This window comes from Sebastes umbrosus, chromosome 5 (assembly GCF_015220745.1).
Source record: "Sebastes umbrosus isolate fSebUmb1 chromosome 5, fSebUmb1.pri, whole genome shotgun sequence".
Lineage (NCBI taxonomy): Eukaryota > Metazoa > Chordata > Actinopteri > Perciformes > Sebastidae > Sebastes > Sebastes umbrosus.
This window is the reverse complement of record NC_051273.1, coordinates 20,148,936-20,262,916: the sequence shown is the minus strand read 5'-3', so window position 1 is coordinate 20,262,916 and position 113,981 is coordinate 20,148,936. Positions and strand designations below refer to the sequence as shown.

At 42.8% G+C, this 113,981-nt stretch overlaps 3 protein-coding genes across 6 annotated transcripts; 2 read left to right on the top strand and 1 right to left on the bottom strand.

Moving 5' to 3' along the window:
* Positions 1–8,069: 8,069 nt before the first annotated feature.
* cbarpb (CACN subunit beta associated regulatory protein b) lies at positions 8,070–33,767 on the bottom strand. Of its 2 annotated transcripts, XM_037769945.1 has the most exons (12): positions 33,552–33,767; positions 32,028–32,229; positions 31,777–31,908; positions 29,383–29,455; positions 25,914–26,062; positions 22,050–22,111; positions 20,438–20,600; positions 18,706–18,877; positions 18,184–18,336; positions 16,873–17,113; positions 15,166–15,355; positions 8,070–12,786 (listed from the first exon to the last, which is right to left on the bottom strand). In XM_037769945.1, the coding sequence occupies exons 4-12, from the start codon at positions 29,428–29,430 to the stop codon at positions 11,280–11,282; spliced, it is 2,685 nt and encodes an 894-aa protein (XP_037625873.1). In that variant the 5' UTR covers positions 29,431–29,455; positions 31,777–31,908; positions 32,028–32,229; positions 33,552–33,767; the 3' UTR covers positions 8,070–11,279. The 2 variants fall into 2 exon arrangements, with proteins under 2 accessions (XP_037625873.1, XP_037625872.1); XM_037769944.1 differs by lacking the exon at positions 31,777–31,908.
* Positions 33,768–35,848: 2,081 nt separating this feature from the next.
* On the top strand, positions 35,849–43,154 carry atp5f1d (ATP synthase F1 subunit delta). The gene is made up of 5 exons (XM_037769946.1): positions 35,849–36,074; positions 37,440–37,593; positions 38,471–38,559; positions 42,727–42,856; positions 43,022–43,154. Exons 1-4 carry the CDS (start codon positions 35,958–35,960, stop codon positions 42,847–42,849), a joined length of 483 nt encoding a protein of 160 aa, XP_037625874.1. The 5' UTR covers positions 35,849–35,957; the 3' UTR covers positions 42,850–42,856; positions 43,022–43,154.
* Positions 43,155–72,635: 29,481 nt separating this feature from the next.
* Positions 72,636–104,850, top strand: midn (midnolin). 3 transcript variants are annotated; one of them, XM_037769235.1, is made up of 9 exons: positions 72,636–72,956; positions 73,085–73,157; positions 76,589–76,817; positions 78,689–78,776; positions 78,896–78,958; positions 90,811–91,368; positions 93,432–93,627; positions 93,869–94,192; positions 101,208–104,850. In XM_037769235.1, the coding sequence occupies exons 3-9, from the start codon at positions 76,597–76,599 to the stop codon at positions 101,468–101,470; spliced, it is 1,713 nt and encodes a 570-aa protein (XP_037625163.1). In that variant the 5' UTR covers positions 72,636–72,956; positions 73,085–73,157; positions 76,589–76,596; the 3' UTR covers positions 101,471–104,850. The 3 variants fall into 3 exon arrangements, with proteins under 3 accessions (XP_037625163.1, XP_037625162.1, XP_037625164.1); XM_037769234.1 differs by having other exon boundaries at positions 72,636–73,157; XM_037769236.1 differs by lacking the exons at positions 72,636–72,956; positions 73,085–73,157 and adding an exon at positions 75,685–76,174.
* The last annotated feature ends 9,131 nt before the right edge of the window (positions 104,851–113,981 follow it).

Here is a 113,981-nt window from a genome sequence, read left to right as displayed (position 1 = left end):
TTTTTCTTCCAAGAACACTTGTTAGCTCTGATTAAATCAGCAAAAAGACAAAAAAGCCATTATGGGAAGTTATTTCCTGTTTTCTTATAATAATAATAAGACTCTACAGCTGCGCCTCCCATCATGAGCAGTACGCCCCTGCTTTAGACATGAATCATCAGACACCTCTTTGTCAGTTAATTGTCACGCAGCTCAGATGAAAACATGTTATGTTGGAAAATAAAAAAAAAAAGAAAAGAGCTTTTGTATCTGAAGGTGAAGTGGTACACAGACAGAGGCTGTCTACCTCATGAAAGTAGGTCACGGCTTTAAGACAACTTGTCGGTGCTAAATAGCAAATGTTAGCATTTGCATTACTTGTTAAACAACAGCATGTTAGCATGCTGGCCTCTAGGGCTGCCCCCTCTCAGTTGATTAGTCGATTAATCGGTTGTTTTGGTCTTAGCAGGCAAGATTTGTGTAGTAGATTAGTCATTTTTTAAGCTTTTTTTTAATGCTCCATTATGTTCACCAGCTATAGCTGCTAACACAACACTATCTCATCCCACCTTGTCACATATTGACGCTTTGTCAGACCCCGTCAGCGTCCCTTTTCGGTCGCAGTATACGTGATTAATGTTGTGAATTAAACAAAAACACTTGCTTAGGTTTAGTCAACAAAACCACTTCGTTAGGTTTAGGAAAAAACAACATGTAACGCACGGGACACAAACAGCGGTCTCCTAGATGAAAGCCTTGTGTTTGTTGGACCGTCCTGCCCGCCCTGTCACTCTTTAAACTACGTCACCACACTCCCGGCGCACTTTCTCTGAGCGTTTACTGTTGCCGCAGATGGGTTTCCATGTATTTAATGGAAAGCCCGGTGTGTCTCCTATCGCCACGAAAGAGTGCCTTGTAAGCCGGTATCGAATGCCGACAGCCGTGACACCGCATCTGTATTTGACGCCCTGGGAATGAGAGCGGGCTTGCTAACTGTGTCTGTCTGCTGTTTGGTGCTGAGCAGTAGTGTACAGTGGTATTTTAGAGCTTTCTCACTTAACACAGCTGCCTGCTGCGGCCCAATAACAACACCATGAGCACGTCGAGAGTGAACCAAAACTGTAAAGTTGCTGCCGAACAGCTAGACAATGAGCTGAAACTCACTATAAAGCTCCGTAAAGGCGAGGGGGAGCTGCAGATTTGACTGATTGTTATTCTTAAATTATTGATTATAGCTACTTTAATCTTCTCTTTTAGTTTTCTTATTGGTCAGTCTCTTCAGCAACTTTATTCACCCCACTCACTTCCTCCAGCCCTGTGTGACCTCGACAAGCATTGATATTTTTGAAGAGGAGGCTAATTTGAGTCATAACCCTCCAGTCACGTCCCCGTGGTAGTGTTGACATAGGTGGTGATGTTTTGGATTGCATGTCCCAAGATGTAGTGAGTCACTCTCGTCTTTATTTCACCTCAGCACCGACGCACCCACGTCTCTCCCCGGGTCGTTTTAAGGAGGACTGGATCACTCGGGAGTCTGTGACAGGTTAATAAGGGAGTCTCTCTATCTGCAGGATCAGACAGAGGTCCGGACAAAAGAGCTTCCACCTTCAGCTGTACTCACAGTAACCACACACAGGACCGCCAAAGGAAACCCCCAAACACGTTCATACTACTTTATATAAATCGTCCACATATTGCTTCATAGTATATTATTTCTGTCATAAACTGGCTCTTAAAGAAATTTAACACAAAGATAAAAAGCCCCAGCAGGATCTCTCACCAAGCTTTTATGAAACACACGACTACAGTTAAACCTTTGAGACCCACAATAGACCTGCTTTTTGTGTTTTGTAGGGAGTTCAGGGGGTCTTTAGGAGGAGATAGCAGGTCAGCAGTAGATGTTGCATAGAAGTGGTGTACATCATCTGAAAGCTGGGAACCAGAAGATTAATTTGAGATGCAGCTCAGCACTGTGTGTCAAGTTGTTCTAGTCATAAATCAGAAATAAAATTAATTAATGAAGTAGTTTTAGCAGCAATTTTTGGGTTGATACCATTTGTTACACAGATTTGGTGCTAAATTTAACCATTTTTTACCACTCGAGAATTGATAAAAATGATCAATAACCCCTCCAAAATACCACATTAAGACACCAAGACCTTGACAAACACCATAGAAAAAGCCATGCTGTGATTTGGTATCGAAAACTTTTGACATTTGGAAATTTGTGCAAGAATTGCATTTTTCGGCGATAAGATGGCGAGCACTTCTGTTCTGGAAACTGCTCAGAAACCACCTTATTGTCAATCTACATAGAAAAGCCATCCACCCTCTGAATCCTCTAGGTCTGTAGTTTGTGGTTGTAAAGTTTCATGAGGCTGTGATTATCCTAGAGGTCACCACAGGTCATTTTATACAATAACATCAAGTTTAAAAAAATGGTCTCACTACAATGAAATGGTTACTATGGGGACTAACATCATCACACATGAAGTTGGGCTCATTGGATCCACAAGAGTCTCAGCTTTACAGTGATACCCAATGTTATGTAATTCAAGACTGTTTAGGGACCCCAGTATGCAGAAATATTCAGATACACCATTTTTAGAATAGGCGAAAAGAACACATTTATACTGCATTCAAAAAACGGCATGTGATGATCATAAAGTGGGCATGTCTGTAAAGGGGAGACTCGTGGGTACCCATAGAACCCATTTTCATTCACATATCTTGCCAGTTTTTCCTCTCTAAATTTTAGCCCAACTTCAGGGCGTTATTTATCCTCCTTCCTGACAAGTTAGCATGACACGGTTGGTACCAATAGATTCCTTATAGGTTTTTTAGTTTCATATGATATGTAGCTCAAAAACTGTGGGTCTCCGAGGGTCAAAGGGATTTTACAGGCTGCTCCATAGCTACATGATAACTCTCCAGCGTGTGGAATAATGTCATGCATGTGTCTGGGTGTGTCTTCGTCCTTCAACCCATCATGAAGTGTAACAAATAGCCCAAAAGCTTCAGTCTGCTTGTAATAACAAATCGAAGCAGAAGAGAGTTCTGCTCCGTCCCTTGAGAGGTGGGAGGAAGAGGAGGAGGAGGAGGAGGAGGAAGAGGGTGGGGGCGCTCACAGTGAAGAGCTGGATGACGCAGCTGAGGAGGGAAAGAGAGGGAGGGAGGGAGCAGAATCCTGAACGAAGAGGAGGAGGAGGAGGAGGAGGAGAGAGGGAGCGTGGGCAGACTGCGTGGGAAGGAGATGCTGCATAATCAGCTTTCTAGGGTTTTCTCCTGCTCTCTTTTCCTCTTCACTTTCTTCGCTGTCTTTTTTCTTCTGATTGGCAAATTCATCTGTCTTGCTCTTCTTCTTGTCTTTCCTTCTCTCACTGTCTTAATTTTCTTTCTTTCCCTCATTTTCTCTATGACTCATTTAGCTGGACAAGCTTAGACGCTTTAATAGAGTCTCCTCGTCCTCAATTTGTCTGGAAAAGAATGAAAAATCCTCCTTCTCTCATCATCTATGGTCATATCCGCAGGCACAGACACCACATATCTATTCCACTGTTCTTTAAATGAACCTGAACTGCCTATTTTATGCATCATAAGTACAATAATTTGGCTCTGCACTATTTCCCTGTGCGATTCACAAAACAACAGTGTAGTAGTAAAACCCTTTATGGCTGTCTAACACACAGCCGAGGTCTGCTCAGTCAACATTATTTCACACTTATCAACTTTTGGCATCACATTTATTTAGCCGCACATAATAAGTGAGAAATAGAATCGTGAGCAGAGAGGAACCCGGTGAGTCATCGGCATCTCTCGCACATTCGAAACGCTGCCTGGAGCTGCTCTGTTAAAAGGAAATCTGGCGAGGGAGAGGAGGGGGAATGCGTGGGTGGAGGGGGAACGGAGGAGCAGGTGGTGAAGAGGAGGGGAGGGGAGGGAGGGAGAGGGTTTTCCTTTCAGAAACATCCCTGAATGCAGTCGTGTTATGTTGGAGGCAGAGCAGCAGGGGATTGCAAATATGTGTTCATTCATGTGTGAGAGGTAGACCTTAAATGTGCAATGTGCGGGCGGGCGTGTGACGCAAGGCCACAAAACAGGGAACACCATCATCACCATCACTATTTGTGGTTCTAGACGGTATGAGCCACAGTTTAGTTGTGAATGGACTGAATAAGTTAGTGTTTACTGTACCTAGTGGAGTGATGTAAGTGCACCAAGCTGTAACAAACCATGACAGCTGTGAAGCATCTCCTAACATCTGTATTCACTCTCTGCAAGACTCCCCCTGTGGCTAAGGATCAGTTTTCATGCTAACATGAAAAACCAGCGATGCAGTTACAAAGTGGGAATGCAGAATCAGAAGTGGAAGGGAAGGATCCTCTACACACAAGTCACGACATCACATCAGGGCTAGCCTCCGTTCCACTATAGCTTCTGTAACTCATAGTCATTTAGCATTTCTTTCATCAGTCTCTCTCTCTTACCATCCATATTGTAAGACAAACTGGCATCCACTACAGCACCGACTGTTAGAAGTTGAAACCTTTGTGACTTTTACACAGTTTAACAACAACTAATTTGTCAGCTCCCACTAAAAATTGCTAGCGTGACAGTGTGGGTACTTTGGTTATCGTAACTTGGTTTAGTCCATATTTAAGAATAGTTTAGAATGAAGAATAGTTTGGTTGTAACGTTAGTATATTCAGCATCCAGCAGCAAAAGTGAACTGCAGTCAAAGAGCCGCAGCCTGTAAAGGCTTGCTGTGGACGACATGCTTGAGCCCTGAAGCCCCGCCCCGCCCCTGCTGCTGCACAGAGCACTATCTCCTGTTTATTCAACTGTTTCTAATATTGAATATGTTGTAATTGCACCACCTTCGACACTGCACGTCCTTGGGTTCCCAGTAATACACCTGCCAAGTGTGAAGTAGATCGGATGAACGATTCTCGAGATATGCGAAGGACACACCCACATACACACAGACAGAGATTCCTCGCTTTATAGTTAGATTTCCGTTATTACAAATGTCAATGGGATTTTGAACGTAGCTGAATCTTTGTATGTCGCTGTGTTGGAGCCTAATTTGCTATTGGGCCCCCGTTGCTTCCGAGTTCCTATCAAGCACAGCGCACACAGTACGGGGGCTTTCATTCACACTGGATATGTGAACAGTCTCAAAGGAGGTTACAGTGGATTCTCCACACCGCACAGACGTTGACGTACCCCACACATACCGAAGGAACCCCCTCTGCAGAGTCAGCATTGGCCGACTGCTGAGGTGTCGAGCTCAGCGATTGGCTGACGGACAATAAAGAGTGATGGAGGATGATGCAAAAGAGTGAAACAAGCAGAGAGGAGAGGCAGGGTGAGTCCCCCACCCTCTACTGAATCAATGCAGCTCGTTCAGCCTGCAGTCCGTCTATATGAAGACCAAAGTGATGTGTATTAAATCAGAAGACTGACAGGGATTTCATAGACGACGATACATTTGCTGTTATGAAAATTGGGTTTTTCCAAGTGAATAAATGACATGAAATGATGGAGGAGCTGGAGGCAGAGACAAAAACAGACTGCAGTCTACTGAATGTTTGTATAAGCCTTCGTCTTATTGCATTGTCTGGTTGCAACTTGCAATTTTTAGGTCGTAGCATCAGTCATCAGTTTTAAAGCTAGAGTGAAGATCCTGGAATCATATAAAACTAGAAAACCTAATGAATCCATCAGTACCAACCATGTCAAGGAGGCTAAATAACGCTCCAAAGTTACACTAAATTTTGACAAGTAAAACTGTCATGGCCATTTTCAAAGGGGTCCCTTGACCTTTGACCTCAAGATATGTGAATGAAAATGGGTTCTATTGGTACCCACGAGTCTCCCCTTTACAGACATGCCCACTTTATGATAATCACATGCAGTTTTGGGGCAAGTCATAGTCAAGTCAGCACACTGACACACTGACAGCTGCTGTTGCCTTATGATTTGAGCATATTTTTTATGCTAAATGCAGTACCTGTGAGGGTTTCTGGACAATATTTCTCATTGTTTTGTGTTGTTAATTGATTTCCAATAATACATATATACATACATTTGCATAAAGCAGCATATTCACCCACTCCCATGTTGATAAGAGTATTAAATACTTGACAAATTTCCCTTTAATGTACATTTTGAACAGATAAAAAATGTGCAATTAATCGCGATTAAATATTTGAATCGATTGATAGCCCTAATTTATATATTTAATGATCATTCAGTGACAATTGTGATTAATAACACTTCAATATTTTGGTAGCAAGAATATGATTGTAATGCATGCCCACTGTGTATTCATGACTTGCAGTCTCCATCTCATCCACTAATACTGCAGTTTGCTTCACCTTCTCATAGTATGTGCCTTTTAGCTTTCTTCTAAACTTTGGCGCCGCAGTTCAAGGCTATAGGATTGTGGGATAGATTATAAGGTGCGAAGGAGAAGGCAGACATTTGAGATGTTCCCTTTGTAGATCACCGGCTGGATTTTCTCTCCAATTAATTTGAAGGAGGCGATAAGGAGAGGCAAGAAATCAATAGGAGCCTGAGCAACAGAGAAAAATGAAATGAGATTCATGAGAGGGAACCTTATCTGCGATCCGTTCCCACGCCTCGATTATTAACAACCATCCCCTTGAAATAAAGCGAGTTAGAAACGCTTTGGCTTCATTCATTTATTCACAGATTGGAAAACAACCCTAAAATAACACTTTTTTTTATAATTTGGTCCCTCAAGGCTCGATAGATTTGGATCAACAAAAAGCAAAGTTAAGAAATCTTGTGTTTTTTTTTTCTTTGAGAAATCAAGCGGTTTACTAACAAGCAAGGAATACAGAAATACTTCTACTTTCAAAGAGATAAATCTCACAAAATCTCATCACAGCATCCTAGCATGACTCTTAAAAATACAAAATCTCTAGTCATACCAACGTCTCGACTTCTGCCTTGAACAAATGAGCAGTAGCTATGGATCAGTTTGTACCGTAAGTCTGAGAAAACATGAAGATCTGTACTAAAATGTTAACTCTCATGCAGACCTACACACAGCTATGCATCAATGCATTTGACAGGCTACTGGTTAGTATACAAACACCACAGTGTCCCCAGTTATACAGCATCTGTCTAAACCTAATAGAGGACATCCATTTAGTCTAGCTCCTGTGACATTGTGCTTGTATACAGAGCAAAGTTTAATCTTTGTACACGTGTACGGCGAAGCAACCGTTATGGCCATTTTCTTGAAATTCTTGCGGTTGCTGTACTGACGTCATCTGACTCAGCTCAAAGACATTTTAGCTTTTGATCTATGGGGAATGCAGCCGTCTTCCCCTTTCTCCAGTTCGCTGAGTAATTAGTATCATCAGGGACGCATCAATTCCATTATAACTGAGAGGGGGATTTAATACAGAAGCGAAGTCCCTCGCCTTCTGGTGGACCACCATGGGACCTTGTTTCGGAAAATTATATCCCTATTTTGGACGGTAGTCAATGGCGAGAGACAAATATTTTTTTTGATCCCGTTTGAATTGCGCCATGAATCACACATATGATGTTTGTCAATTTAAAAGACAATTTTGCAAGTCAAGAAAGGTGCAGTTTTTTGTAAAACTGTAGAAGTATAAGACTTTGAAAATACGTAATTAGAAAGACTACACACCTAAAAGTCACGTAAGCTACGATGTCTGTGTGTTTCATACTGGGATGTACTCACACCAGCAACGGGTCTCGCTCGTTCTTTCTCTTCCCGGCTGATAAAAATACCAGGAGACGCTGATAAAACACATCAGGTAAGATAACGTTTCATTTGTTCGTGGAACATAGCTAAGTTAGCTAGCTAGCTAATGTTGATGACGTATATTGTGCGAAACGAGAGATGTAGGTCACTGAGCGGTTTCACACAAAAGTAAATGATACTACGACAAACTGCGACTTTCAATGGTAAAATATGTAACCGTTGTCAGTTGCTGTTTGTAAACATAAGGTATTCAAAGTTGGTCTCAGAGAGAGAATGAGAGAGCAGCGATGGTCGAGCGCGCTATAGAGTGACTAAAGAGAGGGAGCGGCGTTAGTGAGAACAAAGCAGCGAATCGAAGAAACAAAACGTTATTTTCTGATTGTTTCGTGGCGGTTATGTTCTAAAACAAAGATAAACACACAACTAACTCTGCATAACCCTGCAGGAAGATGCAGAGTTGCCAGATTTTTAATGAATGGTCGGATGGGGATTACAACCCCACGTGGGGCCTAAAGGCTGTTTGCTGACGCGTCCAGAGTAAAGAAAAATAAGAAGAAAAGAGAAAATATAGGCAGAGGGCTGCGCGGTCTCTGCAGAAACAGACACCGCCACACATTTCTAGTGGGGCATAAGTGAAGATTTAGAGGGATTATTTTTGTATCAGTCTATATATTTTCATTAATTCTTGCATATGATACCTTTAAATTGACAACCATAATTTGTGTGATTCATGGCGCAATTCAAACAGGATCAAAAAAATATTTGTCTCTCGCCGCTGACTACCGTACATATTTTTTTCCGAAATAAGGGACATTGCGTCTCTATTTCCTTTCCGTCATAAAAAGAACGTTGTTTGATTGCACAAAATTGTGTTTCTTCATGGTGACATAATGTGAGTGCGAGGGGGCCCAGGTGGAAGAAAGGGGAGCAAAAAAACATCACTACCCTCCATACTCCTTATTTGATTCGCCTCCTTTCATCTCAGTCATTGCTCTCCTAATGAGGAACGCCGCTTCTGCACTTAACCACAAGAGGAGACTCCTGTCACGCAGCCGAGAGAGATCTAATCTGGGCCGGCTGGAAAAGGAGCAGCATCATCTCACCCAAACAAAGAGAGGAGGATAATGTTTTTTTCCCCCTGATTTTCTATTCAGTGATTCCAATTTACTCCATGGTAATAGCCTCAAAGAGCGAGGAAAGGGGAGACGGGAGACGGGGGGGATGAAAAGGTGGAAACCCTTCTTGTTATGATTAATATTCAACACCATCTTCTGCGGCGGCTCCCCTCGCTGCACGTGGGAGAGAGACGGAAAGCCCAACAGCCCCTCTGAGAATGAGATTTCACGAGCGTAACTGGGTCACAATCAACCTGCTGCTGCTGCTGAGGATGTAAAAGCACAGATCTGTGAGCCAAAAAAAATTGTAATTCTTGCATTCTTTGCCCACAGGACATAATCTGCTGTCATTTGAATGGCAGTAGCGGTTTGTTTTAATCGCACGGAGGAAAAAAAATAAAGTGGACTTAAAAACAAACAACGTCTTTGTTCGGTCTGGTTTTATAAGCCGGCAGGAAGTGAAGTCCTCGGCCCCCCGAGGGAGGCATCTACTGCGCTGTCAACTTTCTCAGGAGAAGAAGAGCAAAACAAGAATGTCAGATGCGGACAAATAAAGCCTGTTCTGTGAGCCCCATGCACAAGAAAGCATGCCTTTCTTATAAATTCAATAAACACCACACGTCTGTGACGGGCAGCCATCTTGCCTAATAGCTTTAATGTAACTGCCCACCTCATGGCTGTAAACTTGTGCACAAGACTGAGTTTGTTCTGCCTGTTAGGACAGAGGTCACGTCAGCGATGCCCAGAGAACTAAGAGTCATATTTATACGGAGATAACCGTCATATATCTGTGACTGATGAAGAGTCATCACAGCAGAGTGCTAGAGGCCGTCTGGTCTGTTAAATCTGAGCCTGTCCTCTTCAAACCTGCCACACTCTCAGTTTTCACTATAAGCAATGCAGACGTACAAAAATATATTAGACCTCATTAAACAAACAAATACAAAATAAACACGGTTGAGAAGCACTTTCAGTCAAAAACAACAAACACCACGACCAGTCGGACCCTCAATGAGGACATAAAAGGATATCTTCCTTTTCAAAAGAACACTTTATGATAACTTGTCTGGCACTTGCTAACTGTGTTATTCATGTCCCATCTATCTAAACCAGTGGTTCCAACCTTTTTGGCTTGTGGCCCTTTAAAATCGAGCAATGGGCCTCATGCAGCAATAGTCTCTTAAATTTCTCTTTCTCTTGACATTATGGAAAGAGATGTCAACTCCAGATATTTATAGCTAATACCCCCCTAAACACTACATAAGGGCAGGTGTTGTACCATGTACAAATACACAAGAACTTGCCCAAGAACTTCAGCAGTAGTGAAATTGCGTTACTGTTAAATAAACTTAAATAAAGTAAATGTGATTTTCCAGAGCGTCAGTAGTGGCGTTCCAGGAAAATCAAAAAGCATCAAAGAGCAGCATGTAAGCCATTCAGAAGCTGAACACACGCCAAGGGTTTTTATATTCTTAATTGGGATCAGTGGACTATTCGTATTTATTTCGGCCACAAAATCCGATAATTCAATCATTATAATTACTCTAAAACATATAATGATCTAAATTTGATTAAATAATATTCATTTTATATGTTCCTCAAATTTAAAACTTGGACTTTGTGGACTGTGTAAACAAGATGGTTTTTTTTATTACTTTTATCACTATGAAACAGGTCTGAAGTATTTATGTTGAAATGTTTTAGAATACAAATAGTTCTAATGGTATTTAAGAGTAAAAACGGTATCAAGCATTATGCTTGATCGGTGTTACGATTAAGAGGGGGTCCTTGGAAAATGTTCTCCCCTTTAAGGGGTCCTTGGCCCCAAAAGGTTTGAGAACCCCTGGCTTAGACTGATCAATTATGGTATTTTAACTAATACTGTAGCTCATAAATAGCAATAAAACTACTTATTTTCCACTAATGCACGATCACGGGACAAGCTGTTGCATCCAGATCTGTAGCTTTCTTCTCATCTAATAGCACCTGGTTTCACAGTGGATCTACAAGTACCGCTTCAGTAATTCATACTAGAGAGCAGAGACAGGAAGGTAGCCGTAGAGATGGAACAAAGACTACAGACACAGAAAATAATTATTACTAAGACCATATCATTTTGGATATGTTAGCTCTGTTTGTCTATTATTTTGAGTTGTATCTTTCATCAATGAAAAATGTAAAACGGCAACACTGAATAGCTTTGTAATGTGAACAGGCATGAAGAGAGACTGGCTGAATTTCTCGAGGATTAGCTGTATGTAAGATGATTTAAAACACACTTTCCATTGTGTGTTTATGGTCTGGATGACACCATTCAAGCACAGAGAGACGTTTAAACTGAGGCGAGGCAAATCAAACAGAAAGAAAAGTGTGTATCAGCAGGAGTGAGGATGACGAGGAGGACGACTGGAGCCCTGCTACACTGGGCTGTGGTCCGGAGAAGCGTGCGTGGCCGTCACCGTCACACACTCAGTGGCCGTGTCCTTGGTCATGCGAAGGCCCGTGTACAGCCTCTCGTCCAGGTTAGCAGTCAGTTTGTCTGTGAGCTCCGCTGTGATGGTCTGCGGGCCGTAGCCTGAGGAGTCGGGCAGCTGAGGGGGCGAGCGCTCGTCCGGGGGTTCGGGAGGAAGTCCGGATTGTTTGCTGTCCTCCTGAGGGTCGTGGTGCTCACCCAGACCGCCATCTTTCTCTGAGACGGAGGGATGATGAGGTGGTGGAGAAGAGGAGGTGTGGTCCTCAGTGTCACCCTGCTCCTTGCACACACTCTCAGTAGTCGTAGGCTTGACCTTTGGGGTGTCAGGAGCGCTGCCGGTCCCGTCGCTGGTCTCCTCGTCGGGAGCGCTGACGATGCGGGGGAGTGTGCTGTGGTAGCTTGTGTCCAGTGGGTAGTTCACACTTTCACCCCTCCGTAGCGGGGCCCGGTGTCTGTCAAAAGAGGTCTGGAAGTGTCTGACGCCAGGGTCGCTCCACTGCTTGTGGCGCTGCCACTGCTTGCGGAGGTGGATTCGGGACCGGTGCTTCCTTAGCGGCGACTCCTGCTGGTCAAACTGAGGGTCGTGGCGGAGGAACTCATGGAAGAGGGCGTCCGTCTTCTCATCTATGCTGTAGTCTCGCCGGTGCAGCGTTGGCGGTTGAGGTGAAGGCTGAGCAGCCTCTCGAGGTGTGAGCATCTGACCATATGGTAACCAGCTCAGTGAACCAGCACCTGTTTCTATGGAAACTCCTCCACTGGCACCCAACAACAACTCCTCCTCCGGCTCCTCCTCAAAGAGATGAGACTCGAAGCTCTCCCCGATAGTGCCGCTTCGCCCTGCTTCGGTAAAGTGGTGCCTCTTTTCGTGGGCTGTTCTGTCCTTTGGGCTGCCGCTCATGCCCCCAAACAATCGCAGCTCTTCTGGACCGCGACACGGCGCCTCTATCGACGCGTAGCCGCTGTCCATCTGCAGCAATTTACGAGTCCCTGTTTCTCCATCGCTGCCCCCTCGCTCTGAATCTGTGCTATCTTGTTTCCTCTTTCTCCTCTCCTTCACCCCCAACCTCTCATCCACATACATCAAAATGTCCTTGTCGTCCTCTCCACCCTCCGCCTCATCTCCTAAATCCTGGGACGGGTAGCTGGGAAGCCCTCCTCTTTCTGTCTCCGTGCGCCCGCCCAGCGAACACACGCTTTCAGCATCACTGCAGACGGAGTTCCTGTCGTTGTTGCTGCTCTGGTCGGAGGCGGCGTAGTGTTCCAGTGACGCACGTAGGGTCCAGATGTCTTTGTAAAGGGTTTGGGGGTCCTGGGGATCTAGGGGGTCCAAAGGGTCTGCACCTTCCCTTCTTGCCAGGGACAGTGCTTCGTCTTGGGGATCAGGGGAAAGGCCAATCACCCCTGGTCCTCCGTGGCTGCAGCTGGGCTCCACCATCACCTCTACCTCTACCCTGTAGCGTGCACACAGGTGTGAGATAAAATGAAAATAGTAAGGAGAGAAGGAAGGGGAGAAACACACGGACACGCAAAACAAGTGTCAGCGTCGGAGCATTTACCTGAATTACACATTCATCTGACACATGGCTGTGTTCACAGTGCACGGAATGATTTTAATGACTTGCAATGGCTGCTGTTGCATGTCCTTAAAACTGAACTTAGCTGATGCCATGCGTGCTTGAAAATTCCCAGAAATCAGCTGCTTTCATCTTGGGGCAGCAAATTTAAAGAATACATACTGCATGAAACATAACCGTGAGTGATATCAGTAGCAGCAATAAACTCTAACTAAGCATGAGGATCATCAAATTTCTTATGTCGCCTTCCAGGAAATTACTATTTATTTCAACAACAAACATACACAGGAAATTCTGATTTTGTTTAATCTAATATTAACTGAAGGAAAAATACTAACAGAGATTGATTATTTTTGTTGTATAAACTAATATTGGCCCGAATCTGCATTGCTATAATTGCAAACTTAAAATAACAAAATCGCAGTGACCTTTGCCCTTTTGTGGACATCATGACATTATCAGACCATGTCAGCGATGGAATGGTTTCCTATGCCAGAATAAACCCCGCGTCCCGACTCTCCACCTCACTCTCCAAAAAAAGTGCACTCTGGGAATCCCCAACATCTGGCTCCAAATTGTGAAAGTGGTTTGTTTACATATAAATCAGCCTGTGGTTAGATAGGATTTACAGTTACAGCATGTTGTGTTTTAAAGGGTAAACTTCTGTATTTTTTGGACTCTATTTTCCCATGTTTTTGTGTCTAAGTGACTAATGGGAACAACAATTTCTTGAAACTGGTCCAGTATTGTGGTATAACGCTGTAAAACAAGCTGCGAGGGCAAGTGAGCGGCGTCAATGTAACGTTACGTCCACTAAAAGTTTGTTTTTTCCACTGACAGGCTTAGATTGTTATTATTAGTGTCTGATAACATTATGGAAAGGACCCTACAGAGGAATAAAACGTCTTTCTTTACCTTTCGTCTGTTTGTTATTGTGTCCAAGTCCCGCTCAAGGAGAAATCTCATTGTGAAATCTGAATATCCGTATACTCTGGCTAGAAGGTAACCAGCAAATTGCGAAATCTGATCTGAGATTTGCAAAAAGTTGCAAAAACTCTTGCGAGACTTGTTGCCCGATGACCTATCCTAACCTTAACTATTCAAGATCAATGCCTAAACTAAACCATTTCGTGAGAGTTTCCCCAACTTGCGGGTTCCCTTCTAGACAATACCTTCTCACCCTCAACAGTCGCCATCTTTGCTACGTAGCGGAAGAAGAGGGGCCACCAAACTATTTCAAACTTGTGAAATGGCGAACACTGAACTATACAAATATAAATTATACATGTTTTTTTCCACTAAGTACAACTATACTGTAGTCTGATTGAAGCCATTATTGGGTTAATTTATCCGTCTGAGCTGAATTACGGCCGATACGGCATGATGTCCGTGGTGGACCATCACCAGCTGATCTACCGAGCCGTTTGCAATCTGAGACAACACTACCCTGTCAAAATGCACGCACTACGCAAGTAAGTACATAGTTTGCACAGTGTACTAAGGGAAGTATCCGAATTGAGACACAGCTCTTTTACATAACACAAAGCTAGTCTTTCTGTACTCCAACACAACAAACTCTGCCCGGCTGGCACTCGCATTTCCACCATGGATGTATTCCACTATTCCACCGGCAACACGTCACCTCACCAGATTTCAGACTTCTTCTTGAGCGAGACTCTTTCCATAATGTCAGACACTTATAATAACAATCAGAGCCTGTGATGGGAAAAACAAGCACTTTTAGTGGACGTAAATGTCGGTACCAGCTTGCCCCACTAGCACCATATTGCAGCCTGTGAGCAGCTGCCGTCTACAGCGCTCTCCCTCAATACTGGACCAATTTCAGAAATTGCTGTTGCTATTAGTCAGTTAGACACAAAAACATGGGGAAATAAAGTCCAAGTTGAAAAATACCGAAGTTACCCTTTAATCCAATTTATTGGGATAGCAAAACAAGTTGTCTAAAAAAGACAAGAGGACAGTTTCGAACATAATTTTCTATTTTTCAATGACTTACAGTTCAATTTTCTTGCCAATGAAATGTCATATTTGATATCCCTGCTCATCTGGCATGTTGAATCAACAGGTTATAAAAGCACACTTTTTCTGTTCAGGCAACGTGGTGAAGAGTTGGGACTTGGAGCCGTTATCTTACAGTATACCACCATTACCATACGTTTTCTAGCTACAGTAAAGAAAATGAGTGCAAGGCAGCAAAGCAGTGAACAGGATGAATGGCAAGGGAATTAAAGATACCTGCCGAGGGAGGGGGGTGGTGTGGAAGGAGGTGAGAGGAGGCGTGTCGAGGGGCGGCTGGAACAGTAGGGGATGTCCTGGGTGCGGGCGATGTACTGGATGAGGTCTATGTGGTGAGCGTCGTTGTCATCCTGGTCCATGCTCTCACTGGCGGCTCGCTGCCGCTGGAACTGTCTCCTCTTTGGCGAGCCTGGCTCACAGCGAACATGGGGGAGAGAGCAGTAAGTTGTGTAACAGCAGGCGGAAGTGAAGTGACACTTAATTCAGGAGAAAGCTTCCATCAACTGTTGAGGTTTCTGAGGGGATTTTGTGATTTTTTTTTGGTCCCTTGGTATGATCGACCGACTAAGCCTGGAGAGGTGTGTGTAGATAGGATGAAAGGGATCGGCAGGAAGGATTTACTCAGGGGCTCAAATTGCCTTGGAAGACCAAAATTTACGTCACTAAGCCATCTGTCTGGTACGTGTGTGTGTGTGTGTCTGTGAGTATTTCCGAGTCTTAGCAGCCAAAAGGCATCTCACAGTTGGTTGCTGGAGCCCCCTGCTTAACCGTTGTCTGTTTACCACCAGAGAATATTGCCAAAAAATACTTAACACACAAATAAGTAGAGAAAATACATCTAAGAAAAGAAACCGCAGAGAGTTAGTCGCTATTCTGTATTTCAGAGTGAAGATAATTGTATCATATGAAACTAGAAAATTAGGGCTGTCAATCGATTCAAATATTTAATCGCGATTAATTGCAAATTAATCACACATTTTTTAAATGTTCACAATGTACCTTAAAGGGAAATTTGTCAAGTATTTAATACTCTTATCAACATGGGAGTGGGCAAATATGATTGTTATGTGCAAATGTATGTATATATTTATTACTGGAAATCAATTAACAACACAAAACTATGACAAATATTGTCCAGAAACCCTCACAGGTACTGCATTTAGCATAAAAGATATGCTCAAATCAAAACATGGCAAACTCAAGCCCAACAGGCAACAACAGCTGGCAGTGTGTCAGTGTGCTGACTTGACTATGACTTGCCCCAAAACTGCATGTGATTATCATAAAGTGGGCATGTCTGTAAAGGGGAGACTCGTGGGTACCCATAGAACCCATTTTCATTCACATATCTTGAGGTCAGAGGTCAAGGGACCCCTTTGAAAATGGCCATGACCGTTTTTCCTCACCAAATTTAGCACAAGTTTGGAGCGTTATTTAGCCTCCTTTGCGACAAGCTAGTATGACATGGTTGGTGCCAATGGATTCCTTAGGTTTTTCTAGTTTCGTATGATACCAGTATCTTCACTAGCTTTACAAATGAATATGGCATGGACATTTTCAAAGGAGTCCCTTGACCTCTGACCTCGAGATATGTGAATGAAAACTCTTGAGATGAACAGAGTGAAAACTGTATCTTATTAGATAAAACAGCAGCTGACAAACTGCATAATTTGCAGTTGAAAAAGGTAATAAATCGCAATACTCAGCATTTTGCAAAATGTTTAAAATCACAATAAGATCGTATCGTGTCTTAAGTATTGTGATAACATTGCATCGTGGGGCCTCTGGTGAATCCCACCCAAACCAAGAGCACAACTTATTTTCTCAGACTTTTACAAAGAACCACAAAGAACTTGTTTCACTTCCCTGCTGCATTAGCACAGATTGTTTCTAAAAATAAACGTTACACCATCAAGGATCTATTACCTCTGGTGTCCAGGCTCGAGGCTCTCTGGCTGCTGTCCAGCTTCCACTTCTTGATCTTGAAGTATGGACTGGCCCCCTCCAGACTAGCGTGGCGCCGCAGTTTAGTGAAGAACTGCAGCACGGGCCCCTGGCTTCCTGCGCCGCCGCCAGCATGAGGGACAACGCCGCTCCTCGCAGCGGCCCCTTCTCCGACGCTGACACTGCTGCCTCTGCCCCGAGGCCCCGCTCCCAGCATCTCGATCTGAGAGAGAGAGAGAGAGAGAGAGAGAGAGATGTGATCGGAGAGAAGACTAGCGGTGTGTGTATAATCCTTTCTGACAGTGATGTTCCACACAGGCTTCCTTGTTTACCCATCAACCATCACTCCTGTTGGTCCTCCCTCAGGCTCCATGACCCGCTAATGTCCTTATAGATGACTCACTGCTTGACTGGCTGCTTGAAGAGCCGTTTGGTGTACTGAGTGACTATCTTAAGAAATTCATCACTCTACAAATGATTAACTCAACACACTTCCTACATGCTGCATTTTTCCAAAACATGAGCTCTTACAGGTCATTTGTTTTCACACTCGGTACTTGTGAGATATTTGCACTTGTGTTTTTTTAATGCTTTTCAGCCAAACTTAGGAACTTCTTCATTATAATTGTGACAATTAAAGCCTTTACACACTGGGGGCGCGGTGAATCAAAAACACAAAAATGCAAAATAATCACCTGCGAATATTATATGTATATCGATGTATACCACTGTGCAATATCAATATCCAACATTTCATATTTGTATGTGCAATAATGTGAACCCAACCACCCATTTAGTATGTTTTGTTGCTTATTTATTATATCTTGTTTTGTTTTTACCGATGCCTCATGTTGTTTGCACTGTCCTCGTTTGCCGCTGTAATCCTGCAAATGTCCCCGCTGTGGGACTAATAAAAGATTATCTTATCTTATCTTATAAGGCTTTTATTGTGAAAGGTAAGAACGGAAGGAGTGGATCTGGTCTGGCCTTTGTCAAGGTTGAAAGGAGTAATAAAATGTGCCGTCCTGGTTCGGACTACAGAGCCTCCGTGTTGTTGTTTCATAAATATATGCGCGACTCAACACGTTCCGCACAACGTGATTGGTTGATGCCTTTATTCGTGGCGGGAAAGCTCAGAAAAATCAACCTCGTTCCAAAAAAACCAACGCTTTTTTGTCGCGTAAAATTTGCATTCTGTGTGAACGTATTCATGACAAAAACAACAGCCGGTGTGTAAAGGCCTTTAGTTATCACTTCATGCAACATATTTAACAGTAGTTGGTGGTAACTTACAGAGCTGGAGCTCGGCTCTTTAATGCTGAGAGCGATAGCTTTCCCACTGAAGCTGGTGTCCACCACAGAGTTCAGAGCGTCTCCAGGGAGGGCACAGCTGGGATTGACACCCAGGCTGGTCAGCCGTGTTTGTGGGAGGGGGCACAGCATCGGCTGAAGGGAAGCACACACCAAAATATTATCCCTTTTGAATCAGTTGTTGAACACGCAGGTTTTCTGCAAAGCTCTGTTTATTAATCCAGTATCGTACAACTACAGTCAAGTTGTTTTCATGATTAGGTAACATCTATGAATGAATATCATGTCCGGATCCTCTCTCCAGCTGTCAGCCTTGCTCTAGTGATTGAATATCTGAATGAGAAATCAATGTGCACAGCCTGTTGAAATGAGCAGGCAGAGATCCGTGTTTCGTTACATTAGGCTGATACGACTTCTTGCCCCGACCCGAGTGATAAATGTCCTTATTGACCCCAGTCAAGACTAACGATGCATCAGGACTAATAGCAGGTTAAAGGCCGTCACCTGGAAGATGGAAAGTGCCGACTTAGCGACTGGGCGCGTCGTCATGGTGATGCTGTTCTCGGCCGAGTCACACTCGTGGATGGTGACTATCTTGAGGGCCGGGGGAGGGATGTGCAGGTGTGTGAGCCGGGCATTCTTCAGGTGGTGGAAGTCGCCCTCGGTCAGAGTGTACCTGGGGTGAACGACATAAAGTTAATGGGGACATATCATGCTCATTTTCAGGTTCATAATTGTATTTTGGGTTTCTACTAGAACATGTTTACATGCTTTAATGTTCAAAAAACACATTATTTTTCTTCTAGTGTCTGTCTGAATATATCTTTATTCACCCTCTGCCTGAAACACTCGAATTAAGCTCCTGTCTCTTTAAAGACAGTCCATTATTTTATTTTTTTTTTAGGTTTTTATATCATTCTGTAGCTTCACAGTGGTGTTCCTTATGTATTCAAATCCGGACGTTCAAATTTTGAGTGCATATGTTTTAGTGTCAAAATGCTATTTTCCCAAGCCCTTCTAAAAACCTTTTCCCATATGACCTGACTAAGTAACTAAGTAATGCACAGCTGTGGACGTCACGTTAGTTCCACGTTAGTTCCTAAAGTAAAAAAATAACAAACTAACTAACCGGTCGATGCAGCGGTAGACCAGCAACTCCTGTGTTCCTCGAGGTAAAATTATGTTTTTATGAATGGAGTCTGGTCTGGTAGCTTTGTCAGTTCCCCGTTGGGGAAAAAAGGGTCATTTTACCTCACAGAATAAGGGAGTATACATACAACCCCTCTTCAAAAACATCCAAACCAACTCTTCTAGTTATTTCCAAACTTAGCACAGCTAACGCTGACTCAGCTAGGGCTAGCGTTCACATATTGATTAGCTTCATGATTAGGTTATTTGGAAACCTACGTCACTGGCTGAGTGGGCGTTTCCATTTAAAAAAAACAAAAAACAGAACACAGATGAACCCCAAAAAAGCCCAGTCTGCTCTGATTGGTCAGCGTTTTCCGGCCTTCCGCATCTGCGCTGTCGCTGTCTTCAAAGCGTCAATGCAGCCGGGGACTCACTGTGTGTTAACTACATGGAGTTTAGAGGCACTTCTAATTGGTGACTGTATAGTTGTGACATCACAACGTTACAGAAGTCCCGTCAGCACGTTTAAAAAACACAGTTTCTGAATACAGACTGTGGGCATTTCTTCTCTGATTGAGCGTTTTGATACTTTCACTGCATTTATATAGCACCTAAACCTGCTTCATAATCAAAAAAGACATGGGAGTCTCACTTTCTACAATATGGGACCTTTAAATAAAAATCCACATAAGTCGCATACACTCTCGATAAGTTATAAATCATGAAGCTCATCCTTGCACAAGAGGCAAACTGCCAAAGGGAAATATCCGATTCTAGACCAATCAGAGCTTCACTGGATCCTGCATTTAGCCTCACAGAATAATTCCTTTTGAAGAATTTGCACATCAGGCTCAGGGCTTTAAGAGAAAAGTAGGGCAGGGAAATAATGAGAAAAGGGTGGGAGCTCTTTGTGTCCACAGCATACATAATGCATTCTCAATTCATGCTTTAACCCTAAACCAACACGGAGGAGAGGTGGACACAGTTAAATGTATAGATCCTTTGATCTCAGAAAGCTGTAAAACTAGAGTGCACGGACATTAATGCGAGTTGAACGCTGAATAAAAAGCATTTGGGCTTCTGTGTGTGTTTTTGGCTGTCTAACCTGCGGCCCTTCTCCTGGGCCTTCTTGCCGTGATCGAAGAGCGCAGCCTCATTGAAGGAGACGCGGCGGCCCTGGGTGCCCGTGGAGAGGAAGCGCTCAGTCTCCTGGTCGTGAGAGCTGGCCATTGACAGGCACTCTGACTCATCCACCATGATGGTGATTTCTACCAGAGATACGAGAGGAAAGAGACAGAGGAGGCAGACAGAGAGGTAGATAGATGGGTGAAGGAAGAAAGAGAGAGAGAGAGGTTATTTTTACTCAGCATTTTCAGCAATGCTAGTGGCATGGCTCTCTAGGGATGGCAATGTTGGTCTGTTGATTGGTTGGCTGGTCAGTCATGATCCCCAGAGGATGAACCATACTGACTGTGACGATCTCCCGACTCTTCATCATCACCCATTCAGTGAAATATGTCAACATCTAAAGGATTCATTGGTCAAATATACCAACCAAAACTGTACATTGTGTTAAGTGCCAGTTAGCAAACTAAAATGGTGAAAATTGTAAGCATTATTCATACTAAACTTCGCAAAAATGCCGAACTCTAAGCTTCAAAATGGCAGGCTACAAACCAATGGGTGACGTCACGGTGACATCCACTTCTTACATACAGTCTGAGTATCACAAGGTAGCCACGCCCTAAAGCATCCCCTGCTTTATGGTCTATTTAACTCTAAATGGGACCATAATTTACTAAATGAACATTATGGTGTATTGAAGAAGATTTGAAACTAGCGATTGAGACCATAAACTCATGTTTACAATGTTTACTGAGGTAATAAATCAAGTGAGAAGTAGGGTCATTTTCTCATAGACTTCTATACAATCAGACAGAAATAATTCAGGTTTAATGCACTTCAGTATTGGCTTCACTTTTCAGAAGCGTAGGTTGCCCACTGCACTGTACCTTTAAGTACAACCTCACAGAGCTGCTAGCATGGCCTTAGACTCTTAATCTTATTTTGTATGGGCACTTTGGTCCACATAGGCATTGTTCCATCTAATATGTCATATGATCACCATAGCTTAAGAAAAATTCAGTCGTGAGGGGGGTTCAGGGCACCAACAACTTCCCCAGCTCAAATCTAGCCATGGATTCTTGTTGCATGTCATTCCCCTTCTGTTTCAACTTTGTAATAAAGACATAACATAGTCCAAAGTCAGCCCATGTCTGCTACGCTGCATATTTACACCGACTATAACTGAAGTGAAGCATCTGATGTTCAGACACCTCTGTGGAGGATGGTTATGGTAATATGGCAAACTGCTGACTGAAAAACTAAACAAAAAGCCTGACAAAAGCAAGTCTGCTGCCAAACCGATGCTTCCTTTTAATAAATCATTTTCATCCGAGACATCCACTGGTCCCAAAATGTCAAAATGCGTTCCAGGAATGGCACAGCTACTTAAACTAATTGGGTCGAGATCACGATATTTTAATGGAATAGACATTACACATTTGTGCTGACGCGTTAAAAATATCCCAGCTTCCATCAATCCAATCCCTCCATCTCGCAGCCTCCCGTCTCCATTACTCCTCCCTCTCTCTCTGTTATCTGTTCTCTATCCCTCCCTCCCTACATTTCCTCCTCTTTGTCCATTTTTCTCTTACCATGGGTGGGCTGAGACTCCTCCACGTAGGTGGTGTTGGTTTTCTCAGGGTCATCGCTGGCCCTGGGGCATAAAGAAACATTCAGATCAATGCTGTGACATGATTACCCCTGAAGCCTGTCTTTCATCTGTCCAACCCTCCTGACGTGGGCGACCACAGTACAAGGCTTTATCATCAGCCGCGTGACCTTTCTGTTCAGCGTTTAAAAATCCAACTACAAGGACACGGCCATAAGGACTGAATGTTCACCATGTTGTTTGTCTAAAAGGCTGCCTGGCTGTATAATCAATGAGGACCTAAATCATTGCCAGTAACTTGATAACCCTGAGGGCCAGGGGACCTCTTGGACTGATAAAGCATGCTGCTTTATTGGATTGCACGTTTCCACTCATCTTTATGGGCAAAGAGAAAAGACACAATAAAGGTCACGTTGTTTAAGGGATGAAGCATGTATCATTCTTTAAGTCTTTAATAGGGCCGTCAAAGTTAATGCGATAATAACCCGTTAACGCAAATTTGTTTTAACGCCACTAATTTCTTAAACGCATTTTTAAGCTAAAGCGAAGACACTGGTATCATGTGAAACTAGAAAACCTAAGGAATCCATTGGTACCAATCATGTCATACTAGCTTGTGATGAAGGAGGCTAAATAGCGTGCCAAAATTGGCATCCCTTGACCTCTGACCTCAAGATATGTGAATGTAAATGGGTTCTATTGGTACCCACGAGTCTCCCCTTTACAGACATGCCAACTTTATGATAATCACATGCAGTTTGGGGGAAAGACATATTCAAGTCAGCACACTGACACACTGACAGCTGTTGTTAAATCTCCCTTTAATGTACATTTTGAACAGAAAATGTGTGATTAATTTGAGATTAATCGCTATTGACTATGGACAATCATGCAATTAATCTCGATTAAATATTTTAATCGACTGATTTTTAACATTACCGTTTCAACTGCTTTAACTGACGCTGATTCTCCATTCAAGCTTCTTTAATCCCATACCCAGAATCTACATTATGAAGCAGAAAAGAGAAACTGAAAGCTCCTCCCAGACATTTCTCTCTTATCTGATTTCTTTGTGCAGAGCTATGAGTTGCGTGTGTGTGTGTGTGTGTGTGTGTGTGTGTGTGTGTGTGTGTGGGTGTGAATTGACTTGAGGGATTTCTCCGTCCACCCAGATCTGTGCTTCTTCTTGCCTTTCATTTCCTCTGTGGCTCCCGCTTCCTCATACTGCGTGTGTGTGTGTGTGTGTGTGTGTGTGTGTGTGTGCACACGGGGCTGGGTTGAGATGCGAGATTAATCATCGCCGATGGCTGCTATGAAATCTCATTACACTCATCATTTGTACCAGTCTGCCCGTTTCAGCCCCGCTCTCCCCCGGCAAGCCTCGCCTTTTCACGGCTCAGCCTCGGCGCTGTCTGTTTATCTGCATCTAGCTGGTGCGCTCTCATATATTCGAGTGTACTTGATGATGCGTGCTGCTGTAGAGGGGGGACAAAGCGTCTGGAAGGTAGTCATGTCACTGCTGAATAAACACACATGAATCGCAAATAGATGAGCATGAATATTGAATGTGTTTCCAGCTAGGTGTTTTCATAACGGCCCCACGGGGGGGGGTCCAAACAGCTGACATGTTTCATGAGTGAATGCACTGCACTGTCCTGCTTTGACATGAGTCTCTTCAGGGTTACATAATTTTTTTTCTACCACCTGCTGCAACACAGCTTTAGATGCTTTAATTCGCTTAATGGATCACTGCATTGTCTGTTAATGGAATCATGCTGAGGCTGGGTTTTGGATTCACTGGGTGGCACAAACTGGACGGTTGCACAGGAAGTAGTTAGCTTCATTTGCAAATGAATGAGCTTTATCTGTTATATAAGTAAACACACATTCAACATGAGTAAGAGCCTGTCTCCAAATAGCAGTTGCATGTGAGCTCAGGAAGAGTAGTCTGTCTGCCAACTGGGTGTACTCAGCGCTGCCGCTGAGAACACGCGCTGTGCGTAGGGCACTGACCGCTGGAGGGAGCTCAAACAGCCCGGAAATAACACTGCTGTTTGCCACTGAGGTGTCGCGGATCCTCGCGGTAAAGCCAGCTAAACTTTGGAGCGATATTTAGCCCCTTTCCAGTAAGCTAGTATGACATGTTTGGTATCAACGGATTCATCACAATCTCAAGATTCATATTTTACCACTGTTTGTCCACTGTCTAAAAAGCTGCAACAGCCTTCAAAAGACAGTAATGCCAGTCGGATAATCCACCATATTTTTCAGAGGGCTAAAATTAGGCCAAGTAAAACCAATTGAGGAGAATATAAAAATTCCAATTTTAAGATCATGGTGACCAAAGAGCGATTATTTAATCGCGATTAGTCTCGTGGTTGTCCATAGTTAATCGTGATTAATCGCACATTTTTTATCTGTTTAAAATGTACCTTAAAGGGAGATTTGTCAAGTATTTATTACTCTTATCAACATGTGAGTTGACAAATATAGTGCTTTATGCAAATGTATGTATATATTTATTATTTGAAATCAATTAACAACACAAAACAATGACACATATTGTCCAGGAACCATCACAGGTACTGCATTTAGAATAAAAAATATGCTCAAATCATAACATGGCAAACTGCAGCCCAACAGGCAACAACAGCTGTCAGTGTGTCAGTGTGCTGACTTGACTATGACTTGTCCCAAACTGCATGTGATTATCATAAAGTGGGCATGTTTGTAAAGGGGAGCGTTATTTAGCCTCCCCCGCGACAAGCTTGTATGACATGGTTGGTACCAATGGATTCCTTAGGTTTTCTACCAGTATCTTCACTCTAGCTTTAGAACTGATCCCGCTATAACCTCCGACAGATCGATTGAGTCAACATGTTAAAGAAATTAGTGCCGTTAAAGCTAATTTGCGTTAATGTGTTATAATCGCGTTAACTTTGAAAGCCCTAATTAAAATATAACCTATAGTTCTATATTTCACTTTGAGACAGATACTGTAAATTATGTTAGAAATAGATCTACCAGTAGAATACAGTTTAATTTTTGGCCTATTCAAATAAGACAATTTCATTTAAAAGATATACATCAGCTTACTTTGTTTTTTGTTCAATATGTTACAGTCACTGGTGCATTCTGGTCAGATTTAATTATTTTTTTTGTCTCATAATGGTAGCTATATTATAAGCAGGTTAAGAAGCTATATCAATCCTGTATGCACAACAATAACACTGTTTGAAAACCTCCCAGCAGGGCACGCTTTGCGAGCAAACAAAAAAAAACATAGGTGGTGAGGCACCAGCTAAAATCTTGCCTCGGGCACCAAGTTGGTCAGAGGCGGCTCTGTGTTTACTCATGTGTGTTTCATGCAACATAATAAAAGCACCACCTGTGCACCTACATCTGCAGACTGAACCACCTTTGTGAAGCAAAGAATCTTTAGTTTTAGTTAAACCTGAGCAGGAGTGGTGTTGATTTGTGTTTGTGGGGAAGATGTAAAGTTTGGTGTTATTGTGTTGGACTACATCACAGCACATTTTGAGGGAGTTATGTAATATATTATAATGAAAACCAACACAACGCCACCTTCTATAGCCTCAAAATCACCATAGAGTTGAATGAACACTTCTGTGGCACATTGTCAACAAACACATCCCAGGCTTCTTTTATTACAGTGCTCTTGTTATTAAACTGTGCAGCTTCTGCTTTATTCAGTCCACCCCTCATATAGGTCCTTAGAGTGTTCTGGAGTTTGAGCTGATGCTGCTGAACTCTTCATAAGTCACACTGGATGAGGGTGAAGTGCTAAAACGCTAAAATGTAAATGCCTATTTTTTTTGCATCGTACCTGGCACAGCATTGCCCTCCTCGACAGCAGCGACGGCAGGCGATGAGGAAGAGAGAGATGAAGATCACCGTTCCTACCAGGAAGATGAAGAGGATCACCAGGACGAGCACGTAGCCATCTCGCTGCTCCTCGGCCTCGAGTGGGATCTCCTGAGAGATACACAAAGAGGAGGGAAAGGATGAATCAGATGGATAGAAAGAGTAGTCAAATGTCTGCAGTGTAAAAGATCTATATATGTAACTTTATTGTACTGTACTGACAGATCTGATCAGTAATTGTACCTCATATAACAAGATTTATGAGTAGGCAGTGAGGGGAAGTAAAGTAGATAAAACAGGAAGAGAGGTAGGTGTCTCCTGCGCTCAAGTTGGACATTAAGGGTGTTAGTTTAAAAGGGAGAGCAAAAAGCTTCCCACATAAGCATCAACGTACTGAAACTATTCACTGATGGTTAATGCTGCACCTCTCTGAGCTGAGGGATGGAGATAGAAACTTGTCTACTCTTGACTCAGAGTCAAAATTTTCTTTTCTAAAAGCCTCAAATTTAAATTCTGACACAATACTGTAGTCGTGATACTTTTAGCACATTTATGACATATGTACAGTTGTATTTCAGTTCAGATCCAGAAGGCACATTTTTTTGTATTAAGATAGAGGGGAATGCTATCAATATGTCATTCATATTGTTAACATTTTTAGGGGAAATTTCATATTCATAAAGCTAAATTTCTTAACATCACCATCACCACTTTTTTTAAAATTTAAATTGAATGTTATTTTGAATCTCTTAAATTTGTAACAAATAAGAAACGCATGTCTGCAATTCCTATTTTAATTTTTTTTTTACTTTATTTTTATTATTATTTATACCTTCTGATGTAACCTTTTCAACTTGTTTTCAAATAAACTTGATTAAACTGAAATAAATTCTTCTTCGCTGCTCCAAAACAGTAGCCTTCACTATGCTGTCGCCCTGGATGTATCATGGCTGCCACTGGCAACTACTGTTTTAGAGCAGCGAGGAAGAACTGATTACAGGTAGTTTGTCACAGCTGTTAAAGGGACTGTTTGTAACTTTTTAAGCGTATAAATGTAGCGGGTCGGCAAACATGCGCGTTCGCATATGCACACTCGCGTGTGGCCGGAGCCTCGTCTCCGCTGCCTGCTCTCCTTCACTCAGACAGCGCGCGCGTCCTCGCTGTCTCGCTCCACTTCTAGACGTGAACGCGCGCTCACTACACACTGCAGAAGAGTTAGTTTAGCTCTGAGAATATCTAGTGAATGTACAGGGGACGTTTGTGCAGAAATAAATGCTGCAGCTCCTCCAGACCAACAGAGGTTTCCCGTGTCTTGTGAAGTGACGGGGCTCCTCAACGAGTTACGTTATCGTCTCGTTACCGACCGGGTGCCGGTGTCTTCGGCTGCCGGCTGCGGTCGGGAGGCGATAACGTAACTCGTTGAGGAGCCCCGCTGCTGAAGCCTGCGCTGAGCAGGAAAAGCCAACACTAGGATCAGCAGTGATTCATGGAGAGACCTTCGTCTGGTCAGCTAACATTACTGCCAAGCAGCTGAAATATAGAGTGATATTGTGCTTTTAGCTGACATCTGTCACCTCACTGTTTTGAGCGATGCTCGTTCATGTCTATGTAGAGCGAGCAAGCGCAAGCTCGACGCTGACTTTCATTGATTTCAAGGCCACAGGTGTCGCTGTAAAGCAGCATTTCTGAATCTTACAAATAGTCCCTTTAAATAATAATAATAATAACTATGTATTTTTTTACCAAGCTCGAATCGTATTTGTACTTGGTATCAGCCGACACCACAAGTTCAGGTATCGGAATCGGCATCGGGAAGGAAAAAATGGTAGCAGAACATCTCTACTTTTTTTCTGTCTTTGTTAAGTGAAATGGTACGGCTGATGGTTGTTACATTCTTAGAATTGTTTAAAATGTAAGTGTTAAATGTATAGGCTGTGTCTCATTGTCAACAGATTGTTAATGTTTGACTTAAATAAAGTTGTATGTATGCCATTCATGTAATCAGAGAAATGCTGTCGTGACCCATCAGCTGCAGCCTCCAATATTTGCCTTTTTCCTTCCTGTGCAGCTGTTTTACCTTCCCAGTAACACCAAGCAGCTTAAAAGATTGATTTATCCCCACTGGCTGGTTGGCCTGCATAAAGTGAATCTATAAATGCAACAGTGAAATGAATCAATAAATGCCAGGGCTATTAACCTGTCTACTGTGTACCTTAGCTCTGGGAGAGCTCTCACAGGGAGAACTGCAGCTGAGGGAATCAAACCACACGAGGAGCATCGGCAGAGGCTCTATAGTCACAATGTTCAGTTAGTTTAGGCAAGATCAACATGTTCCAGCAGAGGAGGACATCTTGAAATCTCTCCATCTTCTTTCATTGAAAAAACATTATTAAATCCAGCACTTAAGCTCGCTCAAGAAGCAGAAGGAAGCCGTTACTGACAATGAACCCATGTCTTTCACTGATGTACTACCTCACCAAGGACACATTTTTATCAATATTATTCTGTATGTGGCATTAATGCATCCATATGTACATTTGCATTACTTTGAGTCCATAATTATTCCTTAAAACAAACAGCAGTTCAGCGCTCGCAGCCAGCTGTTAGCTAGGAATCCCAACCTAACTTGATTTATTAGGATATAAATCAGTGAACGATTAAATAAATAAAATGGTCAAATGAATCCTGAAAATAACAGACATAATACACAAATAATTAGTTTCTCAGTCATCTCAGTAATTATTTTTATTATTTTATCTATCAGGATTTATGTTTTTATTAAATTAATTTCCCCATAGCCGTATAAATAATGTGGAATTCATATATTACATTAGTTTGTTATTAAATTGCCAATTTTCTAGATTTATTTCTGAATTTGAATAAGTTGAATTTTGCTTATTTATCCCATTTTAATAGCAAAAGTTGGTTTCCTTAGTTCCTTTGTGCCCATGTAGGGCTACAGTAGAGGTATTGAAACTGTTTAAATATGATGATAGATAGTAACATGAGTGGGAGAGCAGAGAACAACGGCAGGCCTTGTTCTTTTATGAAGCATCAGAGCGGCGTGACAACGGATGTTATGTAAAGGAAATAGACTTTACATATCAGAACAAGGACCTTATAGTGTCTATAGGTCTGAGAGGGTGATGCTGATGAACTCTGCGAGGGAGAACGCACAGCAAGTGTTAATGAGCGCTAGACGCTGACGTCACATTTTAATTTCTCTGTGAGGGGAAATTAAAGCTGAGATTAGATCAGAGATTTAATTATGTCAGGTCCAGGTCAGGATGTTCTCTATTAGCCGGTCAATCGGCCAGAGAGAGAATATGAGGGAAGGGATGGTTCTGGTGGCGAGCTGGACACAAAACACACACTGACACAAACACACACAGGAAGTTGGAGAATGAGCCGGTGGCGAAAGGCCGACTTACTGTGGAGTTTTCTGGTAGGATGTTCCAGACGGTAGACTCATTGCTCATGGTCCAGGCCAACTAGAGAGTCCCCCTGAGAGATAACACATACACACACACACACAGAGGAAATGACTGTTACCGTGAGCTGTTCATCAAAACACAACGTCAGCCACCAGAGATACGGCATCTTATCTGTGTTAAAGGGACTGTCTGTTAGTTGTTTCATGTATAAAAGTTTTTTATTGCCAATGTGTGACCAGCTTGTAACCTAACCTAAAACATGAGACCTTCCGCGACTTTCTGGGTTTCCTCTGTCAGCCTGTAGACTTGCTTTTAATGTGAAGAATGAGGGAGTTTTTTTCCCGGAAAATCTAACAGATGTGACGTCATGCATGCTCGCAATTGCCTTCAGGGCTAACAGTTTGCAACGATAGCTAATGTTCGGTTAAGGCCCTGACACACCAAGCCGATGGACGGCCGTCATACTGTCGGCGGTGAGCGTCTGTCTTCGTAGTTTTTGCGGTGTATCCCGCACCGTCAGCTCTAGTTTGCCCGTGTCAGAGTTTTTTCAGCCGCTTCAGCATGTTGAATTGTCGGCGAAGCCCGTCGGAGTGAGAATTTACTCTGATTGGCTGTTCAGCTTAGACAAATCAGTGCACGAGAAGAGAAACGGACGTGAGGAAAGCAAGCCAACGAATGAAGTCAAGAGGAAAAACACAGAAGGCTCTTTTAATTTTTCATCTTCATCTTATCTGATAATTCCAATACACAGATATTTTCACAGCGACATGGCCATCTGGAATGAAGGTAAGTGGTGATTGAGAGTGGTGTGAAAATGGTCTGCAAACGCCGCTTTGTTCAAATGCAACTTGTCGGTCAAAACAAAGACGATGAGAGGCGACGCAACAGTTGGCCTTCGTCGCCACTAGTTCTTTGATGTCGGGTTGGTGTATCCCCAGCTTTAGAAATGGAGTCTGTTGTGCCTTCAGTTTTGGGGAAGTAGTGCCCCCTCCTGGGCCTTTTTATTTCTTGCTTATTTTGACATGCACTTTGACCCGGAACCGGAAGTCGGCCTTTTTAGTTTCAGAATGCAGCCACATTTTCGCTAATTGGTCTCAATAACCATCTGCTGTAATCCTTCCTTTTGTTTATGCCTTCGAAAGCATCGTCTTTTCACTGTCCTGCTCTCCTTGTGTGTGTGCGTAGGTACACAATTCAGCAGTAAGCCAAACTCCTATTCACACTGTATATGAGGGTGCCGCCCAATAAAGCACCTGGAGCTTGGACGCTATATCCTGACTCACGTATTCATTTGAATGGAGTTTGGCTTACTGCTGAATTGTGTACCTACGCACACACACAAGGAGAGCAGGACAGAGTCGGCTAACGCCAACAAACGACCAGCTCCCACCACAACTCAGACTCCAACACAAACTCCACGGAAGCACAAAAAAAAACAAAGTTATATCTTGTGAAGCCCGTCTTGCAAAACAGAAATGTAACCAGCATCAGGGGAAAACTACATAGGATCAACGTCGGCCGGACCGTCAGTTCATGGAAGGACCTTCGTTTGGTTTTGGGAATCAAAACGGACCCCGAGCTGGCAAAACTCCTATTGGGCAGCCAGGTAAGCAAACATTACTGCTAATCATGTGAAATATACAGTGATATTGTGGTTTTAGCCGTCAATCACGTTCAGTCTCGTGTGTGTCGGCAGTGCGAGCAAAAGCGCGAGCAACAGGACGCTGACTGTCGTTGACTTCACATCCACAGGTGTCACTGTTAACAAGCAAATTCTGATTCTTAGAGTCCCTTTGATAATAAATCCAGACTAACTGCACATGTAAACAAAAAACTTCTCTGAATTCACTGCATAAAGAATAGCTTTTCTGTCCATTATTGGCGTCTGATGTTTAGTAACACACGGTATGATGTGACAGAAGATGCTGCAGAACAAATCTTGTTGCATCCAACAGCCTTGAAAGACTGCAAGACGAAGCAGAAAACAAATGTATGTGTTTGCTTGTGCGCATGTGTCGAAGTCGAATCCCACAGAAGATGCAAATGCTAGTATCTCGGCTGCAAATCATCACCCATAATTCCATATCAGCCTGAAGACTCTCTTTCTATCTATCTACCTCCCACACACACACACACACACACACGCACACACATCAGAGACAAACACCAGCTCTCACTAAACACTGGCTCCAACAGTTCCACTACCGCTGCTGCTGCTGCTGCTGCTGCTGCTGCTGCTGCTGCTGCTATGCGTTTGCTCTTACAGATCATAACCATTAATACAGCTACTGCTGCACCAAACACCCACACACACATACACACACACGCACACACACACACACACACACACACACACACACACACACACACACCCTGGATAGATCTACTCACCCAGCAGGGTAGGAGCAACATGCCAGCAGCACTCAGCGCTCCTTGCTCGCTTGCCAGTCACTGCAGCACTCAACTTCAGCACCACAACCTGTAAGCTATCGCCAAGCTGCCAGCCTGTCTAACTCCCTGCTTCTACCGTCCAAGCAAGAAAAAACAAACACAGTTACAGGAAACACACCAGGCTGTGACCAGAACGCTTTCCTTTCGCAGTACCCACATCCTGCTTTCTACCAGCCCAGCCAGTGTCTTACCCTGATGGAGGGCAGTGCGCAGCAGCAGCTCTGGATGTGTGTGTGTGTGTGTGAGTCTCCTCCTCAGCTCCCTCGCTGCATGCTCAGCCACCTCAGTAGCAACCAAGCAGCTGACTGAGCCCGGACGGCAGCGGCAGCAGCAGCGTTCCCCCTCAGGGCCGGCCCACTGGCCTCGGAGCAACAGGACGGCGGTGCTGCATGGCTGATGATAACAAAGCAGAACCAATGGTTAATTAATTCAGTTTGTGTGGATAAGTTTGACATTACATAAGAGCCTGGCTGCATTCAACAAATGCACTTCAAAGATCACTGACAGGCATGTAATGATCATGGAAAAAATACTGTATTTCATGACAAAAAAATTAAACCAAACATCAGAACATTTGAAGAATTAACAAAGCTAAAGCTGCCTCACCATATTCATTCAATTAAATACAATAATACAGTTTGATAACCAGATAGAAATGACAGGTAGTCTAATACACCTTTCCTTTGTTAGAAATATAGCATATTTGTAAAAGTAAACTATGAAAAATCAACATACTTTGTTGAGAATTGCTTACTTCCATGGTTTTGCAAACCCTGCAGATTGCTCTATTGATTGGTGGACTGAGCAGATGGTGAGACACTGGGTGTCCCAGCAATGCCATATCCTGTCATGCTCAACCATCTATCTATGCCAGCTACATTACTGCTATTATACTGTGTAGCCTTTTTATACCCTATATTTCGTCCCACAATATACCTCCCTGTAACAAAATATGATTGTGATGGTGAATGCTGGGACATTTTTAATAACCTGTTTAAAATGAGATATTGTTGCATAAAAATGTTTGCACTCCGGCAATATTTGCACTATCTGTTTATATCATGTTTATAGCTTATTTTGTATATTGTATATTGGTAGAAATTCAATTTTTTTTATTCTTATTTTATTCTAACGTTTTTATCTATTCTTTTGTTATTATACTGTTTACTTGCACCAACAAAACTAATGCAAATTCCTAGTGTATACCTCTTACACCTGGCAATAAACACGATTCTGATTCTGATTCTGATAAAGCATCTCGTTTCTTATTGCTTGGCACTATTTCCCCCCATCCAGAACAAAATAATGAGCTCCATCTCTGGCAGCTGTTCGAGCTGATAAGATCAGACATTATGTGATGAAATGAAGCTGATAGTACATTTTAAAAAATAGATGAAAAGCAGCTACACTACCGAGGCTAATAAATATGCCATCTTGATATTTCCCAGGCGCCTGTGATTTTCATCAGTCCGGTGACACCGACAAGAGAAGAGGCACGATTTGACTGCACAAACAAGACGAGGAGAGGAGAGGAGATGAGAGGAGCGAGGAGGAGAGGAGAGGAGAGGAGGGGAGAGTAGAGGAGAGGAGTAGAGAGGAGCAGAGAGGAGAGGAGAGGAGAGGAGAGGAGAGGAGTAGAGAGGAGCAGAGAGGAGAGGAGAGGAGAAGAGAGGAGCGCAAAGGAGACGCATGTAGCAGCAGAGAGACGCACTCACCTTACTCAGCTGTCCGGGTCCATGCAGGAGGTGGAGGGGCTGAAGCCAATAACATGAAACTCTTCTTCTGTGAACCACTTTAATGTGGATTTTTTAAAGCTAAAAGTATTTATGAATGAAACCCCACTGGTTAGGACACGCCCACCACCCAGTCAGAGGCGCACCACGTGACGCAAGGAGTGAGGTAAAGAGGAGTGATTGAAGGGTTTCTCCAAATTAGCCTGATGGATGCTCTGTCACAGACAAGTAAGGAAAGCCTGAGTGTCTTTATAAACTATAATGTTCCCTTTTTTTATATATATATATACATTTTTGCATTCTCTTTACTTCTTTTATTGACTTATTTGACATTAGTTATATGCAGTTACTCACTTGCAGGGTGGATTACATGGTGAAGCATCAGTCTCAGAAGTCTGTCTGTGTGTGTGTCTGTGTGTTTGTGGGGTATTTAGCTTCATACAAAAAAAGAGCAACAAAAACTTGGTCCCAGACCAGAGTATTAGGTCTCTATCTGCGGTGGCCTATGTATTTTACACATGACTTTGGCGCCATCTACTGGTGGTGTAGCTTCATACAGGAAAAACAATAAATGTGAGAGGTAAACATTTTGCCAAAAGGGTATGAAAAAAAATGAATGAATAAATAAATAAATGACTCGATAAATAAATATGTCATTAAATGTAACTAAATAATATTAAAAATAAATGTAGCCATTAATTAATTGATAAAATGTGACATAAATTAATATTTCTGTTTTGATTTGCTTCTTTTTTATATATTTATCTTTTTATTAATTACCTTATTTATTTACTCTTCTGTTTAATTTTCCCTATTATTTATTGTTGCATTTATTTTGTATTTATTCATTAACTTTTTTGTATTTATTTTACATTTATTTTTTATTTATTTTATATTTATTTTTAAATGTATTTATTTATTTATGCATGATTTTCCCTTTGCATTTCACCCCTTATTTATTTACTCTTCTGTTTAATTTTCCCTTTTATTTATGTATGTATTTATTTGTATTGATTTTTAATGAATTTATTTATTCTTGCATTTTTTATTCATGCATTTATTTCTAATCTATTTTTACAGTTATTATATTATTTATTTTATATTCATTTTTAAATGTATGTATTTACTCATGTATTTATGCATTTGTGTATTTATTTATGCAAAGTTTTTGGTCCTTCTCTTTTGTGCTGTTTACTTCTTTTATTGACTTCTTTTAAATTAGTTATAGTCAGTCACTCACTTGCAGGTGTGGGCAACATGGTGAAACATCAGGCTCAGATGTCTGTGTGTGTGTCTGTGGGGTATTCAGTGCCATAAAAAAAGAGCAACAAAAACTTGGTCCCAGTCCAGAGTATTAGGTTCCTATCTGCAACGGCCTGTGTGTTTTACACATGACGTTGGCGTCATCTACTGGTGTTGTATGGTGTTGTAGCTTCACACAGGAAAATAAATAAATGACTCGATAAATAAATATGTCATAATAATATTAAAAATAAATGTAGCCATTAATTGATTGATAAAATGTGACATTTTTAAAATTTCTGTTTTGATTTGCTTCTTTTTTTAAATTATTTATCTTTATATTAATTACTTTATTTATTTACTCTTCTGTTTAATTTTCTCTTTTATTTATTCTTGTATTTATTTTCTATTTATTCATTAATTTTTAAGTATTTATTTTTATATTTATTTTTAAATGTATGTATTTATTTTTTTATTTATGCATTTATTTATGCATAATTTTTCCTTTGCATTTCACCCCTTATTTATTTATTCTTCTGTTTAATTTTCCCTTTTATTTATTTATGTATTTATTTGTATTCAGTTTTAATGCAAGAAGTTTTATTTATTCTTGCATTTATTATTTTTTTCAATTTAATTTAATTTAATTTATGATTTTCCCTTTTCATTTCACCCCTTATTTATTTCCCCAGACTTGTTTATTTCTGTATTCTTTTCTTAACACATTTACGCATTTCTGCGTGAAAGAGTGAGAATGAGGAGGCTGTCACTCAATTGTTGCTCCCTAAATGTTTTCCTATGTAAACCCTGCGATAATTAAAAGGGTATTTATGACTCAGTAGCTGTAACAGACACTGTTTTAAAGTTTCTTTAACTAAAAATTATAATACTTACTTGAGTTCAATATGCTGCTAAGAAGATAACAACTAATCCACAATAATCAACCTTAACTGAAGCTGACTACTGCACGCTTGTTATTTTTTTTACAAAGAAACTACACTACCCTGCATCCTTTGCGCCACCGTAAAGCCTTATGGGTAGGTTACCAACGTCCTTGTCCTACAGAGCCGCACACCGACTGCCTGCCTCCACTCAGAGGATCTCTGTCATTCACAGAACTAGAAGAATAAAACCAGACTTTCAGACATGATGGCAGCCAGGTTTCTCCGCCGGTCTCTCCCGGTGCTGAGGCAGACTCGCTGCTACGCCGAGGCGGTGTCCGGAGCTCCGCAGATGTCCTTCACTTTCGCCTCCCCGACACAGGTAACAGCTAGCTGGTTGCTAACGTTACTGGCGAGGCTTCCACAGGCCCAGCTACCTAGAAAGCTAACTTAGTGCAAAATGCAACGACACAGTTTGCAGAGAAGTCTCCCTCTCAGGTCATTTAGCAGTTTTGCACTAATGCATGATTTATGTAATTATTGCAACGCATAGTTTTGTATTTAAAGACAGTTAAGACACTGTCAGTAAAGGATTAGCTTAGCTAGCTGTCATTCACTGTCTTTGACCAGCAGTGTGGCAAAGTATACTTTACAAAACCACTCTTTTCCATTAAGCTAACTTATATATAGGGAATGTGTGCATATGTTTCCAAGTGTGTGTTGTTAGTTTAAGATTAAATCCATTATGAAGCTGTCACTGTGTGTTAAATGCTCTCTAACCTTGAGGTTCATGTCTCTTTACTAAATTCAGTCCACTGTTCCTCCTCCAGTTTCACACAGTGCTGCATGTCTATACCTCACAGTCTGCTGCAGACCTGGTGTATTTGATCCAATAATAAAAAAACATACATTAACAACAAAAATGTATGCATGATGTTTCAAGATTCAAGAAAGGGGTAGGGACATATAAGTAAGGGGTATAGGGAAATATAAGTTTTACTTCTACCTACTCCTTTTTTGGACACTATTACTCTTGTTTTGTTTGTTATTATTTTATATCTGTTTTTATTAATTTTTATGTTCAAAATAGTCTTTCATTCATTCATTCATTCAAGCCCTTTATTGTCATTGCGTAGTACAATGAAATTAGATTGTGACAATCCTATAGGTGCTAATGAAAAGATAACACAATAAAAAAAGAGAGTGCAATATAAAAGATAATACAATATAAAAATACAATATGTATATTAATGAGATGACAGTTCTGCCAGATTATTACACAGTGTCCGTCAGATAATTATATAATTATTGCACAGCATCATATAATTATTTGCACAGAGTGATCAGCATATTATTGCAAATATCCGTAACAGTAGAATTACAGTATTTACATTGCACAAAAATGACCAACGTGTTATTGCACACGTTCGTAACAGTAGATTTACATTGCACGTGTTCAACTCAGACAGAGGAGATGTCAGAGTTCAGGGGGTTTATGGCAGTGGGGAAAAAGCTGTTTTTAAGTCTGTTTGTGCGTGTGATTCTGACAATCTGTGATTGATCGGATGTTGCATAATAAGTAAATGCAAAGGTGACAGACATTGGTTGTATCATTGATAGTGCTCTAAATTCTACAGTTTTGCAGCTACATCTCTGATCAGTCACTATTTGTTAATGTTGAACTGTTGTCTATGAGTCAGTGAATGCATCTCTCCATCCCCTGTCTCCACTCTCTCTCTCTCTCCAGGTGTTTTTCAAAGATGCCAGTGTGAAACAGGTGGATGTGCCCACACTCACTGGTGCATTCGGTATCCTTCCTGCCCACGTACCCACCCTGCAGGTGCTCCGGCCCGGTATTGTCACAGTCTTCAGTGACGATGGCGCCCCAACCAAATTCTTTGGTAAGGTTTTTACTTTACAAAAACAAACATGAATGACTAAGGTCAGGCCTAGACTAAGGTTAGGCCTAACCTAAGGGCCTCAACTTAATTTTCCTGCTGGTAAAATGAATAACTATGCCTCGGTGCCTCCAAACAGTGGCATCTATATTTAGGCAAATAATCTGCAATAATTATTTGCTACACATGATTTAAAAGCAAACCAAAATATCAGATCACCACCTATCATATTCCTACAGTTGTTGATATTTGTTAGAATTAAGTACCATCTCAATTTGGTGTCGATTCTCTTTTCCAATGGGCTTCTCGGCTACTCGAATGTCAATATCTGCTTTGACTAGTCATTAAAGATCTTAGTGATGTAAGTCTTAGTCTGGAGAAGCTGGTGTACATCTTGTACACCAAGTTTCTCCCCCACTCTTTTGGAATAAAAGTGTTTTATTATTTATCTTTCTGAAAAGCTGATACATGCGTCAATCTCTCTATATTCTAAGTTATTTGCAGCTGATTTTGCTAGTAAATAGCTCTGCCTTCCACCTGGATTTGACATTTTGTGTGTTTCAAACTCATGGAAGCTGTAGTTATGTAATGCTAACAAAATAATAATATTTATCTTTATCAAAATATTGAGTTCCTCCATTTTTTTTCCTGAACAAATTCAATAGTAGATGCTTATTTAGCTTAGAGTGTAGACCGAATACACAGTCACATAGATGAAAGAAACCGTCGATGAGAGAGTGCACTGTGGAACAGCCTGAGAGTGAGGGAGGACGTTCTGGCTCTATGATAATGCACTTTGCATCATTGGTTATAAAACGCAGTGAAGATGACTGTATGTTGGCATGTGTAGTTATACTGTCGTGTATGTGTGTGTCGGCAGTGAGCAGTGGGTCAATAACAGTCAACGCTGATTCTTCAGTGCAACTGCTAGTTGAAGAGGGTGTTTCTCTGGACCAGCTGGACGTCGCTGTGAGTATAATGTCAACATCACTCCACTCACATACAAACTAGAGCGGCTTCTGCTCTAATGTTGGGCAGTAGGACCACATACAGAAAATAAAATGTTGAATATATTTTACAAGACAATTTACACCAACAGTTATTATCCCTTTAATATCTGTGGATGTATTAATGCAAATCAATGAGCTGCTTTTTAATTTTTTTTGGCAATATTGGATTCACAGGATTGTTGAATGAATGTGATGAATTTTCTTAATTTGTCAAGTATTTTATTCACTACATTAGCCAAAACTTATTTTATCTACAAACACTTTCTCAATTTTGATTATAGATTTTTACTAAATCAAGATAAATAAATTTATCAAAAATCATAATTTTGCATATTGTAATAGATATTTTCTTATCTTTATTTTCTTTCTTTAGATACCCTTTTTTTTTTTTAAACCCTATTTGCACTACTGAGTGTGTTGCTTTTTGTGTAGCCCACATTAATCCAAAATGAGGAGCTCATAGAGATGACGATATATTTATGTTAAATAAAATGTTTGACAGAGTGTCGTAATAAAAAGTTTACATTGTAGAGTTGAGGAAAGCATGAGTTCCCATGCAGACTATTCTCCATGAAATTACATTCAATATGGTATTTTGTAGGGGTGTAAATCACAAGTTTCATCACAAAAAGCAACTAAAATATGATTTGACATTTTTATTACGGAGCTCCTCCGGACATTTAAATGAAAAACAATCTATACTTTTAATTAAAAGAATAACTATAAAGTGGGAATTTCAAAATAAATTTGTATCTTAAAGATGTTTATGCATCGATATTTTCACTTTGGATCGATGATATTGTATCATTGATCATTGAATCGATATACAGTATCGATGCAGATGAATGCATCATTACACCCCTAGTAGTTTGCATTGTTTAAACACGAGAGGGCAAGACTAGCACGTTTTAGCTTGGGTTATCCCATAAAACACTTCTGTGTAGCTGAAGTCATCAAAATGGAAAAGCTAAATGTAATTTGTACAAGAACATCACAATTAAAAAATCAATACAGAGAAGTAGGAGAGACACAATAACATGAAGTGGTAAATTTATCCATTTCCAAAAGAAATAACACTTCTTGACACAAGCTGAACACACGTTTCACAAAGTGGTATTTAATGCAGCGTTAATTGTTTGTATTGAATTATGTTGTACATGTGATCTTTGCTTTCTGCAGCGCTGTACTTACTTTAATGATTTTCACTAATGGTAATGGTATTGATCTCCTCATTATAAACGGTGTAATGGGTTATGATGATACGTATTTTTAATGAGGTAGCCATAAATGCTGGGGATCAATATTTGTGGCATTTAATGAGAAGGAACACGGCCTTTGAACGGGAGGACCGAGACTCAGAATATCACAAGGAAGTTGTGTTAAAAACCAAGAAAGGTATCTTATATAGTTATTTAAACTATTAAAAAAACGTGTGTTCACTCTTCAAGCACGATTGTCAGAACAATAATGTGATTTTTAATCCTATTTTGAGAAACCCAATTGAACTTTTTTTTATTTCCTTTGGTCCACTGCAATTCAATTACAGACCTTTGATCCCCTGTGTTTAGAGACTGGTGTTTTTTTTCCACATTTTGTTCTATTTGAAAATAGACTTGCTCTTACTCTCTTAACCTTCGCTTCACAAAACCGGCGGAGACCTCGCAGCAATTATCTTTGTACCTGTGGCGTCCTTGAGTGTTTTTAATCCCGAGCAGCTTTGTTCTGCAGTTGGCTCTGAACTTTGACTTCAATGTAGAAGTGGGCAAACAAAAAGATTAATTTCTCCTTTGATATCATTATGATGGTGTTTATGAAGTTTACACCTGCAGGGTTGATATCACTCAGTTCATAAATGATAGTCAGTAGCTTCCCTTCAAAGTACATGTGAAGTCGACTTTTGTCACAAATTATACTTAGTACGTTTCAATCGAACTCTGGTGCGGTTTGTTTAGGCGGTTGTGAACGCAGTAATCGAACTCTTGTGCGTACCAAAACAAAAGGGCCGAGACCGCTGGTGAAAGGCGGTCTTGGACCGTTTCCAAGCGAACCAAAACGCAGGCTGCCTGTGCAGGCATTTGTTGAGATGGACACAGGTAAAGGACAGGTTAACATGAGTAGTAGAGGACGGACCTGGACTTCTGCAGAAGTCTGATGTTTGCTTTACATCTGGGCCGAAGAGAACAAACAGAATATGATAAATAAAGTCCACAATACTAGTGCTGTTTATAAATCATTTGAGATAAACTGGAGGAGAAGGGATTCGTGCGCAGTCGATCAGTGCCAAATAAAAAAAGTGAATCTTTGACAGCATCAAAGTCAGCGATTCCCTTCATAAAAGTGGCAGCTCTCGAGACGGAAAAGATAAATTCGCTCCTTCGTACACGCCCCTCAGCAACTTATTTTTTGGAAATTTCGTCTGCTTTAATTTGTGCACTGTGAAACTGAAACAGACTAAATAGAAAACAAACCAAAAGTATTATTTAAACTCTGATTCGGACTAGTCACACGGACTACGGCTTGTGAAAGCGCTCTAAAAAACATATATGCTTTGTCACATTTAAAACGTGAAGTTATTGAAGCTTTCTGCTTGTGTTTTCACTCTCAACATCTAGCAGGGACCACTAAGTGTTAACAAATTATGTCTCCACAGTGTTAGTCTAGTGTGGCTCAGTCAATACTTTATGGATCGTTTATGTTGAATGATATTTGCGTGATGGGTGTCCATATCCAATTGGTTGAGGCATACATAATTACTGATTGTTCGTCCAGGTTAGAGTCCCAGCAGGGACGTGATCTTTGACAGCAGAGACTATTCTCTGAACCCACTCTAGATTTTGATCCTCTGTGCTGATGAGCTCCTCCCAGTTGATGATTATCCATCTGATCAGCGTTGCAGTTGGACTTCATAGTTGACTCCTTGTTTAAATGTCAGTCTTGTTAATGCTAGGCTGCGTTATTATGCGCTCGCCGCGGCGGCGTCTGTCTTGACCTTGGGCAGCGCCAGTGTCACTGTCAAGTTGACTTCATAGCAGTAAATGAGTTATTTTTTTTCCTCGCCGTTTTCCACTCCGCAGTGAAAATGCACATGGGCCCACGCTGTTAATAAGGAGGGAAAGGTCAGTCACTGTTGAGTTATAGCAGATGTGTCAAATCCCTACTGGGAGACCTTTAACTTCCAGCTATGTTTGGCATTTCTCGTTTCTAATCACTACTGTGACAAATGGAGCTTTCAGAGCAAAGAGGCAGAGGGGATTTTCTCTGCTCGTCTTACTCCCCATTTTTGACTTGTTGTTGTTGCTCAGCCTCGCTTTTCTGACTTTTACATCACAGCTGGCCCCAAAAAGGTTTTTAGGATGAACTTTGCAGTCTTTGTAGGGGTGATTGATTCACCTATGTATCGCGTTTTTTTATTTTTCTTTACGATTTTGAAATCCATTTTTTTAATGCCAGAATCAATATATTTGCTTCATTTGAGTCTATACGGAGGTAGAAGGAAGTTACTGCTTTTATAGTTGTAGTCTGAGTAACGTGACGTCATACCCGTTCCGTATCCATCAACCAAAACAAACCGCAGCGACTCCTCGCACCCTCACATCTTAAATCCAAAGTGGTAAACACTACACATCTAGTAAAGTAGGGAAACACTTTGGGTTTCACACATTTATTTTTTGATTTATTTTTTTTTTTGGGTTGCTGGAAAAAAATTAATAATGCCTGACAATGACTGATATATTTGACTTCAGGACATCTCTGACTACATACATGCTGAAAATCAAACAATTTTACTGTATTAATCTAGATATTTTCCAAAGTAAAAGTCCCTAGAAGTGTAGGATTCAACTTTTTGGTCTAGTGTTTAAAGTTAAAAGAAAATTGCAATAAATTGTAATTTCGAATCGCAATACATATCGAATAGGCACTCAAGTATCGTGATAGTATCGAATCGGGAGATGGGTGTATTGTCCCAGCCCTAGTAATCCGCCTGGTTGAAGCTTCATTTAGTAAGATAGGTAATGAGGACGTGTTTAATGTTGCAACCAAACTAAATCTGAATTATGGGCTTTATCATTTGCTTTCCTGTTCTGTCTCTCATTGTTGCACACTCTGTTTTTCTTTCTATTCTTAGGCTGCCAAGGCCAACCTGGACAAGGCCATTTCTGAGTTGGCTGGGGCTTCTGACGAGGCAGCGAGGGCAGAAGTTCAGATCAGCATAGAGGCCAACGAGGCCATCGTCAAGGCTCTGGAGTAGACCTGTGGTACGACATGTCAGCTGCTGCACCATGATCTGATTATTAGAGAGATGTCCTGATAATTAGTTTAACCCTACAGGATAATGACGCATGTAACTAGAAATTAGAGGTCATTTTCATTGTGTTATGTCCCCCTCAAACTGAGTCACTGTGTTTCTTTCCTCCCTCTAGGTCATCTTTTCTCTTTCTTTGATGGAAATTAATGGTCCATCTGTGTTTCCAGCTCAGTCACGTCAGTGTCCAGAAGATTCCATGCTTGCTTTGTACAGTGGATAAAATTACAAAATAAATTTATTTGGAAATACCTGCTGGTGGAGTTTGTGGTTTGTTTTCTCTCAATCTGGCCCTCTCCTGCTACTTCATGATGATCACATGTTGTATTTTTGATGCACAAAGACAACCGAGTCTAATTGACAGAGAATTGCATAATTCAGAACAGACCTGTGTTGCACAAAGTAAAGCTAATCAGCATGACTTAACAGCCGTCACACACACACACACTTTCTTCAGGAAGCTTTTCTCATTAAAACGGCAGTGTGCAGAATATTTTTGGCATCATTGGGCAAAAATTCCATAATAACCTTTCAGCATATTGTAATTCAAGTGTTCTGAGAGAAAGCTAGACTTCTGCACCTCCTCATGGCTATGTTTACAGGCTTTAGAAAATCTAGCCTGTGAAGGGAGATTTCCGAGAGAGAGCGTTCCTATTGGCTGTTCATTCAACGGAGGCAGCTGTCAATTACTCGCAAACTCCGATCAAGCGGTCAAACTAGGCAGCGCTGATCAAATATGAATCAATATTCTGTTCAGAAACATCTGGTAGTGTACTGTTTAGCTGACTCATGCACAACTGTCAGGATATAGTGACCTTTTTATAAAAATAATAGTCATATTTGCTCCAATCTTCCTACTCAAGCTTTAAGCAGAGCTGGAAAATTAAACACAAATTAAAAGGAACTTCTGTTCCAGTTTTCTGTTACCAGTGTTTCTACCACTTGGTGGCAGCAGAGATCAGCTATATTTTTGCACCAGAGCATTTCAGATAATCACATTTCTATTTTACTTCCCGTCATACCACAGTTTCAGGGAAGGAACTGTCGTTATATTTGTCATATAACCACTGCCGGATGTGTTTTCCTTCAAGGCAACTCCTATAAAAGAAGGATCCTCTTTTTTGAATCATCTCCGCTCCTGTATCTGGTGAAAGCTTAGTCATTTTTACTGCAACAAGCCCTCTTGTGGGTTGGAGTTATGTGGAACCCTCGGTGGCTGCCTTGATTTAAATGTGTTGGCAGTGCTTATTTGTTATGAGTGATGACCTCAGGCTTCTGTGACAAAGCCAGGAAAAGTCCTTCGCTGCCCATCCTGTGGAAAACTGGGCCTTTCTCTTGTTTCATAACCACAGGGTTCAGCTCCGACTCGCTCCAGGAGGCGCTGACCTCATTCACGTGCCGACTTGAGGCTTTCAGAGCTGAAACCGCAACCGGTTAGGTTTGAATGTCAAAACGTATGAGGGCCTCTTTATAGAGTGTGAGTACAGTGGAAGTATCAGTGTTTACACAGAAATGATCTCATGACTGCTACTGATATGTTTTTAAAGCAGTACTATATTAACTGCTTTAAAGCAGCAGTAGGTAGAACTGCAGCAATTATGATTAGAAAACTGTCACTATGTCCTGACAGTAGTGCATGAGACTGGTATTCTGAATAAAAATCATGTGCCTCAGTGTCCTCCGGTGCTCCTAATGGCATCTCTAAGATTTCACAGACCGGAGGAAAACAACCAATCAGAGCCGAGCTGGAGCCCTGCCGTCTCTGAGCAGCTGTCAATCACTCGCGAACTCCGATCAAACGGTCAAACCAGGCAGCGCTGATCACATATGAATAATATTCTGTTACTCCACCTCGCGACCTCCAGCATTCACTGGATCGGTTCGCAGCCGAGTGTGACGCGGTCAGGATGAGGATCATCTAAATCTGAGGCCATGGTTCTCAGCAGGAAACCGATGGATTGCCTACTCCGGGTAGGGAATGAGTCCTTACCCCAAGTGAAGGAGTTCAAGTACCTCGGGGTCTTGTTCGCGAGTGAGGGGACTATGGAGCGATCTACCGGTCAATCTTCGTTCCTACTCTCACCTATGGTCATGAGGGTTGGGTCATGACCGAAAGAACGAGATCGCGGGTACAAGCGGCCGACATGGGTTTCCTCAGGAGGGTGGCTGGTGTCTCCCTTAGAGATAGGGTGAGAAGCTCAGTCATCCGTGAGGGACTCGGAGTAGAGCCGCTGCTCCTTTGCGTCGAAAGGAGCCAGTTGAGGTGGTTCGGGCATCTAGTAAGGATGCCCCCTGGGCGCCTCCCTTGGGAGGTGTTCCAGGCACGACCAGCTGGGAGGAGACCACGGGGAAAACCCAGGACTAGGTGGAGAGATTACATCTCTACTCTGGCCTGGGAACGCCTCGGGATCCCCCAGTCAGAGCTGGTTAATGTGGCCCGGGAAAGGGAAGTTTGGGGTCCCCTGCTGGAGCTGTTGCCCCCGCGACCCGATCCCGGATAAGAGGTTGAAGATGGATGGATGGATGTAATGCCTATTTCTCGCCTCAAATGTTTTCCGAAACATCTTGTAGTGTACTGATTAGCTGTAAAATGAGAAAGTTTGTGACCCGGCAGCCATGTAGAGATCAGTTGAGGAAATACCAAACACCGCCCAACAGCTGGAGCAAACTTTCGAATTTTACAGCTAAACAGAAGCCTGAAAACAGAGCCATGAGGAGGTGCAGAAGTCTAGTTATCTCTCAGAACACTTACAATATGCTGAAAGGTTATTATGGAATTTTTGCCCAATGATGCCAAAAATATTCTGCCTACCCACGCTTTAAGGTCTCACTTCCCACTTCAAAACGGCAGTTCATAGAGTTTTTTCCACTATGGAAAGCAAATGCACCTCTGTAATCAGTGGAGACGAATAACAGCATGTTTTATAACCGTGTTGAAATATCTTTCCACTGGGCACGTGCTGTGTAGACTTGCAGACTTTGACTGAGGTCAGCATCCATTAATAAAAAAAACTACTTCTCAACACCTCTCACACATCCTGCTCTCTGTTCTTCTTTCCAATCCGTCTGTCTCTTTCATCAAACCCTACTCGTCCCAGGCAGCTGCACACACACACACACACACACGCATACACACACACACACACACACACGCACACACACACACACACACACACACACACACACACACAGACTCACTCATCAGTCAGCCCTCAAGGGGCCCGGAGACATGTGAGTAACACTTCACACAGACGAGATGAAACACTCCTGTCAAAACCACAGCTTCTTTAATCCAGATTTATGATAGGGGGACGTCGAAACCGAGCTCTATTCAATTCTCTCTTTCTGCTCCGTACTTTCAACGAAAGGCAAAGCAGAAAATGACCATGTGCTTTCCACCCTGTTCTATAAGCTAAAACAGAGCAGGATGTTCCAACTTTTCTGGAAAATCAGATATTGCGATTGAGGAAGTGTTAAGTCTGTAGCACATCCAGATTTAGTTTTTTTTTTGGTGGACTATTACTGTCATAGCGAGCATTTTTAGTGACAAGGAAATGAGTCAGAGTTGAATCACTAAATTCATCATTTTTCTCTCAGCTGTTTCCATCAACTGTCAAGCTGCCTCAGCCTCACATCCTAATGAAGTGAACGTCTCATGAACAAACCGTCTGACCTGAGTGCTGAAGTGCTGCACGTTGATATAGAAGCGATAAAGTGCTGTACATTGATAAAGGACGATGAGTATCCAGTGAGAGCCCTCACTCTAGAGGCCACTCGGTGGTGTTTGAGGGCTCATGAGGCCCGCGATAATAAGTCACTGTCTATCTCCCATGGATGGCCGTGCACTGTAATTAAAAGATTGCACCGTCTGCGCCCGGGAGTGAATAACATGATGCACGCTATGACAATCCATGGTGTCATCTTTTGAGTGGTACTCTGAACACAAAGCGGCTCCCAGCTTTGTGAGAGCTTCATCGGGCTGTATTTACCGAGACGACCACATGAGGAATAAAGACCAGCCCGTGTGAATCATCATCATTTAGGGTGATGTCACTTCTCAAATGATAGTAGAGCAGTGTATTAAGCTGTCTTTAAAAGAGGCCACGGCCATAAATGTCTTTGTTACTGGCAGCTGAACAATTTTAAGCTTAAAAAATGTAGTGGTGCAGGGCGGACACAGTTCATCGATCAACACTAAATGATAAGATAAGATGCTTTACTGTCATTGCATGTTAAACACAATGAAGTTTGGTTTGGTAGAAATCCACTCCACTCAGCGGCATAAATAAATATGTTAAAAATGAAAAAAATATCCATATATAAGATATAGTTGTATACTATAGGCCTACATAGCCTATATAACAAAAATTAAATACCATACAGGGATGTAACACTGACATTATTGCACGTGAATCATCGACAATTATCATTCAATTTAATATTCAAGCCATTTATCAAGCAGGTGTGAGAATTTGCCACTTTGCCGCAACAGACAATTGATTTCAATTAATCTCTCGACTATTTTAAAGGTGCTAAACGCGAAATTGAGAGCATATCTATTTCCTCTCAACGGCTCTCAACATGGCGACGGCTGAGCCGATGGCTCAAAGCTAACGGTGCTAACATTGCAAATAATAGCAACAGTGGTGATGGAGGTAACAGTATTAACCTGGGGGGGGGAACCGGAGGGTGGGTGCTATGCTTTTTTACGATGACCCGTCGGTCGAGACCGCCACGTAGCCATGAGCTAGCCAGTTGGACACGTTCACATGCACTAAAAGGCCCGGCCAGCCCTGCGATGTCAACAAAGCACAGAGAAGCTCGGATTACAACACAGAGGGAGAGTGACTTCATTCTCTGCTCAGGTAGACATTACTCCTCTATATCTTTAAATAGCAAATAGTTGTTTGCTGCTATATTAATGCTCTGGATATCGTATAGAGAACCTTTAAAGATGATGTGGTTTATGACCAAATACATGCAAAAATAATGACATTACCATCAGTTGTACTTTGTGTTTGGTGCTAATTAGCAAATGTTAGAATGCAACCATGTTAAACTACGGTGGTTAACGTGGTAAACTTTACCCGCTGTACAACATCATGTTAACATCGCCATTATGAGCATGTTAGCATGCTGGTAAATGGCAGCCCCAAAGTAGTGCACAACAAAAATAAGACAAAATAAAGTAAAACATTAAGTAATGGAAATAGATTTGAGCGTTCCCCCTTCATAAAGTCAGCGGGGGATAGTTAGGCTTGTGCCCAGGCATCTGTCGCTGTAACGGTAAGAGCTCGCAGTCAATCAGTGGGCAATAAAATGAATCATAAATCTGATGGAAAGAATCGAGGAACAACATTTTCTTTATGTACTGGCGGAGGCCCCAACATGACACACAGGTTGGCTGCTTGACAGCGTGATATTTTCCTTTATGCTGTATGAGCGTCTTGATACAGGCTTAGTCACCGGCTGGATGGATCGGGATATGGAGCGACTTTAACCTCATCAGACTTGAAACACAGACGAGAGTCTCTCAGTAGATACTCAAACCGAAACCCTCTTCATCTCTTTTATATCACTGCTCTTGTTAGCCTCATGAAATCATGGGACACACTTCACATGCACCCCCATTGACATTTCACTCCTCATGTTAATGATAATTCATGCAGCTGACAGCACTGGGAGACCTGTTAATTTATCAGGCACGATTATGAAAAAATAAAACAGTCTAATAGGGGAGTTATGCATAAAACGGGGGAGTGACAGATGACTCATTATGAGAGTGATCTGATTTTTAAACAGGTGCTGTGACTCGTAAAAAAACATCAAGATACCTTCGACTGAAACAAAAGATACGAGATCACACGTCGGATTACTCATTCACCCGACGTAACATCCCGTTCAATCAATCAGCAAGACGGATGCCTCTTGCAATGGTCCGGAACGTTTGTCTGTCTTGTTTGTCCTGTTTTTGTATTGTCACTCAACTGATCCACTAAATCACAAACAAAGTGGCATGGATAGCTCTCTTCATCCACATCACATCACACAAATTCTGAATATTCTACACTATTCCTTGTGTCAAAACATATAATCTTAACTTTTTGTTTTACTTTCTGAAATAATAAAACTTGGTAATATATAATAATTATTTCAGAAAGTAAAACAACATGTTAAGATTATTATGTTTTTCATCATTTGCAGGCACAATATTTCCCAGTGACAGGTGGCAGGCTACAGGATGGTGAGAGCGCCTGATGTGTGAAGGCAAATTAGAGACCGAAGACGGAACTGAGAGGAAATTAAAGATCTGGAAAAATTAAATGCTTAGAGCAATGAGCCAGCTATGACTTTGGGGATGGCAATTTTCCACACACCAAAGTGCACCAAAATTACACATATCATCCAGCGTGCATAATCATCTGCCTTGGAACTTTAACAAACTGTGGATGTCACATGGTGGAGATACACAGACTCATTTTGGATCTTCTTTCCTCTAGGGCTGTGTAGTGGCAAGAATCTGGCGATATGATATCATGATACAGCGGGAACGATTCAATATATTGCAATATATTGTGATACTGTAAGCTAGGTGATTTATTGCGATTTTGTCACTATGTGAAATGGCTACTATGGGGACTAACACCATTACACATGAATACAATTTGACTCATTGGATCCACAAGAGTCTCAGCTTTCCAGTGATATCAAATTTATGCAATTCGAAAGACTGTTCAAGAACCCCAGTATACAGAAATATTCATACATTCATCATTTTAGAATAGGTGAAAATAACACATTTATAGCTACTGCATGCAAAAAACTGAATGGTTTGCAAGTATGACATGGTTAGGACCGATTGATTCCTTAGGTTTTTATAGTTTCATATAATGCCAGTACTTTCACTCTAGCTTTAAAAGCAAGCTCGCTTCAAGCTCCAAAAGACACAATAGTGACCAGGTCAGTCAATAATTCAGTTTTACTTTGAATAGTGTTGACAGGAAATGCTTTTATTTTGAAGTGCAAGGACGTAACCTGCTTTTTGATGTCTGTTATCTTAATGATGAATACGAGATGTCGAATGCACAGTGTTTCCCCCGTTACTACTGTTCTTGTTGTAAAAATACCGCACAATGGACAGTAAAATGTTCAGTTTGAACCAGACCCGCTTAGATCATTATTCAAAGCTTCCACTATATACAACATACAGCCCTACTTTCCTGTGTGTGAAGACTACATTTCCACCTGCGAGATATGGTCAAGCACGGCTAAGTGCGCATCAAGGGGCCGAATGGAGGCTCTGCAGCGGTAAGGGAGAAAGAGAGGCATCCAGAGAGAGCGGAGCTGATTGAAGTGCTGACCTTTTGGTGGGACTGTGTAAAGAGGGGGCCTGCAGACTCTCAGTCAGCTGTCAGATACTGCATCCAGCCTGGTAGTAGGAGTAGGGCCCTGACACCAGCCTCCCACCACTCTGCCCTGTTTGTGTCATCCATCCCTCCATTCTTACAGCCTTCCATTCCACACAAACACCCACCCACCCGCCAAACACACACACACACACACACTCACACACGCACACACAGTCAGGCACCGCCGCAAACACTCACCCAGACGCAAACATCCACACAAACACAAACATATTTCAGCTTCTGCCAGCTAGGTAACATTTTCTACAAATAGCAGTGTGGGCATTTGGGAGAAAATCGCAAAGCCGCAAACACAGCCTGCTGTAGGGGTGAGATAATCAGCTTTGTGGTAACAGCAAATGGCCCCTGAGTGGCAAGGCAGGTAATCATTGCACCGAGTGTTTTTGTGGGAGAGGAGAAGAGTGCTTTTTCCGTCCTCATGCGTGTGTCTATGCATATTCACACTGAAATGAGCAGCCAATTTAAAGACATGCTGCTATAAAAACTACCACTATACTCTTCTAGAAGCTTTACCGTGTATATATATATACATATGGATGGTGTGATTACTGCGTATCCAACACCTACACCAAAATAACGATACAAAAAACAAAGTAAATATACATTTATGCAGTCGCAAAACAAGTTCTCGTTTGTGACACAACTCTAGAGAGACATAAAAAGGTGACGGTTGTGTTCGAAGCTGCTCTTCCACTTCCGAAATTTACATAAGCGGTGGAAAAAAAAGAGCAGCAGATTTGCTTAAATCATGCTTGGAGTTGTTCCATATCCCCGGTCTGTTTCCAGTTTTGCAACGCTTTGATGATCTTCACTCAATTACACATCACCAAAGAAAAACATCCACTCTTCCTTTTTATTGTAAATTCAAGGCTCTAATTAGCAGATTTGAGCGGTTTCATGCACATTTCACAACAATATGCATATAAATGAAAACTAAAGGAAGCAATAGCTGTCGACAAAAGGCGTCGCGAGCGGAATTAAATCTTCCCTTGAAGAAAAATTGTAAAATGTAAAAAGGTTGTGCGTGTTTGTGTGTGTGTGAGAAAAAATGAGGATGAAGTGGGGCTGAGGCTTTGGCCAGGACGGATGTGTAAAATATCTGTCTTTCCCCGAAGCTGCTGACAATAGACATTGTGACTGCTTGGCATTCCAACTCGAGGTGTCACATGCTAGAGGGTTCAGAGGAGTGTATCAGCAGGGTGGGACCTAACCTGTGTGTACACTTGTGAGTAGGTGTGTGTGCTTGTATGAGTGTGTAAGCAATGTTTTTAGAGACCAAGACGGTGTAGATAGAAATGGGAGATTTCAAAAGGAGTGACGTGGTATTACTGTAGGTAACACAAGGTCAAGCCACACACACACGCACACACACGCATGCATACTGGTGCTTCAAGTTAGTGTGGTGAGAGCAGCTTGGCCTTTCATGCCCCTGCTGACAGCGTGTGCACGAATCCATGTTTAGTCATGAGGCAGATGAAGAGGCTCACTCCAGTCTGGCTGTACATTTCTCCTGCGTTTCTCAGCAGGAGTTGTCGACCTAAATTAACAACAAACCAGAAAATAGCACATGATGCTGAGCTGCATGCATCTGTTGCTCCACATCAGTGATTCCCAACAAGGACTTGTTGTACACCACATGGTAGCCTGGTTACCTCTGCAGTTGCTTAAGGGTGAAAAATTGTAGCTCAACTACTTTGAAAGAATAAAAGTTACAATTATACCCCATATGTTGAGTCAGATGACACCTGAACGCTATTTTAAAGAGTGCATGAAAACTAGCTCGCAAGCAAGCCGAGAAGTTGAAAGAATGATGGATAAATAGTTAAAATGGCTAGCTTAAAGTAACAAATAAACAGCTGATGTTACTTTAAGTTAACAATTTTAATGGATAGAGGTTAAGGTAACGTATAAAACAGTTAAAATTGTTAGCTTAAAGTAACGTTACGGATAAACAGTTGAAATAGTTAGTTTAAAGTTACAGATAAACAGTTAGAATTATTTGCTTAAACTAACGACAGTTCAAATAGTTAGCTTAAAGTAACGTTAATGGATAAAGAGTTAAAAATGTTTAGCTTAAAGTAACATTAACGGATAAACAGTTGAAATAGTTAGTTTAAAATAACAGATAAAGTTAAAATTGCTAACTTAAAGTAACAACACTTAAAATTTTTAGCTTAAAGTTACGGATAAAAACTTAAAATTGTTAGCTTAAAGTAACGTTAAGTGATAAACCGTTGAAATAGTTAACTTAAATTAACGGACAAACAGTTAAAATGGTGAAATAGCTAAATTTAATGGATATATGGTTGAAATAAATGACGTTGCCAATAAAAGGGTATTTGAGTTGACAGGGCTGTGTCTACATCTGACACAAAAAGGTTGTGAAACACTGCTTTACATAATCTGCCAACCTAATCATCACACAGTGATTAATCACTACGGCAGACGGGTGGTACACTTGTCACCTGTGTAACAGTTCATGTTAGAGTCCTGATACACCCCACAGCAGGAGGGTGGGTGGCTGACAGCTGTGAGCCAAAGCTAACAGTAGCACCATCTGAATGCCGCTAATCCCGGCGCAGACACTTGACTCTTCCCAAACAAGGGACCAAACACTGATCCCTCCGTGCAGATGACGTCTGATTGCTCCACTGTCCTTTTGCAGGGTTCGTCATCTCACAGGATGATCGCAATTTTCCTCTCCTAGAGATCGCGCACTCTTTCCCCTCTCCTCCTCTGTTCAGATCGCTCAGTCCCATGTGATCTGTCCATCAGACCCGGGGGGTGTTTTTCCTGCCTGCTGGGCCTCTTTCACACCCTTTTTCCTGTAGACTTTAGTCTTCAGCTGGGTTAAGCTGCTCTGCCCCCTGTTTCCAAAACATCTACAGGATCTGCCTGGGCACGTGAGGACACATTCACACATGAGAGCACATGAACACACTCATCATGAAAGTGCGGTCGGTTATTTGTTGCTCTTTTGATTGCATGGTTAGCACAGGTGAGGGCCTTGTTATATGCCTCCGCGTGCGAGCTCATCCACAACATGTCAAAAGAGGAATTGAAACAGAGCGGTAGATAACACCAGAGGAGCACCTCCGGGTTGCCTTTCCTTCCTCTTAATCTGTGTTGAAACCTTGGTGTCATCGTATCTGTTCTGCCACCTGTGCTGTTTTGAAACTTCCCAACTGACACAGAGTTTCTTGAAATCTCAATAATGATGTCATTTCCTGAAAGTACGTAATGCAAAAATCCTTGCATCCATGAGGATGTCGCTTTAGCAATAGGTAATTGACTTCCTTCATGTACAGCACAGTGATGCTAGCTTGTGGTATTATGTAAAGAGCAAGCTCTGTTGAGTCACGCACAAATTAGACTGAAAAGGACAAACAGAACCTAAACCTTAAACCTTAAGTAGGTAAACCTTAAGGCTGGCCCACACGAAAAGATTTTTCAAATCTTAACAGATGTTGAAAATGTGAGAGACCCCACATACGTATAACGACATGTTTACAAGTTTACTTGTTGCGAAGTAAACTAAATCCCGCTCCAAACTCGCGCTAAATTTTGGCAAAGGAAAAACTGGCATGGTCGTTTTCAAAGGGGTCCCTTGACCTCTGACCTCAAGATATGTGAATGAAAATGGGTTCTATGGGTACCCACGAGTCTCCCCTTTACAGACATGCCCTCTTTATATAATCACATGCAGTTTGGGGCAAGTCTTAGTCAAGTCAGCACACTGACACACTGACAGCTGTTGTTGCCTGTTGGGCTTGAGTTTGCCATGTTATGATTTGAGCATATTTTTTATGCTAAATGCAGTACCTGCGAGGGTTTCTGGACAATATTTGTCATTGTTTTGTGTTGTTAACTGATTTTCAACAATAAATATATACATAAATTTGCATAAAGCATGCATATTTGCCCACTCCCATGTTGACACGATTATTAAATACTTGACAAATCTCCCTTTAAGGTACATTTTGAACAAATTAAAAATGTGTGATTAATTTGCGATTGATAATGATTAACTACGGACAATCATGCGATTAATCGCGATTAAATATTTTAACAGATTGAAAGCCCTAGTAATAAAACATCTAAAAGCATTATGGCTGTCCTCGACCAAAGATATTCTTAGTAAACTAACACACAACTTTGATGACTAATCGATTCGTTGATTTAATTGAGTAAATGTGTAAAATTTAGTATCTACACTTTAAATCTTGTGTTTACCAGAGATGTTCTCATATGTTTCTAGGAAAATCTCTAAAGTTTCGAGTCATTAAGCATGAAGTGCTTTAAAAAAATGACTAATCGTCTAAAGAAATTTTAGTCGACTAAGATCAAAATGACCGATTAGTCGACTAATCGGCCCTAAAAAGCAGAAATGCTATCAGATGTTGGACCATAGGACAAAAGTTTATCAAATGGGGGTCTGTGGTCTAATTTGTGTCAGTTTGGGAACCACTGAAGCCTATACTGTCTCGTACATATTTTTATTCATGTCAGGACATCGCAAACAGGTCATGTGAGCTTTGCAATGGAAACAAAGGAAACCAAAACACAGAAATAAAATTACATGTGGCACACTTAGCAAGATGACTGGTGTTAAAGTACTCCGCTTTAATCTCTCTGAGCTGTGTGACGCTCGCTCCTGTCCCCAGAGTGACTGACAACTCATCGTGGCTTCATAGTCACGAGCCTCTTTGCTCAGGCACTGTAGGAAAATATGCCAACAAGCTATAGTGTCCACCTAGAATAACTCCCTTCACAAGCAGGGACCAGCTCTGACAGACAGGACCTGGATTCCAGCACCCATGGGTGGGGTAGGGTTCAACAAAAGAGCTTATTATAATCAACATATAGTCAACACATCACTTTGGAGTACAAACAATATATAGGAGTTAACTTCTAAGCCTTCATGGCTCCTGTTAAGAATATTAATGATGGGGTCGTCACAGCGCAATATGTCATAATGATCCAATTTGTCAACCAAGGACTTATTTTATCTAATAAAAGCACTATAATTTCCCTTTCAGCAATAGCTTCATTGTCAATTAATTTTTTGTTTGGTCTATAAAATGTTAGAAAATGGTGAAAATTGTCAATAAGTGTTTCCCAAAGCCAAAGATAACATCCTCAAATGTCTTTACTGTCATGGAGGAGTAAAGAAACCAGAAAATATTCACATTTAAGAAGGTGGAATCAGAGAATTTTGACTTTTTTTTTCTTTAAAAAATCCTCAAACAGATCAATCGATGATCAAAATAGTTTAATTTTGAATTTAATAGTTGACAACCAATCGATTAATCGTTGCAGCTCTTGTCTTCTCTATCAGATGAGGAAAATGTCCACGTAGATTCCCCCTGACCCCCCTGATTCCCCTTTCTGCTCCACCTTCCTCGCCCGTGTCCCCTCTTGATCCCTCTATCTCTCTCTTCCATTCTGGGATTTTCCAGTCTTACAGCGTCTGGGACAGCACGGCGATTACATGAACCAGCAAATCAAATGTCCACAGTGCAGCTTTGCACACCGGGTCATTTACACTGCTCAACTTTATCCTATTTCACCAACAACCTATGTAACCCTGCTTTTGGCTGCTGTGTTGTAATACGCAGTCCATGTAACAAATAGCTCTCATTGCATGAGCGTGTGTTATTGCGTGAGTTCAGTCCGGGCCAGACATTCGCTGAATACAGCTCCTGACTGTTTCCACACGTGGAGGCTTGGGAGGTTGTTCCATGACTCCAAATAGAAAGCCAAAGCACTATTTGAACAGCTTTGAAAAGGTCAGATACAGTCGATGGATTCCAGTACAGAACTCTGCGTACGTAACTATTTATGGTTGTAATGTTTAAACAGCCTTCAAAGATCCAGCAAATTCACAAAAATGCCTCAAAGTGCCATTTAATGAGAGGATTCAATTTGATACCACACATTTGCAAATATGTTAAAGGGAAATTATAAATTTTGGGAAATACACTTATTTGCTTTCTTGCTGAAAGTTAGATGAGAAGATTGATGCAGTAAATGCTGTGTACACAACAGTCTCATGGGAGTTTGTGAAATAGTCCCGAAATGTAATCTATTTGATTTGGGTAACACTTGACGCACGTGTCAAATTCCACTCCAGTCTTATTTAGGTTTAGGAAAAGATAGACTTGGTAAGGCTTATGGTACGTGTCCACAGGGGCGTTTTTTATCGCGAGGAGACGCAACGCTTCCCAACATTGGACGCTTGGTGGGCTGTCCCTAGAAACAAGGCACTCGGCTCCTGATTGGACGAACGCTTTCCCGCCGTTGGCTGCTGCTCCCAGCTTTCAAACCGGAACCAGTATGGAGGCTCGTTTGGAAACTTTATTCTCTTATTTCACGTAAATAGTTCACTGAAATGTGTTTCTGAAAACATTTGAGGCGAGAAATAAGCCATGCAGTTGCTGAATCTGTCTTTATTTTAGATCAACAACGTTTAGTTTAAAAGATCCTCGGGAGTTTCGAGAGGCAGCGAGTCGCGTCGGACGCCCGTGATTTGCATAAAGTACAAGAGCTCTCAACTTCATGCAAATAAGGAGCGGCCGTCGTGACGCCTAGTCTCTCGAATCGCGACGCCACGCTACCAGAATACATTGCGCGGCTGCTTGCATAGACAATGAATGGAGAGCGTGGAAAGCACGGAGCCTGTGGACACGTACCGTCAGGCAACAAAACTACTTAGTTAGGTTTAGGAATAGATTGCGGTTTGGGTTAAAATAACACAGGAAGTGGCGTAACTTAAGTACGGAAGTTACGTGACAAATAAATCAACATTGACTACTTCTAAATTTCATGACTATTTCACGAGCTGCTGTGCGACTGGGCTGGTATGCAGCTAGTGCCAGTAGCCGGTTAGCTTAGTTTAGCACAAAGACTGGAAACGGGACACAGCTAGCCTGGCTCTGTCCAAAGTTAAGATAAGAAAGATGAGTCCATCCGCTGTTACTCATTTCATCCGTACGGAAAACTGAAGTGTGACCTGGCAAGTTGTGGTTTTACAGCGGTTTATGTGCTGGATTAGTTTATGGCTAGAAGGCACATTCGTTTCCTGTCTACCGGCCAAGAAATAGTCCCATAAAACCTGTAACAACCACAGCCTGTTGTTTTCACACTTCTGCTTTTGTACAGATTAAACAAATTAGGTATAGGTTCACATTTAGAGGTGCTTGTACGTGGATTACCTTCTGAAAGAGCTAGGCTAGCTGTTTCCCACAGTGTCCAGTCTTTATGTTAAGATAAGCTAAGCCAACTGACTATATATTTACTGGACACACATCAGCATGGGATCAATTTTCTCACCTTACTCGACAAGAAAATGTCAAACTATTCCTTTAAGAATGAAAGATGAATTCCAAATTGCTGGTATCCAGTTTACAATCCATTTTCATATATTCAACAATTCTATGTTACAATACCGAACTACTAACTGAGCAATTTTAGGCAAAATACACAACCAAACTGCAACCAGACGGCCAGGAATGTAAATAGCAAGCATGACTGAATACGTCATTCAGTATGATGTAACACTATATGACTAACCACCGAGTTAATTATTAGTAGGCTGTCCGCAAACATTTCAGAGGTCAAGTATCATATTGATTGTTGTTGACATCATGGTGAGCATTAGCAATAAAAGTGTCAGAGAGTTGGAGCGAAGCAAGCCCCTAAATGTGTGCGTTGGGAAATGTGAATGATGTGAGTCATGCTCTAATCAAACAAAGGATCCTTTTCAAAGAGTTTATGATAATACTGACTACCTTTATCATTCGGATTGAGACAGACTCGATTTATAATAATTTCCAACTGTGATTAGCACGCTGAACAGCTTAAGTGGAAAAATCGTATAATACTGTACATGAGGTGTGATACGTGACAGACGTTTCCCATCCGCAAAGGTCAGAGACTGAATTAACCTGATCTGCTGATGACACTGCCTGACAAAATATTTTATTTCATGATGACACACTATGTAGCAGTGAATTACCGCCTCCACCCCCAATGGTGGCCTCAAATTACCCTTTAAACTGCGAACTCCGAACATCACAGCCAACCCACCAACCACTATGTCAAGTTTTCATCCACAGTCTTGCTTTTGAGCGACAAACGCTGGTGACTTCTTGATAAACACATCCTTAACAAGCAGTGAACACGTCAGCTGGTACAGTATAAATAGATGCAAATCTGACTAATTAAGCTTGAACTCATAGATGACGGAGTGGCTGTATCAAGTAACATCAAATAGAAAGAATAGACATGACTAAACATAGACAAGGCCAAAGAGGCCAGAGCCTGGTGGTGAGCGAACTGAAATTAGTTATCATCTGGTTTATACTTTAGAGCTTCAGGCATGTTGATGAAGGTTAAGACCAGCTTGATGGTGATAGACAGGAAGGGGATGACAAATAGCTGGAGTCAGTTGAATATGAGCTGATGAGTAACATTCTGGCTGTTGTCGTGATTATTCTGGTTCTGCGCGGCTATTTTTAAATGCCTCCAGTTCCTGACATGCCATAGTGTCAGACAACCAATGCAGAATAAAGCATGAATAAAGCAAATAAAGGAGTAATGAGGATTTAGTGTCTCTTTATTAACGTAATCCTCCTTTGACACAATTACAAGGGTTATGCTCTGACAAGAGTCTACAGCCAAGCTAGCAGCGAGGCTCCACTTCATGGCGCATTTCCACCAGATCCGGTGACGGAGGCCGTCTCAACACTTTCCATTCATTTCCCTTGGAAAGCAGGAGAAGGAGGGAGTGTTGCGGCGAGTCGGAGAAGGTACCAACCATGTCATACTAGCTTGTCGTAAAGGAAGCTAAATAACGCTCCAAATTTACAGTAGGCTACATTTTGGTGAGGAAAAACTGTCCTGGCCATTTTCAAAAGGGTCCCTTGACCTCTGACCTCAAGATATGTGAATGAAAATGGGTTCTATGGGTACCCACAAGTCTCCCCTTTACAGACATGCCCACTTTATGATAATCACATGCTGTTTGGGGCAAGTCATACTCAAGTCAGCACACTGACACACTGACAGCTGTTGTTGCCTATTGGGCTGCAGTTTGCCATCTTATGATTTGAGCATATTTTTTTTGCTAAATGCAGTACCTGTGAGGGTTTCTGGATAATATTTGTCATTGTTTTGTGTTGTTAATTGATTTCCAATAGTAAATAAACTGGGAAAAAAAAGTTCGGAAACTTGTGTTTGGTGGATTATTTCTCTGTTGTTACAATGCTAATGGTCATTGTATTTTACATCGTTGGAAAGCCTGTTTATTTACCTTCACAATGATGTCCAACTTGTAAGGATCATGCATTTGTGGGATGAGCAGCACAGCTGATTATGTGGGTAGCGCCCAAGAAAAATTTGCCAAAATGCTCTGCCAATGGTAAACAGTGTATTCTCCTGCTGGTATTAACTCTTGTTTTGAGTTGTTTGGTGGATTGGATGATTGAACTCTCTATCAGTAACAAGGAACAAACAAGACATATTGGCAATTTTACACTTTATTCATTTAATACACCGTCAGATCCATATGCAGCCACAACAGCCTGGCACCTCCTCCTCATGCTGGTCACCAACCTGGTCACAAGATGCTGTGGGATGGCGTTCCATTCCTCAACCAGAATTGGTTGCAGGTCAGCCAGCGTGGTATTGTGTTCCCTCAATGATGTCACTAACAAAACAAGGTTTGTCATCATTGAAGGCCATCTCAATGCAGTGAGATATCGGTATGAGATTCTGCAGCCAGTGGCGATCCCATATCTCCACAATCTGGGACCTAACTTCATCCTCCAAGATGACAACGCTCAACCCCACAGAGCCAGGGTTATCACAGACTACCTCCGCAATGTGGGAGGAGAGAGAATGGAACGGCCTGCCAAGAGTCCAGACCTCAACCCAATTCAACACCTGTGGGATCAGGTTGGGCGTGCTGTACGTGTTAGAGTGACCAACACAACCATGCTGGCTGACCTGCAACGAATCCTGGTTAAGGAATGGAATTTGCGATTAATCGTGATTAAATATTTTAATCGATTGACAGCCGTAGTGAAAATATGTGTTATGTTTGTTAGAGTACCAATGATTTCACTGCTTGTTTACCATGTTAATGGCATTTGGAGTGAATGAGCATAAATGCCTTTGCTGTTTTGTACTGGCTTGCATTAGCATCAAAAATATCTAATCATGAGTGATGGGGTTAAAAGTCATTGTTTATAATGCTGAAACATGAATGTGGATGTCTGAATGAAACTCTCTAAAGGCCATGGGTTATCGTCACAGTTTTTGGGATCACTTCCTGGTTTTATGTATTTATGATACTGACAGCTTGTGATTCGTGTTTGAGAGCAACAGGATGTCGTTTATGTGGGCGGTGGTTGTGGACGGGGTTAACACTGAAGCCTCGCCTTTGATCGTTAGTTATATAGATACAGAGGGTCGGCGCAGCCTTCCCTGTATGACTCACTTTTGCTTCATACACAGTAAATATCTAACTACACGCAATCGGTGGCATTCTGTTTTTCCAAATGCACCTCTTCTCCGAAATGACGCTGGCATTTCAATGCCTGAATAGCTTTCAAGTGCTGTTCCGGGAAAGGCTGCATTCATTTACATGCTGTTATCATTTTTCAGAAGAATCCCTGAATGGAGGTTTCCTTTACTGCAACTATTACGGGACATGTTTTAAATTTCAGGCATATAGTTGGAGAGCTAGAGGAGCGATCAGCATAAAGTACAATGAACTCTCTTTAAATGGAATTACTGCTGTTATCGAGAAACGCAAACAGTGAGATGGCAAAGAGGAATAAAAAGGGAGAGAGAGAGGGGGTGGGGCAAAGCCTGGAAAGTTAGAGGAGGAGGGGGTGGAAAAAAGAGAGCAAAGAGCGGGGAAGAGTGAGATAGCGAGAGAGGGAAGGGGGGCGTCAGAGCCAGAGGGAGACGGGAATGGATGACGTCGTCAGAGGGGACAGAGGGCTATTTTAAGAATGCGATACGGAGAAGGCCGCTGTGCACTCCTCTGGGCCGACGTCACGGATGAGATCAACTCTCTGTGCGACCTGCCAGCCCGATCATGTGACCTGTAATGACCTTCGCTATCAGTGATTAGATAACTGCAGAGCAAAGACTTGCTGTCGGGGAGCAGAAACACTGCTGCGAAGAAAACAACAGGAGAAAGTAAAAGAAAACAAAAATAGAAAGTATTGAGAAAGTGTAGAGGGATCTCTTGAGAAAAGAAGTAGTGGTGGTGGTGAGGAGGGGGGGGGGTAAAAGCAGATGGAGAGAAAACTAATTAAGCAAGAGTGTGAGTGCAAGGACCAAGGGTGGAGAACAGGAAGACAACGGGAGCGATATAAAACAGAGGAGCACCAGCCAAGATCGAATTAGCCTGCAGCTTCGGCTACCCCTAAGCCCAGGATGGAGGAGGATTAGTGGGCAGGGATTCTGGAGAGTGTGTGGGTGTGTGTGGAAGTATTCAACCGTGTGGGAGGAGAGCAGGGCGATTTGGCAACTTCGAAACTTGCTTGCACCAACAAAGGAAATGCCTGCATCTGGTATTCATCAGTGTGTACTGTACATACACACACACACACACACACACCCACGCACACACACTCGCTCACATTCGCTGCTATTATCTCCTATCTGTTTTCTTTCAGTGTAAAAGTGCAGAGAGTAGCGGTGCACATCACAGCGTGTTGCTCTTAAACTGATTTGGTGTCCCCTTCCACACACGCTGACCTCAAAGAGCGAGATTTTTTACAACTGATACAACTCAGTGAATGGGTGGTACCATTGCAAAAGCCATATCTTTGTTTTACCAGAAGTAATACGCAAGAAGTCCGTTCTGCATTGCCAAAACCACCTACCCAGCCACCCACACTTCCTGCCCTGAGTCTCTCTCTCCTCCACGCTCTATTTTCTCCAGCCTCTCTCTCTCTCACTCGCTCTGCTATGTTCTATTTTATACACTCCACGCTGACACCTAACCTTTGTCGGACCACCAGTCCCTCTGGCGCTCCGCCGTGGGCTGTCAAACAGACAAATAAACAAACAGATAGAGCTAACACCCTCCCAGCTTGGCCGAGTTTCACAGCTATAAAGGTTCTTATCGTGCCCGGCTTGTGTCTTGTGGGTGGATTTCATTAGCTTATTTAGCACATTCATCCCAGTTCCAGGCTGAGTCCTATTGTGGGCCTTTTTAGTGCGAGCAGACCGGCTCTGTAAAAGGCAGCAATTATCAGGTCCACTTTGTGGGGGTGTCGAATTTACACCATTTGGATCAGGCTGTGCAGTAAGTGGTTGACAGGCCTGGATCTGGGGTTTGGGAGGACAGTGCGACGCCACTATGAGTCGTGCAGCGTCACGACACAAGAGAGACTGTGAACAAGACAAACGGTCCGCGGACAGAATTTGGAACTGAGTGTGAAGAGTCCTGTTACAAACGTGATAGGCTAAGCTATAACAGTACATCGTATTCTCACAGGATCCATGTGGAGGCTCAGATCGCAGCGCTGGGCTGATTCACATTACTATGCTACTACAAGCCAGTGGCTGTGATTATAAATATTGAATATTTCGGGGAATAAACTTACCGTAAAACTGCAACTTCAGTCACTGAACTCAACCGGCCGATATTTGGCGAAAGGGGTCTATATGGGACTTTAATTCTTTTTGCACAAAACTCCTGCTCAGCAAAGATAGGAAATACTATCAAATTGTTTATTTAAACCATGAACGAATATTACTTGTATAAAAATTGGGTTATCAAATAACATATAAATTATGAATCATTCATTTGATCCAGCTCCGAGACAGTTATTTTAGTAGTCAATTTACAACACCTGGCATATCAATACAACACCTCTCTGTATCCTCTTAAAACCCACCTGCCCGTCAGCGACAAGCCCGTTTGGCATATCGAAATGGAGTGAAAACTAAACAGAGAAAGGCGGGGACACTTTTTTGTCATGTATTCAGGCTTGCTGTTTCCCTTTGCTTCCACTCTTTATGCTGAGTTAAACTAAGCTAAGCTAACCGTCTCCTGCCTATAGCTTCTTCTTTAATGGACATGAGAGTGGTATTGATCTTCTGCAATTTAACTTTGCAAGAGAGCAAATAGGCACATTTCCAAAAGTGTCAAACTTTTCCATTAACCAAACAAACAAGTCAGTGAATGAACTCAGAGTACAACTATGCTACAGTAAGAAGACTGACACTTATTACATAATTTAAGGTTGTTGGTCAACACACTATCACTATCAAAACATGCACATGCCATGATATGAGAATGGTATTCTGATTACGCACTTTGTACAATACTGTATGTCTCATCAACTTCACTTGGGAATGTGTTGACTAAGGATGGAGTGACTAACATGTTCAGAATGTTATATAGAAACAAAACACAAACAAAGCAGTACATAATGTTACTCATAACTATGCACACACACACTCACTCACATAAACTCAGCCATATGATGAATGCGCCATCTGCAGAGAATGAATCCGGCGAGTTTGATTGTGAAATGTTTGGACAGAATCCAGCGTGCCTCAGGGCTGCTGCTCAATCTACAGCGGTTGTTGCGTTTAGTCATCGCTCACTCAGCAGTAACTGAGAAATACATAAACTTTACAGCTTGTACCCGAGCTGATGTTGTGATTCATTTATCTGTCACTGACCACCACATGTGGAATTTGGAAGATGACGGATCCGCTTCCCGACAAGTCTCAATCAAAAGTTTTCAAGGCAGGGGAATGTCGTGACTCGCATTTCCAGGGAATGGGGGGTCTGGTTGAAATGTGCCTGTCTCTGATGTTCAGAAGTTACTGTAAACTGTGACTGTGACTAACTCGTAGTCCGATGTGACACTTTCTTTCCTTGTCCTCTGTCATTGCACGTTTTGCACATTTTCTCTCTCTCTCTCTGTCTCTCCGTCCGGGGCTCTGACACTCTCTCTGTGGCACGCTGTCTGCTTTGGTGTGTAAAGCCGTGGAGCTCGAGATGTGTCATCAATCATCTGTGCTGTGAGCGAGCAGCACTTCAAACAGGACTCCTTCTGCAGGTGTGGGATCAGAGGCCCCCGTCCGTCCACACGGAAGCCAACCCCACTCCCACTCAACTCCTCACCCCTTTGCTCTCTCATGACTCCTTTCTTTCACCCTACTATGCTGTCGTGAGTCCTTTTGAACTCAATCCCAAAATGTAACACTGATCCCACTCTACATTTGCTACTACTGTGAGCAAGTTTCTTCAAGCTATGGGGGCATGTTTCTAGCAGAAAACCTACAGCCCTAACAGAGAGGCGAAGTCCCGCCCCTTCAGGTGGACCCCATGGGACCTTTTTTTTGAAAAAAATATGAACGGTAGTCAACGGCGAGAAACACATATTTGTTTTTAATCTTTTTTTATATTACGCCACGAATCAAGTTTGTCAATTTAAGACATAATTTTGCAAGTCAAGAAAGTCGCAGTTTGTCGTAGTATCATTTAGTTTTATGTGAAACTGCTCAGTGAACTACATCTCTCCTCTCGCACAATATATTGTATGTCACCAACACTAGCTAGCTAGCTAACTTAGCTATGGTCCACACACAAATGTAATGTTATCTGATGTGTTTTTTCCAGCGACTCCTGGTCTTTTCATCAGCCAGGAAGTGAAAGAATAAGAGAAACCCATTGCTGGTGTGATTCCATCCCAGTATGAAACACAACAGGCATCGTAGCTTCAGAGAGAGAGACCTCACTCACGCAACTTTTGGGTGTTTAGTCTTTCTAATTACGTATTTCCAAAGTCTTAAACTTCAACAGTTTTACAACAAACCTTTTTTTTTTACCAAATGCACCTCTTCTCATTTCAATGCTTGAATATTTTTTACTGTTCCGGGGAAGGCTGCATTCATTTGCATGTTTTTATCATTTTTCAGAAGAATCCCTGAATGGAGGTTTCCCTTTCTGTTACGGGACGTGTTTTAAATTTCAGAAACACAAAGGTATCGTAGTTTCAGAGAGAGAGATGTCACTCACGCGACTTTTGGGTGTGTAGTCTTTCTAATTATGTATTTCCAAAGTCTTAAACATCAACAGTTTTAAAACAAACTGAGACTTTCTTGACTTGCAAAATTATCTTTTAAATTGACAAACATCATATGTGTGATTCGTGGCGCAATTCAAACGGGATCAAAAAAATGATCTGTCTCTCACCGTTGACTACCGTTCATATTTATTCCCAAATAAGGTCCCACTGTGGTCCACCGATGGGGCGGGACTTGGCCTCTCTATTCGTATCTGTAGCAAGACGTATGTACAAAAGAAGTAGTGACACATTATGACTGCAGACCACATATTTTGTGTGCTGCAGTAAATGAAATTTCCGCTCACTAATGTAACACCAGATTCTAGATTACATCATTTCTGGCTTGTATTTGTGCTTGATTTTTTGTTATTATTATTATTAATTATGTGATAATATGCTTTATTCATTTGTCACATTGCATACATTTACATACTGACTTGCACACTGTGACTTCACATCTTTGTATGAATACATTAAATCCATCGCAGTAACTGACACAAAGCTGAGCGTATGTGGATTTCATTGACAAAATCCTGTACTACGCATCATATGTAATGTGTCATCACGTGTATCAATACATGTTGGATCACATCATATGTGTCATATGTGTCATATATGTCATATGTGTCATATGTGTCATATGTGTAGTGTAAAGGAGGTTCTGAGTCATTCAGACCATAGCCACAAAGCCACATAACTGTCTCTGCCCTATTTGCTGATTGGCAAAGACTCTGATGATAAATAGTTGCATTATGCAATAAAACGGTCATATGGATTTGAGGAAAAGGACATTTTGAAATACAAATGAATCAAATAAAAAAGATCAGCAGTAAACTGTTATTGTGAAATCATGAGCTGAGTCGGTAAAATTGACTGGATTCTGGATCACATGTTCATAGTTAAGTTTTGTCTGTATTTATTCATATAGTTACTTATTTCTTAATGTGTTATTTATTTATTTGCACATAGACACATATATAAAAAAGACAATAAGAATTAGAAATGAATGAAAAGATTAAAACAAAGAATGCATAATTCATCGTTTCAAGACTAAGCAGTAATACACAAATTGATAGAATGAACAATTTACATAGAGGATTATGTTTAAAAGTTGAGATGTACATTACAATGAAATCCGTTAAGTGTTATAAATATTTGCTTATTAAAGTGCTTTTCAGATGTTTTTTGAACGATGATAATGTAGATGTTGATTGTAGTGATAGAAGTAGATTGTTCCAAAGAGATGGCCCTCTGAATTTCAATGAATATTGATTTAAGAGAAGTCCGACAATACGTATGATAAAAGTCCTTCAGAGTGTCTTGTGGAATATGAGTCTGAGGAAGTCTTAAAAAAGTTCTGGAAAGAAGTGCTAAGCAAGTCATGAGTTAGGTGTACATATTTATACATGAACACTCAAGTCGTGTTTATGTTCAGATTATAAATTGATAGAAGTTTGTATTTTTTGTGAAGAGAGGAGCAGATGAGTCTAGAGATGAGATTAGGAAAATATTATTGATTCATTTTTTTAAAGTCCCAGTGAAACAGAAGTCAGAGCGTCTTTAGCTTCTCTACTGTGACGTATTCCTCAGTGAAACAGAATATTTGAGCGATGTACAGTTTTTTTTATCAAATATTTCGCATTTGATTGGACTGCTAAAAAGTGGGCAGTCTTACAACGTAGCCTGATACTGTTGCTAAAAGTTGCAGCGTGATTGAAGGATGGATATCATGATATTATTGGTTGGTAGTAGCTTACGTAAGCACACATCATATTTTGTTTTACAGGAAGAAAAGATGATTGGATTTCGATATAAAAAATACGAAGTTGATTTTTTTGTCTCTTTTTTTTGCAAATATTTTTAAATAGGTGCACAATATGACTGTTGAAAGGGTTAAAAAGGCATTTCATTTTGACTTCAATGCTGAACATTTTTGTGTAATAATGTAAATCTCACTGTACAAGTGCTCAGGTTTTGCTACAAAAAATATATATAATAATATAAAGAGTCTTAAAAGGAACAATGTGTAGCATTTAGGGCTATCTATTGGCAGAAATATAATATAATATTAATAAGTATGTTTTCTTTAGTGTATAATCACCTGAAAATAAGAAGTATTGTGTTTTTGTAGCTTAGAATGAGCCGTTTATATCTACATACGGAGCGGGTCCTCTTCACAGAGCCAGCCGCCATGTTTCCACAGTAGCTCCAGAACGGACAAACCAAACACTACTGGCTCTAGAGAGGGCCTTTCGAGTTTTGGCGTCGACCGTCACAGTTCTCCTACCCGCTTGGCACACGGGAGATGTGTCAGTTGGTTGCAACCTCACTGCTAGATGTCGCCAAATCCTACACATTGCACCTTTAAGAAAAGCGTCAAAATTCTTACTTTGAACTATTTTGGTGTGTATTGACCACTATGTCCTCCCTGACCTTGTGTCCCCTTATCGCTCACTACCAGTAACATGTTCCCTTTATTTCTGAATCTAGATTAATGTCTTTTAGTTTGAAATGGACTCTACAATCACGATTCAATCTCATCCACCAGTCTGCCCGTACAGACCATTCAGAGGGCTGAACGTCTGTATAATTCAGAAACTTTATCCACTTACAGTAACGGGCACTTAGGCTGCAGTCAATACCATCTCAAAGATAACATGTGAATCAAATTAGAGACACATAAAGATCTGGGCCTTATTTAGTCAAAACCAAAAGTAAAGGCCGGGTCGGTCCAAATCAAGACATGAAATGATGACTTATCTGACACCAGACAGGCGGATATTGACTGAACTTGTGTGTTTGAGTATACAGATTATTCTCGAGCCACCCTCGCAGCTGTCATAAAGAGAGACACTCCTTGTATGATCAAGTACCTCAACACCTTTACAAGTATGAATTCACGCCGTTTGTATCAGCATGCCAGGTATGCAGGCATGTGTATGTGTCAGCTTCCTGCGGTAGTGTTATGAACGTGGCGTGGCGATGGCCCGGCGAGGTGTGTCTGTCCCACTCAGGGTGAATCAGGGAGGAAATGGTGGCAGGAGAACAACGGCGGCGAGCTGAGTGTGTCGGGGATGGTTCATTTTTCTCCCGAGGCAGAGGGCGGTCCACTAGTGACTTTGATGGATAGGAATGCTGCTCACCCACACACACACACACACGCCCACGCATGTCCCACACACTCTCTCGCACAACAACTCGCACGCTGTTGCTCGCACATGGACACACACACACGCACACACACACACACGCACACACGCTCAGACACACACACACACACACACACACACTCACACTCAGGCTGCTCTGTCCCACCAGATCTGATATCCGATGTGAAATGTTTACGACCCGCCCACACGGCCTTCCTCCCTCGTCAATAAACTCTTCCCAGAAGTACGTGTGATGCATTATGGTGTAGCTGCATATGGGGTTCTCTGCTGCATCCTCCATCACAGGCTTACCCATGTGCATCTTACTGCACCGTGCAGCACACAGTGAACAACATTTGGCTTTTAGCCTGCCTGATGATAAATTTGTGCATTAGCGCCATTCTTTTTATGTGATTTGTCACATTAGCAGAGATAGAATGAGGGGACATACTGTACCAGCTACTGTGGATTAAAATAAATGGCCTACTGCAGTGAGGCCTCCACCCAAAATAGCTCAAAATATTTAATGAAGAATATGGCTGTGACGATGCACCTATCTCCTGATTCAATACGATCACAATACTTGGGTGCCGATTCAATATGTATTGTGATTTTTAAGTACTGGGATTCAATATTATGATTTATTGCGATTTTTGTAAACGTTTTTAACACTAGACCATGGGAAAAAGTTAAATCATACACTTCTATGGACTTTTACTTTGGAAAAATCTAAATGAATACAGTAAAAATGTTTGATTTTCAGCATGTACAGTATGTAGTCGGAGATGTCCTGGCTTGAACGCACGTTACCGCAATACGATAACGTTTCTTGTCCATGACAGAGTTAGCAATCAGCTTTAGCCATGATGTCTAGCTCATCTTTTCCTGGCAACGTGTGAAACCCAAAGTGTTTCCATACTTTACTGTATGTGCAGTGTTTACCACGCTGGATTTAAAATGTGAGGGTGCAGTTCGTATCCACGCGGACCCTCCGTCGTTTTCTGCTTTGTCATTTTGTCTCACTGTGGTTTGTTTTGCTGGATGGAAATGAATATAACGTCCCATTACTCAGACTACAACAATAAAAAAAAGAATAAAAACTTCCTTCTACCTCCGTATAGACTCAAATGAAGCACATATATTGATTCGGCTTTTTTCACACCCCTAATGAGGAATGAGAAACCGCCAATTTATTAGACAATGTTGTGATCAATATTACATGTATTGAGAGCTGCACCTTTGTCACGAAGCGCATCAGATTGTCAGCTCAACAACAAGGTCTAGTGCAGGCAAACAAGGTCACAGCGCTCTGCATGACCTGAGCTGTGCTGACAGCCAGACCCGCTGACGGAGCGTAGCCAAGCCGTCTCATGGCTGAAAGAAGAACTTGACTCTCACACACACAAACATCGATGCACATTAGCTTCCGCTCTGCACTAAAATCTCCAACACACACACGCACCCACAGAGGTCCTGTTAATGTGCTCCTGCCAGCACGACAAGCGTCAAAACAAGCGAGCTAATTCAAAAGCGCAAACGAAGCGTTGTGTTGCAAGCACAGGAGGGAGTTTAACCAGCTCCTTTCACTTTGTTCCACTGAGTCAGCATCTCCCAGAGACAAAGAAAGAGATAGAGACAGATAACGCTGGTGGGGCTGGCGAAGACAGGGACCTTTGTCTGCTCGTGGAGATGTTTCCTTTGAACACACTCTTCTTTCTCTATCTCACACACTCATATGTGAGGATGATTCAGCTCTCAGACAGTGTGATAATATGCTGGTGGGGCACAGCGTCCCCAGCACAGTGTGGGGAGGAGTGTGTCTCTGTAATCAGACAGACAGTCTGTGCCGGTCCTGAGGCTGGAGGGAAGAACAGTTCTTGGTTGGAGCATGTTAGCGTGCTCTGAGGCAAAGTCAGGTCTTCTTTTTTCCTCTTTAACACGTTGCACAACATCTCTCTTGTCCTTGAGGTGAACCGTGTTGTGATTATTATCACATATCTGAGCTGCGTGGACGTAATAACTGCATACAGGCAGATTACAATATCTTGCCGTAATCCACAGTATGCGGAAAGAACATTTACTCATGTGCTGCACTTGTGTACTAAGACTATCCTCGACCAAAGAAATTCTTAGTCAACTAACACTCATACGATTTTGTTGACTAATCGATTAGTTGACTTAATCGACAGATCTGACAGTTTCATCACAAAGAATCACACAAAAGCATCACTTTAAATCTTTTTTAGCTGAGATGTGCTCATAAGTTTCTTGGAAATAAGTCATTCAGCATGAAAGGAGCATAAAAAATTACTAATCGACTAAAGAAATCTTAGTTGACTTAAGACCAAAACGACCGATTAGTCAACTAATCAGGACTCAGAGGGGGCAGCATTTTTTTTGTGCTATACTTTATACTTTTATTCCACTAAATTGCACTTTTAACACCACGTATTTGACAGCTACTTTCGCAGATTCAACTTTCACAACATGAAAGACTTATAAAAAATGTAATGTGATGTATTTTCATAGATTAAACTATGGGAAAGTATATAAAGGGATTAGAATCAGCTCGACTGGCTGCTACATTTAATTGCTACTTACGTGTAACGAGTATCTGTTATAATAAAACAATGATATAATATTCCTGAACGGTCATGAGTTATTATTAGGGCTTAAAGCTAGAGTGAAAACCTAAGGGATCCATTGGTATCAAACATGTCATACTAGCTTGTCGCAAAGGAGCCTAAATAACGCTCCAAACTTATGCTAAATTTTGGCGAGGAAAAACTGTCATGGCCATTTTCAAAGAGGTCCCTTGACCTCTGACCTCAAGATATGTGAATGAAAATGGGTTCTATGGGTACCCACGAGTCTCCCCTTTACAGACATGCCCACTTTATGATAATCACATGCAGTTTGGGGCAAGTCATAGTCAAGTCATTGAAATAAATAATGCTATATAATAAATAATAATAAATACTTCATGTTGTATAAAAAAAAAGCAGTTGTGTGTGAAACTATTATTTAAATAATAGTGATTTTACTTGTGTTTTTTTTTTACAAATGCCCATAAAATGTCCCAACACGTTGTTATCAGACATGTAGCTTACTTCCTTAAACACAGCAGCAAACCGTGCCAGAGAAGTTTTTGTTTATCGGTTGTGCGTGCTCCTCGTCTCCATGGAGCCTGTTTTCCTCTCTGTCTTTGATCTAGCTGTGTGTAATTTGTTACTTTTCTAAATAATATTTCATCTGGGGGGGGGGGGGGGGGTGTAACGCATGTTAAAACTGGAAATGTTAATAAACAGATTGTTAAAACAAATTAGCATACTTTTACTTGAAAAAAATATATTATATTATATTATATTATATATATACATATATATATATAATATAATATATTTTTTTCAAGTAAAAGTATGCTAATTTTTTTTAATATATATATCTATATACATATATAGATATATATATATAAATATATATATATTATTATATATATATAATGTTTTTTTTTAAATTAGCATACTTTTACTTGAAAAAAATACATTATATATATAATATAATATACATTTTTTTCAAGTAAAAGTATGCAAAAAAAAAAAAAATTTTAATTTATATATATATTATGTATATGTTTTCATATTGTGGTATTTCTACTTTGACTTACATATAATATATAGACTCTAAATACTTCATGTTGTAAAAAAAAAGGCAGTTGTGTGAAACTATTATTTAAATAAAAGTGATTTTACTTATGTTTGTTTTTTTTGACAAATGCCCATAAAATGTCCCAACCCGTTGTCATCAGAGATGTAGGTCACTTCCCTAAACACAGAAACAAACCAGAGAAGCCAGAGAAGTTTTTGTTTATGCGTGCTCCTCGTCTCCATGGATACCTGTTTACCTGCTCTTGTTGCCAGGTGACATTTCTCTCTCTGTCTCTCTGTCGTCACAGCCTGGCAACACCCCTCCTATCTATCTATCTATCTCCACGCAGCATTCACTTCATTAACTGTCTGTTAAGGTGGCAAGTGGCAGACAACAGGCGTGCTTGTTGTGTTTCTATTTAGGTGAACCATCCAGCACCATTAAAAGAGCTCCAGAGCGCAGCAGCGTCGACGACACGGTTTGGATATCTTTTACGCACGCAGGCACATTCTCGAGGGGGAACACGTTGGTCCTACGTTAGAGAGGCGGTTACAGCGAAGCGAGAGGCCACCTTAAATCACTGCTGACATAACAAGAACACTACTCCACCCACCCATATCCGAGAAGAGGTGGCTCACCTTCCCGGCTCTGCTTTCATTACCAAGAAAGAAGCCGGTGCATTAACAACACGAGGACATAATAAGCGCAGCTGCTTCTTGGTGCGTAAAACGACGCGCGGTTTGGATACGCACGAGGATTCACTGAGAGAAAAAACACCTTGTGGATATTCAAGTGGATTTATCTGAGAGTTTTTATCACCGGTTTGGGTTTCATTTACATGCCAAAGCTGGGGGAACACACTGGATCACAGCATACTTCTTCCTCTGCGAGAAGCTTTAAAGTTGTCGCCACAATAATTGGTAAGTAGACTTTTTATTACATCCAGTCAAAGTACAGTGTTCTTTTTTTTATATACTTTGTTTTTTCCAAGGCTGTTTTCATATATGCAATCCACTGTTTTGTAATTACAACTTGAGCTTACAGACAAACCCATCAAGTACACTATAGAGAAAACAACCTCAACATTCAAAACCAGGAAAAGAAATAACAATAATAATAATAATGACAAAAAGAGTAGAGTTAAAAAAACAAAACAACAAAGCAAAAAAAAAGAAAAAAAGTCTAAGTACAGTTAAGCATGCAGTCCAGTCTAAGTACAGTTTTTATCAGAGATGTGCTCATAAGTTTCTTGGAAATAAGTCATTCAGCATGAAACAAATAGAAAAAAGCATGAAAAACAACTAATTGACTATAGAAATCTTAGTCGACTAAGACCAAAACGACCGATTAATCGACTAACAGACTAATAGTGGGCAGCATAAGTACAAATTCATGATACTACTCCATTTTTTTGCCATACTTCACACTTTTATTCTACTAAATTGCACTTTTAACACCACTACATGTATTTGACAGCTAATTGATACTTTCACAACATGATAAACTTATAAAAAAATGTAATGTGATGTATTTTCATAGATTAAAAGAGTTTAAGACATCGATCTGAGAGACTATAGCAGTCAATCACGGATCGATAGAAGCATGTTGTCCAAGTGATTGGATGTAAATACTGCTGGACATGATTAACTTAATAAGGCCTCTATCGACGACAGGAGAATGTCACAGTTACTGTAAATTATAATTAGTGTCTGACAGTAAGTCGTTGTCTGTTTAGAAGCACAATAACAACCTGATTAAATGATGCTGCAGTAGTGACAACCACACTAACACTATAATACCATATTTTTATGATGGAGCTCAAAGCAAAAACATGTGGATTCATATTTCTGACAGGTAAAAGCTTGCTGAGGTGAATTATTCTCAAGTAAAATATGAATCACTTGCAAGTTTTTGATAGTTAAAGTTCCTTTCTTGGCCACTGGGTGGCGACCGAGTATCTTCTTTATTATGTTAAAGCTCCTTCTAGTGTTGGAGGTGAACTCTGCTCACCTGGATGGAAAAATTCACAATCTGTCCCTCTTTGTGTGTCAGGTTATCTGCTTATTTTTGCCAAAACATGAACTTGTGCAACACCACAAGTGCATATATCAAGTCATGTTTCATATATATAATTTGCTTTTACACACTAGGAATGATATTACTATATATATATAGAGATCCCCCTATGCACGTTCTTTGTGTTGTATTTTGTCAAAAAATGCTGGCTTCATGCTTCACTCTGCCGAAAAGACTAATATATTACAGCCAGTGTGTAAAAGCAAATGATTTATGTGAAATATGACTTGATATTCTTTGTATATTGTGAGTAAACAGGCATTCTTCTTCTTCCTGAAGAGAATAGCCTGTCCAATGTTTAATTTGCATACTATTCACAGTCACTTTAATAGTTTGTGCATGCTGCTGAGGTCAGGGGGTGGGAAGAGGATGGTGTCATCAACACTATTAATGCCACTACAGCCCATCTGGTAACTTAGATTTACCAGTGTAGAGTGTAACCACTGTTATTTATCCTATACCAAGTTCTTCAAATAGCTACACCCACACTAATGCTGTTGATTGTGTAGTTGTTTTAGTGATTAATGCTATTTTGAGTCTGTTCCCACACAAGAGGACCCTGAAATAAATAGCATTTTTACATCTGGGACCTGGCACAGATAAGAAACCGTGGCTAAAATTAAAGAGATATGCTCACTGGGCTGTAATAAATAGTGAGTAAGTTAGCAAAAAGTAGTCATGTTTCATATATATCGTTTGCTTTTACACACTGGCTTCTGTCTGTTACTGGCATGTGTAACCCATATTGAGTTAACCGGCATCCTTCTTCCTGAAGAGAAGAGCCTGTCCAATGTTTAATTTGCATACTACACGTGATCACTTTAATAGTTTGTGCATGTTGCCGAGGTCAGGGAGGGCGAAGAAGATGGTGTCATTAACACTATTAATGCCACTACAGCCCATTAGATAACTTAGATTTACCAGTGTAGAGTGTAAACAATGGTCTTTATACCTCTTTCAAGTAGCTACATCCACACTAGTGCTCTTGTGACAAGACATTTTTTGCAGGATTAATGCAAGAATAAAAACAAGACGAGATAAAAGAATAAAGGAATAAATAGAATAAAGTGCCAAGAGTATTGCACATTGCAAATTACATTCCAGGAATGCTATCCTGCGTTATGGGCACATATTTTGCTCTATGCTGTAATTTATTATGAATGGCCTAAAGTAGCTACATCCACACTAGTGCTCTTGTGACAAGACATTTTTTGCAGGATTAATGCTGTTTTGAGTCTGTTGCACAGTCTCCACACAAGAGGACCCTCAAATAAATAGCAGTTTTGCAGCTGGGACCTGGCACAGATGAAAACTTGGCTAAAATTAAAGACATAGGCTTGCTTGGCTAGTGTGTTCTTAACAATATATTTATAAAAAATAAGTAATAAATAGTGAGTAAGTCAGTGATATAGCATAAAGTAAACAATTGGTCAATTTAATTGAGTCCAGTGTCCTCTAAATGACCACGGGTCTCATTTTATGGGCACATATTTTGCTCTCTTGCTGTAATTTATTATGAATGGCCTAAAACTCGCCTGCCCTCCACGTGGGTGTGGATCTCGTCTCGTGATTGGCTGAGAAGCAGCAGCGTCCTGACAGGAGCTCTGCTGTGATTGGTCCAGGCAGGCTGCGGGTTGTGGGCGGATTCTTATCGATGGTGGAAGAAGTGGGATACTTTGTGACAATGTTCATTGTCGATATTTCACTGGAGCTGCCTAAGCTGGGTACGAGTGCGCAGCGGAGAGCCTCTCACTCAAAAAAAAACCCTGTGAGGGTTTGCAGCTCGTTTTCTCATCTCTAAAGCGAAGAGAGGAATTTATATTCGTTTTTTCTATTAGACCTCCCAGTTTTTGTTTTAAAGGTCTGCGTAAAAGAGCGTTCATGGCGTTTTTTCTTTTCTGCTGACAACATACTTGCCTGGTATTTACACATCTATGTAGCATTTAGGAAGACTTTTTGTTTGCGCATTGGAAAAAAAAAAAGGCAACAAAGAAAAAGACAGATCAAACAAAGAGAGAAAAAGCGTGTAGTTGACTTTTCCTGTGGGAATATTCTCATGATATCGACCGGAGAGGAGCTGGTTTTATTCTGACTGTCGGAGTGAAAGAAAGGAAGAGAGAAAGAGAGAGAGAGAGAGAGGGAGAGAGAGAGATCTCTGCTGAATGCTGCCTTTGCTTTGCAAGCAGAACAAGGGACTGTAGCTGAAGCTGCTCCTCCAGCATCCTTCTTCCTCTCCTCAGTCCTCTTCATCCTCGCCTCCTCCTCTGAACCACAGGTTATCGGATGGACCAGCACCCCAGCGCCCGGAGCTGCACCAGCCGCGGGGCTTCGTCCTGCGAGGCCGTCCCGACTGAGCCCTCCATGAATCTGTACATCCACTCCACCACCGGAACACGCTTCGAGCTCTCCCTTCCGCAGGAGGAGACCGTGGACGGACTGAAGAGGAGGCTGGCACAAAGACTCAAAGTACCCAGAGAGAGACTCGCTCTGCTGCACAAAGAAACGTGAGTAAACCATTTACTGGAAGTTGTTTACAATAAAAAACCCACATCCATGTACTGCGTAAAGGCCAGTTTGTGTGTGTGTAGTACGCGTATTATCCAGACTATTACGCATTAAAAAAAAATGCAAATAAACCTTATTTAGGTGCGTTCACCCTGCGGGCCTGCATGGTAAATGGACTTCATTTATATAGAGCTTTTCTAGTCTTCCGACCACTCAAAGCGCTTTACACTACATGTCAGCATTCACCCATTCACACACTGATGGCTACTAAGGTGCCAACTTTGCACCATCAGGGTCTAATCTAAATACTCATTCACACACAATGCCTTGCTCAAGGACACATCGACATGTGACCTGGAGCAGCAGCTGGGGATCGAACCGCCAACCTTCCGATTGGTGGACAACCTGCTCTGCCTTCTGAGCCACAGCCGCCCTGATATGATATGTTGCATGATATATCTTTTAATCTATGCTTTCGGATTTGTGCGTGGCCGAGCATCCCTGGAGCTCCACAGACAGACAACCTTGGCTTGCTCTGCTCATCAATACATTCAAGGAAAACTACCGAGCAGCCGGACGCACGGTATATTGGAATTACGCACCGGGGACGCACCGGTCACTGGAACAGTAGGCTATTGACGAGGCGATCTGCAGACTTGCATTGATCCATGCCTCCTTCATTATAAATACTGAAGCCTGACTGAATTACTAATGCTGAGGAAATCAAACATGTTAAACATTAATGAGTAAAAGTCACACAGACTTGGTAATTTATTTACTCTGCTGCAGCTGCATAGGCGCATATGTTGATCTTTGACTTGTTCCTGATGTATGCTGGTTGGGTGTATTGTAAGTGTTGCATGGTAATAGCCAGTAGCTTTGGAAGCAGGATAACTCAGTTTCAGTGGATTTCTTGGTGAGATAATAGCACAGCACTGCGAGGGAGTTAAAGCCTTTTATTATTCAAAACCTACAGTATTAGGCAGTTCCCAATCATGCCCAGGTTAAATGTGCTAACAATAGTGCAGGTGGTGTTATGCAAAAAAACAGAGAAGGGCGGTTTTAGTGCATGCAAACAGTCAGCATTGTTTTGCAGCCCCGATTCCCTCCCACCCATTGTAATCACCCAATAAATCACATCATCCTTTAAAACCCAAAACCCCCTTTTTAATCCCCTCCTGCTCCTCAAACCGTAGACCTACAAGCAAGTCAGCGCTGAGGGCCTTTGTTCAGCTGCAATGGGGTGAGATCTGGGTCATGCCTGTACAGCAGGCCGTCCTAAAACATCCTTCACTAAACTAAAGGAGGCAGAGAGTCAAGAGGGGTGGTTTTTAGTGCATCGTGACCGGCAAGAAAAGACCATTTCCTCCCCGTATAGAGCAGACACTCTGCACCAAATATGAAATAGTAAAGTCTTGGTAATGTATTATGTATCAACTTTCTCCACAATCACAGACAGCCATCATAACACAGCTCAATTAAGAACAATAGCCTTGCGATGTCAATAACAGCAGTGTGTCATTCTCATAAAGGATTGTGGTTTTGGCTTCGGAGTTTCTGCTCCTCATTTGTTCAGCTCAAAACAGCAAAAGAAAATACTTACCTCCACTTAGGCAAGTGGCAGCGGTGCCAGATATCCACTGCGAGCGGTTGTCAAGCTCCACTATACTCGAAATTGAAATATGACAGCCCAATCAATACTTCTCTTTCATGGAGCTTTTCACCCACGGCTCTTTTCCAAACTAGTTTTGAATTCTGTCTGCCCTCCCTCCCCCCTCCTTCCACCCCGTACCTGAAGGCTGTTTGTGTCTCTGAAGAGAGAAGATATTGTCAGCACGGTCTAATTATCTTGTTCTCTCCAACCCTGCAGGCGACTAAGTTCAGGCAAACTCCAGGATCTAGGCATCTCTGATGGGAGCAAGTTAACACTTGTACCAACAGTTGAAGCAGGATTAATGGTAAGGCTCACCTGGTTGTGTTTGTATTCAGTTTGCACTCCATGTTTATACTTTGCATAATTGATGTCTGCTCATTTTAGTCCATTCAAATTGATTTTTCTTTTTAATATTCTTTGCAGTCTCAAGCATCAAGACCCGAACAGTCAGTCATGCAAGCCTTGGAGAGTCTAACAGAAACTCAGGTAAGAGACTGTTTCTCTGCAATAATCTAACAAACTTAGTATCCTACCATGGTTGCAATCCAAACTGAGCGTTTGTGTGTGTGTTTGCATGAGGATGCATGAGGTTGTAGCTTTTAGGACTGGGACAATCTCTCCCGATTCGATACTATCACAATACTGTGGCGCCGATTCCATATGAATTGTGATTTTTAAGTATTGCAATGTGATGTTACGATTTATTGCGATTTTTATTAACTTTTTTTAACACTAGACCATGGGAAAAAGTTGAATCATACACTTCTAGGGACTTTTATTTTGGAAAATCTCTAAATTGATAGGGTAAAAATGTTTGATTTTCACGCAGCGGTCATTGCTGCGGTTTGTTTTGGTTGACGAATACGAAACGGATATGACGTCACGTTACTCAGACTACAACCACGAAAGCGGTAACTTCCTTCTACCTCCGCATATACTCAAATGAAGCAAATATATCGATTCTGGCATTAAAAAAATCAATCAAAAATAAAATTTGCGATACATAGGTGAATACATTTTTTCCCCCACCCCTAGCAGCTTTGTATAAGTGCAGAGCAACACCCAGATATGTCAGTAACAGAGAAAGAGATGAGCTGGGCAGGCTGCACACAAGCCTCTTTGCTCCGTCTAATCTCAGCCTCTTAAACAAGCCAAGCCAAGCTAGACATCCAGTGTGAGCTGTTAGGATATAATAAGCAGCAACACCCCTTGTATCCTAGTAACATCTGTGATAGCGTGTGTGTCTGTGTGCATGCACGCCGCTGCAGGAAGCCGGCGCGAACGCCGCACAAGAAAGGCTTATTTGCGAGTTGCTGAGAGGACCAGCAGCACATAACACTCACTTCCACCTTTCTGTTTATACCTTTATCTGTGATCTCGCTCCACTCCTTCATGCTCTAACACACACACGCACAGGCAAGTTTCCAGGAAGTGTGTAGTCTCACTCACTCATACACATAGTGCTGGATCATCAAATGACAGCGTTCTCACTCGGTATTAGCATAGGGTTACTGGAAGCCCTAGCAGGCGAGCACGCACAGCCCGAGAGTGGGGCCTACTCCCCTTACTTACAGTGAAACGGCTTTGTAGGCCCGCTGAAATACTGTATGCGTTTTGAGTCAGTGTGGCATGACTCACCAAAATGATCAATAGTGAGAGTAAAGCGAAATAGTTCTCCGCGCTGGCCGCAGAGAGAGCGCGAGCGAGAAGAGAGGCGATAAGGCTGAATGCACACAGGCAGCGGTGTGACGTATGAAACACTCTGCAGCTGACTGACTGACTCAGACCTACTTCCTTTTGTAGCGTTGGGTAATACTGAGATGTACGTAAGTGCATCAGTGATGCGCTGCTGACTGATGTCAAAACAGTACAAGATGGTGAAATAAATGATGCGGTTATCCAGAGAATGATGCTGTATATTAAGTTGAATTTTTGTAATCAGAGGATGTGGCTAAAGGGAGATAGCAGAGTGTGGTTTGGTATTCCTGCTGATCATTTTCTGGTGGAAATTCTGGTGTATGTGTGTATGTGTGTGTGTGTGTGTGTGTGTGTGTGTGTGTGTGTGAACTCAGCATGCGTCTCGTAGCGCTGACAGCAGATGACTGCGTGTGTGTAGGTGTGTGTAAGTGAAGTTGCCCATCATGTGGTACGCCTTTGCTGGGCAGCCATGAGTGACCGTCATTTTCACCAGACGATAATTCGGCAGAAGAGCAGATTTCTCACACTGCCTTCCTTCCTGTGTCCTCTATAATTCATTATGAGTCACATGCTTCTTTTCTTAAGAATTGCTCATAGTGCATTGCTGTTGCATTCATATTTATTAGGGGAAGGAATAAACATTTCACCTATATATCGATTTTTTTAATGCCATAATCTATATATTTCCTTCATTTGAGTCTATGTGGAGGTAAAAGGAAGTTACCACTTTTATTGTTGTAGTTTGAGTAACGTGACGTCATATCCATTCCGTATCCGTTCCGTATCCGTCAACAAAAACAACCCGCAGCGAGCCGAAACAACAAAGCAGAAAACGGCGGAGGGTCCGTGTGGATACGACCTGCACCCTCACATTTTAAATCCCAAGTGGTAAACATTACGCATACAGTAAAGTATGGAAACACTTTGGGTTTCACACATTGTCAGGAAAAGCAGAGCTAGACATCACGGCTAAAGCTGCATGCTAACTCTGTTATGGACAGGTAACGTTATCGTATGCGGTAACGTGCGGTCAAGTCAGCCGTCACTCTCATCTTCATGGTCAAATCGGACAATGACTGATATATTTGACTTCAGGACATCTCTGACTACATACATGCTGCAAATGAAACATTTTTATGAATTAATGTAGATATTTTCCAAAGTAAAAGTCCCTAGAAGTGTGTGATTTAACCTTTTCCCCATGGTCTAGTGTTAAAAAAGTTATAAATCGTAATATCGAATCGCAATACATATCAAAGTATCGTGGTAGAGTAGGAGATAGGTGTATTGTCCCAGCCCTCATACTTATGTGACATTAATTGTAATCCTGCAGTGGGGATGGAGAGAATAAAGGCGCAGTAAGGCGGATAGCAGGGTAAAAGGTTAAAAAAAGGCATAAAGCTGCTTTAGTGTGTTTTTATCCAGAGGAATTGATTCCTCTTTATAATTCATGAAGCGGAATGGAATGATATAGATTGCAGGGAGATTAAGGATCTGAGTAAGATTAGAAAAATAGGAACAAAAGCTTTCCCTCATTTCCTCTCTGCCCCCCCTCTAACTCTGGGGCTATCAAAAATCAATCAATGCACTTAGCTCTTAAAAGTGTCTGACATGATAACTGATATGCCCATACACCCAAAAATAGCCTCGGGGGGGGGCAGTGGGGAGAGATGTCAGCTGTGGTAGCCGTAGAGAACCCCTGGATCTCTCATAACCTCTCACCCTTCGTCCCACCTGGAGTGATGTGAGGTCTCATTTTCCAGATCGGGTGTTTTGCCGGGAAGTGTGTGTATTCATGGAAGACGGGGCTGAGCGGATCACCTCATGTCTTAGGATTCTGGGATGGGGGGGAGCTAGCAGCTAGCTAGCTAACCAAGCAGAACATGACAGCTTCCAGAGCTGTTTCAGACTTTTTAGCGGAGCGAGTTAGATAGAAAATGTTTTATGGAAATGGAGCCCCGGCAATTATCGAAATGGGATTTTTTTTTTTTCGCTCCGTCCCCCCCCCTTTTTTCCCCTCCTTCTCCCTCTCTTGTTTCTGCTTAACAGCTCTCCTAGGGCCCTATAATTTAAATGTGCTGTGGTTTGCAAGTCCGGCTAGCTGCCTCGGTTTGACCGGCTTCTTTAGCAAGGACAATCCTGGGCCGCCTTAATTCCTCCTCTGGCATCTCACTAGACTTTTTCTTTTTTGCATGACATCTAAGCTGTATTAAGCCACTGCTGCTTCCTGACAGCCCATCAAAATACAGTTGCCTGTGCTTCCCCTCTTCTCATTCTGTCTGCTAAATAGAGGTTGTGTGTTCAGCTTACATATGCAGCCGTGCACACACACACACACACACACACACATGCACACACACACACACACACACACACAGCAGAATTGAAAGGATATATTTAAGAGGATTGAGGATTGAGTTCAGAGAATGAGGAAATGTCTGATCCTGGTAGTAAAATGAATGTATACTTACAAGACAAGCAGTGAAAGGGAAATGAAAGCAATATTCAGGATTTCTGGGTAGACAGTGACATCAGCTCTCCATCTATTGATCTTGGTATTTGACAGAAAGAGAAGGATTATGTGTCCCCTCTCAGCACACAGGGACTATTTGCTCATTGATGCACATTGATGTTAGAATAAAAGCCAACCAGGCAGGCAGGCAGGCAGGCATCACCCTTACCATCCCCCCGTTGCCCTTCCCCCCTTGCAGCCACCTCTTTGTTCCTGTCTTAAAGCACCAAACCTGCCCAGCTGACAGACCCCTCAAACACACAACAATGATTGAGGGTCACTCTTTAAGTTTGCCTCTCTCTCCTTCCCCCCCCCACCACGATCCCCTTTCATCCCTCCATACATCCATAGGCGTCTGAGTGCAGCTACAGTGGTGCATACTGGTTTTCAAAATCAATCTCCAGCTGCAGCGAGGCTCAGCAGGCTGCACATTGACAAATTTTTGCCTTGAACGCTAACACAGATTGCTTTGGGAGGAGGCTGCGTGTTGCCGTTCCATATGTCCCCGTGGAATAGGCTGTTACATATCTGCTCTACTTTTCTTGCTCCCGCCGACAAGCACCTCCTGTCCTCATCCACTCCCCTCCTCCTCCTCCTCCTCCTCCTCCTCTAGCAACGACATGGCACAGTTTTGTCATTGTGTCTAGAAGCGAGCAGATGCAAACTAGTAGGATCTAACAATCTGTGAGGAGTCACCCCTGAGGTCACCCTCACCGTCATTTCCTCCCCTCCGCCTCCCTTGGGGAGGGGGGTGCCACATTGGGCCTGACAGGGATGGCGATGTATGTGTGCAAGTTCTGGATGAGGATGAGCTCATGGGTAACTCACAGATGAAGAAATACAGGCGAGGATGTAATGGAGGGAAGGAAATCAAAACGAGGGATGTGAGCCCATGATAATAATAGTCATACATTCTGTCATTGTGTTACTTATGGATGTAATTATAGTGATAATACATGATTCCCCTTTTTGCTGGGGACCCCCTGGAACTCCCTTAAGGACCCCCGGAGGTCCCCGGACCCCACTTTGAAAACCACTGGACTAGTCGACTCCTCTTCCAGAAACAGCGGCTGGGTTCATCAGTCAGTCTGGTTCACATCAGATCGACTGGATTAGCCAGCAGCACACTGAAACTAGCTCACTAGCTAGCTAGCACGTATGCTACAGACTAAAGTTAGCAACCTAGCGTGCAATGAATCAATGAAGCGGGCCAACGCCAGCTAGCTCAATGAAGATACTACTCTATATAATAGGGCTGTCAATCCATTAAAATATATGATCTATTTGAATATTTGATTTAATCACATGATTGATTGATTGACCATTCATAAATATTTGTTAATAATAATATATACATTAACAAATATGCTGCTTTATGCAAATGTATGTATATATTTACTATTGGAAATCAATTAACAACACAAAACGATGACAAATATTGTCTAGAAACCCTCACAGGTACTGCATTTAGCATAAAGAATATGCTCAAATCATAACATGGCAAACTGAAGTCCAACAGGCAGGAAACCCTTTTCCTAAGTGTGCTTTTTTTGTATGACTTAGTGGATCGACCTGGCTATTTTGACCCGTGCTGCTCTGTTCCACCAGCGCCATATGCCTAATTGACTTCATTGGTCTTGGTGGTGGCTATCAGACGTGACATTCCTGGCCTCCATCCTCCCACACAGTAACCCCACTAGTCACGATGCCTGCTACTTAAATCACAAAAGCTCAGTGTCGCCGGGGAATGGAAAGAAATGACAGTCACGACTCAAATGTGGAGAAATAAGACTCCCCTGGCCGCCGAGCGGGGGAACACACAAAAACACAGACATTAAAAATGGATGTTGCCGCACGCACATGCATGAGCAGATGCATATACACAATAGGACAATGAAAAACCCCCTGCAAAATCCATCTATCCCTTGATTGCCCCACAACACACCTTGATTCCCTCCACCCATCCCAGCACCCCCCCCCCCCCTCTCCCACTGTGCATTTAAGCATCACAAAGGGGATTACACAGGTGCAAGAATACTGCGTGATCAGCTTATTAATGCAATTTTCAAGGCCAGGATTTACATGAGCGGGGACTGAATAGGCCTTCAGATCAGCATTGTCTTGTGCTCCATACACAATTTGATTTACACGTCCTGCAACACAATTAATTTCTGTAGCTTTCATTTAGGTAACAACAAAACAAATTACCATTCTAAAGAGCAAAGGCTCCCTCTCTCTTATGCCGCATGCATATAAAAAGCCTTCATTTCAATGGCAGCGTGAAGGACAGACATGGGGAGCTATAAAAAGGGGGAGGATCCTCTCTTATTGACCAACAAACCGACTCAAGTCATTTTTCAATTCCTTGCACTCCCAAATCCTCAATACAATTACTCTCCAATGATTTCCAGTAGTGTCAATCCTGCTGATTAACTAGCATCGAGATAAGGCGGTATACGGGGTGCAGGGCTGGAAAAAGAAGCATATTGACCATCTGCATCGAGCTGTTTTACACACAGTCATGTGCAGTTCATTGTCCATATACACCATTCTCCATAATCTGGTGGTTTGAGTTAAATTAACTACGAACACAAAGACAACTTCACATTGTTGGGATGCGAACTCCGGTCTCCTGGGTAAAAGCCCAGTGTTTTGTGGTGAAAGTCCTGTTTTTTGTGTCGGATCCATTGTCCCCGACGTCTACTCTTTACGGTGTGTCATAATTTTTATATTATAGTACAGCGCCTGACCTCCGCTTCTGCTCCTGTCATAATTACTACGGTTGCTAGAGGTTCTTTTATACCTTCTTTCGGTGATCTACCATGTGAATTGATGATAAAAACCTACTAGTGGGCGTAGTAGGCCCCTATTGACCCACATCTATGGTGCTTATAGCGACTGATAACGCCTATTTAATAGCCTGACAACAGTCTAATCGGCTGACTCTTTGCACCTTCACAGTAGCCATCTTTCCTCCATCATTCCCCTCCATTTGCCTGTACCCACTTACTTTATCAAGATGCTATTTCCTTCTTCTTTTGTCGGTGTTGATGATATTTTTACAAGTACGCACAAATTTGTCTTGCTGGGTACAGAGACTGCTGATCTTTTAAGTGATGCTCTTCTCCACCAACACGGGGATCCTTATTAAACTGCATCAGTCGGCAGGTATTAAAGGCATCCAGTGGAGTGAGGTTAGCGTGAGCAGCAGGCGAACTAGTGAAAATGAGGATATCTTTGCCGTTGCTCGCCTTGAATCGGAGCTAATGCATGAGGGCTGAGAGACGTGTATGGGCATGTGAATCGGCTCAGTGTAGCCGGTCAGTTGTCGAGCGAGGAGTGGCTTTATTTTTGGGAACCTGATCATCCTGAACTTTGCCTTTCCGATCTCTCTTTTCACGCAGCCGATCAAATTCAGCGATGGCCAGCTGGTCCTTTCTTGCTCCTTCCAGGCCCCTCTGTTTCTTATCAGGCAGCGTTACAGACGCCTATCTTTCTAATGGGGGCCTTTGAAGAGCCCCCCGGCTGCTTTTAGGATTTGGGGCATGATGCAAGTCATTGATTTTCCTTTTTTCTTTTGAGAGGCTGTTATTGCATCTTTAGCCGGTGTGCGTCTGCACAGAGACTATCAATAGCGTCCTGGTGCGATCAAAACATCTAGGTCGATAGGCGGGTTAATAAGCAGGTTTTTGAAGCGTACCCTTCACCTGGAGGTTCGACAGGTGAGCTGGAACCAGAATGGCTTCCTCCTCTCAAGGCATCCCTCTCTCTCCACCCTCCCGTCCCGCCCTCCAATCCTCTATCCTCTTTTCTCTGGCACAAAGCTGCTCAGTTGTTCATGAATGTCAGCTCAGTGCTGCCAGCGCTCTCTATCTTCCCCTCCCTCTCAGCCTCTCTCTTCCTCCCTCACTCCTTATCTCCCTCCCTTAGTTCGCTTAGTGTGCAAAGGAAGAACGACTGCAAATGAGTTCCTTGAACCACAGGGACCCCAATAAATAAAACTGTCAGCCAGAGATGTCGAAAGAAAAAAAAAAAAGAGGGGAAGGAGCCAGAGGCACACTCTCACTGAATATTTCATCACCCACCACCACTCTGACACCCTACCCCCATCGCCCGCATCCCCCATCCCCCCCTTCACCATCCCTTTTCCCTTCTTCTCTCATGCCACCCACCCTCCATCTTTTCTCCACCCCCTCCTCCCCCGGCTGCCCCTTATCATATTCTCCCCCATCACTGCATAGCAACCGAAGCCTCCTGCTAAACAAAATAGCACCTCCTGGACCCTGACAACTATAACAAAATGGTTGATGGCGCCGGCTCTGGGGTCAGTTGTTAAAGAGGAGCAATTAAGTGTAACGGCTCTTTATCAACACCTGGATGTCACTGAGTAGACTCTGTCACGGCACCGTCCATCAAATTCCTGGAGTAAAATCAGCTTATGCATTTTTTTTCGCTGCAAATTAGGGCTGTCAATCGATTAAAATAGTTAATTGCGATTAATCACACATTTTTTATTCGTCCAAAATGAACCTTAAAGGGAGATTTGTCAAGTATTTAATACTCTTATCAACATGGGAGTGGACAAATATGCTGCTTTATGCAAATATATTCAAATATTTATTATTGGAAATCAATTAACAACACAAAACAAAGACAAATATTGTCCAGAAACCCTCACAGGTACTGCATTTAGCATAAAGAATTATGCTCACATCACAACATGGCAAACTCAAACCCAACAGGCAAGAACAGCTGTCAGTGTGCTGACTTGACTATGACTTGCTCAAAACTGCATGTGATTAGCCTCCTTCCCAACAAGATAGTATGACATGGTTGGTACCAATGGATTCCTTAGGTTTTGTAGTTTCGGTATCTATACGAATTTGCCTTAACGTGTTATTATCGCGTTAACTGACAGCCCTACTGCAAAAGCACACCTTGTTCTTCAGGCTGCATACCACTGCTGCTGCATCAGAAAGAGGACAATGAAAGGCTGGTTTCTCTCTGTCTGCCTTAACACAACAAAAGCGGGGCCCTCCACTCTCCCCGTCTCGTGTCTCTCATAACAAACCACCACAGACGGCCAGAAGAAAGCTCGCCCCTCTCCCTCTCTCTCGCTTTCGCAGGCTAATTTGTAGCCTGCCATGTGGTGTAGGGAGCTCAGTAGGAGTACATGAATTTCATCTTGGTGGTTTTGAATAATCCACACTAGTCATTATAAGAGTAATCAAGCCTCCTCTCTGTTTCTCCTGCTGTCACTCACTGTCGGCCTTTTTCTCTCACTTTCTCTCTCTCTCACACACACACACAGAAACCGAGCGGTGAGGCAAAGGCCCTGTTCAGACTTGACTTCATTCTCCTCGGGATTCAACATATGTACTACAGCGTGAACACAAACCATATTTAGCAAGACAATTGTCCCACACATGGTTTATTTGCCTCCTCCAAACAACTCTGACAAAGTGTAGAAGTAGCCCCTCTCCTGTATGCTCTAGGACTGAGCACAAATACTTCTGTTTAGCAGCAGTTGCAGTTTCTTCAGAGATAAAAATCAAATGCAAGCAGGGAAGTGAAATACGATCCCAAGCAGTCACTTGAGGCAGATTCTGATGCCAGGTGTTAACTGTAACCGGTCTCTACTGGACGTTGGAGTCTGGATATATGTGGATAAAGGCCTTTACAGACCAGGGAGGGCGTGACAAATAAACAACATGAAAATGCAAGAAAATATTTATTATTATTGAATTGTTGTATAGCCTAAACTACTGTAAGCTATTTTAGTTTTCCTTTTAGCGAAATGCCCTGAGTGAATTTGCCTCTGGTAATCAGTTACGCAGTATATCCGTATATCTCTAGGGCTTTTATTGTGAAAGGTAAGAAGGAAAGGAGTGGATCTGGTCTGTGCCGCTTTTGTCAAGGTTGAAAGGAGTAATACAATTTGCCGTCTTGGTTCAGACTACAGACAGTAGGTCCATCATTTTGACTGATTTTAACACTATATTTTCACTAAAAACAACTTGAAGCACCGTGTCAAGAATGCCGAACCCAACCCTAAACCAAACATCCCGTCGGGCTCGGGTCAGGTATCTACAATATAATGTAGATACAGGACCGTAGGTCTGAACAGCACCATAGACAAACAGACACTCACCTCCCAGGGGTGTTTCCCCCAACCAACCATCTTCCTCCCTCCCTTTAACTAAACACTGGGTTGATGGCCTCCCTCAGGGCCTCTGACTATATGCGTGTTCGTTTGTGTGTGTTGTGGGTTGGCAAACTGTCGACTCATTCTCTTGACAGCTGTCAGTCACAGACACAGTCGGCATCTCCTCCTCCCCCTCCTTCTCTCTTTATCCTTTTCTTTCTCCCCCACCCCCCCCCCACCCACTTTTAGAAGTCCGCCTCCCCCCCCGAGGTGTCAAACAGACACATCTTGTCTAAGCAGGTGACCTTTTATACTCGGGGAGTTTCCTCAAGCCATCTCAGGTAGCGCCCTGCCCTGTTCTCCTCCTCACTTCACACCGCGCCCTGCTGACTTTATTGTCTTACCTCGACAGGGTAATCATGGGTGTGGACTCGACTATCAACAAGCCTTTAGCGTCTGAGTTTACTCTGTGAAAAGGCTGAGTTTCTGTTTATCCTGCAGCATCCTTTACGCTGATTTCTGCTGCTGATTACTTACATGTTGAAATGCAGCCATCAGATCATCCCAACCCCCCGCACCCTCCTCGTCCTTTTCACCTGCCTCTCCCTCCGTCCTCTTTTTCCACACCATGTCAATACCGATGTGCAAAGGTCACCCTGGCAACAGAGAGGCAGCGGTCGATAGAGAAATAAATAAGCAGAAGAAAAGGGAGAGAAGTGATGGAGGGCAGAGCCTGGTGATTCACAGGGTTAACTACAGGCCAACATCTCACAAGCACACTCCAAAGGCTGCAGGGTCTGGGGGGAGTGAGGCCTCTGCTCTCTTTTGCTGTCTTTGTATGTATGTCTCTATTACTTGTTTTGTCGTTATTCTTTCGCTCCATCTCCCGTCCTCTTTGTGCTCTCAGCTTTTCGGTGCTGCTTCTGTCTTCCTGTCCCCCCCCTCTTCCCTCCCTCCCTTCGTGCCTCTCTGGGGACTGAAAGCACACAGGCAGTAGGGGTTGTTGAAACCCTTTTGGACAGAGGCGTCACCTTGTATTTGCCAGCGCTGCTTGTTTCAGTTTACTTCTATTCGGGTGAGAACCTGAGATGTCATTACTGCAGAGTCTTCAAGGCTTTCTGACCCCAGAATGACTCTCACTAGAAAATAAATGCACAGACTTGAGCAGCGAGAGGCAATACATAGCAACGGAGCCACAGGCGTGCAGGAGAGGGGGGGACAAGAGAACTTTTGTTGTTTAGTGTGAATCCTCCAGCCAAGTCGTGACAACTCCGCTATCCTGTGTGTGTGTCCATCCGGGTCCACGGGTGGGACAGCGAAGGCCTCCACACTTTGGCTCCTATTAGTCGTTGCCAGAGCTCCAAAAATGGGCAGCCCTTCCAGATCCGCCGCGGACAATCGGCCATTCTGTGTCGGGGAGGCAGGCGGGGTGTATTTCCTGGACGTGGGACTGATTTTTCAGGCCCCGGGCCAGACAGAAGGGTGGCCTCTGTCTCTGAGCTGAATGACACTGCTGACTAAGAGCGGACTGAGGGGCAGTGGGAGGCGAGCGAGAGTGGGCGCTATTTGTGTGTGTTTTCCAATAGGTCTCCTCATCCACTGCTCCCCAGCAGATGTAAATAGAGCAGTGTTACAGAATGGTGATTGATTGCATGATGGGCTAATGTGGTGTGTCCGTGTCTCTATGAGAGGGGGAGCTCAAAGCACTGTTGTGTGCATTTTAACTGCCATCCATGGTGCAGACTGTTCATTTATAAAGGAGGAAGTCAATATGCGTGGGGGGAGTTTTTCTCTTTTTGAAAGGCTTCGGCCTTCAGTACAAAATCTGGATGCAGACTTAGTTTGCAAATACCGCTGCACCAATAAATCATGCATGTATTACTTATTTTGTTGGATTTTGACTATTCTGTTAAAGTAATAGGGCTGTCAATCGATATATATCAAAATATTTAATCGCTTAAATTCTCTCTTGTCTCCCTTCAGGTCAGTGACTTCCTGTCCGGCCGCTCTCCCCTCACCCTGGCACTGCGTGTCGGCGATCACATGATGTTCGTCCAGCTCCAGTTGGCGGCGCAGCAGTCCGGCGGACCCCAGCTCCAGCACAGACACGTCATCACCCGGAGCAACGCTGAGGCCGCAATGGGACAGCCCACGACGGGGCAGCCCCGCGTTCCCCACCCTCACCCTCACCCGCACTCCCACCACCACCCCCATCATCCACACACCAGCCCCCACTTGGCCCAGCCTCACCTGGTCCCTTCCTCCCCCACTCCCCCGGGCTCCCCGACCTTCCCCCTGCCCTCCGCGCACCACCAGCCGCTCCCCCCCATGTACCACCAGTCGCCCTCCACTGCTCACTGTAGCCCCCCTACTCCCCCTCCTCAGCCCCACTCCCCTCGCCCGGCCAACATCCCTGGAGGTCCTTTCCGCTCTCCAGCCCATCACCATCACCACCACCACCACTACCACCAGCCTTCCTCAAGCCAACCCAGCCACGACATCGGCCAGGCCAGCCCCGTAGCCCCGGTCCTCTGCCCTGAAGTAAGTCTCAAAAATATTGTTAGTAATCCAAATTGTTGATGTTTTTCTACCACTGTGAAGTCTTTCTTTCACCCTTTTTGTGTTGACGTCATGATTACGACACTGTGTTAGCTGGAGGCAAAACAAAAGAAAGACTGGTGGCAAACACTAGCACTGGGCTAAAGTTACACATTGAAAATGTCATCTTGTTGTGTTGTTGGGTGCCAGAATCGAGATATCACGTAGCTTAACTTGTACACTGCTGATGTCATCATAAGCACTTAGCCTGCTCATGAATGAACAATGGACGGGACGGGTTATGGCCGTTTGACCCAAGAGCCATGCACACAATGAATCATCCTCCATTAAACTGATTAGATTAGCGGGATATCCCAGCAGCACGAGGGCGAACTCGTGGTTTACTCAGGTCTGGAGAAGGTTTTGCATGTGATTGTGTGTTTCCAAACCACAGTGCACTTAAGTCACCGGAGTGCAGTCTGCTTCCCAAATACATACAAACAAGCCAACACACACACACACACACACACACATAAACCAGGACGGCCACGGCATCCGTATGACCTCACCCTGCCCAATGAGACGTACGAGGGGGAAACGAGGGGAGATAAACAAATTCAAAGAGAGGCAGATTTAATGAATCGGAGTTGGTTTTTCATGCGATCATTAACCTCAACGTTGTCAGCCATTTATCATTAACCTTTACAACCGTTTATTTAACTTTGGATAACTCTAAGACACAGCTGCACACAAAACACACTCACTCGTCTCCACCAACCACACTTGCTGTTTATGCTTTCTCTACCTCCCCGAGCTCCGGCCTATGGAAAGAGAATAAGAACCAGATGTCAGCGGAATATGTGGGAGACAACAAGAAAAACAGAGAGACGGGCCGGTTTAGTAGTGAGAAAACGGAAATGGCTATTCCCCATTAGGCTTTCACATGCGTGACACACACAAACACAGAGACCTTTGCCCGGGTTTCGATTTCACTCTCAGATGTCAGTTGAGGGATCCAAGTTAAGCTAAGGTGAAGCTGCTAAGTTTGGTCTTTGAGGTATCAAGACATCCTGGATGCTTCAGGGCTATAGTATGGCAGGAAAGCTCCGGTTTCCTGTGGTTTCTTATAACCATCAGCCTTCATTGCATAGGTTACTTACATAGGGCAAGTGTTAGTAAACAACCTGAAGTAAAGCTCAGAACTCATTGAGGTATCCTCAGGACAGGGCTTGTATCATGTACTGTGTATATAAGGGCTATAGTCAGAACACGATGTCCACATTTCACAGAAGTTATGCATGAATGACGCACATTTGAAACCGCTTATAGTGATCACGTCTGCCCGGGTCAAATTGATCATTATAAGCGGATGATTATTATAACCAATTTTGTTGTTGTTGTGCATCATTTGACATGTAGATTACCATCTAATTGACATTTGTATATCTATTACATGAATACAAAGTAATGAAACGGACCAGTTCGCTATTTACTGGCTCGCCACTTCTGCCTTTTCCCTCATCGAGGGTGAAACGTTGCCGTTTTTGTACGACTCTGCAGCGCGAGCGTACATGCAGAACGGCGTCCCTTTGCTGGGGCTCCTCGTTCGGTCACTCGGTAGCGGCATGGAGGCAGACAGGCGCCTCTTATTCAGAGAAAATGACTTTCCTTTACCTGTTATATCAAAGTGCACGCAGCACAGGTATCCGGGAGGCAAAGTATCAAGGGAGTAAAGTAAAAAAACAAAATAAAAATTCAACTAACGTTAGTCTAACATAGTTTTTAAAATGTCTTTCCATATGTTGTCATGTATAAAAAGACCTAAACTGAACACTGTAAGTGGACTACTTGATTACTATAAGCAAATTATTTAAATAGCATTTCTATAGGAATGATTCTGTCCCAAGCTTTTTGATCCATATAAGCAGTTGATCACTGTAACCGTGATCACTATCAGCAGTTTCCACTGTATGTGTTAACACAGTAATTGGATGGGATTGTGTACAGATGTGTTTCTCCATTCCCTGAAGCCTCACTCTAATGCTATTTAATATTTTCTCTTCCAGGCTAACTGCAGCACCAACAGCCCCACTAGCCCCACCTGCCCCCCCACCCCCACCAGCCCCACCAGCCCCGCCAGCCCCGCCAGCCCCACCAGCCCCACCAGTGGCAGCAGTCCCTCAACACGCTCCCGCAAACCTGGCGCCATCATTGAGAGCTTCGTCAACCACGCTCCCGGAGTCTTCTCAGGGACCTTTTCAGGTGAGAGGACACTGAGCCGCCATTCAGATTTATTGCCGCTCTAAGCAATAACGCCTGCACACAGCAAGATCCAGCTGGAAGCCTCTTTTATGAGCATGCTTCACGAAAAACACCCAGAACATTCAACACGCCGTCTGTTCTCAGGGTCTGCCGTGGGCATGTAGGAATGCTTTGACTTTTATGCTTTTTTTATTGAAATCACGTGTAACACTTTATCCGTCTTACTTGCTCCCTCTCTCAGGCACTTTGCACCCTAACTGCCAGGACAGCACTGGGCGTCCCAGACGAGACATCGGTACCATCCTGCAGATCCTGAACGACCTCCTGAGCGCCACGCGCCACTACCAGGGCATGCCCCCCTCCCTCACCCAGCTCCGCTACCAGACCCAGTGTGGCTCGCCCACCTCCCCGTCCCCCTCGCCGCCTCCTTCGCCCCAAGTCGCTGGCATGACGGGCCTCTCTGCCAAAGCTACCTCTGTGCCCGCCAGCAGCCCTAGCAACCCTCCGCCGACCCTTCATCCGCTGGTGCAGTGCCAGAGTCAGATCCGCATGTGCAAACCCCCTGGTGAGTGACTCCACACCGCGCTCCCTCTGCTCACGCAAGCACGTCAGGGACACAAACAGAAACACGCACACACATTAAATCATTGTGCATCCCTTGAGGCAGATGTTCCTGCAGTCGCTACAGCTTTGGAGGGGTGTGTGTGAGAAATGACTGCAGTCTAGAAGTAATTTTTACTGAGATCTGCTCTTGCATTTGTAACCTACAGAAGAATTAATCGTCACCTTTGTCTTTTCTGTTTCTATTCTCATCGCGGTTAGCTATCAGTCCTGTTGGGATTATTTTGCAGCATCAAACACTTCTTTAAAATACTGACAAGAACAGAAAAGTCAGATTAAAGAACAAAAATGCATATCTCTCTCCTGGGTGTAGAGGCAGAGGAGAAGAGGAAGAGATGGGAGGAGGAGGAGGAGGAAGGGGGGGTCTCCTTAGTAATGCAATACAAGCTTCTCCAAACCTGTTCAGTCAGGCTTCACTTGTCAGGCAGCGGAGTTGGCTTTGTTTTTGTGCGCCAAGGAGATAGGTTTACCCCTTCAAGCCTGGGCTGGGCTATGTTTAGATTAGATTAGGCTTTGGGTGATTTAACCTGCCTCCTTAAAGAAGGGCTGGCTGCAGCTGGGGCATGTAGGGGCCGGGGCCGGACAAACCCCGACATACCCATGCCCCAGGGGGTGGGCCTAGGCAGGTGCTGGGAGTTCAGATGATCCTGAGTTTGTTTTATAACCTCCTATCCTCGCAGAGACACAGGATGTTGAGTGTCAGACAGATGTCCAGAAGCGATAACATTCAGTCAGTGTTGTAAGGTTAGACTGGCTGTGCTGAGAGAAACAGCATTGTCCTCCGCTGCCTCCTTATCTCCTGGTGAGGAAATCTAGCTGGTAGGTTTTGTTGAATAGTGTGGTAGGAAGGGACCAGTGAGTTATGTTTAATGTTTGAAAAGGCAAGAGCATACATTTCTATTGTCACTCTCTGGCTTTGTCCGTTGTCTTATGACCTTCAGTTGCAAACAGAGTGGAGTGTTTTAGTTTCAGCAGATTGACCGGGAATGTTCAGTATTTCTTTGCGTCACCCTGAGTGCCCCTTACAAGTGTTCAGTGAGCAGTTGGAATAACACAGGCTTATTTTCCTAACTCAGGGAAGACCTTTCCTTCACTGCCCCCGCATGCATACTCCCATTTTCTCCACTCTTCCAGATCTTCCCGGGAGACTCCCATTTTGCATTCCCCTCTCCCGGTTTCCTCCCAGGGTCATAATTCTGCCCGTATTTCTCCTGATTTATGACAAATGTTCACACCTTTTTTTTTCCATTTTCCTTCACTCAACCTGTTCCTGGCACTGATCAGCGTCTATAAGCCCTACTGTTTCCACCCGGACGACAATAGAGCTACAACAAATGCCGTTTCCCGTAGGGAGAGATGTTCGCGACAACGCGGTTTGAGTTGCGCTTTCAGAGCACAGTGGTGCTGTTGCCAAGTTGTGTCTGAAAGGGTCTTCATGAGTGAGAGACGGAGAGAGAAATGGAGAGTACTAAGAGAAAGATTGGTTTATACCAGAGATTCACACAAGAGAGGCGAATTATTAAAAGCAAAATTGAAAGTAGGCCTATTTAACATAAAAATGCTGTTGCAGTGTACTTCATATTTAGCTATTTTCATTCTTTAAAAGTCACCAGGGTGCAGGTAACAAAGACCCCCAGACCCCCCACTATGGTTTTGAAATCCTCCCTATTTTTGAGGTCTCAAGGTTGGCGAGTATGCGCTCTGGTCATCTCTCTCTCTTCGGCTATACTCGCCACTGTTTCCCCCTCATGCTGTCCAAAAACAGCCTTGTCTGTAAAATCCATCTCTCTGTCTTCCTCCCTCTCTTTCCACGTCTGGGTTGTGCATCAATACATTGTCTGTGTTCGTTTGGCCTTTTAATAGATAGATTTATTCCGAAATGTTGCTCTGAAAAGAATTTGTGAAGTAGAGGGCAGAGAGAGGAGGAGGAGGAGGAGGAGGAGGAAGAGGGGGGTTTTTAAAACCACAACACTAAGCCTCTATTCATCACATGGGTGTTTGTATCCTGTCCATCAGTCTACCAACTGTTCACTGATTAACCGAGGGTGAAGAAGTCCTTTTTCCGACTTTACTGCCTCCGTCCAACTTCCTGCTCACTTCCAGAAAGTGATGCGATTGGGTGACCCGTCTGACCGAGCACAGTTTCGCTCCCTAAGACAATGAACGTGCCGGCGTGTTTGTGTGGACGGAGGCTGCGTGCCGACTTTGTATCCCGTTCCACATGGTGTCTCGAGGAAGCCGATGACTAAGCGCTCTCAGGCGGCCTTATCGGCCCCGACACCTGATGGAAGACTTACTGGACTTAACACCGCGGCTTAACTCTGCTTCACAGAAAACCTGCCTTCATTCAGCTGCAGGAAGAACCTGCGCTTCCCATCTGACCCAATGTGTGTGTGTGTGTGTGCAGTCAAACTCGGGTTGAAACAGCCTCTTGAAAATGTCACATAGCTCGGCCGTCTCCTGAGAGCCTTTACCCTTTCCGCTGCAAGTTCATGTGCGTGGGGGAAAAAGACGAGCGTAAATAAAAAAGCTGCACACACACACACACTCAACCTGGTTAAAGTCTTCGGCGACTAGCTTGGTTTCACGGCGTTGCTGTATAGTTTTGCTGACCTGGGACTCGTGTTGGATTTGAACAGGAGGGCTTTAGCGTGGCCTGGCAGGCTGATTGTTAGCTAAATTCCTTCACTGAGTAGGGTGGACCCCCCCCTTCTCCAGCCCTTCAGCCCCCTGCCCAGCCAAAGCCATTGTGCAGGGGCCAGGGACAGGGGCTGCATACAGGGCACCAGGCTGAGCCATTGTGGGGCAGAGGAGGGGAGGGCGGTGGGATTATAGGGCTGCCTTTTAGTCCCACTCCCACTGCAGCTGCCTTAGTTCAACACAGACACACACACAGAGAGTTAGCTCTGAAAGCTTCTCCAGCACCCCCTTCCTCTCCCTTCCACATCCCGTCACCCCCTTCCTGTCCCCTTTCGATTTGTCAGGTCATGTTAGCTTCGTGCTGGCTGGGACCGGGCAAGCCGAAGGAGGAGGGAGTGAGGGAGGGAGGGAGGGAGGGAAAGATCCTACGGCCTTAACCTCATTGAGTCCTGTGTTTAAGCCCCGACCTGTTTGGCCGAGGCACCGCACATTATCCACCGATAGGCTTTACTCCTCTCGTCACAAACACGGGGGTGTTCGGTGTGACACACGTGCACCCGGTAACTCCGACGAACGCCCCGACGACGCGGCGCAGCACAGAGCGATCTAGCGAAGCCAGCCAAGCACATCAGGTGCCCTTTCATTGTCGACAAGGAGAGCGAGGGAGAGAAAGAGAGAGAGAATGCAAATGAAGTCTAAAAGTCATTGAAGAGCTTGTGTCCCTGCAGGGCTGTCAATGCCCTTTCACTGGCTGTCATATTAGCTCCGATTTGATTGGCTGCTTCAGTTTGTGTCTGATTAGTTGGTTTACACTTTATTTGCCGGTGTTGTTTTTTCCAAGTCAGGTTTCCAAAATGTCTGGCTGAACTTTACTCCGGAGTGGTTTCACATGGAACTGTTGACCTATTGACATTGTACTGGTCCCCTAAACACTTGACTGAGAGGTATGGAGAGTTTGGTCTGATTTGATGGTGTTAGCTTCATCCATTTCTTGCTTCCTACTGTGCATATAAAACAGACACTCTGAAACTACTACTTACTAAAACACTTTAGCCTCTGGACTCACTGTTTGAGTACTACTACAGCTATTGTCGCATACCAATATCAAGATAATACTGCGATAATTATCGTGATATGACTTTTGCCCGTACATCATTAACCCCTAGAATAGGGAGAGAGGATAACACTAGAGGAAACCAAGGCTGACTTTGCTGCAATGTGATTTTCTTTCCTCCTCTTCCTCTCCGTCCTCCCCTCCCTCTCTCCCCCCCGGTTCCCTCGATGCTGAGCAAACACAATGTTCTCTCTGCAAGATCACAAGACTTATCAAGGCAAACAAACAAACAACAGCACTAAGACAACTGCAAATGAAGGCCAATCTTTATACGATCAATAAAAGGAGAAGCTCCTTTAATCTCCTCGCGCGTCCCGCACACTGCAGCCCTCCTCCCTCCCTTTTCTCTACCTCCATCCTCCACCCACTCCTCCTCCTCCTCCCACCACCCTCCCCGTGTGCTCCCTATCTCAATCCTTGCTGTGTTGCTGGGCTGGGCTCAAAGGCAAGGAAAACTGACTGACGCATCGATTATTCATAGATCACCCCTTCTTTCTCTCTGTCTGTTTTTCTCTGCAGCGCTCGGCCGGCGTATTTACAGGGCCCGTGTCAAAGTCCTCAGAGAGGAGAGTTTGGGGATGGAAAATTATGCGAGTTTTAGTGTGATTGGCAGGAAGGGGAGTGGTAAAAAAAAAAAAAAAAGAGAGAGGAGGAAAAGGAGACTTCCTTCCTCTCTGTGCCCTTGACTTGTCTACTGTTTGATATCTTCCAGGAAAAGATGTGTTGTCTTTTCAGCATCACGCAGGGTTGTATAGGAACCTCTCACTCTCTCTCTCTCTCATTCATTCCCTATGTCTCTTACCCAACTCTCTGTGGGTCCTCCAAGGTTATTGTGCTCACGTCAAACTTTAGTCTCTGCATCCAGGCTTTGGGCCAGCCTGTGTGTATGTGTGTGTGTGTATAGTCTGTCCTTCTGAGCCAGCCCTAATAATAGCCCTACTGTCATAAACATAGTCTGGAGATCCTTGCGGCCAGCTGTGTCCGGCCCAGCCGCCCAGGGCTCCGGTAGTGACGCTGATGAATGGCCACACACGCACACACACGCGCACAAACACACACTCAATCTGGTGTAGCTCTACATTCTCGGGGATCCTGCCAAGACAAAGGCCAAGACCTACTGCACCACCAAACTGCCCTTAACGCTGTGTGTGCCTTGTTATTAGATACTGTCCGAATAAATGAACCTCTTAGGAAAGCAGGATCATAACTGAGTGGTGAAATAAAGAGAGAATTTTGAACTGAGACAGGCAAACTGTACCAGACGAACAGATTTTGTACGTAGGCATGTGTTGGCTTGGTGCCGTTTCATTGTGTACAGCCATATTTCGACACAGCCGAGGGGCGGTTTCGCTTGTAGCTTAGCGAGAGCTGGGGAATAAGGGGAAGAGGGAGGACCGGAGAGGGAACAAAGCCTTGCGGCAGCGTATGTGGATGTCACATGGAGCTGAGGCAGCGGAACAATGGCTCTAATGTAGGAGAGAACCCCCCCAGCCCCCCTTTTGGTATACCCCCGGTTCTCCAGAGATGACACGCTGCCCTCACACACACGACATCTGGATGCATACGTTTGTATCGGGACCGAACACATTGGCAGGAAGTGGAAAAACCCCAGTCTGTCTGAGTGTAATGTGAAGAAGTATTCTTTTCTGTTAACTCGCTGTTCACTTCCTTTCTGCTCTCGAAAAAGCAGCATCAAGGCTGCTTGATGGCAGTTTAGTCCTTTAGCATGCACCGCCAGGCCGCGGTGAATATTTATAGCTGGAGAAAAGGGTCTGCGCTGCTCGATCCGATAAGCAAATGAGGGAAAGAGGTAAATTAAGCCCACACAGAGTCCGGAATTCATTCCGATGGGGGGGAAGAGCAGAGGAGGGCACGATCGATTCGGAAAACTGCCACCTACGGCTGATCCTTTACCCTCCACCCTCTTCCTCCGTCCTTTTTTTCTATCCCCCTCGCCCCTGGGGGAGGAATTCCTTAACCCATAAAACCCCCCTTCTCTCTCCTCTCGCCTCCTGCTTCTTCACACTGCCCCACCTAGCTGTCTCTGGGGAGACATGGGGCAAGAGCTGGGGGAGGGAGGAGGAGGACGGGGGTGAAAGGAGGAAAGAGAGAGAGAAGGGGGTGGGGGGTGTTGGGTCAATGAGCTGAGAGAGGGAAGCTACAGCCATAATAAAGAGAAAAAAAAATAGCAGAAAAAACCCAATCTCTCCCTGTCTCTCTCTCCGCTTACAATTTCCATTCGCTTGCATTTTCTATTGAAAGCCAATAGCGTTGTCCCGGGCCCGAGATGGATGGCTGCACTAGAGCTAAGGTTTAATCAATAGGTCTTTTTAATTTGCCATCGATCCACGTTAAAAGCTACTGCGGCTGTTGCTGCCGTCGCCGTGTGTGTGCGTGCGTGCGTGCACCCGTGATCCGTGTGTTTGTGTATGTGCGTGCACATTGTGTATGTGTTTTTTGTGTGAATGCATGATGTACTCGAATGCGGATTTCTGTGTGTTTGTGTGTGTTCGGCTGTGCAGCAGAGGCAGAGATGGCCGCTGTGCTTCGGTTTATTGACATTCTAGCCCATTATTTAATTATTTAATTCCCAGACAGATACTAATGGAGCTGGCTAATAGATTGCGGTTGCCTTCCCTTCCTTCCAAGCCCTTTGAATATACGTATAAATGGAATTAGGCTCGACTCGGCCACTGTGGGAGAGCATTCACAGTGCGGTGCGAGGCCTCTCCCTCGAGACCGGGCTCTCCTATAGGCACATCAACAGCTAGAAATGCACTTAGCAGCACATCCAGCCACCGAGGCATGTCATCCGCAATTACGTGCGCGGCTATCATAGGCAGCTATGCGAATGTGTCGTCTCTGGCTCCTGTATGTTTGGGGCCTTGCTGTTGGTTCTCAAGGAGATTCAGGTCTAGGAAGGTCTCCCCACTCGGCGATAAGGGGATGAAATGGCACCGAGGGGGCTAATGAGGCTCAGTGGGGGAGGTTAAGCAGCAAATTTCACATTGTGCACATGGTGTGTGTGTGTGTCAGAGCCAAGGGAACGTCAAGGCTGTGTTGCTTTATCTGCTCAACACACGCTAAAGCACAAAGACATATATTGACATCCTTTTCAATCCTTTAGTTAGTGTTAATTCTGTTCAGTGTAAACAAACTAGTCAACACGCAAACTGACCATCTTTCCCTCTGTTCCTTTGTCCAGGTGACCGCGTCCGTCAGACCGAGAACCGTGCAACTCGCTGCAAGGTGGAACGCCTGCAGCTGCTGATGCAGCAGAAGCGTATTCGCAGGAAGGCAAGGCGGGACCAGCGCGCTCCGTATCAGTGGCTGCCCAACCGCAAGGCCGGACGCAGCAACAGCAACAGCAGCATGTCCAGCGAGGGCTCCATGGACCTGGACTTTGACGACTCGGTGTGGAAGCCCGACGTCAAGGCTGACTTGAAGCCCGAGTTCGTCATGGCCTGAAGATCCCACACGCTGGGGGATACGTTCAAAGATGTGCTCGGGATTTACTTAGAGATATATTTTGAGGGATTGGATTGGCAGGAGAACTGTGCAAAGAAGAGGTTGAGGCTGGCGTCTGTCACGTGAAATATAAGGCTCCCTGCAGACTTTAAATCCCATTCTGTCATTCACAGTTTGTGAAAAAACAGCAACAATAGCAAGAGGACTTTCTTTTGATGCTTGGATTTGGACAGGCAACAACCGAACTCAACAGTGTACAAGACTTTTTACGGTGTGACTACATACCTGAACTTGAGCATAGCAGAATTCAGTGGGTGGTGGTTCGCGGTGGTGGTGGTGGTATTTTCAGATTTTCAGATTTTCTTTTCTAAGATTTGTTTTTTAAAGTGCACTCTGGACAGCAATGAAGAGATCCACACTGGACTTATTAACAGGACGGGAGCACCAGAGGCCTCAGTGTCTCCTATTCACAAGAATGGCAGAAAGTGCCGAACTATGGATTACTCCAACGGGCATTCTTATCGATCTCAAAACTCACCAACCAGAGTCTACTTTTTACCTGTTACGGGGTGGTTAAACTTTTTTTTTCTTTTTTCCATTTTGAAACATATTATTATATTTTATAAACAAAAAAAATATGTAGCATTGTTCACAAAGCATTCAGGTTTTCATATAACAGTTCAAAGTAGTTGTTGATTTGCACATTTTTCTTGATTTATAACAGCTGGTCAAAGTGTGCAAGAAGGAGGAGGTGGGGCCTGAAACGGAATAAAAAATGGAAGTATTGATATCAACCTCAGTGACATAGGGTATCGATAGGAATGATTAATGAGTAAAATTAATATTAAAGTGCTTTAGAGGATTTTAAAATCTTTAAAATGTATATGGAAAAATAAAATCTATTTTTTATTTCTCTTCCTATCTGCTGTTTTCAAAAAACAGCAGCCCGCCGTGGCTTCAGTCAAGTCGTTGACTACCAACAAATCCATTCAATCATTCGTCAGCTCCTTCATCAATTATAGTCGTCCAGCCACAACAAATGATAAATAAATTTCATCCAGCCCACCTCATGTCTTACAGACCTGAATGGACTTGTTGTATTAGTTTGTGTACATAAATGTGACAATTAATTGGCAGAGGTTTATGAGGGTGTGTGTATGTTTGACTTTGGTGTAAATTGATTTAGAATACCCCAAGTTTTTGTCCGAGTTGTCTTCTCCCAAATAACCCCATAATTTCTCAAAGATCAGCTGCAGTGAATGCATGGGTCACTACTTTATATCACAACAGGATAAAACATCAAATTTTACCACAAGTCCTCATAATAATGACTATTTTTTTATTGGCAAAAGAGGGAGAAGAAGAAGAAGAAGAAGAAGAAGTGCGATCTGTATCCAGCATCATTATCTAGTGCCTCCACCAGTACATCCGTTGACATATCAGGTTAGGCCTTTCACAGTTTTGCTGCTACACATGGGGACTTGAAAACAAAAAAAAGCGAGAGGGGAAAAGTGACTTTTCTTTGCATGCAGAAGTGTGAATTACACTGATCTTTTTTTTCTATTGATGGAAGACAAAAAAAAGAAACTGGTGCTGTGGGAATGAAGGTTAACAACATGCATGAATTTGTGAAGAAAAATAAACAATGCTGCTTTTGTTGGATAGGTTTTTTTTTGTAATTTTGATTTGTCAATGTTAGAACAACGGTGTCCTGCTAAAGTATTAACGACGCAAAACCAAAACAGATGAAGTTAAGTGTGGACTCGCGTCTTGCTCAGCACTGAACATTCCTGTTGTGTGACAATGAAGATGATGATGAGCAAAGAGCAACGGACTCTCTCTCTCTCCACTCCCCGAGCGCTGGTTTTACCCCCCACGACTCTCAAGGACCCAGACAGCCCTACGGAACATCGCCACCTCCCCTCCTCCCAGGCCGAACGCCAACCAAGGCTGGTGTCGACGTACTCTGGCAGGGAACTAACAGACCAGCGGATTCACAGTACTGTCCGTCAAACTCGAGAGAAGCGTCTGGTCTGTCTCTTTATCTGTCTGTCTGTCTGATCGATCGACCACCCTACCACAATTGCACTCCCAGAGATTGCAGTGAGAGATTACCTTTTTGGTGAACCTCATCTTTTTTTTAAGTGGCCTTACCTTTCACTAAAAAAATGAGACACTTGGGGACAATGGGGGCGGGAATGTGTTTTTTTGGGGGTTTTTAAACTTTCTGTGTGCATCGTTGTCCAACTTGTTGTCATCAAGGCGCCATTTTTGTCACTGAGGACACTGGGCATCTGTCGTTTAGTGCTTTTAGCTGGTGGAGTCTCTATTATGTCAAGGCTTCTGTGCCTTAAAAATGTTGCCCTTGCTGTGTCAGTGTCAGATTTAAGCTTGTTTTCATTGGTTGATACACGGGACTGTAGTATTTGCAGCCACGAGAGTCGTAGATTTAAGGGGTAAAAGCTTGTTTGAGTGAATCAAAAGTTGGTGTTGTTCCTCAAATACTGTCTTTGTCCCATTTCTTCATTGTGTTGCCATGCTTGTTGGTCTCCGTTGTCCGAACCTCACATCCCTCTTAACTCAGTCCTCCCACCAACAAGCTGCAAAAGGCTACAAGTCTGTGTAACGTATGCTAACTGAGGAAGTTTACACCATAGTACTTAGACGGCAAGAAACAGCCCTGAATAAGAAAGAAAGGTCCTCTGAGGACTCCAGACTACATGCACTTCCTTTTTCCTTGGATACAACATTATTAACGGACAATTTATCCCCTGCCCCTCCCAAATTTTTATTTAATTTTGTTTTGTATATGTATGAACTATACTCTGTGTGTGCCTCACTTCTGTGTGAAACTCAAAAAGATGAAACAAAACAAAAAAGATGACAAAAGCATTACAGAGAGGATAAAAAATACAGTATGTTGGTGGAATTCTGATCATTTAAGTTGCCTGTTCTTTCTTGTAGCCAACTATTGAAAATAACAGGATTCAAGAATACAATTTACAATGTTCTAGCTCTAGACCGGTGTAGCACATGTGTGACTGTATTAATTTATGAAACCAAAATGGTAACTGTGAATTATGTATTTCTTTGTGCATTTTTTTAAAAAGCGGGGGAGAAGGTTGTCGGGACACAGCAGCAGCTGATGCTCGTGTCCGGAAAAAACTTTTTTTTGTTTTGGTGGAATATAATGGAAACGAAACATGTTTCCGAAAAAAAAGCAAAAAAAAGCAAAAAAAAAAAAATGTAAAAAGACAAAAAAAAAAGAAAAAATATATGAATATATTTTTTTTCTTAAGCAATACATTTCAGTGTGACTTGTGATAGAACATTTTCTTTTTTTAGGTAATAAATAAATAAAAAACAAAATGAGTACGTCAGGTTGTCTCCGTGAGTATTCATTACGAGCCCATTCAATAACATTGAGTGAAAGCTGCTATTCAGTCTAATATTTCATGTGAGAATCTATTTCATGAGGTAATGTGATATGAGTGACATATGAAAACCTAGAAAAGCTTGGAATTGCATTGATAAAATATTGCCTTACATCTGTATCAAAAGCTGATGTAATTGATGATTGGACTTAACCATCTCGGTTGGCTGAGGGGTGGACGGGGCCGATAAATGGATTACTATGAGCCTACTGGGTAGAGGCTCAGGGGCCCAAGGGGTCTGGGGGCCGCTAAGTCAGAGCGAAAGGATAAAGAACAGTCAAAGAGCTCAGTCAAAAATACGGGTGGCCTGATCCTGATCTTTTGCTCCTAATACTAATCTGAGTTCCTTGAGTCCAAATAAATATGTTTTTGGACATTTTTTCCTACATAATACAAAGGGGTGCAACAGATCACAAAACTCCCAGTTCGAATCATATTCTGCTTTTGAGTGATGGATCAAATCAGCAAAAAAAAAGGTAGCAAATATAACTTTTACAGATACCCCGATACGTTTTCTCCTTCAAACAACTGTATTTATTCAAGTGTCTCGCCAAAAAAAAAAAAAAAAAAAACATTTTACAGGATTACATTTGAACACATGATAACATTATAATGTACCTTTGCACATTATCCATTTTTTTACCGAATAGAGCCTGAACACATCATAATATAACTCAATCGAACCTCCGTACGTAACCTGTTAGCTCTGGTGCTGCCAACGGTACCAGCTCTCCTCCTGCCCATTACAACTAGGGCTGCTCGATTATGGTAAAATTCATAATCACGATTATTTAACACGATTATTCATTGACTTTGGAAACATCATGCATTTAGAAAGAAAACTTTGTAGCCTACATTTTAAAGTTAAATACATCAATCTGAGTAAAAATGAAGAGGCTAGATCTTATGAAGAACTCTGTGCTCTTCTAAACAATTTAATCATAAATGCATTGGTTGTATAGAAAATTAATCACGGCATGGTAAGCGGACAGGGTCCGTGTTTCAAGATGGGTCAGGTGGGTTTAGACGGGAGCAAGGAGCTCCGCCCCTCCCCCGCAGGGTCAAAGGTCACAGCAAGTACTAAAAAGCGGCGAGGTCTGGGCGAGGGGTGCTGTAAAGCACCACCTTCACCCCGGGCCTTTCCAAGCCGACCTAGAGCCGGTCGCGGTGCACCATCACAGAGGAAATGCTCCCGGTGAAAGCCAGCCAGCGAGGGGATCCTTCCACACTGAGCGGCAGACCCTGGCCTGCGAGCAGGAACGAAAACGCAGCGCTGTATAAGGAAAGGGGTGCGCTGGTTTTATTACACAAGACAAAATGAGAGCATCAACAGGGCTCTAGACTGCGACCAAAATGGTCGCATATGCAACCTTTTTTTGGGAGTGTGCGAGTTCAATTTTTACCAGGCAGGATGTCAAGCAGTGGCTCTCCAACGGAAAGAGGGTGCTACCAGTGGAAAAGTTAGTCTAGAGCCCTGATCAATGCGAAACGCAATACGGCAAACCGATCAACTATTGTCCGTTACACCACTAATAATACATTTGCATAGAATACCGAAGTCCAGGTGCAGTTTTTAACCAACAACAGCAGTTTAGACTTTTGGTTAACCTGCTAAATGTCAGTGAAAAGAGCCGGGGACCAAAGATTTGTGTGGAAGGAGGTTGAAAGGGGGGTGGGGTGGGGGGGGGGGGGGGGCAGTTCAGTGAGAGAGCCAACAGAAATGTTCAGCACATCTGCGAGTGCAGCCCGGCTCAAGATGAGACAGAATATGGAAGTGGAGTGACAGATTGGAGAAGGAGAAAGAGCCGTGCCTGATGTGAAGCCCCGCTTCCTGACACATGTACTTACACCAAAAGGTGTTTTGAAGCAGCACTTGTAGCTCCCCGCTTTTGTAAGCAGCGAGGCTGAGAACGGAGCTTGACTTGGAGCATCAAGAAATAGCTGAGAGAGGATTGAACATGAAAGAGGAGAGCTGACTGTATGTCAAAAGCATGGCTCAGGCAGGGCGCCAATAACAGGGCATGCACAGTGTGAGAGATGCAACATAGCAAGATGACAGACATCTGCTTCTGCACTGTCTATATAGATAGTAGGGGTGAGGAAAAAAAATACATTCACCTATGTATCGCGATTTTTTAAACAATTTTGAAATCATTTTTTTAATGCCAGAATCAATATATTTGCTTCATTTGAGTCAGGAGATAGGTGTATCTTCCCAGCTCTAATAGACAGACCGACATAATACACGTCTCTTAAAAAGGCAGCAATGATCTCACTTCTTCAGCTCAGACCTATTTTGTTGCTAATGTGAACTAATTTGCGATGCTTTTGTTGTAAAAAAGGATTTGTTCAAATTGTTGTTAATTCCACATTAAAATGTGTTCCAGCCAGATAATGTTGTTTACACCTTCACTCACTGATAATGGCCAAGGACTAGAAATGTGTCCCTTGGCCTTTTCTCATGCCTGGCCTCCCTTCCTCTTTCTGCAGAGATGACTCTGGTAATGAAAGCCTCCTACACAGTGGCCTTCTGCACATAAGCAAACACGCCTCCTCTCCGTCCGTGGCCTGTGGTGAACGCAGGGCCAGCGAAGTTTGATAAGGGAAGCCAGATGAAAGGGGACTATCGATGAGAGCTCATTGATTAGCTCACCAATAACAGACGGTCGTGCATTTCCCTGAAACCACTGGGATAGATAGAGGGACACGCTAAATATGGAGCTAAGTAAGTTATTTTATCAGCTCCCATCCCGGTAAAGTAAACCTAAAACTCTCTCAGGTTAACATCTGTCACTTTGTTATTCAACCTGGTGTAACGTTGGGTAGCAGCTTCTGTCCACAGTCACCACGACTATTTTTAACATTGAAAGCTTTTTTGGCATTGAGCTACACACAAGCATATTTGGAGTGGACTCTTAACACAGATATGGATGAAATGTGAAGCTTAAATGTAAATAATCCGAAGAGACAAACACAGATTGGGATTTAAAAAGAACCAGATTTAAAATATTTGGATTATACAAAGAGAACAACTGTGATCATTTAATTCTGACACAGAAAAATGTTTGGGATGTTCCTGGACCTATCCTTGAATACTTGGTGGAAACTTGAACCCATCTTATGTTTTACTTATAATTAGGTTTTTAAAAGGACAAAGCCGGTGTTATTCTTATTTCTTATTGTCAACAAACCCCAAAACCCAGTGCATTAATCCGTCTCTCAATTCTTTTAGATCTTCCTACTCTGTCTGTTGCTCTCAGCACCAACCTCATTTGTTTCTACTGACGACATACATCTTTAAAAACAAGTAACAAATACACTATGAAACTTTTTTTAAAGGCTCAGTGTCTCGTAAAACAACTGGGCACTGTAGTTTTCAGCAAGCATTACTCAAACAGGAGTAAATAGTGCATTCGTTTGGGACTACTTTCAGCTGCGGATTAATTAACATTTGGAGCTCTAACGAGTATTTACAGCAGCAGGACAGCGTATGTGCGATTGACTCAAATTATACCATTACCAAATTATTGATTCTGATTGGCTGGAAGGTGTATATTAAGTTTTAGTAACCGGACAGTAAAATCTGATACGTATGACGTACGTGTTTGTAGCTGTTCTCATTCTTATTGACGCAGTATTAAACTGTAGGTGAGGACTAGAGTTGTTCCGATACCAGTATCGAAGGGGTCCCTTGACCTCTGACCTCAAGATATGTGAATGAGGTTCTATTGGTACCCACGAGTCTCCCCTTTACAGACATGCCCACTTTATGATAATCACAAGCAGTTTGGGGCAAGTCATAGTCAAGTCAGCACACTGACACACTGACAGCTGTTGTTGCCCGTTGGGCTGCAGTTTGCCATGTTATGATTTGAGCATTTTTGTTTATGCTAAATGCAGTACCTGTGAGGGTTTCTGAACAATATTTGTCCTTGTTTTGTGTTGTTAATTGATTTCCAGTAATAAATATATACATACATTTGCATAAAGCAGCATATTTGCCCACTCCCATACTGAAAAGAGTATTAAATACTTGACAAATCTCCCTTTAAGGTACATTTTGAGCAGATAAAAAATGCAATTAATTTGTGATTAATCACGATTAAATATTTGAATCGATTGACAGCCTTATCTTTTAAGTGTGGATGTATTTTGTTTTTAACTTTTCTCTTCATTTTTGATATTTGAAAACCGAACGCAAAATACGGGAAACAGAGAAAAAGGAACCAACTTCATAACGCTCCCTTGGTGAGAAAGTTTCTCCTTCAGTTGTCAGTTAAGTGAGACTCAAACAAAACAAACCACAAGTGAGGCTGTTGACACATATTTACAGTGAATATTGCAGGTGTACCTAACAGACTGCTCTGCTACTGGTTCTGTTCTTTCTGACTGTTTGCAGGAACAGCTTTACATTTTACTGGATATAACATGAGCAAGAAAGTGCAGCTGATAAATTGTCATGGCTTCCAGTCATACTGCAACTATCAAGAGCCTCTTCTGAGAAGTCACTGCCTATTTCTGACTGCACCAGTCTCAGCCTCCACACTTATCTGCCGCTTTCTGCAAGCTTGCCGTCTGTGGATGTAACTGCCTTTAGAGACAGAACAGAACAGAAAGAGAGAGAGACAGAGAGGAGAGAGAGAGAGAGAGAGAGGCTCAGCTGCCACCGCAAACTGAAACCCTGTGGCTCTGGGATCGAGAGGAGTTCCGCAGAGTTGGGGTTTCACACGTCGTTGTGTGATCTAAGATAAGACACGCTCAGCTGTATCCTTCCTTTACTTAAAAATACACACATGCACACACACACACACACATGAGCATAACGGAAAATATTCCAGGATGTCGCACTGCACGAAAGCGAGTATCGTATACCCTCTTGTAATTATGAAAGTTCATAGCACATAGTACTGACTTGTGTGTTGGGCTGCACGTACTCTCGGTTCAAAACCACTGAAAGACGATCAAGGTATGTTTTTAAAGAAGTAGAAACCATGCATGTACTTAATGTAAAAATTTGTGAACGACTCAAAATCACAATCCCACCATTACATTTGTATGATTTTACCCGTTGCTAATTAAGGAAACACTTGATAAAGAAATAGTTTGACATTTTGGGAAATACTTTTATACGTTTTCTTAACGGGGCTGGCCCACACTAAAAGATTTTCCGAATCTTAACAGATGTTGAAAACGTGGGAGACCTCACACATAACAACATGTTATGATAACTTTAACAGTTGTGATGAGCAACGATCTGGGCAAAACAGCACAACACACACTAACAGATTCATTCATGAGCAACAAGAGTCCAGACAAAAAAAACGGAAATCTAAATAAACACTGGTGTTCTTGTCACAAATCAACAAGTTGTTCCTCCATTTCTGAGGTCCATCTTACTACGTTATGCTTCGCGTTTTGCATCAGCTCATGCATTAGCAGTGGCGGCCATGACAGCGGTGGTTGTCCTTTCTTCTTCAGTCAGCTTGGTTCTCAATTGGCTATCGCTCTTTCCCACGTGACTGCGTCATCGGCTGTCCTCGGGGTTCCCTACACACAACAGGAGATCCGTTCGTAAATATTGAACATGATTAATATTTGTGATTTGAAATTGGTGCGGCCAGGATGGACTTCCGAGCCGATCGGGGGATGTCATGAACACTCTGAACATAACTCACACCACAGACACGTCTGAAAAGATAATCTTTAGAACCATCAAAAATCGGGGCTTTGCTCATGATTGTCGGGAGTATTTTCCGATTAAGACGTGGGATATGCAGATATTATTCAGGTTTTAGGAGCATTCTTTGGACATGTATACAGCACATTCAGAATATGCATCTCAACTGGGAGTTTCACGGCAGTTTGCGACACTAGGCCTCTCTACTGTTTACGTCCAGCTCTGTGCGTTGTACACAAACCAACTAGCTGACAGTTTGCAGAGATGCATGCCCAAAAGAAAAGCCCACATTCCCGGTAGGAAGGAGAAACACACCTACTTTTAAATATTATAAAAGACTTGGATATCAACAGGTTTTTGAATATGTGCAAATATCGCAATGCCGACCTTTTCAAAAAGGTGATTGAAGGAATGAAAGAGGGAGGCTGTGTTCATACATTTTAAAGCTAAAAGTTGCTTTACTTTTCAGATGTTGTTCTTGAAATCCCTCCCTTTCCACTCTTCGTACATTTTGTTTTCATGCATTTTAATTTGTTGTTTAAGTACGTGCTTTTACCATTTTGCATAAGGACAACAAACAACCTCTCTGCTCTGATGAAAGCCCCATCTGCACAAGAGAGTAATGAAGCGAACACACTGAAGATGCATTTCCTTCAGGTCACGGCATAAACATTAGAGCTCGGCCTCACAAGTCTCTTCCTCTGTCAGACCCAGGGCTGTTCGCAGGGTCAGCAGGGACCTTGTTGTCTTTTGTCTATTTTTGTTTATTCCCTGCACAGTTGAAAGAGAAGAATGGCTTTCTGTTCGAGACATTACCTGATGGATATTTATGCAGCTGTGAGGCTGTGAAGGGAACCTTTGATATCTTTTTCAGGCTCGCCACACACACAATTCCTCTGTGAAACCCTGAACAAGTGAACACATACATGCACACATTACACTCAAAGGTGCTCAGCTGTCCGTCCCCATCAGTGAGGAGCCGACCTCGGAGCTTGACCCCGTGACCCTGGGGGAAATGGCACGGAGGTCATGGTTAAAATAAACCCTGGAAACTGGGTAAACAGGATGTGTACACCCGCCCAGACATATGGCACTCACTAATCAAACACCACTGAGCTGGGAGAAGAAGAAATCATCAGCGCGCAGCATTAGTGCAAACCCACGGTACCGTCGTATAAATGGATCAAGCTGCTTAGCAACAAAACCAGCTCCTGGAGCTCAGAGAGACTTCTCTCATCAAATGTACAGTCATTTATTTTAAGACTAAGACAAATACTTCTGAGAGGGAATTGTAAATGTCACAGTATTACATACAGCGGGCGGAGTTCCCCGTTCACCAATCACAGACGACCATGATGCACTGATACTGAGACTAATCTGTTGGTCACTCATCAGGCGTATACTCACAGTATACAGTATACTGCGCCTTGCATTACGACCTCTGTTCATGTTAGGATGACTGGTATGTCTGTATCTTTATACACCTTGGAGGCGTTGTGCTTCAAGACAAATGTGTGCAATTCTTTTTTTTATCTTGAGATGTGAGTAAAGCTTGATGATCAGACTTTGAATTGCCATTTTGGGTCACTTTATTCATGCATGCTGACATTGTGCTCATGTTCGCTGATTTCTTGTTGGGAACGGGGGGGATTTCAGCCTGTTCTCATTCCCAGGGCGTCTTCCCTTTACAGACACGTCCACTTTATGATAATCACATGCAGTTTGAGACAAGTCATAGCCAAGTCAGCACACTGACAGCTGTTGTTGCCTGTTGGGCTGCAGTTTGCCATGTTATGATTTGAGCATATTTTTTATGCTAAATGCAGTACCTGTGAGGGTTTATGGACAATATTTGTCATTGTTTTGTGTTGTTAATTGATTTCCAATAATAAATATATACATACATTTGCATAAAGCAAGCATATTTGCCCACTCCCATGTTGATAAGAGTATTAAATACTTGACAAATCTCCCTTTAAGGTACATTTTGAACAGATCAAAAATGCGCAATTAATTTGCGATTAATCGCGATTAACTATTTTAATCGACTGACAGCCCTAAATGTAATAGAAATGTATTTTGGTCTGTAAATAATTACATCAATAATTTGAGATCAAAGGAAATAACAGGTTACTGACATTTGTCTATTTGCTATAATTGTGGACCACTACTGTAATAAGTGAGGGCTTTCTACTGTCCCTGTATGCTTGGTGTCCACACACAGACCTCTGCACTTTGCTGCTACTCACAGATTTAGCACTTGGGAGGTTTCTGGGAACTGTCATATGTCAGATGCTCTTTTTGTTGGTGTCCTCCACACCTCTCTCTCTCTCTCTCTCTATCTCTCTCTCTCTCTCGGTCTCTCTCTCTCTCTCTCTCTCTCTCTCTCTTTCCTCTGAGAAGAAGATCAGGTACCTTTCAGCAGTTGTTACAGTGACCTTTAGCAGCTGTGGGGGTGAAATTGGCTGAGCTTCCTTCACCTCATCCTCGTTCTTTCTCTCACGCTCGCTCTTTCTGCATCTCTCTCCCCGTCTCATGTATGTATGAATACGCTCGCCTGATTTACAGAGCTGCCACATCACAAACTCACAATCTTTGCAAGTTGGCGTGTGGTGTGTTTTACAACCTCGGAGCTCTGCATGAGAATGATTGTTGCCTGAATGACAGTAAGAAGTGACCTGTGTTATTTTCTGTTTGTCTCCTCTTCTCGACAGCCTCGGCAGCACATGACACATTCACAAAAGAGCCCTGACAATACAAACATCAACCCTGTCCAATATATAATTACACAGTACAGCTTGGTATGGCAGCACACAACAACCCAGGGCTGTTGATGCCGAAATGGCCTTCACAGTCCAACTTTAACAAAGCACAAACCTGGTCTCATCTATAGCCACGTTTCCACCAAGAAGTTCCTGGTAATTTTAGTCCCTGGAACTACTTTTCAAGGAACTAAAAGGTTCTTTCAGCCCACTGTTGTCTGCGTTTCCACCGCGGTCTATAGACCTGCAAAGATTAGGTAAATTAGTCCGCTGACGTATGAAAAAGTAACATGACATGATGGGACGAGGGCTGCTGGTGGTCACAGCGGTAAACACAATCTGCAGCCTGCAGTTCAGTGTGTCCGCCTGTTTCATCTAAAAAGCACGCTGGAATAAGAACTTTTTGTCTCACTGCGATGATATTTACCGATGGTACTGAAGCACGTTGAGGTGAAATAAACATCAGAGATGCTTTGCTACAAGCAGAAACTGCAGCTTAGGACATGGTGTTGCACGTCCTCCTCTAAATAACATTCATTGGTGGCAAGGTGGTCAGAGCATTCACATTGATGGGAACCCTTCTGCATCTTCAGCAGGTATCTCAGGGTCATAATGGATGTAATGAATGAAATGCAGTG

Bases quoted from the DNA above. Each gene is read 5' to 3' on its own strand.
- cbarpb (XM_037769945.1), bottom strand. From the start codon at position 29,430: ATGAGCAATGAGTCTACCGTCTGGAACATCCTACCAGAAAACTCCACA. The intron at 17,114-18,183 runs GTAAGTTACCAC...TCTCTCTCTCAG, and splicing joins AAGAGCCGAGCTCCAGCTCT to ATCGAGATGCTGGGAGCGGG. The intron at 12,787-15,165 runs GTATCTTTAATT...TGCACGCTACAG, and splicing joins CCACCCCCCTCCCTCGGCAG to GGTAGAGGTAGAGGTGATGG.
- midn (XM_037769234.1), top strand. From the start codon at position 73,076: ATGCCAAAGCTGGGGGAACACACTGGATCACAGCATACTTCTTCCTCT. The intron at 76,818-78,688 runs GTGAGTAAACCA...CCAACCCTGCAG, and splicing joins GCTCTGCTGCACAAAGAAAC to GCGACTAAGTTCAGGCAAAC. The intron at 78,777-78,895 runs GTAAGGCTCACC...TATTCTTTGCAG, and splicing joins CAGTTGAAGCAGGATTAATG to TCTCAAGCATCAAGACCCGA.
- atp5f1d (XM_037769946.1), top strand. From the start codon at position 35,958: ATGATGGCAGCCAGGTTTCTCCGCCGGTCTCTCCCGGTGCTGAGGCAG. The intron at 37,594-38,470 runs GTAAGGTTTTTA...GTGTGTCGGCAG, and splicing joins CGCCCCAACCAAATTCTTTG to TGAGCAGTGGGTCAATAACA. The intron at 38,560-42,726 runs GTGAGTATAATG...TTCTATTCTTAG, and splicing joins TGGACCAGCTGGACGTCGCT to GCTGCCAAGGCCAACCTGGA.